Source organism: Lepus europaeus, chromosome 4, assembly GCF_033115175.1.
Source record: "Lepus europaeus isolate LE1 chromosome 4, mLepTim1.pri, whole genome shotgun sequence".
Taxonomy (NCBI): domain Eukaryota; kingdom Metazoa; phylum Chordata; class Mammalia; order Lagomorpha; family Leporidae; genus Lepus; species Lepus europaeus.
In genome coordinates this window covers 98,304,736-98,448,914 of record NC_084830.1, presented here as the reverse complement: position 1 = coordinate 98,448,914, position 144,179 = coordinate 98,304,736, and positions in this window count along the sequence as shown.

Sequence of the window (144,179 nt, the reverse complement as noted above, 5' to 3'; positions counted from 1 at the left end):
GCTTGGCATGCAGCTGCCCAAAATGGGAGCAGCTGGGCTGTTTTCTGCCACTGAGGGCACCTCGCTCCTGCCAGCCCGGATCCCAACCCTCTCACCCCTTGAGCGAAGAGACAGAGGTGTGTGCTCCCAGGCATCCCGCCCAGTATCTCGTCCTTCTGCCTATCACGGCATCTGCCCTGGAGTCCTTGTCCCTGTGCCAGTGCTGCTCCCTGTGGCAACTCCAACAAGGTGCTGTGTGGCATGTGTGCACTAGGACCCAGGACACCTGTGGCATCCCAGGCAGATGGGAAGGCAGTGGGTGGACCTGGATGCCCTACACCTAGGACCGCCCAGCACTCTGTGGGTCAGAACCAGCCCTGCTTTCTGCCAGGCCCATGTCAGTCGATCTGCAGAGTCACTGTGCAGCTGGCGTGGTTTGTGTGCCATCTCTGCCAGCCATGGGAGCAAGGCAGCCTTGGGAGTGAAGCAATGAGGCCAGTCACGTAGGTGGTGGGACCTGAAGCCTGAACTGGAGCCAGGCCGCTGGATTCCGGTGGGGGCAGCTGTGGGGAGGCTGGTGCCAAAGGGGTGTTCGGCCCTGGCTCTGCCGAGACAAGCCCACTGCTCACCGCGTCCATCAGTGTGAACTGTTCCGCCAGCAGCTTGGCGGGGAATGTCGTGATGCCAGCCGTCTTGTGAGGCTGCTTGTTTGCAGGCCCCCGACATTTGCAGGAGACTTTGGTAGTTGTCTTTGGTGCTGCTTCTGCGCATGGGGGCGGCCTCAGTTTGGAAGTGGATCCTGGCTCCAGAATAGGTTCTAGCTCTGGGAGCAGTGGGGGATCTGGCTCTAAAGCCAGTGTTTGGCATGACTGCAGCCCGGCAAGTAGAGCAGGAGCTGGGAGAAGAGAAAGGGTCAGCAACATCAAGCCCTTTGCAATGGCCTCTCCCAACCCAGGAGCGATCCCATTGCCTCGAAAGGGACTCCAGCCCCAAAGCCCACTGAGGGAATCTTGCCCAGGGCAGTGCATCTCACCAACTGCCTCTGCCTGTGTGGCATTTGGGTAGGCCATCCTGACACGCAGAAAGTACACACGGGTCTGCAGGTCTCCTCTGGGCAAGCGGACCTGCTTGTAGCCGACCCTCATCTTCAGAAGCGGGAGATCCATGCGATCGCAGAGTTCTGCCTTGTACTTGGCTTTGCAGCTTTCCAAACAGGAAGCCATGTTCCTGGGGAAGGAGAGCGGTCAGCAGAGTCAGCCTTGACCTTTCCCTGCTTGCTGTCCTTCCAGGACTCCCTGTGTGGGGTGGGGCACAGAGCCTGCTTGTGAACTCTAGCTTCTTAAAGACAATGCCATGCTTTGCTGTTTCCCAAAGCGATTTCTTTCCTGTGAATCCCAAGAGTTACAGAGAGGGAGGGAGAGACACACACCGGGGCAGAGATCTTGCATCCACTGCTTGACTCCCCAGATGGGCACAGTGGACAGCACTGGGCCAGGCTCACGCGGGGAGTGCGGAGCTCCATCCAGGTCTCCCACATGGGTGGCAGGGGTCCAAATGCCTGGACCATGTTCCCCTGGTTTTCCCAGACCGCGAGCAGGGTGCTGGATCTGGACTGCAACAACAGGGACACCAACCAGCACCCATGTGGGATTCTGGCATTGCCGGCAGTAGCTTTCCTTTCGATGGCTTCTCCTTTTCCTTTCAGTGCCTTCCCATTCATTCCCATGGTGTTGTAAGGTGGAGGCCCCTAGGCTCTGGCTCTGGGCAGACTTGGGAGTAGGTTGCTCCTGGGATGGTGGGTTGGGTCTGGAGGTCAGGGAGGGTAGGCAAAGCTGGAAGCAACTGCCCTGGGCATGGCTATCTGGGTGTTGTCTGTGAGCCCCAGCGTGCCCGCTCCTCGACACAACGTGTCTGCTCCTGTCCCTAGCACTGCTCTTCAGCACTTCCTTTGCATGTGGCGGGGCCAGAAGTTGGAGTTGCACCTGCTGTCTGCCTCTGCCTTGCCTCAGCCCTCATTTTCCTGCCACTCTCTAGAGTGACAGAAGGCCACATCTGCACCCCAATCTACCCGCATCTTAGTGGGACGTGGGGTTCTCCTTCTGATCAGAGTAGGGGACGTTGCAGCTACTCCCAGAGGAGGTCTGCAAGCCTCAGCTCTGCTGCTGCAGGACAGGACTTGTATAGGATCTGGGCTGTGAGGGTCTGATTCCCCACAAATGCGAGGCCCTTGAATGCTTTGCTCACTGGATTTGTAGCAAGTGTCTGGAAAACTGCGCAAAGTGAGGGCTCAACATATATGTGTAGAGTGAATGATTCCTTGCAGACCTGCCAGGTCGATGAGGGGTCTGGGCAACTGCTACCAACCCTGAGGGCACCTGTTCTGTGCATATATCAAGGACAGGAGCAGCTGGAACAAGCAGGAAACATGGCTGGTACCAAGGTATAGCAGCTTCCAATCCCCCTGCCCACGTGTGATGCTGGCAAGCCATATCAGGGTTGGCCAGTTCAAGTCTTGGCTGTTGTCCTTGGTATCCAGCTCCCTGCTAATGAGCCCGGGGAAGCGCCGCATGATGGCCTAAGTAGTTGGACCCCTGGGACTCCTGAGAGGGGGCCCAGATATAGCTTCAGGCTCCTCGGTCTGGCTTGCCAGAGCCCTGCCTGTTGCAGCCATTTGGGGAGTGACCCAGCACATAGAAGAACTCATTCTCTCTTTCTCTCAGTCGAACTCTGCCTATTAAAGAAAACATTTCCAATTCTTGCAAAAGGGGAAATCAGGATCGCCATCTGGGAGGTTTCCAAACATAGGGTCCCATGGCCGGTTCCCACCTGAGTAGAGAAGTTGGTTCGTGAGGGTGCAGAGAAAGAAAATCAAGAGGTGTGACGCAGTGTGCCAGCAGCCCTGTCCACAGAGAAAGGCACCCGTTCCATGCCCGCCATGTCTTAAGTCGCTTAGGTCATCTACAACAGGTCAGATTCATCTCTGCATCACCGCAGTGCTGAAAGGCAGGTACCCACCTGTCAAATATCTGGTCTAAGTAATAGGGACTGGTGGAGAAGTCGCTGTATGCACACAGGAAGGTGTTGAAGTAGCAGATCCTTTCTCCCGGGGGGCCCGGGACCAGGGCATCCACCAGCATCTCTTTAGTCTCTGGCTGTAGGGTCCGCATGGCACAGAGCTCTGCCAAGTACAGCATGGACTCATTTCCATACTAGGGAGGACCAGAAAGGACGTGAGTCAGTGGCAGCTCCAGCGAGCACAGGCAAGCAGACCCCCGGGTTGGGAGAAAACCCCAGTTGGGGCCAAGAGCCTGAACAGGGACTGAGGGATGAGAAAGTCCTCCCAGGGGGCCAGCAGTGAAAGATGATTCCGTGCCCCTGGGGGAGCTAGAAATGAGGGCCACCGTGTGATTTGCTTTGCCACCAGACTGCAGGATGGAAACAAGTGGGCAGAGTAGGATAGGAAGCCCCAGGGGAGGCCAGATCCTGAAAAGAAGCCGTATTCAGAGGTGTCTGCCTGTGGCGTAATGGCCACAGGCGTTCTGCAAAGTGCTGTGACTTCAGCCATTACACCGACACACGTGCAGACCCTGTCCCCAGCCAGCCTGGTCCTTGGAGTTTGTACTCAGCAGGGCATCACTGCCTGTTAAGAGCCGAATTGTGGCCCCCATCACCAACACACACGTGGGGTTGTTCTGACCCCCGAGCACTTGAGTGTGACTGCTGAAGTTGGGCCAGTAGTCCGCAAGGAGGTGATTGAGCTGACCCCAAGTAATGGGGTGGGCCCCATCCCATTACCTTGCTGTGCTCATTTGCAGAGGCGACAGGGGCACAGAGAAACCCAGGGGAGTTATGAAGCTGGGGATGGAGATGGCAATGAGCCCTCCTGAGAAATCACCTCGGCCATACCCTGACAGGCAGCCGCCAGAAATGGGAACAAGCGACTCCTGTTGGGAGAGCTGCCCAAGCTGGGCTCCTGTGCTTTGAGCAGCCTAGCAGACTGCGCTCCGTGAGCAGACACTGAGGCTGTGTCCTACAGCACCGCTGCCGTGGCAATGCAGCTGAATCCCAACGCTTCCCAGCAGCCATGCAAGTGTGGCCACAGGGGCAATGTCATCACATGGAATAGAACAGGCCGGGGCCAGGCTTCAGTCCTGTGTGATATCTTCACCCTTTTGGGTGAACCCTCTGCCCTTTTTTGTGGGAAAACCTTCCTGGTAGGATCATTGAGTCCTAAACCTTGGAGAAGACCTGGAAGGCAGTGGAGCTGACTAAGGACTGCACAGGATTCTTGGACTAGGTGGGAAAACATTCAGCACCACGGCCACACACGATGCTTGTGTGAACAGGGTGTTTCCCGACACCCAGTTGCCAAGGGGAGGAGACTTATTGGAGAGTGGGATGGGGGTCAGTGACTGAGTGGGAGAAGGCGAGGCCAAAAGCCAGGGGCATTCCTCCCTTCGGAAAGTGGTTCTAGGCACACCGTGGTCATCTCGTGCCCCAACACGTGGGTACTCCTGGGCCCCTCGCTCACTCCACACCAGCATTAGCCAAGTTGTTGGCCTGACTCACGTGTCCATCGTCGATGCCGATGGCTTCCTCCTGTGTTCTGTGTGTGGACTCCAGTGTGGAGCTCTGCAAAGAGAGTGTGTGGCAGCCCGGACCAAAGGCATCAGTGTCGTGCTTGGCTGTCCCCACAGAGAACAATTCCCCTCATGAGGCATCCTGTTACCCAGGTCAGGAAAGTAGGGGCATCTATACCCACCTCCAGGCAGAGAGGACTCCAGAAGACAAGAGGAGGTCCCCCAACACCCACTTGGCCCAACCAGCTGTCCACAAAAGAGGGTATGAACACGGAAGGCACAGTAGGCTCCTACACGTGAATCGTGTTGCTGGGCAGCAAGAGCCCCTCTTCTTCTGCCACCACCATGGTGAAGGGAGGGGCAAAGAAGGCCCCGATAGGGTCACAGGGGATCCCCTGTCAGGGCGGGACTGTTCCCGTTACCTGTGGCTGCCTCCCGGGCTGTTCTGTTCCCTGTGGTTGCCTTGCAGTACGAGGCCACAGACACCCAATGTGAGAGCGGAGCCAACGTCTCAACCGCCAGAAAAAGCCTTCACCCTGGGCCCTGCTAGGGCCAGAGCCTGGCAACGATTGGCAGCAACAAGAGAACATTGTCTTCTCCTGAACATCTCCCATCAAGTGAGCCGCTAAGGACGGTTGCTATCAGAGTTTAAGTTCTATCACCAAGGAAGTGAGGTCACATCTTCAAAGTTCCATTATGTGGACACTTTCCCCTTACAAAGATATGCCAAGGCCCCTCTAGGCTGCTGCCGCAATATCATCCCTTAACCGTACACAAGGATGCAAACACAGTCCCACTCCTCAGTTCCCTGAAGAGACTTGAATGTAGACAGGGCCCTAAGCTTGAGGACATACAGCTGGGTCCCAAACCTACTTTTCGTATCATTTCCAAAACACTCTAGCATGTTCCTTCGGGAAAACCCCTAAGAAACAAGCCAGGTATGGGGACCCATGAAAAGCCAAGGTTAGGGACACAACAGGCTATAAACTCCATCTTTGAGTCATGGATACTGCCCCTTCAGGAGATTTCGAGGTCGCAGCTTAAAGCGCATCTTCCCGGAATGCGGGTTCAGTGTCTCTGGCTATGATATCAGCCACGTCCAAGAACTCCAGGAGAAGGGGAGAGAGCTCACCTGAAAGCCATCCCCCCAAACTGGCATCAGATCTCCCATCTTCAGCATGCAGGGCCCCAGAAACAGGCCACCTTATCGACAGAGCAAAAGACCTCACAGAAAATCACTAGGGCTGGGGGATCAACTACTGGTTAGGAAGCTTCATTGTTACCACAGAGAATGACATCCATTTGGAAACAGGTCTGAGCTCATTCAAATTGTCCAGCCTCTTTAGAAGAGTGCAATACGACGAGTGCCTGATGAAACAGACTCCTTCCGTGTCTGGTTTGCTTAGTGTTTTATTCAAGAATCTCAGATGACATGGGCCAAATCATTTTCCTCCCTAGGGAGGCAAGTGAGGAACTTGGCATTAGACTTAGTTTGTAATCCCTAGAGTTTTGGGTGAGCTGCTTTCTTTTCCATGTCCTCCAAGCAATAGGAAGAGCCCTAGTCCTCCCTGCTTCAACCCATAAGGCTGGGGAATTGCGGAAGTCATGACCGAGGCCAGGAGTCGTTTTGGTTCATTTTGAAGATGTATTTATTTAATTTCAAGTCAGTGTTACAGAGAGACAGAAGAAGACAGACAGAGATAGATAGGTAGGTAGATAGATAGGTAGGGAGATAGATAGATAGATAGATAGATAGATAGATAGATAGATAGATGATAGAGTTCTTCCATCCCTTGATTCAGCCCCTAGATGGCCGCAACGATTGGAGCTGTGCCGATGCAATTCCAGCAGCCAGGAGCCTGCTCTGGGTCTCCCAACCGGGTGCCAGAGCCCAAGCATTTGGGCCATCATGCACTGCTTTCCCTGGCCCCAGTAGAGAGCTGGATCAGGGGAGGAGCAGCCGGGACTCGGACCAGCACCCGTAGGGGATGCCGGCACTGCCAGAGGCGCCTTTACCCCTGATGCCGCAGTGCCAGCCGCTGTGCTTTCTTTTTCCCAAGAATTCCTATGTATTTGTTTGAAAGGCAGAGACACAGAGATTTTCCGTCTGCTGGTTCAGTCCCCCCAAACTTAAGTCAAATAAGGTGTCTCAGACTCAATTTGGGTCAACAACATGTGTGGCAGGAGCCCAAGGATTTGAATCATCACTTACTGTCTTTCCAGGCTGTATATCATTCCCAGGCCATTAGCAGAGAGCTGGATAGGAAGTGGAGCAGCCAGGACTCAAACTGGTGCCCATATGGGATACCATTGATGCAGGCAGGTGCTTAACCTACTACACTACAGTGCCAGCCCCTCCTAACGACTTCTTATCTCTCATATGGCCTTTTGTCTTCTTTGCCATTTATTTGCATGGTTGCCCATTGTGTTTGGCTGATCTTCTATAATGACATACTTTGGTTGCTTATCATTGTCTTTTGTGTATCATCTGTAGGTATCTACTGACTCATTTCAATGGGAATCTATAAACTATTCGCACCTATAAACATTTATTTTAGACTTCAACTTCATCCACATACAAAACATTTTGTTCCAAATTACTTTCTACAAACTACACATGAGCTCATTTTGTATTGGGATACGGAGATGAATGTTGGGGGGGGGGTTTGTGCAGGATGCTAGGGTTTTGATGTTGAATGTTCCCCAAAGGCTCATGTTGTGAACCCTTGATCCTCAAGGTCTGTAGTGGGTTGTGGTGGAAGCCTTGGGAGTTGGGACCGAGAGCGAGGCCCTAGTTCACTGGTGGGTGGAGTCAGAGAAGTTTTCCCAAAAGGCTGTATTTAAGTTTATTCTGAGCTTTAGTGCCCCCCACCGCCTCCGCCACCATCTAATAGTGAATCACATCACCTCCAAAGCAAGCTCTAGGCCCAGTAGTAGCCAGTTTCCAGTCTCCCCTCCCCCAGCAATTGCAACCACCCATTAGTTCTCGGTCTCTGAGTATGCTCTGGATTTTTCATAGAGCTAGCATTATAAACTATTCTCTGCTGTATCTGGAGTCCCTCAACTTGCATCATGTTTTCAAGGTTTACCTATGTGGTAGCCCGTATCAGTACTTGTATTCTACTTCATGCTGAATTCCATCATACGAGTATACCATATTGTGTTTGTTCATTCATCTACTGATGGACCCTGGAGCTGTGGTTGTGTTTTGGCTAGTGTGCATCCTGTGAACTCTTCTGTATAAAGTTTTCATACTTATTTCCAGTCCTTTTAGATAGCTAGTTGAGAATGCAACTGCAGGTTCATGGTTATTTGCATAGCCTCTAGGTGGTTTTGAAGGGCTATCCATCTCATTGTAGACTAGATTTGTGATGGCCAGTGACAAATAACACTGTGTCCTTTTCATAGAGCTCTTGCACTTGTCGTCTTTGGAGAAATGTCTGCCCTTGCCGTTGGCCATTGTTGAAGTTAAGTTGTGGGTGAACGTTGTGATGCTGTGCGTTAAGCCAATTTGGGGGATGTTACTTGTCTCCTTTCGCTTGCTTTTCCTATTTTCACTCATACAAAGGACTTAGCAGACAATGACTGTACGAAATCATCACTCTTGTGGTGGGCATCTGGTCCAGTGATTAAAGTACCACAAGGGGCACTCATATCCCATTTTGGAGTCCTTGTTACTCTGTGCTTCTGCTGTAAGATCCTGCAGATGCACCTGTCAAACAGACTATGCCCCAACAGATGACAAAATGCCACACAATTCCAAGACCCAAGATTGAAGTGCTGGCTCCTGGCTTTGGCTTGGTCCAGCCCTAGCTGTTGCAGGATTTGGGAAGAGAACCAGGGAATGGAAAATACTCTGTATTTCCCTCGCTGTCATTCTACCTTTCCATACGGAATCAATAAATATGAAATATGAACCCAGGAATCTTCAAAGTAAATCAGGATAGACTCTTAACAAATAAAAATAAAATTAGGTTGCTTAGGCTTTGGTTGAGTTTGTTTCCTTCTGTGTTCTAGAAAGAGGACCATCATTTGTAAAGGTATCAGCATTTAGTTCACCTCTTCAGAACTGAGCAGGCCATCAATTTTGTCTATTTTACAGTATTCACTGTAGAACAATGGTTGCCTTTGATGAATTCTTCTTTCAGTTTTCTTGAGATGTGGAAACACACACACACACACACACACGAGCAAAGTGACAAAGAGAGAGAGAGAGAGAGAGAGAGAGAGAGAGAGAAAGAGAGGAAGAGAGAGAGAGCGAGAGCGAGAGCGAAAGAATCACTATCCACTAATTCACTCTCCAAATACCCACAACTGTCAGGGCTGGGCCTTACTGAAACCAGGGATTGAGGCCACTGTCAAACAGGCTTCATGTGGTGTTCAGCTAATTTGCTCTCTTGCCCTTCTGCCTTCAGCCTTGCACCATGTGACAACGCAGTGGTAAGACCTTCATCAGACAAAGAATGCTGATGGCCTGATCTTGGACTTCCCAGGCACTCCAGGTGTGAGCACAATAAATTTCTGATCTTCCCAGATTATCCAGTCTCAGGCATTGCGTGTTAGCAACACAAACACAGAAACCACATATGCCCCTATCCTTGTGGCGTTAACTCCCAGAAGTGACACTGCCAGTGCAAATGGCAGATATAGTGTAGAACTCTATTGCTAGATTCCCCTTTGATAGAGGTTGTATGGGTTCGCATGTTCATTACCGCCCCTCGAGGAGTGTCTTCTTTTTCCACTATGTGCTGCCAACTACTTGAATTTTAGCCGAATGAGAGATGTGCAGTTTTTACTTGCATTTCTCTGCACAGCAGAAAGGTGGCGCTCTTTCCATTGGAAGAAAAGCCACTTGTGTCCCTTTTCCTATAAACGGTCCTTGTCCTTTGCCCATCTTGCTGTTGGAATTTTGGCCATTTCTCACTCGTTTCCAAGAACAATGTGTACGTTAGGTTTCTTTTATTTTGATATAATAGGAATGCCAACTACACTTTCCTAGTCGGTATTTGTTTTTCCTTTATCTTGCTTTGCCATGCATGAATTAAGGTTTTTGTGTGGCTGAATATAACAGACTTTTCCTTTATAACTAATGCATTTTGTTTCCGAGTTGGCAGGGCCTTCGCCACTCTTCCCATCTTAACATAAGAAATGAACGGAGACAGAGAGAGGGGAGAGGAGCTCCCACCTGCTAATTCACTCACTTCCCAATGCCGCAAGTGCCTTGAGATGTGCCAGACTGCAACTGGGAACTGGCAATTCCAACCAGGTCGCCCATGTGACTAGCATGGAACTTGTTATGGGAGCCGGGGTCACCATTGCCTCCCCAGATGTATTTTAGTAAGAAACTGGAGTCAGGCTCCAGAGATGAGTATCAAAACCAGCTACTCTGATGTGAGAATTGGGCATCTGAACTTGGCATCAAAGCATCTAAGCCATTAGGCTAAATTCCTTCTCAACCCATGTTTCCTTTGTTAATAGTATCCCTTGATTGTCACACCCTTGCCTCCCACTCCACAAAAGCACACATCAGTCTTGGATTTGTTGGAAGTGCAGTGCACCCTCTACTGCTAGACTAGACAGGAAAATAGACGACTAGATGTCCATAATTTCTTCCCAAATGGCATCTTCTAGAGAAAAGACGGAAAGAGCGTTGCCCTGGGTGTGCAGCAAAGAGCCCCTGTAGACACTGATTTTCTCTACACAGTGCACAGCCAACCATGGAATCCTGGAATGTTTTATTTCAATGTGTTCCCAGACACCTTTTATGGAAGCTATACCAACTTCATGCATTTCCTACGCACGGCTTTAGGAACATGGTGATTCTCCCACCATACCTAACTTCAAACCAGCCCTCCCACCCTTCTTCCTCCTCCATCTCCTTTAGGGGCATCTTCTCTGACAGCAGTAGAATTTACCTCGAAGTCATCGGCAGAACATGACCGGCTGCATACTATACATATTTTGAAGCTTTGGAATGGCATATACTTCTATGAAAAAGAGTGGACATTTGGAGATGCAGTTAACTGAACAATGATGTATTTTCTTTTTGATGTGTTTCTTTATTTTTATTTGTTGACAAAGAGTAGCTGTACATCTTGATGTGGTGCAATGTAATATTGCCCTACATGCATACATTTAAATGATCATATTAGGTCATTCGCATCCACCCCTTCCATATTCAAGGTTTCTTTGTAGTATGTACATTCAGAAGTCTTTCTTCTAGCTTTTGAGAAAATACTGTATGTTTTTGTGAAGTAGTATTACCCTACTATGCAATAGAACACCGACAGGCTTGTTTTTACAACAAACAAGAGATGCAAGTACTTTTTAATTCAAAGAAAGTAAGGCTTTCTGAGATTTGACTTACGTAGGTATGTATTATCAGTTGCGGTTGAGTGAGATAACTTTGGAGAAGAACCCAAGGACGGCGTGACTTTAGCGAGTACTAGACATTCTTCTAGCTTATAATCCATAGGTGATGTCATCCACATGAAAGTGTGGTAGACCTTTGTGACCAGGTGGTACTGTTAACTCACATACCTCAACTCTCTGAGGAGAGAGGTCCTGCGTGGGAAGTCAGTGCACAGTGACCCCTGTGGAGAATTTAAGAGTTAGCACATGAGCGAACACCTGAGGATCTTGACCTGAGCTGCCTAAGCTGTGGAAGCCTATGGAATCCACTGACTCCTTCCTAAAAATATTTAAACAGGGCCATGGGGAAGTGGAAGTTCTTTCGTGCCTTCAGAGTAAAGTATATCGTTTGTGGATGGCCACGTCTTTGTCTTGGGGTCTACCCACAGAAGTCCTTCCTGTGGAACCCTTTTTGCCACAGTGTTTTGTCTTCCCTTGCCTGACGTGCTCTCATAGGTGTTTTAGCCACATCAGAATGTCTTCAGGGTTGATTCTGAGCCAGGGTGTTATTTGAAGTGATTGTCATTCTGGGAGTCTGCTATATGGAATACTCCCCATGTTGGAGCATTCATTCTTTTTTGATTCTTTCTATTATCATTATTAATATTATTGTTAATATTACTCTATCAGTGCTCTAGGTATTAATATCTATTATCTATTTTTATAGAAAGCTTTTATTTAATAAAGATAAATTGCAAAAGTACAGCTTTCAGATTGTAGCTGTTCTTCCCACCTACCTGCCCTCCCCCTACACCCTCTCGCATCCCATTCTTCATTAAGATGCATTTTTAATTATCTTTATATAGAGATCAACCCTATCGTCAGTAACGATTTTCACAGCTTGCACCCACACCGACATACAAAGGATAAAGTAATGTTTGAAGGTTAGTGTTGCCGTTAATTCCCATAGTACAACACCTTAAGGGCAGAGCTCCTACAGCAGGAGCAAGTGCACAGTGACTTCTGTTGTTGATTTAACAAGTGACACTGTTACTTGTTCTGTCAGTGATCAGCCGAGGCTCTTGTCATGAGCTGCCAAGGGCATGGATGCCTCTTGATTTCACAAGCTCTGACATTATTAAGATAAGGCCATCATTAAAATGGAATTTCCCTCCACCATTCAGAGAAAGAAGGTCCCTCCTTCTTTGATGGCCCCTTCTTTCTCCCGGGATCTCACTCATGGAGATCTTTCATTTCTACTATCGATTGATAATCTATCTCAGCCAGTTTTTCTTTTTTTTTGTTTTTCTTGTAACTTGGCCTTAACTCAAAGAAGCTGACGTTGTGCCAGACACTACTGCTTTCCCAGGCCATAGCAGAGTGCTGGATCAGAAGAGGAGCAGCCGGGCCTCGGACAGGCAGCACCATGGGATGCTTGGCTAACTTGTGGTTACTGGGACAATACTATAACAATGAGTGTGTGATGTTAGTGTAACTTTTGCCAGTTGTGTGTGCTGTTAGTATTTTGTGTTGCCTCATGTTTTAGACAGTTGGAAATAGGGTTTCTCAGTCTTGGCACTGTTATCGCTTGGGTCCAGATGCCTCTGTCGTGAGGAGGAGGACGTTGCTGTGTGTTGCAGAAAGTTTTGCAGCTTCTCCAACCTCTACCCAGTAGATTACAGTGACACCACCGGTCCCCGTGGACACAACCAAAGAGGTCTTCTGAGGTGAGGCATCCCCTGAAGGACACACCTCAGTTGATAGACACAGACAAGAATTGTAGAAATCATGTACTTTTACAAATCTTAAAAGAGATAGCTTAACGAGACTATTGAAACATCTTAATGCACTCAAAGTAAGCTGGTAACTTTTAATCCTCACCGTTCATATTAGCGACTTAAGCCATCAAGTTAGTTTTGTACAGACAGCCTCTCTAGAAGATTTCCAATATTTTTTTTCTTTTGCACTTGGCTGAGTTGTTTCCTTTGATATATGCTGGGTCTTCTGAGCTGAAAATATCCTCATTTTACAAGGACATTTGGGACTGAGGGTATTCCCTGTTTAGTGATAAGGAAAGTCACCTTAATGATGTGAAGTGAAAAAGATCATGGTTTGTAGGAAAGGAGGCAAAATGCAACATGCACGGTTACCTGTTTACTTGAACAGGCAATGGAGTCTCGGCAAGAGCTAAGAAATGTAGTTCTCTTTGATTGGGTGGGGTTAAGAGATGCGAGCAACCAAGTGACTAGAAATGAGGCTAGGGATACCTTTTTCACCATCTGAATGCAGTTGTAACCTTTATTCAGTAACAGGGATATAACAACTGCTGAGAATAAAAATAGATGTAAACCATTTAATGATTTGAAATGAAGCAAGTTGCAACTTGTGCTCTTTTAGGTGAATTGCATTTCCTTGACTGGGAGCTCGACAGGGACAGGGAAGGTGCTGGTGAATGTAACGAATTTGAAGATAGCGAGGGTGTCGTGGGTACCTCAGACTGTGCTTCCTCGCAAGTCGGCAGTCTTTGACGAGTGATGACAGGCTCTCTGAGTTTGCTAAGGTAAGAATGGCTCATTTCAGAAACTCCTATTCTTCTATAACATAGGTTAATCAAGGCCTTTTGGTGTTTCTCCCACCGTTCCTTCTCAGGGATCATCCTTTTCACTCTTAGAGCTTTCTTCTGAGCTCCACACCTTGGTCCTTAAATCACATGCTGGTGTTGTGCTTCTCAAGATGGGGAAATATGGAGCTCTCCTCCCCCTAACTCTCCACTGCCAACTAGGCAATGAACTTTGGCTGTCCCTCCAGTGCCCTAGTACAGATATGTCAGGGTGTGGTTAGTTTAGTATGCAGCATTTACATCATTGTAAATAAGTAGGGAATCTTGATCATCAAGACCAGTGCTAATTATCATGATTAGCTTGAACAACTATTTGTGTTACTTGGGTTTTTTTTTAAATGTATTTGTTGGAAAGGCAGTGGGACCCAGAGATTGTCCATCTGCTGGGTTCCTTCCCCGAATGCTCCCAGCAGCCAAGGGCTGGGTCAGGCTGAAGCCAGGAGCCTGGAACTGCATTTGGGTCTTGCACTTGTGTGCCAGGGATCCAGGTCCTTGAGGCTCCTCTGACCACCTCTCTGGGTGCACATGAGCAAGAAGGTGGACTCTGAATCGGAGCCAGGACTCAAACCCATGCACTCTGCCATGGGGTGTATGCCTCTCCAAGTGGCATCTTTACCAATGCGTGAAACACCTGCTCCCCATATTGACCCTTTGCTTAGCTCATTTTGCTGAACATTCGTAGAATCCTAATCTTTCTTTACTGTCTTACAGTCTCATAAACATTTCTATATGTAGCAGACTTTCTCTCAGTTTTACTTTCATGGTGAACGTTTCCCTACCACCTCCTAGTTGCTCCAACGTGGATTCAAGATCTTTTTCTCTTTGTGGATGTTGTCAGCCTGGGTTTTCTGTTCCCCATCATTCCAGGAATTTGGTCACTTCTTTCCTGATGGTGCTCCTTCATCCTGCATTTCATGTTTTCCTCATAGTTTTTTGTTTCCACGCTTGATTTTTTTTAAAAAAAATATTTATTTATATATTTATTTATATTTATTTAGTTGACAGGTGGAGTTATAGACAGTAAGAGAGACAGAGACAGAGAGAAAGGTCTTCCTTCTGTTGGCTCACTCCCCAAATGGCCCGCATGGCCTGCTCTGTGCTGATCTGAAGCTAGGAGCCAGGTGCTTCCTCCTGGTCTCCCCTGTGGGTTCAGGATCCCAGCACTTGGGCCTTTGTTCACTGCCCTCCTTGGCCACAGCAGAGAGCTGGATTGGAAGAGGAGCAACCAGGACTAGAACCCAGCATCCATATGGGGAGCCGGCACTGCAGGCAGAGGAAGAACCAAGTGAGCCATGGCGCCAGCCCCTCCACGCTTGGTTTTCTTGAGCACATCTTCTGGTAGGTTCTGAGCAATGACATACAGAAGAGTTTTTGATGCTTGGCATCTCTAAATATGCTTTCATCTTACTGTCCTTTAATGTGTGATTGAAAACATGTATGTGCTTTTAGGTTGGAAATGGTTTTTCCCAAGTTCTGAAGGCATTGATGCATTGTCTTTCAGCTCCAGGATTTTGTGAGTCAGGCTGAAGCTTCTCATTTTTTTAACTTTTATTTAATGAATATAAATTTCCAATGTACAGCTTATGGATTACAATGGCTTCCCCACCCATAACTTCCCTCCCACCCACAACCCGCCCCTCTCCCGCTCCCTCTCCCCTTCCATTCACATCAAGATTCATTTTCAATTCTCTTTATATACAGAAGATCAATTGAGTATATAAAGATTTCAACCGTTGCACCCACCTAGAAACACAAAGTGAAACATATTGTTTGAGTACTAGTTATAGCATTAAATCACAATGTACAGCACATTAAGGACAGAGATCCCACATGAGGAGCAAGTGCACAGTGACTCCTGTTGTTGACCCAACAAATTGACACTCTAGTTTATGGTGCCAGTAACCACCCTAGGCTCTCGTCGTGAGTTGCCAAGGCTATGGAAGCCTTCCAAGTTCACCGACTCTGATCATATTTAGACAAGGTCATAAAAGACAGGGTGAGGATAGTAACCAATGATCCTAAGAGTGGCATTAACCAGGTCTGAACAATTATACAGCATTAAGTGGGGAAGAGGACCATCAGTACCCACAGGTTGGGAGTAGAGCCATTGGAGGTAGAGTAGAGGTTATGATTACAAAGGAATGAGGCCCAAGTGCGCTAGACAGGGTCTAGAACAAAGGACAGAGTCATTCTTAGAGGAGCTAAGAAAGGTGCTGTCTAAGCTACAATTAAGTTTTCTGATTGAGAGGCAAATAGAACCTGATAGAAGGGGCTTGATAATAATCTGGTGGGCTTTAGGCCTTGTAAGTTAAGAGGCCCAGACCTATCTATCTCTTCACATGGGGTACATCCTAAGGGAGGTGTGAACCTCCTAGGGGAAGGTACTCTGTTGACTTTCATTACTTAGCTGGCCTGGGAGGAGAGCTGGCCAGGTAAAGGCAGGGGGCATCTCTAACAAGAAATTTACAGTTCTGCCTGCCATGTTGCTGACCCCACTTGGCCATCCCCTCAGCTGCAGTGGTCACTTTGGAAGTTGGGCTGAGTGAAAGGCTTTTCAGCTTAGAGCCAATAAGGTCTGAGGCTCTGACCTGGGCACCCTTTGACTCCAGGGCAGGTCCATTTCCAGTGATCCAACTCTTGCCAGAGCTGCCAGGGCTCTTCACAAGTTGACTTTTGCTGAAGCCCAGGCTTACCACATTGAAAGCCACTGCAGTGGACTGGCCTGTTGGGTCTCCTTGAGGGCAGATCACTGTACAGATCAGCCATTAATAGGCCTGCCACCCATTGCTTCTGATGCCTAGCTTTCTTTTCCTCCTGGTTTGTGTTAAAGCAGACCAGAGGATGCAAGTCAAGGGAGTGCCCAAGTCCCATCTCTAATCTTCGGTGGCCTGAACTGCAAGTCTCTAGTCACAGGCATGTTCTGTAGTGGCTTTTCTAATGTAGACAATGCCCATGAGGAAAATTATATTCTCACTTAAAAACTTTCTTTCCCTTTGGTCTGAAAGGGAGGTTTTTTCTACTTACTGTTTACTTCGCTGATGGCGAAGTAAATCTAGCTATGAGATTATTATTTAAGCTCTTATTTTGGCTATGCTATTACAGAAAAATGTTAGCCATCTCTTTCATTAGGTCTAAAGATTAAGTTGTGCATCCTACAGATTCCTTTATAATAGAATTAGTTTCCTACCTTGAGGAGAATAGAGAAATGAAAGAACAAGTAGGGCTTAGAATAGAGAAATGAGGGAGCAAGTCCTAGATCGCTTGCTGACAATAGCAATATTACATGAATACATAGCAAACCGTTTCAACCATTAGACACCAACTTAAGAAAGCATTTACCAGAAGGTCCAATGCCTTCTAGACATTTTAAGAATCATGTATTTGGAAACACCTCTTAAATATCTAACATGGTGTAGTTTGTTTAACCAGTAGACTTAAGCACAACCATATAAAATGTTTTTAGTTTCTTTGTACCAACAAGTATAAAACATATGCTGCAGAGATTCTGGTCACACGAAGTAAAATGGATCTTTGATTAAATTTAGCAGCTTAAATTTATGGACAATCTTATCTATAAGCCAATTAAAATAAAACTCAATACAATTTTCCTATGTGGACATACAATATGTACACACAGATAACATAACATAATAGACCAAAATAGCAATTTTAATAATAGCTTTTAAAATCTTTAACTCTTTTTTGTAGATTGCCAATTGATTTGAATTGCTTTTTGTTGTTAGTAACCTCAGTTAACCATACTTTCTCTCAGTTGATACTCTTAATACATCATTGGCTTCATCTGTTTACAGAGCCATCCCAAAGTACCGATTACAATAGAAGTGGCTGGAAAAAGTCCATAGGAACCTATAGGAGGACAGCTAAACCCAGAACCAACAACGCTTTAGTTTTATGAGCAGCAAATCATATATAACTGTGGATGACAAAAGACTTTAAGTTGCCATGTTTAAAACTATAAACTCATCAACCAACAAGAGGCACTTGCTTACTTCACAGTATTTTTGAAAGCACCTGTAGGATTTTACAAGTATTTAACCCTTTAGGCCTCTGGGGCTTTCTCATTAAAATAACTATCATGTCTAGTAACACAAGATCATTAGACTTTTTAATTCTCCAACATTTGTATTAATAGCATTTTCCATTATAGAAACTTAAAATTTAGTACCACGTCACCAATTGACAGTACTTCTAATATAATCCAAATAGCCTGATTAGTTGGTGTCTCTATAAGATGAGAGACATAGGTCCTTCGATTTTTTCAGTTGGGCCCAAACTGGAAAAAAACAAAGTCCAAGTTTTACTGGAAATTTTAGAGTCCAGATTGTTTGGAACTTTGATTTTTTGAGTGCCTGTCAAGAATGCCAAGAAGGCTCAAAATCCAAAATATCTGGTTGAAATAAGATTCCTTAAAATCATGACATAGCATAGACCCAAATTGATCATTGTTACAAGGTGATTATTCAAATCTTTGAAAATAAGCACATATTTCAATAACCCATAGCTCTTAATAAAAATTCAGCTGTTTTTGAACAATTAGAATTTAACAGACATCAAGAGAACATAATAGATTACTTTAGCACATTGCTTTAACAGAGAATCAGATTTTAATTCTATGTCAAAGACAAATTGAGCTTCCTGTGATCTTGTGCTGTGAGGTTTCCTTGCTTTACCTGCTTTCATATTGATGACCATGTTTCTGTGTTTCTGTGTGTAACACATCTTTAAGCATCTTTTGCAGGGCTGGACGAGTGGCGACAAATTCTTTCCATTTCTGTTTGCTATGAAAAGTCTTCATTTCACCTTCATTCACAAATGAGAGCTTTGCAGGATATAATATTCTGGGCTGGCAGTTGTTCTCTCTTAGTACCTGGGCTATGTCTCGCCATTCCCTTCTAGCTTGTAGGGTTTCTGATGAGAAGTCTGCTGTGAGTCTATTTGGAGATACTCTGAGAGTAATCTGACGTTTCTCTCTTGCACATTTTAGAATCTTTTCTTTATGTTTCACTGTGGTGAGTTTGATTACAACATGTCGTGGTGAGGATCTCTTTTGGTCATGTTTACTAGGGGTTCTATAAGCTTCCTGTACTAAGATGCCTCTGTCCTTCTCCAAACCTGGGAAATTTTCTGCTAGTATCTCACTGCAAATGCCTGCTAATCCTTTCTCCCTCTCCATGCCTTCAGGAACTCCCAGAACCCGAATGTTAGGTTTTTTACTAGTATCCTGTGGATTCCCGACAGTATTTTTTAGATTTCTAATTTCCTCTTCTTTTCTTTGGTTTTCTTGTTTCCTTTCCTGTTCTCGGTCTTCTAAGTCTGATATTCTCTCTTCTGCTTCACCCACTCTGTTTTTGAGGCTCTCTAATGTGCTTGTCATTTGATCTATTGAATTCTTCATTTTATTATGATTTCTCATCACTATCACAGTTTCTTGTTCTACTAGTTGATTCATTTCATTTTGATTCCTCCTTAATATTTCATTTTCACAAGAGAGATTTTCTATCTTGTCCATTAAGGACTTCTGTAGTTCAAGAATCTGTTTTTGAGAACTTCTTAATGTTCTTATCAATTTTTTGAGATCCGCTTCTTGCATTTCTTCGATCTCATCATCTTCATGATCTTGAATTGGGGTGTCTTTTTCATTTGGGGGCGTGATAGTGTCTTCCTTGTTCTTGTTCCCTCGGTTTTTGCGTTTGTTGTTTGGCATGTTGGAGATATTTGGTTTCTTCACTGTGGTGTTTTTTTTCTTGTTATACTATGGCTCTAAATTAAGTGTACTGTCTGCTTTCAGTGGAGTCTTAGAGGCTTGAGATGAGTCTGGCCTGAGAGCTCTGTTTGGTTCCTCAGGGTTGAGGGTGTGTCAAAGGTGACACTCCCAGGTTAGGCGTGGTAAATCTCTCTTTCTTTCATTGTTTTTTTTTTATTCAAAAGGGAAGTAATTCCACACAGCTAAATGCACAGCTGAATGTAATTGGAGGTAGTTAGCAGGCAAATGATATACCCACAGGAGCCAGAGATCGGAAGCTCTTTCCCAAGGACCACACAGGGAATCTCTGCTGCCCTCGGTGTGGGCTCCAATTCTCCTGCAGTCTCCCACTGGGTTGCCAAGTTAGATCCTAATCTTTTGTTATTTCACCCCGCCCCAGAGTCAGGTTTTTCTGCTAGGCTCAGGGCCGGTGCAGACCTGAGGTTGCCCTGCTTATGACGTATGTCCAAAATGGTGCCTGCTCCTTGTCTTGCTCACCTTTGAGGGGTGAGCGGAGAGAGAGAAACTCATGTCCGTATCGGTCCCTTTTTGTTTCCCCTCTCTCTCTTCTAGTTAGCCTGGTGAACTTTTCCCCACGGAGTTTCAAGCCTAGTTCCCTCTAGTCTCCTCTTTCCGCTTGCCCGCTGGTGTCTCGGGCTATTGGGGTTCGGCTCACCTTGCGTTCCAGCGCTGGTGTGTTGAGTCTGCCGCTGGTGTCCTGAACTTGGGCTCCCATGCTCTCCACGCAGGTCCACTGTGAATCACTAGTTCCAGAAGAGTTTCCTCTGCTGTTTCTTCCCCTACTCTTCCCTAAATCTGCAGTATCTCCACTTTTATTAAACTGTCTCTTCCCAGACTATCAGTGTGCTCCCTTCCTATTCCGCCATCTTGCTGCTCCCCTAGCTTCTCATTTTTGATCTTTGAAGGTTTTGGTGTTGCTAGTGGTTTTGAGCAGTTCATTGGGACGTGCTTTGGTATGTTTTTCTGCTTAGCGTTTGTCGAGTGTTTTTTGATCTGCGGGGTTTGAGGTGTCCCCAGGAACACCGCCAGGTTTGCTCATCTGTAGGACACTGGAGAGTTGGTGTAGAGGCATCTCAGGGCTACAGTGAAAGGAAAAGAAGCTGTGCCATCAATTCCCCATGCATCCTCTCCCAGTAGATTCACCTCACGTGGACAAGCTATGGAAATTGTGCTCTTCTTGGAGAACTCTAGCTAGTCAATGACCAGGATGTTTCCTGGGGCTCCTACCCGGTGTTCTCTCTTCCTACCCTGTCCTAAAATCCCAGGTTCCCAGAAGGCAAATCCATCCGCAGTCTAAACTGAACATTTTTGCAGCTTCAGCATACATTGTCAAACATCGGTTAATTTGTCCAAGAGGAACATGAGATATCTTTCCCATGATCATGGCATATATTTATAGCACCTGTGGTTTCTGTAGTAGTGTTTTACAATGATCACTAGACCGATCTTTTGTTTTCTTGGTTCAAGTTACTGCTTTAGTATATGACTTGTATTTTAATTTTTTCAAGATATATTGATCAAAGGCAGAGTTGCAGGGAGACTGAGAGAATGAGAGAGCGACCTCCGACCTGCAGGTTCCCTCCTCAAATGGCTGCAATGGCCGGGAGTGAGCTGACCCAAAGCCAGGAGCCAGTTGATGATTCCTTGTCTCCTACAAGTGTGCAGGGGCCAAAATATTTGTGCCAGGCACTACTGCTTTCCCAGGCCATAGCAGAGTGCTGGGTCAGAAGAGGAGCAGCTAGGCCTCAGACAGGCAGCACCATGGGATGTCGGCCCTGTTGTCATCACCTTCACCTGCTATGCCACAGTGCCAGCCCCTGTGTTTTCATGTTTTAAAGAATTCTGACTCATTGGTTCGGAAGGCAGAGACACAGAAATGTTCCAACTGCTGGTTCGGTCCCCAAATACTTCAGTCAAGTACGGTGTCTGCAACTCAGCGTGTGTCTCCAACCTGCGGGGCAGGGACCCAGGTGTTTGAAATAGCACTTCCTGTCTCCCAGGCTGTACGTCTCTCCCAGGTCATCAGCAGGGAGCTGGGTAGGAAGCAGAGCAGCCGGGACTCACCATGTGGGGTGCCTTTGCTGCAGGTGGATACTTAACCTTCCACACTACAGTGCCAGTCCCTGTTAACTACTTCTCATCTGTTCCGGCTGTTTGTCTTCTTTTCCATTTGCATTGTTGCCCAGTGTGCTGGGCTGGTATTTCTGTCATGACATACTTTCGTTCCTTATCATTTTCTTTTGTGTATCATCTATAGGTATTTACCATCTCCTTACAGTGGGAGTATCTAAATGATTCACACCTGTAAAACTTTATTGTAGACATTAACTTCAACCACCTGCAAAGATTAGTCAGAAATTATTTTGTAGACACAGATGGACTACTTATCGTTGCTGTAAGTTCTGTGATTTTACCTGAACTTTCCTGACAAGATGTAAAATGATTTATGTCGCGTTGCAGTAGTTATGACCCTGTATTTGTCTGTACATTTCATCTTGCACAGGAGAGCTTGGCCTCTAGTTGGTTGTTTTCGGTTGCGATGTGGTGTCCATTTGCTTCCACTAGAGGGCAATGTAGCATTCCTGTCAGGCCAGGCTCATGCTGAACTCCCTTAACCTGCCCATGTCTAAGATGTACTTTTCGTTGGTTGGAAGTGTATTCTTTCAGGTATGTGAAGATAAGCTTCTACATGCGTCAGGCCTGTGAAGTTTCTTCTGAGAAACCTGGTGTTCTTACTGAAGTGTGTATCCTCTCTTATATTGATAGTCTAAATCTCTGGGAAGGATCCAAGAGCTAGTCCTGTCCAGCTTTGGTGGATGCTCTTCGACTGCAGTCACAAAAGTATCTCTTTCTGCCAGACATGCATAGAGTTCCACTTTGCACACATCCTGTGCAACACAAGCTTTCTGAGTGCTTTTAAGTTACTGATGGCCTGCTGTGTGTTCAGAACCACATGCTGTTCTGGGGAGGGGTGCAGGAAAGGCTCTGGTTCACAGTGGATACTGTGGGGTATCAGCTGAAGCAGTGTTACTGCGGTTAACTGGATGAACTTTCCTCTCTTCCTCATTCTCCTTGCCTGTCTTCCTGTCACTCTGCCTTTCAAACACACAAATAATTGGACCGGCAAAGCTATAGCAGCAGGGCTGCCCATCCTAAGTCCACATGTATCCCAAATGCCAATCATGAAACCCAAGGATTTATGGTTTGCTCTGCAGGTTTCAGACTTGCCTTGAGACAATTCCTCCTTTGGACTCCATTGTCTGTTCTTGTGGGGATAGCAATGTGTACCCAGGGCCTATTCCATTACCAGACCTTGGAAGAATGTAACATCCAAAAAAAAGTCATTGAGAGTTTATTAGCTAAGGGATTTGCCTTCAGTGAGACTTTGGACTTGGCATCGTGACAATGCTCAGACAGCAAGAACTCGAGGTTCTGGGTCATGGAATGAATGCACTTTGTATTGTGATATGGGGATGTATCTCTGAGGGATCCAGAGCAGGATGCTATAGTTGTGATGGTGAATGTTCCCCAGAGGCTCCCATTGTCAAGACTTGATGCCCAAAGTCTCTACTGGGATGTGGCTTAAGCTTTAGGAGTTGGGACCCAGAGAGGCCCTGGGTCACTGCTGAGGTGTTCTCTGAAAGGAGTTTCCCCAAGGGCTGTATGTATGTTTCTTAGGAGCTACAGTCTCCTCCCCTATCTTATAGTGAATCACATCACCACCAAAGCAAGCTCCATACCCATTTGTGGTCAGTTACTAGTAACCTCTCCTCTTCCAGCAATTGCACCTGCCAATTCGTTCTATGTCTCTGACTGTGTTCTAGATAATCTTGCACAAGTTCACTTGCACATGACAACAATTTTCTGTGCTTTGAACTTTCTCCCTACTCTAGCAAAACGCAGAAGGAATCTCCTTGCTTTTCATAGCAAAACCATCCATCCATAAGTATAAATTCACGGATAACAGCACACCTGAATGCATACAAATCTGTGTGTATATATGCTAAATGCCACACCTATGACATACATGTTACAAATATATGTGACATATATGTGTATATATATACGTCCTATGTTACACCGATGACATTTTTTGTCAGTGTTGATTTCCCAAGATTGTGCACTCTTATTATGTTCACTTCCCAGTAATCGCACAGGGGATTGTCTCTGGTGACTAGAGCTGATTTGTGTGCTTGGGCCACTTTGCTGAACCCTGGTGACAAACATCATTTGGGAAACACTGTATAGAGGGGACCACATCGGAGTCAATAGGGCTTCGAGCAGCAAAATCCCAAAACTCATGAGAGAGTGTGGAATCAGTGAGACCCTTGTTCTCGCCAGATACCGAGTGATGTATGAATTGCACTTCTGAAAAGAACCTTAGGGACTCCCTCCACGACACAGCATGGGGCTCCATGTAGGAGCCTCAGAACTGAAAGAGCACTCTTGGTTGTGGCACCCTGCATGGGGAGACACACCCCTCTCGAATCTGCATGAATGTCTTTGTCTGTGGGTCTAGAGAATGGTGTCTAAGTAGCAGGGCAGGGAAGGGAGAAAGAGGAAGAACAACACTCAAAGTCTAACAGGTATACGTACTTTAATGAAAGGCCTAACAAATTGGTACTAATCATGAGTAACTATAAACATAGGGAAATCTAGGAGGAATACGTGAAATTGGTGACAATGTGACCACCCATTTGAGAGAGGGAGGCCAGTCTCCCAGGCACTGGGTTGTTGCTTGGTCGGCGGGGAACGGAGCGAGTGTCATGGTGCAGTCCCAGAGCCCACAGATCAACTCTGCAGCACTGACTCCCTGCCTGCATGGGGGACTCAGTCATGCTGATGTTCTCCAAGGCCTGATGTTCTTGGCCTTGAGGATGAGGCTGACATTCTAGCACAGGGGCTGGAGTAGGCAGGACAGGTTGTAGCTGCAGGACACAGAAGTGGCCATGAGTCCACTCTTGCTCATCTCAGGCTCCCTCCAGGGCCCGCCCTGCAGCTGCAGTCCTGGAGCCCCGCAGTCCCCATGTGTAAGGCCCTCTGCTGACCAAGGAGCCATGGATAGCCCTCTCTGCAGTGCGCGACAGGAGAACCTTCCCCATCTGCCACCCTGGATGTCCCGCAATCCCTGCCCAGCCCTCACCTCTTAGTGTCACCGAGCCTCTCCATGGATTGGAACCACAGTGCAAACTCTGCGTCACGCAGAAAAGTATATTGGCTGGCTGCCACCTGGAGCCGCTGCATTTCCTGGAGAACTTTTATCTCCTGTGGCAAGGGGGGCAGAGAGGATGCTGACAGGCCTGCACTGGGACTGCTGGAGGGGCACACTGTGGGAGGGGCAGGGGGCTGGCCTCTGGGTCTTTTTTCTAAAGAAGCCTTCTCTGACCGTCCCTTCCAGGCTCCAAGCTGTCCTCTGAGTAGCATACACACAGCCCCTCGCCCAGGAAGTTCTCCTGGATTGCAGTCCCTTAGCCACAAGCTCCCTAGGGATGCTCTCCTCCTTCTGTGTGTATCCATCCCAGCGGAGAGAGCAGACAGACACTGATGGGCTGCAGCCTGGGGTTCCCGCCCAGGGCATCTCTGACCCCTCCATCCCCTCTGTGCCTGGAAGATAGGGCAGAGCTGCTCACCTTTGTCATTTTCAGCATGTTGTGTTTTCCCTGGAAGGCAGAGTCCATCAGAACAGCCCCTGGCCTGTGACTAGCCCCTGGCCCTCCCCTCTCGATATGAGCAAGGGAAAGGAGGTGTCCCTGGGACAGGCTGTTAGCTCTGCAGAAGGGGACATGGCGGCAGAGGCTCAGGGACCTGCTGTCCCAACCATGTCTGATGGCAGGCAGGGAAACGGAGGCCTGGGAATGGATGGGTGGGCTCAGGCATGTGGGTGCTGCCTGACCTCGCAGGGGCCCAATTTCTCTCCTTCCCTTGGGTGCCACCCAACTCAGAGGCTGAGCAAGCTCGGCCAAGACCTTGTGCAGCTTCGCAATCAGGGGCTCTGGTTATGCAGCTTCAACCCTTGGGGGAAAGGGATGGGCACCTGGTTGCAGGCTCCAGCGCTCAGAGGGGATATGCAGGTGAGCCCTCCCCCCAGGACAGCTTGTGAGGCCTCTGGAGACATGGGCAGCAAGGGGCTGAGGGCTGAGAGCTCAGGCCAGGACCCTGCCCCCAAGCCTCAAGATCCTGGAGCCTGCCCCACCCATGGCAGGTTCACTCACATCTACGAAGTCCTTCATGGCGATGTCCAGCCTATCCAGATACAGGATGAAGGTGCCAAGGAAGGGGACGACTCCCTGTGCCATGAGGTGGTGGTGGTGAGCAGCTGCTCTCAGGTGCCACCAAGGCCCGGCCCCTGAGTTGCTCTCCACCCCAGCTCCTGGAGCCCTGGCCACATTCCCCATTGGGAAGCTTCCCGCCCCTAAACTGCCTTTCCCAATTCTCCCTGCAGTCAGCCAACTGCCTCTAGAAATGGACAACCCTGGGAGCCCTGACGGCATGATAACCAGTCACGGTGTGGGGTGCCTGCCCCAGCTCAGGCCCAAGTCTGCTGGGAGCCCTTCAGCTCAGGCCCTCGGCCCTGGTCTCCCTCCACTGGGGCCTCTCAGGTACTGTGGTGATGGGCGTGGGCAACAAGGGAGGCAGAAGGCCCTGCTCCCTTGACGTGGGCCCCCAGTGGGAGGGAGGAGCCCCTGCCGCCCCAGGCACACTCGCCTTCTTCTGCAGCCGCTGCCGCATCTGTGTTCTCTGGGGGTTCTGCTCCCGGGCGGGCAACTTGCAGATCGCCATCTGCCAGGGGTGGGGTCACATTCAGGGAGACAGTCCTTTCCTGACCGGCCCACACTTGTGCAACTCCCCTTGGGCCCTGCATGTCTGGCTCGCTTCCGTTGGCACAAGGCCCACCCTGCACTCCCCTCCCCTCACCACGTGCTCTGTCTGGATTCATGCAGCTCCCACTGGTAAGGTGGCTTTGGGGGATTGGCCACGCCTCCCTGTGCCTGCTCCTCAGCTGGAGAAGGTGCTGGGCTGCCCTCCCACCTCAGGTCACCCTTGGGCTAAGGATCCTCGGACTGACCTGTGCCTCAGCATGTCCCTGGGAGGAGGCCAGGCCCTGCACCCCATGCCCTGCCTCCCTGGATGCACATGAGGTTCCCTGTGCAGACTGAGAGACAGGCTCATCTCATCGTGCTTGCTTCTCTCCTTGAGAAGACAGCACTTCTGCTCCCAGGGTAGCCAGTAAGAGCCAATGCTTGGCATCCCACTCGACCGCTCAGCCCCTGGCATTCCCGAGCTGTGCCATGCGTGGCACAGGCTTGGCAGCCCTCCCCATGGAAGGCTGAACAGAGAACACTGTAGCAGGGCTGGTTTCCAAAGGCCCTCTAGGGCCCCAGGGCAGACGGAAGGAAGGAAGCCCTTGCTGCCTCATCCACCTCACAGCCTGGGGGAAGCAGGAACAGCATGGAAGCCAGAGACCTGTGGGTGCTCACAGCCCCCTCTGAGAGCCAAGCTGCTCTCGCGGCAGCCCGTTCCCATTGCCCTCTGAGCCCGACTCCATACCACTACCTGTGACCACAGCCCTCTCTTTGCCTGTTGTCCTAGCAGGCACACCCCAGGTTTTCTGTGCAAGCACACTTTCAGTGACACCCAAAACCCACCTCTGCCCTGATGCCCTTACAGCCACACCCCTTCCCCTCCTGCCAAGCCCTCACCCCTGTCCCAGAGCCTCCACTTTACCTTCATGGGCACATCTCTGTTGACTTTTTTGTCCTGTGCGCAAAGACGTTGAAATTTCCTGGCACTTTTTCTGTTGTGAGGGGAAAACCGGAAGGAGATATTTGGATGGAATGGTGAGGTGGTGAGTTCAAACTCCTTTGGTTTAAGAACAAAGATCAGAGGATCCACCCTGCCTGGTATTATCTTCTGTTTTGAGTGTGGGGTGTGTGTGTGTGTGTGTGTGTGTGTAAAGAGTTGGAGTGCCCAAGCAGGTCCAGTGCTGCGTGGTGCACAGGTGCAAGTACATAGTTTGGAAGCCACATGTGCCTGACTAATGGAAATGTCATCCTGAGGCAGAAACCCAGTCCTCATGTCCCAGGGCAGCTGAAAGATGGTGCTCCCCACCCCTGCCCCTGGCAGTCCACGCCTATCCCTGTGTCCCAGCATACCAGCCTCTCTGAGTCTTGGAGGATTAGTGCTTAGGCCTGAGGGTAGCCCCGGGTCCAGCAGGTGCTTTGAGAGATGCACACCCACCTGGAGACTTCTCCCCACGTTGTTTTTAGCTGGCATACCAGGTGGCTCTGCAGAGCGCAGAGGATGGTGTGGACCGAGCAGTAGTTCTGGAGGGCCAGGCACTCCTAGGGAGGGGAGCAGATGAATGGCAGGTGGCTTGGAGCCCCACCTGAGCCAGGCTCAGCCAGCTGTGCTGACATCCCCCTCGTGCATCAGAGAGTTGGCCAGGGAGCCCCAGGTCAGTGATAGGTCCCCCATGAGCCACGCTCACATGGGCTAGGATTGGGTTCAACCCCTGTCAGGGGCCTCGGCGGGAAGTGAGCATTTAGTTCTGGGACAAGTGAGTCAGATCAGGCCGCCTGGTTGATGCGAGGATTCCCGGGATTGGGCAGGATCTGTGACCACAGACTGTACACCTGAGAGCTGAGGAAGCAAAGTGGCACGTCCCTGCCATGCAGAGGGGAAGCCCCTGGGCCAGCCTCAGCTTACCTTGGCCACCTTGATCCAGTGTTCCACCACGCGGGCCCTGTCCTCTGCCTTCATGCTGGGGTCCCCCAAGCACGTGGTAGTAACACAATGGGCCACACGGTGGTAGTGGATGATGACAGCGAGCACAGTGGGGGGCAGCTGCACATTGACCTCCTTGTTCTGCTGGATCCGGATGGAGCTGTGGCACTGATAGGGGACCACGTTCTGGAAGAGCTCCTGGGGGCAAGAGGGTATCCCTTGGGCACAGCCACCCTTGCTCAGAATGCAGTGAAGCCCACCCCCCCTGGCAAGTGACAGTGCTTGAAGCTGCAGCTCAGGGAGCTTGGCATGCAGCTGCCCAAAATGGGAGCAGCTGGGCTGTTTTCTGCCACTGAGGGCGCCTCGCTCCTGCCAGCCCGGATCCCAACCCTCTCACCCCTTGAGCGAAGAGACAGAGGTGTGTGCTCCCAGGCATCCCGCCCAGTATCTCGTCCTTCTGCCTATCACGGCATCTGCCCTGGAGTCCTTGTCCCTGTGCCAGTGCTGCTCCCTGTGGCAACTCCAACAAGGTGCTGTGTGGCATGTGTGCGCTAGGACCCAGGACACCTGTGGCATCCCAGGCAGATGGGAAGGCAGTGGGTGGACCTGGATGCCCTACACCTAGGACCGCCCAGCACTCTGTGGGTCAGAACCAGCCCTGCTTTCTGCCAGGCCCATGTCAGTCGATCTGCAGAGTCACTGTGCAGCTGGCGTGGTTTGTGTGCCATCTCTGCCAGCCATGGGAGCAAGGCAGCCTTGGGAGTGAAGCAATGCGGCCAGTCACGTAGGTGGTGGGACCTGAAGCCTGAACTGGAGCCAGGCCGCTGGATTCCAGTGGGGGCAGCTGTGGGGAGGCTGGTGCCAAAGGGGTGTTCGGCCCTGGCCCTGCCGAGACAAGCCCACTGCTCACCGCGTCCATCAGTGTGAACTGTTCCGCCAGCAGCTTGGCGGGGAATGTCGTGATGCCAGCCGTCTTGTGAGGCTGCTTGTTTGCAGGCCCCCGACATTTGCAGGAGACTTTGGTAGTTGTCTTTGGTGCTGCTTCTGCGCATGGGGGCGGCCTCAGTTTGGAAGTGGATCCTGGCTCCAGAATAGGTTCTAGCTCTGGGAGCAGTGGGGGATCTGGCTCTAAAGCCAGTGTTTGGCATGACTGCAGCCCGGCAAGTAGAGCAGGAGCTGGGAGAAGAGAAAGGGTCAGCAACATCAAGCCCTTTGCAATGGCCTCTCCCAACCCAGGAGCGATCCCATTGCCTCGAAAGGGACTCCAGCCCCAAAGCCCACTGAGGGAATCTTGCCCAGGGCAGTGCATCTCACCAACTGCCTCTGCCTGTGTGGCATTTGGGTAGGCCATCCTGACACGCAGAAAGTACACACGGGTCTGCAGGTCTCCTCTGAGCAAGCGGACCTGCTTGTAGCCGACCCTCATCTTCAGAAGCGGGAGATCCATGCGATCGCAGAGTTCTGCCTTGTACTTGGCTTTGCAGCTTTCCAAACAGGAAGCCATGTTCCTGGGGAAGGAGAGCGGTCAGCAGAGTCAGCCTTGACCTTTCCCTGCTTGCTGTCCTTCCAGGACTCCCTGTGTGGGGTGGGGCACAGAGCCTGCTTGTGAACTCTAGCTTCTTAAAGACAATGCCATGCTTTGCTGTTTCCCAAAGCGATTTCTTTCCTGTGAATCCCAAGAGTTACAGAGAGGGAGGGAGAGACACACACCGGGGCAGAGATCTTGCATCCACTGCTTGACTCCCCAGATGGGCACAGTGGACAGCACTGGGCCAGGCTCACGCGGGGAGAGCGGAGCTCCATCCAGGTCTCCCACATGGGTGGCAGGGGTCCAAATGCCTGGACCATGTTCCCCTGGTTTTCCCAGACCGCGAGCAGGGTGCTGGATCTGGACTGCAACAACAGGGACACCAACCAGCACCCATGTGGGATTCTGGCATTGCCAGCAGTAGCTTTCCTTTCGATGGCTTCTCCTTTTCCTTTCAGTGCCTTCCCATTCATTCCCATGGTGTTGTAAGGTGGAGGCCCCTAGGCTCTGGCTCTGGGCAGACTTGGGAGTAGGTTGCTCCTGGGATGGTGGGTTGGGTCTGGAGGTCAGGGAGGGTAGGCAAAGCTGGAAGCAACTGCCCTGGGCATGGCTATCTGGGTGTTTTCTGTGAGCCCCAGCGTGCCCGCTCCTCGACACAACGTGTCCGCTCCTGTCCCTAGCACTGCTCTTCAGCACTTCCTTTGCATGTGGTGGGGCCAGAAGTTGGAGTTGCACCTGCTGTCTGCCTCTGCCTTGCCTCAGCCCTCATTTTCCTGCCACTCTCTAGAGTGACAGAAGGCCACATCTGCACCCCAATCTACCCGCATCTTAGTGGGACGTGGGGTTCTCCTTCTGATCAGAGTAGGGGACGTTGCAGCTACTCCCAGAGGAGGTCTGCAAGCCTCAGCTCTGCCGCTGCAGGACAGGACTTGTATAGGATCTGGGCTGTGAGGGTCTGATTCCCCACAAATGCGAGGCCCTTGAATGCTTTGCTCACTGGATTTGTAGCAAGTGTCTGGAAAACTGCGCAAAGTGAGGGCTCAACATATATGTGTAGAGTGAATGATTCCTTGCAGACCTGCCAGGTCGATGAGGGGTCTGGGCAACTGCTACCAACCCTGAGGGCACCTGTTCTGTGCATATATCAAGGACAGGAGCAGCTGGAACAAGCAGGAAACATGGCTGGTACCAAGGTATAGCAGCTTCCAATCCCCCTGCCCACATGTGATGCTGGCAAGCCATATCAGGGTTGGCCAGTTCAAGTCTTGGCTGTTGTCCTTGGTATCCAGCTCCCTGCTAATGAGCCCGGGGAAGCGCCGCATGATGGCCTAAGTCGTTGGACCCCTGGGACTCCTGAGAGGGGGCCCAGATATAGCTTCAGGCTCCTCGGTCTGGCTTGCCAGAGCCCTGCCTGTTGCAGCCATTTGGGGAGTGACCCAGCACATAGAAGAACTCATTCTCTCTTTCTCTCAGTCAAACTCTGCCTATTAAAGAAAACATTTCCAATTCTTGCAAAAGGGGAAAGCAGGATCGCCATCTGGGAGGTTTCCAAACATAGGGTCCCATGGCCGGTTCCCACCTGAGTAGAGAAGTTGGTTCGTGAGGGTGCAGAGAAAGAAAATCAAGAGGTGTGACGCAGTGTGCCAGCAGCCCTGTCCACAGAGAAAGGCACCCGTTCCATGCCCGCCATGTCTTAAGTCGCTTAGGTCATCTACAACAGGTCAGATTCATCTCTGCATCACCGCAGTGCTGAAAGGCAGGTACCCACCTGTCAAATATCTGGTCTAAGTAATAGGGGCTGGTGGAGAAGTCGCTGTATGCACACAGGAAGGTGTTGAAGTAGCAGATCCTTTCTCCCGGGGGGCCCGGGACCAGGGCATCCACCAGCATCTCTTTAGTCTCTGGCTGTAGGGTCCGCATGGCACAGAGCTCTGCCAAGTACAGCATGGACCCATTTCCATACTAGGGAGGACCAGAAAGGACGTGAGTCAGTGGCAGCTCCAGGGAGCACAGGCAAGCAGACCCCCGGGTTGGGAGAAAACCCCAGTTGGGGCCAAGAGCCTGAACAGGGACTGAGGGATGAGAAAGTCCTCCCAGGGGGCCAGCAGTGAAAGATGATTCCGTGCCCCTGGGGGAGCTAGAAATGAGGGCCACCGTGTGATTTGCTTTGCCACCAGACTGCAGGATGGAAACAAGTGGGCAGAGTAGGATAGGAAGCCCCAGGGGAGGCCAGATCCTGAAAAGAAGCCGTATTCAGAGGTGTCTGCCTGTGACGTAATGGCCACAGGCGTTCTGCAAAGTGCTGTGACTTCAGCCATTACACCGACACACGTGCAGACCCTGTCCCCAGCCAGCCTGGTCCTTGGAGTTTGTACTCAGCAGGGCATCACTGCCTGTTAAGAGCCGAATTGTGGCCCCCATCACCAACACACACGTGGGGTTGTTCTGACCCCCGAGCACTTGAGTGTGACTGCTGCAGTTGGGCCAATAGTCCGCAAGGAGGTGATTGAGCTGACCCCAAGTAATGGGGTGGGCCCCATCCCATTACCTTGCTGTGCTCATTTGCAGAGGCGACAGGGGCACAGAGAAACCCAGGGGAGCATATGAAGCTGGGGATGGAGATGGCAATGAGCCCTCCTGAGAAATCACCTTGGCCATACCCTGACAGGCAGCTGCCAGAAATGGGAACAAGCGACTCCTGTTGGGAGAGCTGCCCAAGCTGGGCTCCTGTGCTTTGAGCAGCCTAGCAGACTGCGCTCCGTGAGCAGACACTGAGGCTGTGTCCTACAGCACCGCTGCCGTGGCAATGCAGCTGAATCCCAACGCTTCCCAGCAGCCATGCAAGTGTGGCCACAGCGGCAATGTCATCACATGGAATAGAACAGGCGGGGGCCAGGCTTCAGTCCTGTGTGATATCTTCACCCTTTTGGGTGAACCCTCTGCCCTTTTTTGTGGGAAAACCTTCCTGGTAGGATCATTGAGTCCTAAACCTTGGAGAAGACCTGGAAGGCAGTGGAGCTGACTAAGGACTGCACAGGATTCTTGGACTAGGTGGGAAAACATTCAGCACCACGGCCAAACACGATGCTTGTGTGAACAGGGTGTTTCCCGACACCCAGTTGCCAAGGGGAGGAGACTTATTGGAGAGTGGGATGGGGGTCAGTGACTGAGTGGGAGAAGGCGAGGCCAAAAGCCAGGGGCATTCCTCCCTTCAGAAAGTGGTTCTAGGCACACCGTGGTCATCTCGTGCCCCAACACATGGGTACTCCTGGGCCCCTCGCTCACTCCACACCAGCATTAGCCAAGTTGTTGGCCTGACTCACGTGTCCATCGACGATGCCGATGGCTTCCTCCTGTGTTCTGTGTGTGGACTCCAGTGTGGAGCTCTGCAAAGAGAGTGTGTGGCAGCCCGGACCAAAGGCATCAGTGTCGTGCTTGGCTGTCCCCACAGAGAACAATTCCCCTCATGAGGCATCCTGTTACCCAGGTCAGGAAAGTAGGGGCATCTATACCCACCTCCAGGCAGAGAGGACTCCAGAAGACAAGAGGAGGTCCCCCAACACCCACTTGGCCCAACCAGCTGTCCACAAAAGAGGGTATGAACACGGAAGGCACAGTAGGCTCCTACACGTGAATCGTGTTGCTGGGCAGCAAGAGCCCCTCTTCTTCTGCCACCACCATGGTGAAGGGAGGGGCAAAGAAGGCCCCGATAGGGTCACAGGGGATCCCCTGTCAGGGCGGGACTGTTCCCGTTACCTGTGGCTGCCTCCCGGGCTGTTCTGTTCCCTGTGGTTGCCTTGCAGTACGAGGCCACAGACACCCAATGTGAGAGCGGAGCCAACGTCTCAACCGCCAGAAAAAGCCTTCACCCTGGGCCCTGCTAGGGCCAGAGCCTGGCAACGATTGGCAGCAACAAGAGAACATTGTCTTCTCCTGAACGTCTCCCATCAAGTGAGCCGCTAAGGACGGTTGCTATCAGAGTTTAAGTTCTATCACCAAGGAAGTGAGGTCACATCTTCAAAGTTCCATTATGTGGACACTTTCCCCTTACAAAGATATGCCAAGGCCCCTCTAGGCTGCTGCCGCAATATCATCCCTTAACCGTACACAAGGATGCAAACACAGTCCCACTCCTCGGTTCCCTGAAGAGACTTGAATGTAGACAGGGCCCTAAGCTTGAGGACATACAGCTGGGTCCCAAACCTACTTTTCGTATCATTTCCAAAACACTCTAGCATGTTCCTTCGGGAAAACCCCTAAGAAACAAGCCAGGTATGGGGACCCATGAAAAGCCAAGGTTAGGGACACAACAGGCTATAAACTCCATCTTTGAGTCATGGATACTGCCCCTTCAGGAGATTTCGAGGTCGCAGCTTAAAGCGCATCTTCCCGGAATGCGGGTTCAGTGTCTCTGGCTATGATATCAGCCACGTCCAAGAACTCCAGGAGAAGGGGAGAGAGCTCACCTGAAAGCCATCCCCCCAAACTGGCATCAGATCTCCCATCTTCAGCATGCAGGGCCCCAGAAACAGGACACCTTATCGACAGAGCAAAAGACCTCACAGAAAATCACTAGGGCTGGGGGATCAACTACTGGTTAGGAAGCTTCATTGTTACCACAGAGAATGACATCCATTTGGAAACAGGTCTGAGCTCATTCAAATTGTCCAGCCTCTTTAGAAGAGTGCAATATGACGAGTGCCTGATGAAACAGACTCCTTCCGTGTCTGGTTTGCTTAGTGTTTTATTCAAGAATCTCAGATGACATGGGCCAAATCATTTTCCTCCCTAGGGAGGCAAGTGAGGAACTTGGCATTAGACTTAGTTTGTAATCCCTAGAGTTTTGGGTGAGCTGCTTTCTTTTCCATGTCCTCCAAGCAATAGGAAGAGCCCTAGTCCTCCCTGCTTCAACCCATAAGGCTGGGGAATTATGGAAGTCATGACCGAGGCCAGGAGTTGTTTTGGTTCATTTTGAAGATGTATTTATTTAATTTCAAGTCAGTGTTACAGAGAGACAGAAGAAGACAGACAGAGATAGATAGGTAGGTAGATAGATAGGTAGGGAGATAGATAGATAGATAGATAGATAGATAGATAGATAGATAGATGATAGAGTTCTTCGATCCCTTGATTCAGCCCCTAGATGGCCGCAACGATTGGAGCTGTGCCGATGCAATTCCAGCAGCCAGGAGCCTGCTCTGGGTCTCCCAACCGGGTGCCAGAGCCCAAGCATTTGGGCCATCATGCACTGCTTTCCCTGGCCCCAGTAGAGAGCTGGATCAGGGGAGGAGCAGCCGGGACTCGGACCAGCACCCGTAGGGGATGCCGGCACTGCCAGAGGCGCCTTTACCCCTGATGCCGCAGTGCCAGCCGCTGTGCTTTCTTTTTCCCAAGAATTCCTATGTATTTGTTTGAAAGGCAGAGACACAGAGATTTTCCGTCTGCTGGTTCAGTCCCCCCAAACTTAAGTCAAATAAGGTGTCTCAGACTCAATTTGGGTCAACAACATGTGTGGCAGGAGCCCAAGGATTTGAATCATCACTTACTGTCTTTCCAGGCTGTATATCATTCCCAGGCCATTAGCAGAGAGCTGGATAGGAAGTGGAGCAGCCAGGACTCAAACTGGTGCCCATATGGGATACCATTGATGCAGGCAGGTGCTTAACCTACTACACTACAGTGCCAGCCCCTCCTAACGACTTCTTATCTCTCATATGGCCTTTTGTCTTCTTTGCCATTTATTTGCATGGTTGCCCATTGTGTTTGGCTGATCTTCTATAATGACATACTTTGGTTGCTTATCATTGTCTTTTGTGTATCATCTGTAGGTATCTACTGACTCATTTCAATGGGAATCTATAAACTATTCGCACCTATAAACATTTATTTTAGACTTCAACTTCATCCACATACAAAACATTTTGTTCCAAATTACTTTCTACAAACTACACATGAGCTCATTTTGTATTGGGATACGGAGATGAATGTTGGGGGGGGGGGTGTTTGTGCAGGATGCTAGGGTTTTGATGTTGAATGTTCCCCAAAGGCTCATGTTGTGAACCCTTGATCCTCAAGGTCTGTAGTGGGTTGTGGTGGAAGCCTTGGGAGTTGGGACCGAGAGCGAGGCCCTAGTTCACTGGTGGGTGGAGTCAGAGAAGTTTTCCCAAAAGGCTGTATTTAAGTTTATTCTGAGCTTTAGTGCCCCCCACCGCCTCCGCCACCATCTAATAGTGAATCACATCACCTCCAAAGCAAGCTCTAGGCCCAGTAGTAGCCAGTTTCCAGTCTCCCCTCCCCCAGCAATTGCAACCACCCATTAGTTCTCGGTCTCTGAGTATGCTCTGGATTTTTCATAGAGCTAGCATTATAAACTATTCTCTGCTGTATCTGGAGTCCCTCAACTTGTATCATGTTTTCAAGGTTTGCCTATGCGGTAGCCCGTATCAGTACTTGTATTCTACTTCATGCTGAATTCCATCATACGAGTATACCATATTGTGTTTGTTCATTCATCTACTGATGGACCCTGGAGCTGTGGTTGTGTTTTGGCTAGTGTGCATCCTGTGAACTCTTCTGTATAAATAGTTTTCATACTTATTTCCAGTCCTTTTAGATAGCTAGTTGAGAATGCAACTGCAGGTTCATGGTTATTTGCATAGCCTCTAGGTGGTTGTGAAGGGGTATCCATCTCATTGTAGACTAGATTTGTGATGGCCAGTGACAAATAACACTGTGTCCTTTTCATAGAGCTCTTGCACTTGTCGTCTTTGGAGAAATGTCTGCCCTTGCCGTTGGCCATTGTTGAAGTTAAGTTGTGGGTGAACGTTGTGATGCTGTGCGTTAAGCCAATTTGGGGGATGTTACTTGTCTCCTTTCGCTTGCTTTTCCTATTTTCACTCATACAAAGGACTTAGCAGACAATGACTGTACGAAATCATCACTCTTGTGGTGGGCATCTGGTCCAGTGATTAAAGTACCACAAGGGGCACTCATATCCCATTTTGGAGTCCTTGTTACTCTGTGCTTCTGCTGTAAGATCCTGCAGATGCACCTGTCAAACAGACTATGCCCCAACAGATGACAAAATGCCACACAATTCCAAGACCCAAGATTGAAGTGCTGGCTCCTGGCTTTGGCTTGGTCCAGCCCTGGTCGTTGCAGGATTTGGGAAGAGAACCAGGGAATGGAAAATACTCTGTCTTTCCCTCGCTGTCATTCTACCTTTCCATACGGAATCAATAAATATGAAATATGAACCCAGGAATCTTCAAAGTAAATCAGGAAAGACTCTTAACAAATAAAAATAAAATTAGGTTGCTTAGGCTTTGGTTGAGTTTGTTTCCTTCTGTGTTCTAGAAAGAGGACCATCATTTGTAAATGGTATCAGCATTTAGTTCACCTCTTCAGAACTGAGCAGGCCATCAATTTTGTCTATTTTACAGTATTCACTGTAGAACAATGGTTGCCTTTGATGAATTCTTCTTTCAGTTTTCTTGAGATGTGGAAACACACACACACACACACACGAGCAAAGTGACAAAGAGAGAGAGACGGAGAGAAAGAAAGAGAGGAAGAGAGAGAGAGCGAGAGTGAGAGCGAAAGAATCACTATCCACTAATTCACTCTCCAAATACCCACAACTGTCAGGGCTGGGCCTTACTGAAACCAGGGATTGAGGCCACTGTCAAACAGGCTTCATGTGGTGTTCAGCTAATTTGCTCTCTTGCCCTTCTGCCTTCAGCCTTGCACCATGTGACAACGCAGTGGTAAGACCTTCATCAGACAAAGAATGCTGATGGCCTGATCTTGGACTTCCCAGGCACTCCAGGTGTGAGCACAATAAATTTCTGATCTTCCCAGATTATCCAGTCTCAGGCATTGCGTGTTAGCAACACAAACACAGAAACCACATATGCCCCTATCCTTGTGGCGTTAACTCCCAGAAGTGACACTGCCAGTGCAAATGGCAGATATAGTGTAGAACTCTATTGCTAGATTCCCCTTTGATAGAGGTTGTATGGGTTCGCATGTTCATTACCGCCCCTCGAGGAGTGTCTTCTTTTTCCACTATGTGCTGCCAACTACTTGAATTTTAGCCGAATGAGAGATGTGCAGTTTTTACTTGCATTTCTCTGCACAGCAGAAAGGTGGCGCTCTTTCCATTGGAAGAAAAGCCACTTGTGTCCCTTTTCCTGTAAACGGTCCTTGTCCTTTGCCCATCTTTCTGTTGGAATTTTGGCCATTTCTCCCTGTTTCCAAGAACAATGTGTACGTTAGGTTTCTTTTATTTTGATATAATAGGAATGCCAACTACACTTTCCTAGTCGGTATTTGTTTTTCCTTTATCTTGCTTTGCCATGCATGAATTAAGGTTTTTGTGTGGCTGAATATAACAGACTTTTCCTTTATAACTAATGCATTTTGTTTCCGAGTTGGCAGGGCCTTCGCCACTCTTCCCATCTTAACATAAGAAATGAACGGAGACAGAGAGAGGGGAGAGGAGCTCCCACCTGCTAATTCACTCACTTCCCAATGCCGCAAGTGCCTTGAGATGTGCCAGACTGCAACTGGGAACTGGCAATTCCAACCAGGTCGCCCATGTGACTAGCATGGAACTTGTTATGGGAGCCGGGGTCACCATTGCCTCCCCAGATGTATTTTAGTAAGAAACTGGAGTCAGGCTCCAGAGATGAGTATCAAAACCAGCTACTCTGATGTGAGAATTGGGCATCTGAACTTGGCATCAAAGCATCTAAGCCATTAGGCTAAATTCCTTCTCAACCCATGTTTCCTTTGTTAATAGTATCCCTTGATTGTCACACCCTTGCCTCCCACTCCACAAAAGCACACATCAGTCTTGGATTTGTTGGAAGTGCAGTGCACCCTCTACTGCTAGACTAGACAGGAAAATAGACGACTAGATGTCCATAATTTCTTCCCAAATGGCATCTTCTAGAGAAAAGACGGAAAGAGCGTTGCCCTGGGTGTGCAGCAAAGAGCCCCTGTAGACACTGATTTTCTCTACACAGTGCACAGCCAACCATGGAATCCTGGAATGTTTTATTTCAATGTGTTCCCAGACACCTTTTATGGAAGCTATACCAACTTCATGCATTTCCTACGCACGGCTTTAGGAACATGGTGATTCTCCCACCATACCTAACTTCACACCAGCCCTCCCACCCTTCTTCCTCCTCCATCTCCTTTAGGGGCATCTTCTCTGACAGCAGTAGAATTTACCTCGAAGTCATCGGCAGAACATGACCGGCTGCATACTATACATATTTTGAAACTTTGGAATGGCATATACTTTTATGAAAAAGAGTGGACATTTGGAGATGCAGTTAACTGAACAATGATGTATTTTCTTTTTGATGTGTTTCTTTATTTTTATTTGTTGACAAAGAGTAGCTGTACATCTTGATGTGGTGCAATGTAATATTGCCCTACATGCATACATTTAAATGATCATATTAGGTCATTCGCATCCACCCCTTCCATATTCAAGGTTTCTTTGTAGTATGTACATTCAGAAGTCTTTCTTCTAGCTTTTGAGAAAATACTGTATGTTTTTGTGAAGTAGTATTACCCTACTATGCAATAGAACACCGACAGGCTTGTTTTTACAACAAACAAGAGATGCAAGTACTTTTTAATTCAAAGAAAGTAAGGCTTTCTGAGATTTGACTTACGTAGGTATGTATTATCAGTTGCGGTTGAGTGAGATAACTTTGGAGAAGAACCCAAGGACGGCGTGACTTTAGCGAGTACTAGACATTCTTCTAGCTTATAATCCATAGGTGATGTCATCCACATGAAAGTGTGGTAGACCTTTGTGACCAAGTGGTACTGTTAACTCACATACCTCAACTCTCTGAGGAGAGAGGTCCTGCGTGGGAAGTCAGTGCACAGTGACCCCTGTGGAGAATTTAAGAGTTAGCACATGAGCGAACACCTGAGGATCTTGACCTGAGCTGCCTAAGCTGTGGAAGCCTATGGAATCCACTGACTCCTTCCTAAAAATATTTAGACAGGGCCATGGGGAAGTGGAAGTTCTTTCGTGCCTTCAGAGTAAAGTATATCGTTTGTGGATGGCCACATCTTTGTCTTGGGGTCTACCCACAGAAGTCCTTCCTGTGGAACCCTTTTTGCCACAGTGTTTTGTCTTCCCTTGCCTGACGTACTCTCATAGGTGTTTTAGCCACATCAGAATGTCTTCAGGGTTGATTCTGAGCCAGGGTGTTATTTGAAGTGATTGTCATTCTGGGAGTCTGCTATATGGAATACTCCCCATGTTGGAGCACTCATTCTTTTTTGATTCTTTCTATTATCATTATTAATATTATTGTTAATATTATTCTATCAGTGCTCTAGGTATTAATATCTATTATCTATTTTTATAAAAAAGCTTTTATTTAATAAAGATAAATTGCAAAAGTACAGCTTTCAGATTGTAGCTGTTCTTCCCACCTACCTGCCCTCCCCCTACACCCTCTCGCATCCCATTCTTCATTAAGATTCATTTTTAATTATCTTTATATAGAGATCAACCCTATCGTCAGTAACGATTTTCACAGCTTGCACCCACACCGACATACAAAGGATAAAGTAATGTTTGAAGGTTAGTGTTGCCGTTAATTCCCATAGTACAACACCTTAAAGGCAGAGCTCCTACAGCAAGAGCAAGTGCACAGTGACTTCTGTTGTTGATTTAACAAGTGACACTGTTACTTGTTCTGTCAGTGATCAACCGAGGCTCTTGTCATGAGCTGCCAAGGGCATGGATGCCTCTTGAGTTCACAAGCTCTGACATTATTAAGATAAGGCCATCATTAAAATGGAATTTCCACCATTCAGAGAAAGAAGGTACCTCCTTCTTTGATGGCCCCTTCTTTCCCCCGGGAGCTCACTCATGGAGATCTTTCATTTCTACTATCGATTGATAATCTATCTCAGCCAGTTCTTCTTTTTTTTGTTTGTTTTTCTTGTAACTTGGCCTTAACTCAAAGAAGCTGACGTTGTGCCAGACACTACTGCTTTCCCAGGCCATAGCAGAGTGCTGGATCAGAAGAGGAGCAGCCGGGCCTTGGACAGGCAGCACCATGGGATGCTTGGCTAACTTGTGGTTATTGGGACAATACTATAACAATGAGTGTGTGATGTTAGTGTAACTCTTGCCAGTTGTGTGTGCTGTTAGTATTTTGTGTTGCCTCATGTTTTAGACAGTTGGAAATAGGGTTTCTCAGTCTTGGCACTGTTATCGCTTGGGTCCAGATGCCTCTGTCGTGAGGAGGAGGACGTTGCTGTGTGTTGCAGAAAGTTTTGCAGCTTCTCCAACCTCTACCCAGTAGATTACAGTGACACCACCGGTCCCCGTGGACACAACCAAAGAGGTCTTCTGAGGTGAGGCATCCCCTGAAGGACACACCTCAGTTGATAGACACAGACAAGAATTGTAGAAATCATGTACTTTTACAAATCTTAAAAGAGATAGCTTAACGAGACTATTGAAACATCTTAATGCACTCAAAGTAAGCTGGTAACTTTTAATCCTCACCGTTCATATTAGCGACTTAAGCCATCAAGTTAGCTTTGTACAGACAGCCTCTCTAGAAAGGGAAAGGGAGCGGGAAAGGGGAGGGTTGCGGGCGGGAGGGAAGTTATGGGAGGGGGGAAGCCATTGTAACCCATAAGCTATACTTTGGAAATTTATATTCATTAAATAAAAGTTTAATAAAAAAAAGTCTAGAAGATGGCCAAAATTTTTTTTTTTCTTTTGCACTTGGCTGAGTTGTTTCCTTTGATATATGCTGGGTCTTCTGAGCTGAAAATATCCTCATTTTACAAGGACATTTGGGACTGAGGGTATTCCCTGTTTAGTGATAAGGAAAGTCACCTTAATGATGTGAAGTGAAAAAGATCATGGTTTGTAGGAAAGGAGGCAAAATGCAACATGCACGGTTACCTGTTTACTTGAACAGGCAATGGAGTCTCGGCAAGAGCTAAGAAATGTAGTTCTCTTTGATTGGGTGGGGTTAAGAGATGCGAGCAACCAAGTGACTAGAAATGAGGCTAGGGATACCTTTTTCACCATCTGAATGCAGTTGTAACCTTTATTCAGTAACAGGGATATAACAACTGCTGAGAATAAAAATAGATGTAAACCATTTAATGATTTGAAATGAAGCAAGTTGCAACTTGTGCTCTTTTAGGTGAATTGCATTTCCTTGACTGGGAGCTCGACAGGGACAGGGAAGGTGCTGGTGAATGTAACGAATTTGAAGATAGCGAGGGTGTCGTGGGTACCTCAGACTGTGCTTCCTCGCAAGTCGGCAGTCTTTGACGAGTGATGACAGGCTCTCTGAGTTTGCTAAGGTAAGAATGGCTCATTTCAGAAACTCCTATTCTTCAATAACATAGGTTAATCAAGGCCTTTTGGTGTTTCTCCCACCGTTCCTTCTCAGGGATCATCCTTTTCACTCTTAGAGCTTTCTTCTGAGCTCCACACCTTGGTCCTTAAATCACATGCTGGTGTTGTGCTTCTCAACATGGGGAAATATGGAGCTCTCCTCCCCCTAACTCTCCACTGCCAACTAGGCAATGAACTTTGGCTGTCCCTCCAGTGCCCTAGTACAGATATGTCAGGGTGTGGTTAGTTTAGTATGCAGCATTTACATCATTGTAAATAAGTAGGGAATCTTGATCATCAAGACCAGTGCTAATTATCATGATTAGCTTGAACAACTATTTGTGTTACTTGGGTTTTTTTTAAAATGTATTGTTGGAAAGGCAGTGAGACCCAGAGATTGTCCATCTGCTGGGTTCCTTCCCCGAATGCTCCCAGCAGCCAAGGGCTGGGTCAGGCTGAAGCCAGGAGCCTGGAACTGCATTTGGGTCTTGCACTTGTGTGCCAGGGATCCAGGTACTTGAGGCTCCTCTGACCACCTCTCTGGGTGCACATGAGCAAGAAGGTGGACTCTGAATCGGAGCCAGGACTCAAACCCATGCACTCTGCCATGGGGTGTATGCCTCTCCAAGTGGCATCTTTACCAATGCGTGAAACACCTGCTCCCCATATTGACCCTTTGCTTAGCTCATTTTGCTGAACATTCGTAGAATCCTAATCTTTCTTTACTGTCTTACAGTCTCATAAACATTTCTATATGTAGCAGACTTTCTCTCAGTTTTACTTTCATGGCGAACGTTTCCCTACCACCTCCTAGTTGCTCCAACGGGGATTCAAGATCTTTTTCTCTTTGTGGATGTTGTCAGCCTGGGGTTTCTGTTCCCCATCATTCCAGGAATTTGGTCACTTCTTTCCTGATGGTGCTCCTTCATCCTGCATTTCATGTTTTCCTCATAGTTTTTTGTTTCCACGCTTGATTTTTTTAAAAAAATATTTATTTATATATTTATTTATATTTATTTAGTTGACAGGTGGAGTTATAGACAGTAAGAGAGACAGAGACAGAGAGAAAGGTCTTCCTTCTGTTGGCTCACTCCCCAAATGGCCCGCATGGCCTGCTCTGTGCTAATCTGAAGCTAGGAGCCAGGTGCTTCCTCCTGGTCTCCCCTGTGGGTGCAGGATCCCAGCACTTGGGCCTTTGTTCACTGCCCTCCTGGGCCACAGCAGAGAGCTGGACTGGAAGAGGAGCAACCAGGACTAGAACCCAGCATCCATATGGGGAGCCGGCACTGCAGGCAGAGGAAGAACCAAGTGAGCCATGGCGCCAGCCCCTCCACGCTTGGTTTTCTTGAGCACATCTTCTGGTAGGTTCTGAGCAATGACATACAGAAGAGTTTTTGATGCTTGGCATCTCTAAATATGCTTTCATCTTACTGTCCTTTAATGTGTGATTGAAAACATGTATGTGCTTTTAGGTTGGAAATGGTTTTTCCCAAGTTCTGAAGGCATTGATGCATTGTCTTTCAGCTCCAGGATTTTGTGAGTCAGGCTGAAGCTTCTCATTTTTTTTAACTTTTATTTAATGAATATAAATTTCCAATGTACAGCTTATGGATTACAATGGCTTCCCCCACCCATAACTTCCCTCCCACCCACAACCCTCCCCTCTCCCGCTCCCTCTCCCCTTCCATTCACATAAAGATTCATTTTCAATTCTCTTTATATACAGAAGACCAATTGAGTATATAAAGATTTCAACCGTTTGCACCCACCTAGAAACACAAAGTGAAACATACTGTTTGAGTACTAGTTATAGCATTAAATCACAATGTACAGCACATTAAGGACAGAGATCCCACATGAGGAGCAAGTGCACAGTGACTCCTGTTGTTGACCCAACAAATTGACACTCTAGTTTATGGCGCCAGTAACCACCCTAGGCTCTCGTCGTGAGTTGCCAAGGCTATGGAAGCCTTCCAAGTTCACCGACTCTGATCATATTTAGACAAGGTCATAAAAGACAGGGTGAGGATAGTAACCAATGATCCTAAGAGTGGCATTAACCAGGTCTGAACAATTATACAGCATTAAGTGGGGAAGAGGACCATCAGTACCCACAGGTTGGGAGTAGAGCCATTGGAGGTAGAGTAGAGGTTATGATTACAAAGGAATGAGGCCCAAGTGCGCTAGACAGGGTCTAGAACAAAGGACAGAGTCATTCTTAGAGGAGCTAAGAAAGGAGCTGTCTAAGCTACAATTAAGTTTTCTGATTGAGAGGCAAATAGAACCTGATAGAAGGGGCTTGATAATAATCTGGTGGGCTTTAGGCCTTGTAAGTTAAGAGGCCCAGACCTATCTATCTCTTCACATGGGGTACATCCTAAGGGAGGTGTGAACCTCCTAGGGGAAGGCACTCTGTTGACTTTCATTACTTAGCTGGCCTGGGAGGAGAGCTGGCCAGGTAAAGGCAGGGGGCATCTCTAACAAGAAATTTACAGTTCTGCCTGCCATGTTGCTGACCCTACTTGGCCATCCCCTCAGCTGCAGTGGTCACTTTGGAAGTTAGGCTGAGTGAAAGGCTTTTCAGCTTAGAGCCAATAAGATCTGAGGCTCTGACATCCTTCGACTCCAGGGCAGGTCCATTTCCAATGATCCAACTCTTGCCAGAGCTGCCAGGGCTCTTCACAAGTTGACTTTTGCTGAAGCCCAGGCTTACCACATTGAAAGCCACTGCAGTGGACTGGCCTGTTGGGTCTCCTTGAGGGCAGATCACTGTACAGATCAGCCATTAATAGGCCTGCCACCCATTGCTTCTGATGCCTAGCTTTCTTTTCCTCCTGGTTTGTGTTAAAGCAGACCAGAGGATGCAAGTCAAGGGAGTGCCCAAGTCCCATCTCTAATCTTCGGTGGCCTGAACTGCAAGTCTCTAGTCACAGGCATGTTCTGTAGTGGCTTTTCTAATGTAGACAATGCCCATGAGGAAAATTATATTCTCACTTAAAAACTTTCTTTCCCTTTGGTCTGAAAGGGAGGTTTTTTCTACTTACTGTTTACTTCGCTGATGGCGAAGTAAATCTAGCTATGAGATTATTATTTACGCTCTTATTTTGGCTATGCTATTACAGAAAAATGTTAGCCATCTCTTTCATTAGGTCTAAAGATTAAATTGTGCGTCCTACAGATTGCTTTATAATAGAATTAGTTTCCTACCTTGAGGAGAATAGAGAAATGAAAGAACAAGTAGGGCTTAGAATAGAGAAATGAGGGAGCAAGTCCTAGATCGCTTGCTGACAATAGCAATATTACATGAATACATAGCAAACCGTTTCAACCATTAGACACCAACTTAAGAAAGCATTTACCAGAAGGTCCAATGCCTTCTAGACATTTTAAGAATCATGTATTTGGAAACACCTCTTAAATATCTAACATGGTGTAGTTTGTTTAACCAGTAGACTTAAGCACAACCATATAAAATGTTTTTAGTTTCTTTGTACCAACAAGTATAAAACATATGATGCAGAGATTCTGGTCACACGAAGTAAAATGGATCTTTGATTAAATTTAGCAGCTTAAATTTATGGACAATCTTATCTATAAGCCAATTAAAATAAAACTCAATACAATTTTCCTATGTGGACATACAATATGTACACACAGATAACATAACATAATAGACCAAAATAGCAATTTTAATAATAGCTTTTGAAATCTTTAACTCTTTTTTGTAGATTGCCAATTGATTTGAATTGCTTTTTGTTGTTAGTAACCTCAGTTAACCATACTTTCTCTCAGTTGATACTCTTAATACATCATTGGCTTCATCTGTTTACAGAGCCATCCCAAAGTACCGATTACAATAGAAGTGGCTGGAAAAAGTCCATAGGAACCTATAGGAGGACAGCTAAACCCAGAACCAACAACGCTTTAGTTTTATGAGCAGCAAATCATATATAACTGTGGATGACAAAAGACTTTAAGTTGCCATGTTTAAAACTATAAACTCATCAACCAACAAGAGGCACTTGCTTACTTCACAGTATTTTTGAAAGCACCTGTAGGATTTTACACGTATTTAACCCTTTAGGCCTCTGGGGCTTTCTCATTAAAATAACTATCATGTCTAGTAACACAAGATCATTAGACTTTTTAATTCTCCAACATTTGTATTAATAGCATTTTCCATTATAGAAACTTAAAATTTAGTACCACGTCACCAATTGACAGTACTTCTAATATAATCCAAATAGCCTGATTAGTTGGTGTCTCTATAAGATGAGAGACATAGGTCCTTCGATTTTTTCAGTTGGGCCCAAACTGGAAAAAAACAAAGTCCAAGATTTACTGGAAATTTTAGAGTCCAGATTGTTTGGAACTTTGATTTTTTGAGTGCCCGTCAAGAATGCCAAGAAGGCTCAAAATCCAAAATATCTGGTTGAAATAAGATTCCTTAAAATCATGACATAGCATAGACCCAATTTGATCATTGTTACAAGGTGATTATTCAAATCTTTGAAAATAAGCACATATTTCAATAACCCATAGCTCTTAATAAAAATTCAGCTGTTTTTGAACAATTAGAATTTAACAGACATCAAGAGAACATAATAGATTACTTTAGCACATTGCTTTAACAGAGAATCAGATTTTAATTCTATGTCAAAGACAAATTGAGCTTCCTGTGATCTTGTGCTGTGAGGTTTCCTTGCTTTACCTGCTTTCATATTGATGACCATGTTTCTGTGTTTCTGTGTGTAACACATCTTTAAGCATCTTTTGCAGGGCTGGACGAGTGGCGACAAATTCTTTCCATTTCTGTTTGCTATGAAAAGTCTTCATTTCACCTTCATTCACAAATGAGAGCTTTGCAGGATATAATATTCTGGGCTGGCAGTTGTTCTCTCTTAGTACCTGGGCTATGTCTCGCCATTCCCTTCTAGCTTGTAGGGTTTCTGATGAGAAGTCTGCTGTGAGTCTAATTGGAGATCCTCTGAGAGTAATCTGACGTTTCTCTCTTGCACATTTTAGAATCTTTTCTTTATGTTTCACTGTGGTGAGTTTGATTACAACATGTCGTGGTGAGGATCTCTTTTGGTCATGTTTACTAGGGGTTCTATAAGCTTCCTGTACTAAGATGCCTCTGTCCTTCTCCAAACCTGGGAAATTTTCTGCTAGTATCTCACTGCAAATGCCTGCTAATCCTTTCTCCCTCTCCATGCCTTCAGGAACTCCCAGAACCCGAATGTTAGGTTTTTTACTAGTATCCTGTGGATTCCCGACAGTATTTTTTAGATTTCTAATTTCCTCTTCTTTTCTTTGGTTTTCCTGTTTCCTTTCCTGTTCTCGGTCTTCTAAGTCTGATATTCTCTCTTCTGCTTCACCCACTCTGTTTTTGAGGCTCTCTAATGTGCTTGTCATGTGATCTATTGAATTCTTCATTTTATTATGATTTCTCATCACTATCACAGTTTCTTGTTCTACTAGTTGATTCATTTCATTTTGATTCCTCCTTAATATTTCATTTTCATGAGAGAGATTTTCTATCTTGTCCATTAAGGACTTCTGTAGTTCAAGAATCTGTTTTTGAGAACTTCTTAATGTTCTTATCAATTTTTTGAGATCCGCTTCTTGCATTTCTTTGATCTCATCATCTTCATGATCTTGAATTGGGGTGTCTTTTTCATTTGGGGGCGTGATAGTGTCTTCCTTGTTCTTGTTCCCTCGGTTTTTGCGTTTGTTGTTTGGCATGTTGGAGATATTTGGTTTCTTCACTGTGGTGTTTTTTCTTGTTATACTATGGCTCTAAATTAAGTGTACTGTCTGCTTTCGGTGGAGTCTTAGAGGCTTGAGATGAGTCTGGCCTGAGAGCTCTGTTTGGTTCCTCAGGGTTGAGGGTGTGTCAAAGGTGACACTCCCAGGTTAGGCGTGGTAAATCTCTTTCTTTCTTTTTTTTTTTGATTCAAATGGGAAGTAATTCCACACAGATAAACGCACAGCTGAATGTAATTGGAGGTAGTTAGTAGGCAAATGATATACCCACAGGAGCCAGAGATCGGAAGCTCTTTCCCAAGGACCACAGAGGGAATCTCTGCTGCCCTCGGTGTGGGCTCCAATTCTCCTGCAGTCTCCCACTGGGTTGCCAAGTTAGATCCTAATCTTTTGTTATTTCACCCCGCCCCAGAGTCAGGTTTTTCTGCTAGGCTCAGGGCCGGTGCAGACCTGAGGTTGCGCTGCTTATGACGTATGTCCAAAATGGCGCCTGCTCCTTGTCTTGCTCACCTTTGAGGGGTGAGCGGGGAGAGAGAAACTCATGTCCGTATCGGTCCCTTTTTTTTTCCCCCTCTCTCTCTTCTAGTTAGCCTGGTGAACTTTTCCCCACGGAGTTTCAAGCCTAGTTCCCTCTAGTCTCCTCTTTCCGTTTGCCCGCTGGTGTCTCGGGCTATTGGGGTTCAGCTCACCTTGCGTTCCAGCGCTGGTGTGTTGAGTCTGCCGCTGGTGTCCTGAACTTGGGCTCCCATGCTCTCCACGCAGGTCCACTGTGAATCACTAGTTCCAGAAGAGTTTCCTCTGCTGTTTCTTCCCCTACTCTTCCCTAAATCTGCAGTATCTCCACTTTTATTAAACTGTCTCTTCCCAGACTATCAGTGTGCTCCCTTCCTATTCCGCCATCTTGCTGCTCCCCTAGCTTCTCATTTTTGATCTTTGAAGGTTTTGGTGTTGCTAGTGGTTTTGAGCAGTTCATTGGGACGTGCTTTGGTATGTTTTTCTGCTTAGCGTTTGTCGAGTGTTTTTTGATCTGCGGGGTTTGAGGTGTCCCCAGGAACACCGCCAGGTTTGCTCATCTGTAGGACACTGGAGAGTTGGTGTAGAGGCATCTCAGGGCTACAGTGAAAGGAAAAGAAGCTGTGCCATCAATTCCCCATGCATCCTCTCCCAGTAGATTCACCTCACGTGGACAAGCTATGGAAATTGTGCTCTTCTTGGAGAACTCTAGCTAGTCAATGACCAGGATGTTTCCTGGGGCTCCTACCCGGTGTTCTCTCTTCCTACCCTGTCCTAAAATCCCAGGTTCCCAGAAGGCAAATCCATCCTCAGTCTAAACTGTACATTTTTGCAGCTTCAGCATACATTGTCAAACATCGGTTAATTTGTCCAAGAGGAACATGAGATATCTTTCCCATGATCATGGCATATATTTATAGCACCTGTGGTTTCTGTAGTAGTGTTTTACAACGATCTTTTGTTTTCTTGGTTCAAGTTACTGCTTTAGTATATGACTTGTATTTTAATTCTTTCAAGATATATTGATCAAAGGCAGAGTTGCAGGGAGACTGAGAGAATGAGAGAGTGACCTCCGACCTGCAGGTTCCCTCCTCAAATGGCTGCAATGGCCGGGAGTGAGCTGACACAAAGCCAGGAGCCAGTTGATGATTCCTTGTCTCCTACAAGTGTGCAGGGGCCAAAATATTTGTGCCAGGCACTACTGCTTTCCCAGGCCATAGCAGAGTTCTGGGTCAGAAGAGGAGCAGCTAGGCCTCAGACAGGCAGCACCATGGGATGTCGGCCCTGTAGGCATCACCTTCACCTGCTATGCCACAGTGCCAGCCCCTGTGTTTTCATGTTTTAAAGAATTCTGACTCATTGGTTTGGAAGGCAGAGACACAGAGATGTTCCAACTGCTGGTTCGGTCCCCAAATACTTCAGTCAAGTATGGTGTCTGCAACTCAGCGTGTGTCTCCAACCTGCGGGGCAGGGACCCAGGTGTTTGAAATAGCACTTCCTGTCTCCCAGGCTGTACGTCTCTCCCAGGTCATCAGCAGGGAGCTGGGTAGGAAGCAGAGCAGCCAGGACTCACCATGTGGGGTGCCTTTGCTGCAGGTGGATACTTAACCTTCCACACTACAGTGCCAGTCCCTGTTAACTACTTCTCATCTGTCTTCCGGCTGTTTGTCTTCTTTTCCATTTGCATTGTTGCCCAGTGTGCTGGGCTGGTATTTCTGTCATGACATACTTTCGTTCCTTATCATTTTCTTTTGTGTATCATCTATAGGTATTTACCATCTCCTTACAGTGGGAGTATCTAAATGATTCACACCTGTAAAACTTTATTGTAGACATTAACTTCAACCACCTGCAAAGATTAGTCAGAAATTATTTTGTAGACACAGATGGACTACTTATCGTTGCTGTAAGTTCTGTGATTTTACCTGAACTTTCCTGACAAGATGTAAAATGATTTATGTCGCGTTGCAGTAGTTATGACCCTGTATTTGTCTGTACATTTCATCTTGCACAGGAGAGCTTGGCCTCTAGTTGGTTGTTTTCGGTTGCGATGTGGTGTCCATTTGCTTCCACTAGAGGGCAATGTAGCATTCCTGTCAGGCCAGGCTCATGCTGAACTCCCTTAACCTGCCCATGTCTAAGATGTACTTTTCGTTGGTTGGAAGTGTATTCTTTCAGGTATGTGAAGATAAGCTTCTACATGCGTCAGGCCTGTGAAGTTTCTTCTGAGAAACCTGGTGTTCTTACTGAAGTGTGTATCCTCTCTTATATTGATAGTCTAAATCTCTGGGAAGGATCCAAGAGCTAGTCCTGTCCAGCTTTGGTGGATGCTCTTCGACTGCAGTCACAAAAGTATCTCTTTCTGCCAGACATGCATAGAGTTCCACTTTGCACACACATCCTGTGCAACACAAGCTTTCTGAGTGCTTTTAAGTTACTGATGGCCTGCTGTGTGTTCAGAACCACATGCTGTTCTGGGGAGGGGTGCAGGAAAGGCTCTGGTTCACAGTGGATACTGTGGGGTATCAGCTGAAGCAGTGTTACTGCGGTTAACTGGATGAACTTTCCTCTCTTCCTCATTCTCCTTGCCTGTCTTCCTGTCACTCTGCCTTTCAAACACACAAATAATTGGACCGGCAAAGCTATAGCAGCAGGGCTGCCCATCCTAAGTCCACATGTATCCCAAATGCCAATCATGAAACCCAAGGATTTATGGTTTGCTCTGCAGGTTTCAGACTTGCCTTGAGACAGTTCCTCCTTTGGACTCCATTGTCTGTTCTTGTGGGGATAGCAATGTGCACCCAGGGCCTACTCCATTACCAGACCTTGGAAGAATGTAACATCCAAAAAAAAAAAGTCATTGAGAGTTTATTAGCTAAGGGATTTGCCTTCAGTGAGACTTTGGACTTGGCATCGTGACAATGCTCAGACAGCAAGAACTCGAGGTTCTGGGTCATGGAATGAATGCACTTTGTATTGTGATATGGGGATGTATCTCTGAGGGATCCAGAGCAGGATGCTATAGTTGTGATGGTGAATGTTCCCCAGAGGCTCCCATTGTCAAGACTTGATGCCCAAAGTCTCTACTGGGATGTGGCTTAAGCTTTAGGAGTTGGGACCCAGAGAGGCCCTGGGTCACTGCTGAGGTGTTCTCTGAAAGGAGTTTCCCCAAGGGCTGTATGTATGTTTCTTAGGAGCTACAGTCTCCTCCCCTATCTTATAGTGAATCACATCACCACCAAAGCAAGCTCCATACCCATTTGTGGTCAGTTACTAGTAACCTCTCCTCTTCCAGCAATTGCACCTGCCAATTCGTTCTATGTCTCTGACTGTGTTCTAGATAATCTTGCACAAGTTCACTTGCACATGACAACAATTTTCTGTGCTTTGAACTTTCTCCCTACTCTAGCAAAACGCAGAAGGAATCTCGTTACTTTTCATAGCAAAACCATCCATCCATAAGTATAAATTCACGGATAACAGCACACCTGAATGCATACAAATCTGTGTGTATATATGCTAAATGCCACACCTATGACATACATGTTACACATATATGTGACATATATGTGTATATATATACGTCCTATGTTACACCGATGACATTTTTTGTCAGTGTTGATTTCCCAAGATTGTGCACTCTTATTATATGCACTTCCCACTAATCGCACAGGGGATTGTCTCTGGTGACTAGGGCTGATTTGTGTGCTTGGGCCACTTTGCTGAACCCTGGTGACAAACATCATTTGGGAAACACTGTATACAGGGGACCACATCGGAGTCAATAGGGCTTCGAGCAGCAAAATCCCAAAACTCATGAGAGAGTGTGGAATCAGTGAGACCCTTGTTCTCGCCAGATACCGAGTGATGTATGAATTGCACTTCTGAAAAGAACCTTAGGGACTCCCTCCACGAGACAGCATGGGGCTCCATGTAGGAGCCTCAGAACTGAAAGAGCACTCGTGGTTGTGGCACCCTGCATGGGGAGACACACCCCTCTCGAATCTGCATGAATGTCTTTGTCTGTGGGTCTAGAGAATGGTCTCTAAGTAGCAGGGCAGGGAAGGGAGAAAGAGGAAGAACGACACTCACAGTCTAGCAGGTATATGTACTTTAATGAAAGGCCTAACAAATTGGTACTAATCATGAGTAACTATAAACATAGGGAAATCTAGGAGGAATACGTGAAATTGGTGACAATGTGACCACCCATTTGAGAGAGGGAGGCCAGTCTCCCAGGCACTGGGTTGTTGCTTGGTCGGCGGGGAATGGAGCGAGTGTCACGGTGCAGTCCCAGAGCCCACAGATCAACTCTGCAGCACTGACTGCCTGCCTGCACGGGGGACTCAGTCATGCTGATGTTCTCCAAGGCCTGATGTTCTTGGCCTTGAGGATGAGGCTGAGATTCTAGCACAGGGGCTGGAGTAGGCAGGACAGGTTGTAGCTGCAGGACACAGAAGTGGCCATGAGTCCACTCTTGCTCATCTCAGGCTCCCTCCAGGGCCCGCCCTGCAGCTGCAGTCCTGGAGTCCCGCAGTCCCCATGTGTAAGGCCCTCTGCTGACCAAGGAGCCATGGATAGCCCTCTCTGCAGTGCGCGACAGGAGAACCTTCCCCATCTGCCACCCTGGATGTCCCGCAATCCCTGCCCAGCCCTCACCTCTTAGTGTCACCGAGCCTCTCCATGGATTGGAACCACAGTGCAAACTCTGCGTCACGCAGAAAAGTATATTGGCTGGCTGCCACCTGGAGCCGCTGCATTTCCTGGAGAACTTTTATCTCCTGTGGCAAGGGGGGCAGAGAGGATGCTGACAGGCCTGCACTGGGACTGCTGGAGGGGCACACTGTGGGAGGGGCAGGGGGCTGGCCTCTGGGTCTTTTTTCTAAAGAAGCCTTCTCTGACCGTCCCTTCCAGGCTCCAAGCTGTCCTCTGAGTAGCATACACACAGCCCCTCGCCCAGGAAGTTCTCCTGGATTGCAGTCCCTTAGCCACAAGCTCCCTAGGGATGCTCTCCTCCTTCTGTGTGTATCCATCCCAGCGGAGAGAGCAGACAGACACGGATGGGCTGGAGCCTGGGGTTCCCGCCCAGGGCATCTCTGACCCCTCCATCCCCTCTGTGCCTGGAAGATAGGGCAGAGCTGCTCACCTTTGTCATTTTCAGCATGTTGTGTTTTCCCTGGAAGGCAGAGTCCATCAGAACAGCCCCTGGCCTGTGACTAGCCCCTGGCCCTCCCCTCTCGATATGAGCAAGGGAAAGGAGGTGTCCCTGGGACAGGCTGTTAGCTCTGCAGAAGGGGACATGGCGGCAGAGGCTCAGGGACCTGCTGTCCCAACCATGTCTGATGGCAGGCAGGGAAACGGAGGCCTGGGAATGGATGGGTGGGCTCAGGCATGTGGGTGCTGCCTGACCTCGCAGGGGCCCAATTTCTCTCCTTCCCTTGGGTGCCACTCAACTCAGAGGCTGAGCAAGCTCGGCCAAGACCTTGTGCAGCTTCGCAATCAGGGGCTCTGTCTATGCGGCTTCAACCCTTGGGGGACAGGGATGGGCACCTGGTTGCAGGCTCCAGCGCTCAGAGGGGATATGCAGGTGAGCCCTCCCCCCAGGACAGCTTGTGAGGCCTCTGGAGACATGGGCAGCAAGGGGCTGAGGGCTGAGAGCTCAGGCCAGGACCCTGCCCCCAAGCCTCAAGATCCTGGAGCCTGCCCCACCCATGGCAGGTTCACTCACATCTACGAAGTCCTTCATGGCGATGTCCAGCCTATCCAGATACAGGATGAAGGTGCCAAGGAAGGGGACGACACCCTGTGCCATGAGGTGGTGGTGGTGAGCAGCTGCTCTCAGGTGCCACCAAGGCCCGGCCCCTGAGATGCTCTCCACCCCAGCTCCTGGAGCCCTGGCCACATTCCCCATTGGGAAGCTTCCCGCCCCTAAACTGCCTTTCCCAATTCTCCCTGCAGTCAGCCAACTGCCTCTAGAAACGGACAACCCTGGGAGCCCTGACGGCATGATAACCAGTCACGGTGTGGGGTGCCTGCCCCAGCTCAGGTCCAAGTCTGCTGGGAGTCCTTCAGCTCAGGCCCTCGGCCCTGGTCTCTCTCCACTGGGGCCTCTCAGGTACTGTGGTGATAGGCGTGGGCAACAAGGGAGGCAGAAGGCCCTGCTCCCTTGACGTGGGCCCCCAGTGGGAGGGAGGAGCCCCTGCCGCCCCAGGCACACTCGCCTTCTTCTGCAGCCGCTGCCGCATCTGTGTTCTCTGGGGATTCTGCTCCCGGGCGGGCAACTTGCAGATCGCCATCTGCCAGGGGCGGGGTCACATTCAGGGAGACAGTCCTTTCCTGACCGGCCCACACTTGTGCAACTCCCCTTGAGCCCTGCATGTCTGGCTCACTTCCGTTGGCACAAGGCCCACCCTGCACTCCCCTCCCCTCACCACGTGCTGTCTGGATTCATGCAGCTCCCACTGGTAAGGTGGCTTTGGGGGATTGGCCACGCCTCCCTGTGCCTGCTCCTCAGCTGGAGAAGGTGCTGGGCTGCCCTCCCACCTCAGGTCACCCTTGGGCTAAGGATCCTCGGACTGACCTGTGCCTCAGCATGTCCCTGGGAGGAGGCCAGGCCCTGCACCCCATTCCCTGCCCCCCTGGATGCACATGAGGTTCCCTGTGAAGACTGAGAGATAGGCTCATCTCATCGTGCTTGCTTCTCTCCTTGAGAAGACAGCACTTCTGCTCCCAGGGTAGCCAGTAAGAGCCAATGCTTGGCATCCCACTCGACCGCTCAGCCCCTGGCATTCCCGAGCTGTGCCATGCGTGGCACAGGCTTGGCGGCCCTCCCCATGGAAGGCTGAACAGAGAACACTGTAGCAGGCCTGGTTTCCAAAGGCCCTCTAGGGCCCCAGGGCAGACGGAAGGAAGGAAGCCCTTGCTGCCTCATCCACCTCACAGCCTGGGGGAAGCAGGAACAGCATGGAAGCCAGAGACCTGTGGGTGCTCACAGCCCCCTCTGAGAGCCAAGCTGCTCTCGTGGCAGCCCGTTCCCATTGCCCTCTGAGCCCGACTCCATACCACTACCTGTGACCACAGCCCTCTCTGCCTGTTGTCCTAGCAGGCACACCCCAGGTTTTCTGTGCAAGCACACTTTCAGTGACACCCAAAACCCACCTCTGCCCTGATGCCCTTACAGCCACACCCCTTCCCCTCCTGCCAAGCCCTCACCCCTGTCCCAGAGCCTCCACTTTACCTTCATGGGCACATCTCTGTTGACTTTTTTGTCCTGTGTGCAAAGACGTTGAAATTTCCTGGCACTTTTTCTGTTGTGAGGGGAAAACCGGAAGGAGATATTTGGATGGAATGGTGAGGTGGTGAGTTCAAACTCCTTTGGTTTAAGAACAAAGATCAGAGGATCCACCCTGCCTGGTATTATCTTCTGTTTTGAGTGTGGGGTGTGTGTGTGTGTGTGTGTGTGTAAAGAGTTGGAGTGCCCAAGCAGGTCCAGTGCTGCGTGGTGCACAGGTGCAAGTACATAGTTTGGAAGCCACATGTGCCTGACTAATGGAAATGTCATCCTGAGGCAGAAACCCAGTCCTCATGTCCCAGGGCAGCTGAAAGATGGTGCTCCCCACCCCTGCCCCTGGCAGTCCACGCCTATCCCTGTGTCCCAGCATACCAGCCTCTCTGAGTCTTGGAGGATTAGTGCTTAGGCCTGAGGGTAGCCCCGGGTCCAGCAGGTGCTTTGAGAGATGCACACCCACCTGGAGACTTCTCCCCACGTTGTTTTTAGCTGGCGTACCGGGTGGCTCTGCAGAGCGCAGAGGATGGTGTGGACCGAGCAGTAGTTCTGGAGGGCCAGGCACTCCTAGGGAGGGGAGCGGATGAATGGCAGGTGGCTTGGAGCCCCACCTGAGCCAGGCTCAGCCAGCTGTGCTGACATCCCCCTCGTGCATCAGAGAGTTGGCCAGGGAGCCCCAGGTCAGTGATAGGTCCCCCATGAGCCACGCTCACATGGGCTAGGATTGGGTTCAACCCCTGTCAGGGGCCTCGGCGGGAAGTGAGCATTTAGTTCTGGGACAAGTGAGTCAGATCAGGCCGCCTGGTTGATGCGAGGATTCCCGGGATTGGGCAGGATCTGTGACCACAGACTGTACACCTGAGAGCTGAGGAAGCAAAGTGGCACGTCCCTGCCATGCAGAGGGGGAGCCCCTGGGCCAGCCTCAGCTTACCTTGGCCACCTTGATCCAGTGTTCCACCACGCGGGCCCTGTCCTCTGCCTTCATGCTGGGGTCCCCCAAGCACGTGGTAGTAACACAATGGGCCACACGGTGGTAGTGGATGATGACAGCGAGCACAGTGGGGGGCAGCTGCGCATTGACCTCCTTGTTCTGCTGGATCCGGATGGAGCTGTGGCACTGATAGGGGACCACGTTCTGGAAGAGCTCCTGGGGGCAAGAGGGTATCCCTTGGGCACAGCCACCCTTGCTCAGAATGCAGTGAAGCCCACCCCCCCTGGCAAGTGACAGTGCTTGAAGCTGCAGCTCAGGGAGCTTGGCATGCAGCTGCCCAACGTGGGAGCAGCTGGGCTGTTTTCTGCCACTGAGGGCACCTCGCTCCTGCCAGCCCGGATCCCAACCCTCTCACCCCTTGAGCGAAGAGACAGAGGTGTGTGCTCCCAGGCATCCCGCCCAGTATCTCATCCTTCTGCCTATCACGGCATCTGCCCTGGAGTCCTTGTCCCTGTGCCAGTGCTGCTCCCTGTGGCAACTCCAACAAGGTGCTGTGTGGCATGTGTGCGCTAGGGCCCAGGACATCTGTGGCATCCCAGGCAGATGGGAAGGCAGTGGGTGGACCTGGATGCCCTACACCTAGGACCGCCCAGCACTCTGTGGGTCAGAACCAGCCCTGCTTTCTGCCAGGCCCATGTCAGTCGATCTGCAGAGTCACTGTGCAGCTGGCGTGGTTTGTGTGCCATCTCTGCCAGCCATGGGAGCAAGGCAGCCTTGGGAGTGAAGCAATGCGGCCAGTCACGTAGGTGGTGGGACCTGAAGCCTGAACTGGAGCCAGGCCGCTGGATTCCGGTGGGGGCAGCTGTGGGGAGGCTGGTGCCAAAGGGGTGTTCGGCCCTGGCCCTGCCGAGACAAGCCCACTGCTCACCGCGTCCATCAGTGTGAACTGTTCCGCCAGCAGCTTGGCGGGGAATGTCGTGATGCCAGCCGTCTTGTGAGGCTGCTTGTTTGCAGGCCCCCGGCATTCACAGGAGACTTTGGTAGTTGTCTTTGGTGCTGCTTCTGCGCATGGGGGCGGCCTCAGTTTGGAAGTGGATCCTGGCTCCAGAATAGGTTCTAGCTCTGGGAGCAGTGGGGGATCTGGCTCTAAAGCCAGTGTTTGGCATGACTGCAGCCCGGCAAGTAGAGCAGGAGCTGGGAGAAGAGAAAGGGTCAGCAACATCAAGCCCTTTGCAATGGCCTCTCCCAACCCAGGAGCGATCCCATTGCCTCGAAAGGGACTCCAGCCCCAAAGCCCACTGAGAGAATCTTGCCCAGGGCAGTGCATCTCACCAACTGCCTCTGCCTGTGTGGCATTTGGGTAGGCCATCCTGACACGCAGAAAGTACACACGGGTCTGCAGGTCTCCTCTGGGCAAGCGGACCTGCTTGTAGCCAACCCTCATCTTCAGAAGCGGGAGATCCATGCGATCGCAGAGTTCTGCCTTGTACTTGGCTTTGCAGCTTTCCAAACAGGAAGCCATGTTCCTGGGGAAGGAGAGCGGGCAGCAGAGTCAGCCTTGACCTTTCCCTGCTTGCTGCCCTTCCAGGACTCCCTGTGTGGGGTGGGGCACGGAGCCTGCCTGTGAACTCTAGCTTCTTAAAGACAATGCCATGCTTTGCTGTTTCCCAAAGCGATTTCTTTCCTGTGAATCCCAAGAGTTACAGAGAGAGAGGGAGAGACACACACCAGGGCAGAGATCTTGCATCCACTGCTTGACTCCCCAGATGGGCACTGTGGACAGCACTGGGCCAGGCTCATGCGAGGAGTGCGGAGCTCCATCCAAGTCTCCCACATGGGTGGCAGGGGTCCAAATGCCTGGACCATGTTCCCCTGGTTTTCCCAGACCGCGAGCAGGGTGCTGGATCTGGACTGCAACAACAGGGACACCAACCAGCACCCATGTGGGATTCTGGCATTGCCGGCAGTAGCTTTCCTTTCGATGGCTTCTCCTTTTCCTTTCAGTGCCTTCCCATTCATTCCCATGGTGTTGTAAGGTGGAGGCCCCTAGGCTCTGGCTCTGGGCAGACTTGGGAGTAGGTTGCTCCTGGGATGGTGGGTTGGGTCTGGAGGTCAGGGAGGGTAGGCAAAGCTGGAAGCAACTGCCCTGGGCATGGCTATCTGGGTGTTGTCTGTGAGCCCCAGCGTGCCCGCTCCTCGACACAACGTGTCCGCTCCTGTCCCTAGCACTGCTCTTCAGCACTTCCTTTGCATGTGGTGGGGCCAGAAGTTGGAGTTGCACCTGCTGTCTGCCTCTGCCTTGCCTCAGCCCTCATTTTCCTGCCACTCTCTAGAGTGACAGAAGGCCACATCTGCACCCCAATCTACCCGCATCTTAGTGGGACGTGGGGTTCTCCTTCTGATCAGAGTAGGGGACGTTGCAGCTACTCCCAGAGGAGGTCTGCAAGCCTCAGCTCTGCCGCTGCAGGACAGGACTTGTATAGGATCTGGGCTGTGAGGGTCTGATTCCCCACAAATGCGAGGCCCTTGAATGCTTTGCTCACTGGATTTGTAGCAAGTGTCTGGAAAACTGCGCAAAGTGAGGGCTCAACATATATGTGTAGAGTGAATGATTCCTTGCAGACCTGCCAGGTCGATGAGGGGTCTGGGCAACTGCTACCAACCCTGAGGGCACCTGTTCTGGGCATATATCAAGGACAGGAGCAGCTGGAACAAGCAGGAAACATGGCTGGTACCAAGGTATAGCAGCTTCCAATCCCCCTGCCCACGTGTGATGCTGGCAAGCCATATCAGGGTTGGCCAGTTCAAGTCTTGGCTGTTGTCCTTGGTATCCAGCTCCCTGCTAATGAGCCCGGGGAAGCGCCGCATGATGGCCTAAGTCGTTGGACCCCTGGGACTCCTGAGAGGGGGCCCAGATATAGCTTCAGGCTCCTCAGTCTGGCTTGCCAGAGCCCTGCCTGTTGCAGCCATTTGGGGAGTGACCCAGCACATAGAAGAACTCATTCTCTCTTTCTCTCAGTCGAACTCTGCCTATTAAAGAAAACATTTCCAATTCTTGCAAAAGGGGAAAGCAGGATCGCCATCTGGGAGGTTTCCAAACATAGGGTCCCATGGCCGGTTCCCACCTGAGTAGAGAAGTTGGTTCGTGAGGGTGCAGAGAAAGAAAATCAAGAGGTGTGACGCAGTGTGCCAGCAGCCCTGTCCACAGAGAAAGGCACCCGTTCCATGCCCGCCATGTCTTAAGTCGCTTAGGTCAACTACAACAGGTCAGATTCATCTCTGCATCACCGCAGTGCTGAAAGGCAGGTACCCACCTGTCAAATATCTGGTCTAAGTAATAGGGACTGGTGGAGAAGTCGCTGTATGCACACAGGAAGGTGTTGAAGTAGCAGATCCTTTCTCCCGGGGGGCCCGGGACCAGGGCATCCACCAGCATATCTTTAGTCTCTGGCTGTAGGGTCCGCATGGCACAGAGCTCTGCCAAGTACAGCATGGACCCATTTCCATACTAGGGAGGACCAGAAAGGACGTGAGTCAGTGGCAGCTCCAGGGAGCACAGGCAAGCAGACCCCCAGGTTGGGAGAAAACCCCAGTTGGGGCCAAGAGCCTGAACAGGGACTGAGGGATGAGAAAGTCCTCCCAGGGGGCCAGCAGTGAAAGATGATTCTGTGCCCCTGGGGGAGCTAGAAATGAGGGCCACCGTGTGATTTGCTTTGCCACCAGACTGCAGGATGGAAACAAGTGGGCAGAGTAGGATAGGAAGCCCCAGGGGAGGCCAGATCCTGAAAAGAAGCCGTATTCAGAGGTGTCTGCCTGTGGCGTAATGGCCACAGGCATTCTGCAAAGTGCTGTGACTTCAGCCATTACACCGACACACGTGCAGACCCTGTCCCCAGCCAGCCTGGTCCTTGGAGTTTGTACTCAGCAGGGCATCACTGCCTGTTAAGAGCCGAATTGTGGCCCCCATCACCAACACACACGTGGGGTTGTTCTGACCCCCGAGCACTTGAGTGTGACTGCTGCAGTTGGGCCAATAGTCCGCAAGGAGGTGATTGAGCTGACCCCAAGTAATGGGGTGGGCCCCATCCCATCACCTTGCTGTGCTCATTTGCAGAGGCGACAGGGGCACAGAGAAACCCAGGGGTGCATATGAAGCTGGGGATGGAGATGGCAATGAGCCCTCCTGAGAAATCACCTCGGCCATACCCTGACAGGCAGCCGCCAGAAATGGGAACAAGCGACTCCTGTTGGGAGAGCTGCCCAAGCTGGGCTCCTGTGCTTTGAGCAGCCTAGCAGACTGCGCTCCGTGAGCAGACACTGAGGCTGTGTCCTACAGCACCGCTGCCGTGGCAATGCAGCTGAATCCCAACACTTCCCAGCAGCCATGCAAGTGTGGCCACAGGGGCAATGTCATCACATGGAATAGAACAGGCGGGGGCCAGGCTTCAGTCCTGTGTGATATCTTCACCCTTTTGGGTGAACCCTCTGCCCTTTTGGGTGGGAAAACCTTCCTGGTAGGATCATTGAGTCCTAAACCTTGGAGAAGACCTGGAAGGCAGTGGAGCTGACTAAGGACTGCACAGGATTCTTGGACTAGGTGGGAAAACATTCAGCACCACGGCCACACACGATGCTTGTGTGAACAGGGTGTTTCCCAACACCCAGTTTCCAAGGGGAGGAGACTTATTGGAGAGTGGGATGGGGGTCAGTGACTGAGTGGGAGAAGGCGAGGCCAAAAGCCAGGGGCATTCCTCCCTTCGGAAAGTGGTTCTAGGCACACCGTGGTCATCTCGTGCCCCAACATGTGGGTACTCCTGGGCCCCTCGCTCACTCCACACCAGCATTAGCCAAGTTGTTGGCCGGACTCACGTGTCCACCGATGATGCCGATGGCTTCCTCCTGTGTTCTGTGTGTGGACTCCAGTGTGGAGCTCTGCAAAGAGAGTGTGTGGCAGCCCGGACCAAAGGCATCAGTGTTGTGCTTGGCTGTCCCCACAGAGAATAATTCCCCCCATGAGGCATCCTGTTACCCAGGTCAGGAAAGTAGGGGCATCTATACCCACCTCCAGGCAGAGAGGACTCCAGAAGACAAGAGGAGGTCCCCCAACACCCACTTGGCCCAACCAGCTGTCCACAAAAGAGGGTATGAACACAAAAGGCACAGTAGGCTCCTACACGTGAATCGTGTTGCTGGGCAGCAAGAGCCCCTCTTCTTCTGCCACCACCATGGTGAAGGGAGGGGCAAAGAAGGCCCCGATAGGGTCACAGGGGATCCCCTGTCAGGGCGGGACTGTTCCCGTTACCTGTGGCTGCCTCCCGGGCTGTTCTGTTCCCTGTGGTTGCCTTGCAGTACGAGGCCACAGACACCCAATGTGAGAGCGGAGCCAACGTCTCAACCGCCAGAAAAAGCCTTCACCCTGGGCCCTGCTAGGGCCAGAGCCTGGCAACGATTGGCAGCAACAAGAGAACATTGTCTTCTCCTGAACGTCTCCCATCAAGTGAGCCGCTAAGGACGGTTGCTATCAGAGTTTAAGTTCTATCACCAAGGAAGTGAGGTCACATCTTCAAAGTTCCATTATGTGGACACTTTCCCCTTACAAAGATATGCCAAGGCCCCTCTAGGCTGCTGCCGCAATATCATCCCTTAACCGTACACAAGGATGCAAACACAGTCCCACTCCTCGGTTCCCTGAAGAGACTTGAATGTAGACAGGGCCCTAAGCTTGAGGACATACAGCTGGGTCCCAAACCTACTTTTCGTATCATTTCCAAAACACTCTAGCATGTTCCTTCGGGAAATCCCCTAAGAAACAAGCCAGGTATGGGGACCCATGAAAAGCCAAGGTTAGGGACACAACAGGCTATAAACTCCATCTTTGAGTCATGGATACTGCCCCTTCAGGAGATTTCGAGGTCGCAGCTTAAAGCGCATCTTCCCGGAATGCGGGTTCAGTGTCTCTGGCTATGATATCAGCCACGTCCAAGAACTCCAGGAGAAGGGGAGAGAGCTCACCTGAAAGCCATCCCCCCAAACTGGCATCAGATCTCCCATCTTCAGCATGCAGGGCCCCAGAAACAGGCCACCTTATCGACAGAGCAAAAGACCTCACAGAAAATCACTAGGGCTGGGGGATCAACTACTGGTTAGGAAGCTTCATTGTTACCACAGAGAATGACATCCATTTGGAAACAGGTCTGAGCTCATTCAAATTGTCCAGCCTCTTTAGAAGAGTGCAATACGACGAGTGCCTGATGAAACAGACTCCTTCCGTGTCTGGTTTGCTTAGTGTTTTATTCAAGAATCTCAGATGACAAGGGCCAAATCATTTGCCTCCCTAGGGAGGCAAGTGAGGAACTTGGCATTAGACTTAGTTTGTAATCCCTAGAGTTTTGGGTGAGCTGCTTTCTTTTCCATGTCCTCCAAGCAATAGGAAGAGCCCTAGTCCTCCCTGCTTCAACCCATAAGGCTGGGGAATTACGGAAGTCATGACCGAGGCCAGGAGTCATTTTGGTTCATTTTGCAGATGTATTTATTTAATTTCAAGTCAGTGTTACAGAGAGACAGAAGAAGACAGACAGAGATAGATAGGTAGGTAGATAGATAGGTAGGGAGATAGATAGATAGATAGATAGATAGATAGATAGATAGATAGATAGATGATAGAGTTCTTCCATCCCTTGATTCAGCCCCTAGATGGCCGCAACGATTGGAGCTGTGCCGATGCAATTCCAGCAGCCAGGAGCCTGCTCTGGGTCTCCCAACCGGGTGCCAGAGCCCAAGCATTTGGGCCATCATGCACTGCTTTCCCTGGCCCCAGTAGAGAGCTGGATCAGGGGAGGAGCAGCCGGGACTCGGACCAGCACCCGTAGGGGATGCCGGCACTGCACTGCCGGAGGCGCCTTTACCCCCGATGCCGCAGTGCCAGCCGCTGTGCTTTCTTTTTCCCAAGAATTCCTATGTATTTGTTTGAAAGGCAGAGACACAGAGATTTTCCGTCTGCTGGTTCAGTCCCCCCAAACTTAAGTCAAATAAGGTGTCTCAGACTCAATTTGGGTCAACAACATGTGTGGCAGGAGCCCAAGGATTTGACTCATCACTTACTGTCTTTCCAGGCTGTATATCTTTCCCAGGCCATTAGCAGAGAGCTGGATAGGAAGTGGAGCAGCCGGGACTCAAACTGGTGCCCATATGGGATACCATTGATGCAGGCAGGTGCTTAACCTACTACACTACAGTGCCAGCCCCTCCTAACGACTTCTTATCTCTCATATGGCCTTTTGTCTTCTTTGCCATTTATTTGCATGGTTGCCCATTGTGTTTGGCTGATCTTCTATAATGACATACTTTGGTTGCTTATCATTGTCTTTTGTGTATCATCTGTAGGTATCTACTGACTCATTTCAATGGGAATCTATAAACTATTCGCACCTATAAACATTTATTTTAGACTTCAACTTCATCCACATACAAAACATTTTGTTCCAAATTACTTTCTACAAACTACACATGAGCTCATTTTGTATTGGGATACGGAGATGAATGTTGGGGGGGGGGTTGGTGCAGGATGCTAGGGTTTTGATGTTGAATGTTCCCCAAAGGCTCATGTTGTGAACCCTTGATCCTCAAGGTCTGTAGTGGGTTGTGGTGGAAGCCTTGGGAGTTGGGACCGAGAGCGAGGCCCTAGTTCACTGGTGGGTGCAGCCAGAGAAGTTTTCCCAAAAGGCTGTATTTAAGTTTATTCTGAGCTTTAGTGCCCCCCACCGCCTCCGCCACCATCTAATAGTGAATCACATCACCTCCAAAGCAAGCTCTAGGCCCAGTAGTAGCCAGTTTCCAGTCTCCCCTCCCCCAGCAATTGCAACCACCCATTAGTTCTTGGTCTCTGAGTATGCTCTGGATTTTTCATAGAGCTAGCATTATAAACTATTCTCTGCTGTATCTGGAGTCCCTCAACTTGCATCATGTTTTCAAGGTTTGCCTATGCGGTAGCCCGTATCAGTACTTGTATTCTACTTCATGCTGAATTCCATCATACGAGTATACCATATTGTGTTTGTTCATTCATCTACTGATGGACCCTGGAGCTGTGGTTGTGTTTTGGCTAGTGTGCATCCTGTGAACTCTTCTGTATAAAGTTTTCATACTTATTTCCAGTCCTTTTAGATAGCTAGTTGAGAATGCAACTGCAGGTTCATGGTTATTTGAATAGCCTCTAGGTGGTTTTGAAGGGCTATCCATCTCATTGTAGACTAGATTTGTGATGGCCAGTGACAAATAACACTGTGTCCTTTTCGTAGAGCTCTTGCGCTTTTCGTCTTTGGAGAAATGTCTGCCCTTGCCGTTGGCCATTGTTGAAGTTAAGTTGTGGGTGAACGTTGTGATGCTGTGCGTTAAGCCAATTTGGGGGATGTTACTTGTCTCCTTTCGCTTGCTTTTCCTAATTTTCACTCATACAAAGGACTTAGCAGACAATGACTGTACGAAATCATCACTCTTGTGGTGGGCTTCTGGTCCAGTGATTAAAGTACCACAAGGGGCACTCATATCCCATTTTGGAGTCCTTGTTACTCTGTGCTTCTGCTGTAAGATCCTGCAGATGCACCTGTCAAACAGACTATGCCCCAACAGATGACAAAATGCCACACAATTCCAAGACCCAAGATTGAAGTGCTGGCTCCTGGCTTTGGCTTGGTCCAGCCCTGGTCGTTGCAGGATTTGGGAAGAGAACCAGGGAATGGAAAATACTCTGTCTTTCCCTCGCTGTCATTCTACCTTTCCATACGGAATCAATAAATATGAAATATGAACCCAGGAATCTTCAAAGTAAATCAGGAAAGACTCTTAACAAATAAAAATAAAATTAGGTTGCTTAGGCTTTGGTTGAGTTTGTTTCCTTCTGTGTTCTAGAAAGAGGACCATCATTTGTAAATGGTATCAGCATTTAGTTCACCTCTTCAGAACTGAGCAGGCCATCAATTTTGTCTATTTTACAGTATTCACTGTAGAACAATGGTTGCCTTTGATGAATTCTTCTTTCAGTTTTCTTGAGATGTGGAAACACACACACACACACACACGAGCAAAGTGACAGAGAGAGAGGGAGAGAAAGAAAGAGAGGAAGAGAGAGAGAGCGAGAGCGAAAGAATCACTATGCACTAATTCACTCTCCAAATACCCACAACTGTCAGGGCTGGGCCTTACTGAAACCAGGGATTGAGGCCCCTGTCAAACAGGCTTCATGTGGTGTTCAGCTAATTTGCTCTCTTGCCCTTCTGCCTTCAGCCTTGCACCATGTGACAATGCAGTGGTAAGACCTTCATCAGACAAAGAATGCTGATGGCCTGATCTTGGACTTCCCAGGCACTCCAGGTGTGAGCACAATAAATTTCTGATCTTCCCAGATTATCCAGTCTCAGGCATTGCGTGTTAGCAACACAAACACAGAAACCACATATGCCCCTATCCTTGTGGCGTTAACTCCCAGAAGTGACACTGCCAGTGCAAATGGCAGATACAGTGTAGAACTCTATTGCTAGATTCCCATTTGATAGAGGTTGTATGGGTTCGCATGTTCATTACCGCCCCTCGAGGAGTGTCTTCTTTTTCCACTATGTGCTGCCAACTACTTGAATTTTAGCCGAATGAGAGATGTGCAGTTTTTACTTGCATTTCTCTGCACAGCAGAAAGGTGGCGCTCTTTCCATTGGAAGAAAAGCCACTTGTGTCCCTTTTCCTGTAAACTGTCCTTGTCCTTTGCCCATCTTTCTGTTGGAATTTTGGCCATTTCTCCCTCGTTTCCAAGAACAATGTGTACGTTAGGTTTCTTTTATTTTGATATAATAGGAATGCCAACTACACTTTCCTAGTCGGTATTTGTTTTTCCTTTATCTTGCTTTGCCATGCATGAATTAAGGTTTTTGTGTGGCTGAATATAACAGACTTTTCCTTTATAACTAATGCATTTTGTTTCCGAGTTGGCAGGGCCTTCGCCACTCTTCCCACCTTAACATAAGAAATGAACGGAGACAGAGAGAGGGGAGAGGAGCTCCCACCTGCTAATTCACTCACTTCCCAATGCCACAAGTGCCTTGAGATGTGCCAGACTGCAACTGGGAACTGGCAATTCCAACCAGGTCGCCCATGTGACTAGCATGGAACTTGTTATGGGAGCCGGGGTCACCATTGCCTCCCCAGATGTATTTTAGTAAGAAACTGGAGTCAGGCTCCAGAGATGAGTATCAAAACCAGCTACTCTGATGTGAGAATTGGGCATCTGAACTTGGCATCAAAGCATCTAAGCCATTAGGCTAAATTCCTTCTCAACCCATGTTTCCTTTGTTAATAGTATCCCTTGACTGTCACACCCTTGCCTCCCACTCCACAAAAGCACACATCAGTCTTGGATTTGTTGGAAGTGCAGTGCACCCTCTACTGCTAGACTAGACAGGAAAATAGACGACTAGATGTCCATAATTTCTTCCCAAATGGCATCTTCTAGAGAAAAGACGGAAAGAGCGTTGCCCTGGGTGTGCAGCAAAGAGCCCCTGTAGACACTGATTTTCTCTACACAGTGCACAGCCAACCATGGAATCCTGGAATGTTTTATTTCAATGTGTTCCCAGACACCTTTTATGGAAGCTATACCAACTTCATGCATTTCCTACGCACGGCTTTAGGAACATGGTGATTCTCCCACCATACCTAACTTCACACCAGCCCTCCCACCCTTCTTCCTCCTCCATCTCCTTTAGGGGCATCTTCTCTGACAGCAGTAGAATTTACCTCGAAGTCATCGACAGAACATGACCGGCTGCATACTATACATATTTTGAAACTTTGGAATGGCATATACTTCTATGAAAAAGAGTGGACATTTGGAGATGCAGTTAACTGAACAATGATGTATTTTCTTTTTGATGTGTTTCTTTATTTTTATTTGTTGACAAAGAGTAGCTGTACATCTTGATGTGGTGCAATGTAATATTGCCCTACATGCATACATTTAAATGATCATATTAGGTCATTCGCATCCACCCCTTCCATATTCAAGGTTTCTTTGTAGTATGTACATTCAGAAGTCTTTCTTCTAGCTTTTGAGAAAATACTGTATGTTTTTGTGAAGTAGTATTACCCTACTATGCAATAGAACACCGACAGGCTTGTTTTTACAACAAACAAGAGATGCAAGTACTTTTTAATTCAAAGAAAGTAAGGCTTTCTGAGATTTGACTTACGTAGGTATGTATTATCAGTTGCGGTTGAGTGAGATAACTTTGGAGAAGAACCCAAGGACGGCGTGACTTTAGCGAGTACTAGACATTCTTCTAGCTTATAATCCATAGGTGATGTCATCCACATGAAAGTGTGGTAGACCTTTGTGACCAAGTGGTACTGTTAACTCACATACCTCAACTCTCTGAGGAGAGAGGTCCTGCGTGGGAAGTCAGTGCACAGTGACCCCTGTGGAGAATTTAAGAGTTAGCACATGAGCGAACACCTGAGGATCTTGACCTGAGCTGCCTAAGCTGTGGAAGCCTATGGAATCCACTGACTCCTTCCTAAAAATATTTAGACAGGGCCATGGGGAAGTGAAGTTCTTTCGTGCCTTCAGAGTAAAGTATATCATTTGTGGATGGCCACGTCTTTGTCTTGGGGTCTACCCACAGAAGTCCTTCCTGTGGAACCCTTTTTGCCACAGTGTTTTGTCTTCCCTTGCCTGACGTGCTCTCATAGCTGTTTTAGCCACATCAGAATGTCTTCAGGGTTGATTCTGAGCCAGGGTGTTATTTGAAGTGATTGTCATTCTGGGAGTCTGCTATATGGAATACTCCCCATGTTGGAGCATTCATTCTTTTTTGATTCTTTCTATTATCATTATTAATATTATTGTTAATATTATTCTATCAGTGCTCTAGGTATTAATATCTATTATCTATTTTTATAGAAAGCTTTTATTTAATAAAGATAAATTGCAAAAGTACAGCTTTCAGATTGTAGCTGTTCTTCCCACCTACCTGCCCTCCCCCTACACCCTCTCGCATCCCATTCTTCATTAAGATGCATTTTTAATTATCTTTATATAGAGATCAACCCTATCGTCAGTAACGATTTTCACAGCTTGCACCCACACCGACATACAAAGGATAAAGTAATGTTTGAAGGTTAGTGTTGCCGTTAATTCCCATAGTACAACACCTTAAAGGCAGAGCTCCTACAGCAGGAGCAAGTGCACAGTGACTTCTGTTGTTGATTTAACAAGTGACACTGTTACTTGTTCTGTCAGTGATCAGCCGAGGCTCTTGTCATGAGCTGCCAAGGGCATGGATGCCTCTTGAGTTCACAAGCTCTGACATTATTAAGATAAGGCCATCATTAAAATGGAATTTCCCTCCACCATTCAGAGAAAGAAGGTCCCTCCTTCTTTGATGGCCCCTTCTTTCTCCCGGGATCTCACTCATGGAGATCTTTCATTTCTACTATCGATTGATAATCTATCTCAGCCAGTTTTTCTTTTTTTTTGTTTTTCTTGTAACTTGGCCTTAACTCAAAGAAGCTGACGTTGTGCCAGACACTACTGCTTTCCCAGGCCATAGCAGAGTGCTGGATCAGAAGAGGAGCAGCCGGGCCTCGGACAGGCAGCACCATGGGATGCTTGGCTAACTTGTGGTTATTGGGACAATACTATAACAATGAGTGTGTGATGTTAGTGTAACTTTTGCCAGTTGTGTGTGCTGTTAGTATTTTGTGTTGCCTCATGTTTTAGACAGTTGGAAATAGGGTTTCTCAGTCTTGGCACTGTTATCGCTTGGGTCCAGATGCCTCTGTCGTGAGGAGGAGGACGTTGCTGTGTGTTGCAGAAAGTTTTGCAGCTTCTCCAACCTCTACCCAGTAGATTACAGTGACACCACCGGTCCCCGTGGACACAACCAAAGAGGTCTTCTGAGGTGAGGCATCCCCTGAAGGACACACCTCAGTTGATAGACACAGACAAGAATTGTAGAAATCATGTACTTTTACAAATCTTAAAAGAGATAGCTTAACGAGACTATTGAAACATCTTAATGCACTCAAAGTAAGCTGGTAACTTTTAATCATCACCGTTCATATTAGCGACTTAAGCCATCAAGTTAGCTTTGTACAGACAGCCTCTCTAGAAGATGGCCAATATTTTTTTTCTTTTGCACTTGGCTGAGTTGTTTCCTTTGATATATGCTGGGTCTTCTGAGCTGAAAATATCCTCATTTTACAAGGACATTTGGGACTGAGGGTATTCCCTGTTTAGTGATAAGGAAAGTCACCTTAATGATGTGAAGTGAAAAAGATCATGGTTTGTAGGAAAGGAGGCAAAATGCAACATGCACGGTTACCTGTTTACTTGAACAGGCAATGGAGTCTCGGCAAGAGCTAAGAAATGTAGTTCTCTTTGATTGGGTGGGGTTAAGAGATGCGAGCAACCAAGTGACTAGAAATGAGGCTAGGGATACCTTTTTCACCATCTGAATGCAGTTGTAACCTTTATTCAGTAACAGGGATATAACAACTGCTGAGAATAAAAATAGATGTAAACCATTTAATGATTTGAAATGAAGCAAGTTGCAACTTGTGCTTTTTTAGGTGAATTGCATTTCCTTGACTGGGAGCTCGACAGGGACAGGGAAGGTGCTGGTGAATGTAACGAATTTGAAGATAGCGAGGGTGTCGTGGGTACCTCAGACTGTGCTTCCTCGCAAGTCGGCAGTCTTTGACGAGTGATGACAGGCTCTCTGAGTTTGCTAAGGTAAGAATGGCTCATTTCAGAAACTCCTATTCTTCTATAACATAGGTTAATCAAGGCCTTTTGGTGTTTCTCCCACCGTTCCTTCTCAGGGATCATCCTTTTCACTCTTAGAGCTTTCTTCTGAGCTCCACACCTTGGTCCTTAAATCACATGCTGGTGTTGTGCTTCTCAAGATGGGGAAATATGGAGCTCTCCTCCCCCTAACTCTCCACTGCCAACTAGGCAATGAACTTTGGCTGTCCCTCCAGTGCCCTAGTACAGATATGTCAGGGTGTGGTTAGTTTAGTATGCAGCATTTACATCATTGTAAATAAGTAGGGAATCTTGATCATCAAGACCAGTGCTAATTATCATGATTAGCTTGAACAACTATTTGTGTTACTTGGGTTTTTTTTTAAATGTATTTGTTGGAAAGGCAGTGGGACCCAGAGATTGTCCATCTGCTGGGTTCCTTCCCCGAATGCTCCCAGCAGCCAAGGGCTGGGTCAGGCTGAAGCCAGGAGCCTGGAACTGCATTTGGGTCTTGCACTTGTGTGCCAGGGATCCAGGTCCTTGAGGCTCCTCTGACCACCTCTCTGGGTGCACATGAGCAAGAAGGTGGACTCTGAATCAGAGCCAGGACTCAAACCCATGCACTCTGCCATGGGGTGTATGCCTCTCCAAGTGGCATCTTTACCAATGCGTGAAACACCTGCTCCCCATATTGACCCTTTGCTTAGCTCATTTTGCTGAACATTCGTAGAATCCTAATCTTTCTTTACTGTCTTACAGTCTCATAAACATTTCTATATGTAGCAGACTTTCTTTCAGTTTTACTTTCATGGTGAACGTTTCCCTACCACCTCCTAGTTGCTCCAACGTGGATTCAAGATCTTTTTCTCTTTGTGGATGTTGTCAGCCTGGGGTTTCTGTTCCCCATCATTCCAGGAATTTGGTCACTTCTTTCCTGATGGTGCTCCTTCATCCTGCATTTCATGTTTTCCTCATAGTTTTTTGTTTCCACGCTTGATTTTTTTAAAAAAATATTTATTTATATATTTATTTATATTTATTTAGTTGACAGGTGGAGTTATAGACAGTAAGAGAGACAGAGACAGAGAGAAAGGTCTTCCTTCTGTTGGCTCACTCCCCAAATGGCCCGCATGGCCTGCTCTGTGCTAATCTGAAGCTAGGAGCCAGGTGCTTCCTCCTGGTCTCCCCTGTGGGTGCAGGATCCCAGCACTTGGGCCTTTGTTCACTGCCCTCCTGGGCCACAGCAGAGAGCTGGACTGGAAGAGGAGCAACCAGGACTAGAACCCAGCATCCATATGGGGAGCCGGCACTGCAGGCAGAGGAAGAACCAAGTGAGCCATGGCGCCAGCCCCTCCACGCTTGGTTTTCTTGAGCACATCTTCTGGTAGGTTCTGAGCAATGACATACAGAAGAGTTTTTGATGCTTGGCATCTCTAAATATGCTTTGATCTTACTGTCCTTTAATGTGTGATTGAAAACATGTATGTGCTTTTAGGTTGGAAATGGTTTTTCCCAAGTTCTGAAGGCATTGATGCATTGTCTTTCAGCTCCAGGATTTTGTGAGTCAGGCTGAAGCTTCTCATTTTTTTAAACTTTTATTTAATGAATATAAATTTCCAATGTACAGCTTATGGATTACAATGGCTTCCCCCACCCATAACTTCCCTCCCACCCACAACCCTCCCCTCTCCCACTCCCTCTCCCCTTCCATTCACATCAAGATTCATTTTCAATTCTCTTTATATACAGAAGATCAATTGAGTATATAAAGATTTCAACCGTTTGCACCCACCTAGAAACACAAAGTGAAACATACTGTTTGAGTACTAGTTATAGCATTAAATCACAATGTACAGCACATTAAGGACAGAGATCCCACATGAGGAGCAAGTGCACAGTGACTCCTGTTGTTGACCCAACAAATTGACACTCTAGTTTATGGCGCCAGTAACCACCCTAGGCTCTCGTCGTGAGTTGCCAAGGCTATGGAAGCCTTCCAAGTTCACCGACTCTGATTATATTTAGACAAGGTCATAAAAGACAGGGTGAGGATAGTAACCAATGATCCTAAGAGTGGCATTAACCAGGTCTGAACAATTATACAGCATTAAGTGGGGAAGAGGACCATCAGTACCCACAGGTTGGGAGTAGAGCCATTGGAGGTAGAGTAGAGGTTATGATTACAAAGGAATGAGGCCCAAGTGCGCTAGACAGGGTCTAGAACAAAGGACAGAGTCATTCTTAGAGGAGCTAAGAAAGGTGCTGTCTAAGCTACAATTAAGTTTTCTGATTGAGAGGCAAATAGAACCTGATAGAAGGGGCTTGATAATAATCTGGTGGGCTTTAGGCCTTGTAAGTTAAGAGGCCCAGACCTATCTATCTCTTCACATGGGGTACATCCTAAGGGAGGTGTGAACCTCCTAGGGGAAGGCACTCTGTTGACTTTCATTACTTAGCTGGCCTGGGAGGAGAGCTGGCCAGGTAAAGGCAGGGGGCATCTCTAACAAGAAATTTACAGTTCTGCCTGCCATGTTGCTGACCCTACTTGGCCATACCCTCAGCTGCAGTGGTCACTTTGGAAGTTAGGCTGAGTGAAAGGCTTTTCAGCTTAGAGCCAATAAGATCTGAGGCTCTGACATCCTTCGACTCCAGGGCAGGTCCATTTCCAATGATCCAACTCTTGCCAGAGCTGCCAGGGCTCTTCACAAGTTGACTTTTGCTGAAGCCCAGGCTTACCACATTGAAAGCCACTGCAGTGGACTGGCCTGTTGGGTCTCCTTGAGGGCAGATCACTGTACAGATCAGCCATTAATAGGCCTGCCACCCATTGCTTCTGATGCCTAGCTTTCTTTTCCTCCTGGTTTGTGTTAAAGCAGACCAGAGGATGCAAGTCAAGGGAGTGCCCAAGTCCCATCTCTAATCTTCGGTGGCCTGAACTGCAAGTCTCTAGTCACAGGCATGTTCTGTAGTGGCTTTTCTAATGTAGACAATGCCCATGAGGAAAATTATATTCTCACTTAAAAACTTTCTTTCCCTTTGGTCTGAAAGGGAGGTTTTTTCTACTTACTGTTTACTTCGCTGATGGCGAAGTAAATCTAGCTATGAGATTATTATTTACGCTCTTATTTTGGCTATGCTATTACAGAAAAATGTTAGCCATCTCTTTCATTAGGTCTAAAGATTAAATTGTGCGTCCTACAGATTGCTTTATAATAGAATTAGTTTCCTACCTTGAGGAGAATAGAGAAATGAAAGAACAAGTAGGGCTTAGAATAGAGAAATGAGGGAGCAAGTCCTAGATCGCTTGCTGACAATAGCAATATTACATGAATACATAGCAAACCGTTTCAACCATTAGACACCAACTTAAGAAAGCATTTACCAGAAGGTCCAATGCCTTCTAGACATTTTAAGAATCATGTATTTGGAAACACCTCTTAAATATCTAACATGGTGTAGTTTGTTTAACCAGTAGACTTAAGCACAACCATATAAAATGTTTTTAGTTTCTTTGTACCAACAAGTATAAAACATATGATGCAGAGATTCTGGTCACACGAAGTAAAATGGATCTTTGATTAAATTTAGCAGCTTAAATTTATGGACAATCTTATCTATAAGCCAATTAAAATAAAACTCAATACAATTTTCCTATGTGGACATACAATATGTACACACAGATAACATAACATAATAGACCAAAATAGCAATTTTAATAATAGCTTTTGAAATCTTTAACTCTTTTTTGTAGATTGCCAATTGATTTGAATTCTTTTTGTTGTTAGTAACCTCAGTTAACCATACTTTCTCTCAGTTGATACTCTTAATACATCATTGGCTTCATCTGTTTACAGAGCCATCCCAAAGTACCGATTACAATAGAAGTGGCTGGAAAAAGTCCATAGGAACCTATAGGAGGACAGCTAAACCCAGAACCAACAACGCTTTAGTTTTATGAGCAGCAAATCATATATAACTGTGGATGACAAAAGACTTTAAGTTGCCATGTTTAAAACTATAACCTCATCAACCAACAAGAGGCACTTGCTTACTTCACAGTATTTTTGAAAGCACCTGTAGGATTTTACACGTATTTAACCCTTTAGGCCTCTGGGGCTTTCTCATTAAAATAACTATCATGTCTAGTAACACAAGATCATTAGACTTTTTAATTCTCCAACATTTGTATTAATAGCATTTTCCATTATAGAAACTTAAAATTTAGTACCACGTCACCAATTGACAGTACTTCTAATATAATCCAAATAGCCTGATTAGTTGGTGTCTCTATAAGATGGGAGACATAGGTCCTTCGATTTTTTCAGTTGGGCTCAAACTGGAAAAAAACAAAGTCCAAGATTTACTGGAAATTTTAGAGTCCAGATTGTTTGGAACTTTGATTTTTTGAGTGCCCGTCAAGAATGCCAAGAAGGCTCAAAATCCAAAATATCTGGTTGAAATAAGATTCCTTAAAATCATGACATAGCATAGACCCAATTTGATCATTGTTACAAGGTGATTATTCAAATCTTTGAAAATAAGCACATATTTCAATAACCCATAGCTCTTAATAAAAATTCAGCTGTTTTTGAACAATTAGAATTTAACAGACATCAAGAGAACATAATAGATTACTTTAGCACATTGCTTTAACAGAGAATCAGATTTTAATTCTATGTCAAAGACAAATTGAGCTTCCTGTGATCTTGTGCTGTGAGGTTTCCTTGCTTTACCTGCTTTCATATTGATGACCATGTTTCTGTGTTTCTGTGTGTAACACATCTTTAAGCATCTTTTGCAGGGCTGGACGAGTGGCGACAAATTCTTTCCATTTCTGTTTGCTATGAAAAGTCTTCATTTCACCTTCATTCACAAATGAGAGCTTTGCAGGATATAATATTCTGGGCTGGCAGTTGTTCTCTCTTAGTACCTGGGCTATGTCTCGCCATTCCCTTCTAGCTTGTAGGGTTTCTGATGAGAAGTCTGCTGTGAGTCTAATTGGAGATCCTCTGAGAGTAATCTGACGTTTCTCTCTTGCACATTTTAGAATCTTTTCTTTATGTTTCACTGTGGTGAGTTTGATTACAACATGTCGTGGTGAGGATCTCTTTTGGTCATGTTTACTAGGGGTTCTATAAGCTTCCTGTACTAAGATGCCTCTGTCCTTCTCCAAACCTGGGAAATTTTCTGCTAGTATCTCACTGCAAATGCCTGCTAATCCTTTCTCCCTCTCCATGCCTTCAGGAACTCCCAGAACCCGAATGTTAGGTTTTTTACTAGTATCCTGTGGATTCCCGACAGTATTTTTTAGATTTCTAATTTCCTCTTCTTTTCTTTGGTTTTCCTGTTTCCTTTCCTGTTCTCGGTCTTCTAAGTCTGATATTCTCTCTTCTGCTTCACCCACTCTGTTTTTGAGGCTCTCTAATGTGCTTGTCATTTGATCTATTGAATTCTTCATTTTATTATGATTTCTCATCACTATCACAGTTTCTTGTTCTACTAGTTGATTCATTTCATTTTGATTCCTCCTTAATATTTCATTTTCACAAGAGAGATTTTCTATCTTGTCCATTAAGGACTTCTGTAGTTCAAGAATCTGTTTTTGAGAACTTCTTAATGTTCTTATCAATTTTTTGAGATCCGCTTCTTGCATTTCTTCGATCTCATCATCTTCATGATCTTGAATTGGGGTGTCTTTTTCATTTGGGGGCGTGATAGTGTCTTCCTTGTTCTTGTTCCCTCGGTTTTTGCGTTTGTTGTTTGGCATGTTGGAGATATTTGGTTTCTTCACTGTGGTGTTTTTTCTTGTTATACTATGGCTCTAAATTAAGTGTACTGTCTGCTTTCGGTGGAGTCTTAGAGGCTTGAGATGAGTCTGGCCTGAGAGCTCTGTTTGGTTCCTCAGGGTTGAGGGTGTGTCAAAGGTGACACTCCCAGGTTAGGCGTGGTAAATCTCTCTTTCTTTCATTGTTTTTTTTTTTATTCAAAAGGGAAGTAATTCCACACAGCTAAATGCACAGCTGAATGCAATTGGAGGTAGTTAGCAGGCAAATGATAGACCCACAGGAGCCAGAGATCAGAAGCTCTTTCCCAAGGACCACACAGGGAATCTCTGCTGCCCTCGGTGTGGGCTCCAATTCTCCTGCAGTCTCCCACTGGGTTGCCAAGTTAGAACCTAATCTTTTGTTATTTCACCCCGCCCCAGAGTCAGGTTTTTCTGCTAGGCTCAGGGCCGGTGCAGACCTGAGGTTGCCCTGCTTATGACGTATGTCCAAAATGGTGCCTGCTCCTTGTCTTGCTCACCTTTGAGGGGTGAGCGGAGAGAGAGAAACTCATGTCCGTATCGGTCCCTTTTTGTTTCCCCTCTCTCTCTTCTAGTTAGCCTGGTGAACTTTTCCCCACGGAGTTTCAAGCCTAGTTCCCTCTAGTCTCCTCTTTCCCCTTGCCCGCTGGTGTCTCGGGCTATTGGGGTTCGGCTCACCTTGCGTTCCAGCGCTGGTGTGTTGAGTCTGCCGCTGGTGTCCTGAACTTGGGCTCCCATGCTCTCCACGCAGGTCCACTGTGAATCACTAGTTCCAGAAGAGTTTCCTCTGCTGTTTCTTCCCCTACTCTTCCCTAAATCTGCAGTATCTCCACTTTTATTAAACTGTCTCTTCCCAGACTATCAGTGTGCTCCCTTCCTATTCCGCCATCTTGCTGCTCCCCTAGCTTCTCATTTTTGATCTTTGAAGGTTTTGGTGTTGCTAGTGGTTTTCAGCAGTTCATTGGGACATGCTTTGGAATGTTTTTCTGCTTAGCTTTTGTCGAGTGTTTTTTGATCTGCGGGGTTTGAGGTGTCCCCAGGAACACCGCCAGGTTTGCTCATCTGTAGGACACTGGAGAGTTGGTGTAGAGGCATCTCAGGGCTACAGTGAAAGGAAAAGAAGCTGTGCCATCAATTCCCCATGCATCCTCTCCCAGTAGATTCACCTCACGTGGACAAGCTATGGAAATTGTGCTCTTCTTGGAGAACTCTAGCTAGTCAATGACCAGGATGTTTCCTGGGGCTCCTACCCGGTGTTCTCTCTTCCTACCCTGTCCTAAAATCCCAGGTTCCCAGAAGGCAAATCCATCCTCAGTCTAAACTGTACATTTTTGCAGCTTCAGCATACATTGTCAAACATCGGTTAATTTGTCCAAGAGGAACATGAGATATCTTTCCCATGATCATGGCATATATTTATAGCACCTGTGGTTTCTGTAGTAGTGTTTTACAATGATCACTAGACCGATCTTTTGTTTTCTTGGTTCAAGTTACTGCTTTAGTATATGACTTGTATTTTAATTTTTTCAAGATATATTGATCAAAGGCAGAGTTGCAGGGAGACTGAGAGAATGAGAGAGCGACCTCCGACCTGCAGGTTCCCTCCGCAAATGGCTGCAATGGCCGGGAGTGAGCTGACCCAAAGCCAGGAGCCAGTTGATGATTCCTTGTCTCCTACAAGTGTGCAGGGGCCAAAATATTTGTGCCAGGCACTACTGCTTTCCCAGGCCATAGCAGAGTGCTGGGTCAGAAGAGGAGCAGCTAGGCCTCAGACAGGCAGCACCATGGGATGTCGGCCCTGTAGGCATCACCTTCACCTGCTATGCCACAGTGTCTGCAACTCAGCGTGTGTCTCCAACCTGCGGGGCAGGACCCAGGTGTTTGAAATAGCACTTCCTGTCTCCCAGGCTGTACGTCTCTCCCAGGTCATCAGCAGGGAGCTGGGTAGGAAGCAGAGCAGCCGGGACTCACCATGTGGGGTGCCTTTGCTGCAGGTGGATACTTAACCTTCCACACTACAGTGCCAGTCCCTGTTAACTACTTCTCATCTGTCTTCCGGCTGTTTGTCTTCTTTTCCATTTGCATTGTTGCCCAGTGTGCTGGGCTGGTATTTCTGTCATGACATACTTTCGTTCCTTATCATTTTCTTTTGTGTATCATCTATAGGTATTTACCATCTCCTTACAGTGGGAGTATCTAAATGATTCACACCTGTAAAACTTTATTGTAGACATTAACTTCAACCACCTGCAAAGATTAGTCAGAAATTATTTTGTAGACACAGATGGACTACTTATCGTTGCTGTAAGTTCTGTGATTTTACCTGAACTTTCCTGACAAGATGTAAAATGATTTATGTCGCGTTGCAGTAGTTATGACCCTGTATTTGTCTGTACATTTCATCTTGCACAGGAGAGCTTGGCCTCTAGTTGGTTGTTTTCGGTTGCGATGTGGTGTCCATTTGCTTCCACTAGAGGGCAATGTAGCATTCCTGTCAGGCCAGGCTCATGCTGAACTCCCTTAACCTGCCCATGTCTAAGATGTACTTTTCGTTGGTTGGAAGTGTATTCTTTCAGGTATGTGAAGATAAGCTTCTACATGCGTCAGGCCTGTGAAGTTTCTTCTGAGAAACCTGGTGTTCTTACTGAAGTGTGTATCCTCTCTTATATTGATAGTCTAAATCTCTGGGAAGGATCCAAGAGCTAGTCCTGTCCAGCTTTGGTGGATGCTCTTCGACTGCAGTCACAAAAGTATCTCTTTCTGCCAGACATGCATAGAGTTCCACTTTGCACACACATCCTGTGCAACACAAGCTTTCTGAGTGCTTTTAAGTTACTGATGGCCTGCTGTGTGTTCAGAACCACATGCTGTTCTGGGGAGGGGTGCAGGAAAGGCTCTGGTTCACAGTGGATACTGTGGGGTATCAGCTGAAGCAGTGTTACTGCGGTTAACTGGATGAACTTTCCTCTCTTCCTCATTCTCCTTGCCTGTCTTCCTGTCACTCTGCCTTTCAAACACACAAATAATTGGACCGGCAAAGCTATAGCAGCAGGGCTGCCCATCCTAAGTCCACATGTATCCCAAATGCCAATCATGAAACCCAAGGATTTATGGTTTGCTCTGCAGGTTTCAGACTTGCCTTGAGACAGTTCCTCCTTTGGACTCCATTGTCTGTTCTTGTGGGGATAGCAATGTGCACCCAGGGCCTACTCCATTACCAGACCTTGGAAGAATGTAACATCCAAAAAAAAAAAGTCATTGAGAGTTTATTAGCTAAGGGATTTGCCTTCAGTGAGACTTTGGACTTGGCATCGTGACAATGCTCAGACAGCAAGAACTCGAGGTTCTGGGTCATGGAATGAATGCACTTTGTATTGTGATATGGGGATGTATCTCTGAGGGATCCAGAGCAGGATGCTATAGTTGTGATGGTGAATGTTCCCCAGAGGCTCCCATTGTCAAGACTTGATGCCCATAGTCTCTACTGGGATGTGGCTTAAGCTTTAGGAGTTGGGACCCAGAGAGGCCCTGGGTCACTGCTGAGGTGTTCTCTGAAAGGAGTTTCCCCAAGGGCTGTATGTATGTTTCTTAGGAGCTACAGTCTCCTCCCCTATCTTATAGTGAATCACATCACCACCAAAGCAAGCTCCATACCCATTTGTGGTCAGTTACTAGTAACCTCTCCTCTTCCAGCAATTGCACCTGCCAATTCGTTCTATGTCTCTGACTGTGTTCTAGATAATCTTGCACAAGTTCACTTGCACATGACAACAATTTTCTGTGCTTTGAACTTTCTCCCTACTCTAGCAAAACGCAGAAGGAATCTCGTTACTTTTCATAGCAAAACCATCCATCCATAAGTATAAATTCACGGATAACAGCACACCTGAATGCATACAAATCTGTGTGTATATATGCTAAATGTCACACCTATGACATACATGTTACACATATATGTGACATATATGTGTATATATATGTCCTATGTTACACCGATGACATTTTTTGTCAGTGTTGATTTCCCAAGATTGTGCACTCTTATTATATGCACTTCCCACTAATCGCACAGGGGATTGTCTCTGGTGACTAGGGCTGAGTTGTGTGCTTTGGCCACTTTGCTGAACCCTGGTGACAAACATCATTTGGGAAACACTGTATAGAGGGGACCACATCGGAGTCAATAGGGCTTCGAGCAGCAAAATCCCAAAACTCATTAGAGAGTGTGGAATCAGTGAGACCCTTATTATCGCAAGATACCGAGTGATGTATGAATTGCACTTCTGAAAAGAACCTTAGTGACTCCCTCCACGAGACAGCATGGGGCTCCATGTAGGAGCCTCAGAACTGAAAGGGCACTCATGGTTGTGGCACCCTGCATGGGGAGACACAGCCCTCTCGAATCTGCATGAATGTCTTTGTCTGTGGGTCTAGAGAATGGTCTCTAAGTAGCAGGGCAGGGAAGGGAGAAAGGAAGAACGACACTCACAGTCTAACAGGTATACGTACTTTAATGAAAGGCCTAACAAATTGGTACTAATCATGAGTAACTATAAACATAGGGAAATCTAGGAGGAATACGTGAAATTGGTGACAATGTGACCACCCATTTGAGAGAAGGAGGCCAGTCTCCCAGGCACTGGGTTGTTGCTTGGTCGGCGGGGAATGGAGCGAGTGTCACAGTGCAGTCCCAGAGCACACAGATCAACTCTGCAGCACTGACTCCCTGCCTGCACGGGGGACTCAGTCATGCTGATGTTCTCCAAGGCCTGATGTTCTTGGCCTTGAGGATGAGGCTGACATTCTAGCACAGGGGCTGGAGTAGGCAGGACAGGTTGTAGCTGCAGGACACAGAAGTGGCCATGAGTCCACTCTTGCTCATCTCAGGCTCCCTCCAGGGCCCGCCCTGCAGCTGCAGTCCTGGAGCCCCGCAGTCCCCATGTGTAAGGCCCTCTGCTGACCAAGGAGCCATGGATAGCCCTCTCTGCAGTGCGCGACAGGAGAACCTTCCCCATCTGCCACCCTGGATGTCCCGCAATCCCTGCCCAGCCCTCACCTCTTAGTGTCACCGAGCCTCTCCATGGATTGGAACCACAGTGCAAACTCTGCGTCACGCAGAAAAGTATATTGGCTGGCTGCCACCTGGAGCCGCTGCATTTCCTGGAGAACTTTTATCTCCTGTGGCAAGGGGGGCAGAGAGGATGCTGACGGGCCTGCACTGGGACTGCTGGAGGGGCACACTGTGGGAGGGGCAGGGGGCTGGCCTCTGGGTCTTTTTTCTAAAGAAGCCTTCTCTGACCGTCCCTTCCAGGCTCCAAGCTGTCCTCTGAGTAGCATACACACAGCCCCTCGCCCAGGAAGTTCTCCTGGATTGCAGTCCCTTAGCCACAAGCTCCCTAGGGATGCTCTCCTCCTTCTGTGTGTATCCATCCCAGCGGAGAGAGCAGACAGACACTGATGGGCTGGAGCCTGGGGTTCCCGCCCAGGGCATCTCTGACCGCTCCATCCCCTCTGTGCCTGGAAGATAGGGCAGAGCTGCTCACCTTTGTCATTTTCAGCATGTTGTGTTTTCCCTGGAAGGCAGAGTCCATCAGAACAGCCCCTGGCCTGTGACTAGCCCCTGGCCCTCCCCTCTCGATATGAGCAAGGGAAAGGAGGTGTCCCTGGGACAGGCTGTTAGCTCTGCAGAAGGGGACATGGCGGCAGAGGCTCAGGGACCTGCTGTCCCAACCATGTCTGATGGCAGGCAGGGAAACGGAGGCCTGGGAATGGATGGGTGGGCTCAGGCATGTGGGTGCTGCCTGACCTCGCAGGGGCCCAATTTCTCTCCTTCCCTTGGGTGCCACTCAACTCAGAGGCTGAGCAAGCTCGGCCAAGACCTTGTGCAGCTTCGCAATCAGGGGCTCTGGCTATGCGGCTTCAACCCTTGGGGGACAGGGATGGGCACCTGGTTGCAGGCTCCAGCGCTCAGAGGGGATATGCAGGTGAGCCCTCCCCCCAGGACAGCTTGTGAGGCCTCTGGAGACATGGGCAGCAAGGGGCTGAGGGCTGAGAGCTCAGGCCAGGACCCTGCCCCCAAGCCTCAAGATCCTGGAGCCTGCCCCACCCATGGCAGGTTCACTCACATCTACGAAGTCCTTCATGGCGATGTCCAGCCTATCCAGATACAGGATGAAGGTGCCAAGGAAGGGGACGACTCCCTGTGCCATGAGGTGGTGGTGGTGAGCAGCTGCTCTCAGGTGCCACCAAGGCCCGGCCCCTGAGATGCTCTCCACCCCAGCTCCTGGAGCCCTGGCCACATTCCCCATTGGGAAGCTTCCCGCCCCTAAACTGCCTTTCCCAATTCTCCCTGCAGTCAGCCAACTGCCTCTAGAAACGGACAACCCTGGGAGCCCTGACGGCATGATAACCAGTCACGGTGTGGGGTGCCTGCCCCAGCTCAGGTCCAAGTCTGCTGGGAGTCCTTCAGCTCAGGCCCTCGGCCCTGGTCTCTCTCCACTGGGGCCTCTCAGGTACTGTGGTGATGGGCGTGGGCAACAAGGGAGGCAGAAGGCCCTGCTCCCTTGACGTGGGCCCCCAGTGGGAGGGAGGAGCCCCTGCCGCCCCAGGCACACTCGCCTTCTTCTGCAGCCGCTGCCGCATCTGTGTTCTCTGGGGGTTCTGCTCCCGGGCGGGCAACTTGCAGATCGCCATCTGCCAGGGGCAGGGTCACATTCAGGGAGACAGTCCTTTCCTGACCGGCCCACACTTGTGCAACTCCCCTTGAGCCCTGCATGTCTGGCTCACTTCCGTTGGCACAAGGCCCACCCTGCACTCCCCTCCCCTCACCACGTGCTGTCTGGATTCATGCAGCTCCCACTGGTAAGGTGGCTTTGGGGGATTGGCCACGCCCCCCTGTGCCTGCTCCTCAGCTGGAGAAGGTGCTGGGCTGCCCTCCCACCTCAGGTCACCCTTGGGCTAAGGATCCTCGGACTGACCTGTGCCTCAGCATGTCCCTGGGAGGAGGCCAGGCCCTGCACCCCATTCCCTGCCCCCCTGGATGCACATGAGGTTCCCTGTGCAGACTGAGAGATAGGCTCATCTCATCGTGCTTGCTTCTCTCCTTGAGAAGACAGCACTTCTGCTCCCAGGGTAGCCAGTAAGAGCCAATGCTTGGCATCCCACTCGACCGCTCAGCCCCTGGCATTCCCGAGCTGTGCCATGCGTGGCACAGGCTTGGCGACCCTCCCCATGGAAGGCTGAACAGAGAACACTGTAGCAGGCCTGGTTTCCAAAGGCCCTCTAGGGCCCCAGGGCAGACGGAAGGAAGGAAGCCCTTGCTGCCTCATCCACCTCACAGCCTGGGGGAAGCAGGAACAGCATGGAAGCCAGAGACCTGTGGGTGCTCACAGCCCCCTCTGAGAGCCAAGCTGCTCTCGTGGCAGCCCGTTCCCATTGCCCTCTGAGCCCGACTCCATACCACTACCTGTGACCACAGCCCTCTCTGCCTGTTGTCCTAGCAGGCACACCCCAGGTTTTCTGTGCAAGCACACTTTCAGTGACACCCAAAACCCACCTCTGCCCTGATGCCCTTACAGCCACACCCCTTCCCCTCCTGCCAAGCCCTCACCCCTGTCCCAGAGCCTCCACTTTACCTTCATGGGCACATCTCTGTTGACTTTTTTGTCCTGTGTGCAAAGACGTTGAAATTTCCTGGCACTTTTTTCTGTTGTGAGGGGAAAACCGGAAGGAGATATTTGGATGGAATGGTGAGGTGGTGAGTTCAAACTCCTTTGGTTTAAGAACAAAGATCAGAGGATCCACCCTGCCTGGTATTATCTTCTGTTTTGAGTGTGGGGTGTGTGTGTGTGTGTGTGTGTGTAAAGAGTTGGAGTGCCCAAGCAGGTCCAGTGCTGCGTGGTGCACAGGTGCAAGTACATAGTTTGGAAGCCACATGTGCCTGACTAATGGAAATGTCATCCTGAGGCAGAAACCCAGTCCTCATGTCCCAGGGCAGCTGAAAGATGGTGCTCCCCACCCCTGCCCCTGGCAGTCCACGCCTATCCCTGTGTCCCAGCATACCAGCCTCTCTGAGTCTTGGAGGATTAGTGCTTAGGCCTGAGGGTAGCCCCGGGTCCAGCAGGTGCTTTGAGAGATGCACACCCACCTGGAGACTTCTCCCCACGTTGTTTTTAGCTGGCGTACCGGGTGGCTCTGCAGAGCGCAGAGGATGGTGTGGACCGAGCAGTAGTTCTGGAGGGCCAGGCACTCCTAGGGAGGGGAGCGGATGAATGGCAGGTGGCTTGGAGCCCCACCTGAGCCAGGCTCAGCCAGCTGTGCTGACATCCCCCTCGTGCATCAGAGAGTTGGCCAGGGAGCCCCAGGTCAGTGATAGGTCCCCCATGAGCCACGCTCACATGGGCTAGGATTGGGTTCAACCCCTGTCAGGGGCCTCGGCGGGAAGTGAGCATTTAGTTCTGGGACAAGTGAGTCAGATCAGGCCGCCTGGTTGATGCGAGGATTCCCGGGATTGGGCAGGATCTGTGACCACAGACTGTACACCTGAGAGCTGAGGAAGCAAAGTGGCACGTCCCTGCCATGCAGAGGGGGAGCCCCTGGGCCAGCCTCAGCTTACCTTGGCCACCTTGATCCAGTGTTCCACCACGCGGGCCCTGTCCTCTGCCTTCATGCTGGGGTCCCCCAAGCACGTGGTAGTAACACAATGGGCCACACGGTGGTAGTGGATGATGACAGCGAGCACAGTGGGGGGCAGCTGCGCATTGACCTCCTTGTTCTGCTGGATCCGGATGGAGCTGTGGCACTGATAGGGGACCACGTTCTGGAAGAGCTCCTGGGGGCAAGAGGGTATCCCTTGGGCACAGCCACCCTTGCTCAGAATGCAGTGAAGCCCACCCCCCCTGGCAAGTGACAGTGCTTGAAGCTGCAGCTCAGGGAGCTTGGCATGCAGCTGCCCAACGTGGGAGCAGCTGGGCTGTTTTCTGCCACTGAGGGCGCCTCGCTCCTGCCAGCCCGGATCCCAACCCTCTCACCCCTTGAGCGAAGAGACAGAGGTGTGTGCTCCCAGGCATCCCGCCCAGTATCTCATCCTTCTGCCTATCACGGCATCTGCCCTGGAGTCCTTGTCCCTGTGCCAGTGCTGCTCCCTGTGGCAACTCCAACAAGGTGCTGTGTGGCATGTGTGCGCTAGGGCCCAGGACATCTGTGGCATCCCAGGCAGATGGGAAGGCAGTGGGTGGACCTGGATGCCCTACACCTAGGACCGCCCAGCACTCTGTGGGTCAGAACCAGCCCTGCTTTCTGCCAGGCCCATGTCAGTCGATCTGCAGAGTCACTGTGCAGCTGGCGTGGTTTGTGTGCCATCTCTGCCAGCCATGGGAGCAAGGCAGCCTTGGGAGTGAAGCAATGCGGCCAGTCACGTAGGTGGTGGGACCTGAAGCCTGAACTGGAGCCAGGCCGCTGGATTCCGGTGGGGGCAGCTGTGGGGAGGCTGGTGCCAAAGGGGTGTTCGGCCCTGGCCCTGCCGAGACAAGCCCACTGCTCACCGCGTCCATCAGTGTGAACTGTTCCGCCAGCAGCTTGGCGGGGAATGTCGTGATGCCAGCCGTCTTGTGAGGCTGCTTGTTTGCAGGCCCCCGGCATTCACAGGAGACTTTGGTAGTTGTCTTTGGTGCTGCTTCTGCGCATGGGGGCGGCCACAGTTTGGAAGTGGATCCTGGCTCCAGAATAGGTTCTAGCTCTGGGAGCAGTGGGGGATCTGGCTCTAAAGCCAGTGTTTGGCATGACTGCAGCCCGGCAAGTAGAGCAGGAGCTGGGAGAAGAGAAAGGGTCAGCAACATCAAGCCCTTTGCAATGGCCTCTCCCAACCCAGGAGCGATCCCATTGCCTCGAAAGGGACTCCAGCCCCAAAGCCCACTGAGAGAATCTTGCCCAGGGCAGTGCATCTCACCAACTGCCTCTGCCTGTGTGGCATTTGGGTAGGCCATCCTGACACGCAGAAAGTACACACGGGTCTGCAGGTCTCCTCTGGGCAAGCGGACCTGCTTGTAGCCGACCCTCATCTTCAGAAGCGGGAGATCCATGCGATCGCAGAGTTCTGCCTTGTACTTGGCTTTGCAGCTTTCCAAACAGGAAGCCATGTTCCTGGGGAAGGAGAGCGGGCAGCAGAGTCAGCCTTGACCTTTCCCTGCTTGCTGCCCTTCCAGGACTCCCTGTGTGGGGTGGGGCACGGAGCCTGCCTGTGAACTCTAGCTTCTTAAAGACAATGCCATGCTTTGCTGTTTCCCAAAGCGATTTCTTTCCTGTGAATCCCAAGAGTTACAGAGAGAGAGGGAGAGACACACACCGGGGCAGAGATCTTGCATCCACTGCTTGACTCCCCAGATGGGCACAGTGGACAGCACTGGGCCAGGCTCATGCGAGGAGTGCGGAGCTCCATCCAAGTCTCCCACATGGGTGGCAGGGGTCCAAATGCCTGGACCATGTTCCCCTGGTTTTCCCAGACCGCGAGCAGGGTGCTGGATCTGGACTGCAACAACAGGGACACCAACCAGCACCCATGTGGGATTCTGGCATTGCCGGCAGTAGCTTTCCTTTCGATGGCTTCTCCTTTTCCTTTCAGTGCCTTCCCATTCATTCCCATGGTGTTGTAAGGTGGAGGCCCCTAGGCTCTGGCTCTGGGCAGACTTGGGAGTAGGTTGCTCCTGGGATGGTGGGTTGGGTCTGGAGGTCAGGGAGGGTAGGCAAAGCTGGAAGCAACTGCCCTGGACATGGCTATCTGGGTGTTGTCTGTGAGCCCCAGCGTGCCCGCTCCTTGACACAATGTGTCTGCTCCTGTCCCTAGCACTGCTCTTCAGCACTTCCTTTGCATGTGGTGGGGCCAGAAGTTGGAGTTGCACCTGCTGTCTGCCTCTGCCTTGCCTCAGCCCTCATTTTCCTGCCACTCTCTAGAGTGACAGAAGGCCACATCTGCACCCCAATCTACCCGCATCTTAGTGGGACGTGGGGTTCTCCTTCTGATCAGAGTAGGGGACGTTGCAGCTACTCCCAGAGGAGGTCTGCAAGCCTCAGCTCTGCCGCTGCAGGACAGGACTTGTATAGGATCTGGGCTGTGAGGGTCTGATTCCCCACAAATGCGAGGCCCTTGAATGCTTTGCTCACTGGATTTGTAGCAAGTGTCTGGAAAACTGCGCAAAGTGAGGGCTCAACATATATGTGTAGAGTGAATGATTCCTTGCAGACCTGCCAGGTCGATGAGGGGTCTGGGCAACTGCTACCAACCCTGAGGGCACCTGTTCTGTGCATATATCAAGGACAGGAGCAGCTGGAACAAGCAGGAAACATGGCTGGTACCAAGGTATAGCAGCTTCCAATCCCCCTGCCCACGTGTGATGCTGGCAAGCCATATCAGGGTTGGCCAGTTCAAGTCTTGGCTGTTGTCCTTGGTATCCAGCTCCCTGCTAATGAGCCCGGGGAAGCGCCGCATGATGGCCTAAGTAGTTGGACCCCTGGGACTCCTGAGAGGGGGCCCAGATATAGCTTCAGGCTCCTCGGTCTGGCTTGCCAGAGCCCTGCCTGTTGCAGCCATTTGGGGAGTGACCCAGCACATAGAAGAACTCATTCTCTCTTTCTCTCAGTCAAACTCTGCCTATTAAAGAAAACATTTCCAATTCTTGCAAAAGGGGAAAGCAGGATCGCCATCTGGGAGGTTTCCAAACATAGGGTCCCATGGCCGGTTCCCACCTGAGTAGAGAAGTTGGTTCGTGAGGGTGCAGAGAAAGAAAATCAAGAGGTGTGACGCAGTGTGCCAGCAGCCCTGTCCACAGAGAAAGGCACCCGTTCCATGCCCGCCATGTCTTAAGTCGCTTAGGTCATCTACAACAGGTCAGATTCATCTCTGCATCACCGCAGTGCTGAAAGGCAGGTACCCACCTGTCAAATATCTGGTCTAAGTAATAGGGGCTGGTGGAGAAGTCGCTGTATGCACACAGGAAGGTGTTGAAGTAGCAGATCCTTTCTCCCGGGGGGCCCAGGGCCAGGGCATCCACCAGCATCTCTTTAGTCTCTGGCTGTAGGGTCCACATGGCACAGAGCTCTGCCAAGTACAGCATGGACCCATTTCCATACTAGGGAGGACCAGAAAGGACGTGAGTCAGTGGCAGCTCCAGGGAGCACAGGCAAGCAGACCCCCGGGTTGGGAGAAAACCCCAGTTGGGGCCAAGAGCCTGAACAGGGACTGAGGGATGAGAAAGTCCTCCCAGGGGGCCAGCAGTGAAAGATGATTCCGTGCCCCTGGGGGAGCTAGAAATGAGGGCCACCGTGTGATTTGCTTTGCCACCAGACTGCAGGATGGAAACAAGTGGGCAGAGTAGGATAGGAAGCCCCAGGGGAGGCCAGATCCTGAAAAGAAGCCGTATTCAGAGGTGTCTGCCTGTGGCGTAATGGCCACAGGCGTTCTGCAAAGTGCTGTGACTTCAGCCATTACACCGACACACGTGCAGACCCTGTCCCCAGCCAGCCTGGTCCTTGGAGTTTGTACTCAGCAGGGCATCACTGCCTGTTAAGAGCCGAATTGTGGCCCCCATCACCAACACACACGTGGGGTTGTTCTGACCCCCGAGCACTTGAGTGTGACTGCTGCAGTTGGGCCAGTAGTCCGCAAGGAGGTGATTGAGCTGACCCCAAGAAATGGGGTGGGCCCCATCCCATCACCTTGCTGTGCTCATTTGCAGAGGCGACAGGGGCACAGAGAAACCCAGGGGAGCATATGAAGCTGGGGATGGAGATGGCAATGAGCCCTCCTGAGAAATCACCTCGGCCATACCCTGACAGGCAGCCGCCAGAAATGGGAACAAGCGACTCCTGTTGGGAGAGCTGCCCAAGCTGGGCTCCTGTGCTTTGAGCAGCCTAGCAGACTGCGCTCCGTGAGCAGACACTGAGGCTGTGTCCTACAGCACTGCTGCCGTGGCAATGCAGCTGAATCCCAACGCTTCCCAGCAGCCATGCAAGTGTGGCCACAGGGGCAATGTCATCACATGGAATAGAACAGGCGGGGGCCAGGCTTCAGTCCTGTGTGATATCTTCACCCTTTTGGGTGAACCCTCTGCCCTTTTTTGTCGGAAAACCTTCCTGGTAGGATCATTGAGTCCTAAACCTTGGAGAAGACCTGGAAGGCAGTGGAGCTGACTAAGGACTGCACAGGATTCTTGGACTAGGTGGGAAAACATTCAGCACCATGGCCACACACGATGCTTGTGTGAACAGGGTGTTTCCCAACACCCAGTTTCCAAGGGGAGGAGACTTATTGGAGAGTGGGATGGGGGTCAGTGACTGAGTGGGAGAAGGCGAGGCCAAAAGTCAGGGGCATTCCTCCCTTCGGAAAGTGGTTCTAGGCACACCATGGTCATCTTTTGCCCCAACACGTGGGTACTCCTGGGCCCCTCGCTCACTCCACACCAGCATTAGCCAAGTTGTTGGCCGGACTCACGTGTCCACCGATGATGCCGATGGCTTCCTCCTGTGTTCTGTGTGTGGACTCCAGTGTGGAGCTCTGCAAAGAGAGTGTGTGGCAGCCCGGACCAAAGGCATCAGTGTTGTGCTTGGCTGTCCCCACAGAGAATAATTCCCCCCATGAGGCATCCTGTTACCCAGGTCAGGAAAGTAGGGGCATCTATACCCACCTCCAGGCAGAGAGGACTCCAGAAGACAAGAGGAGGTCCCCCAACACCCACTTGGCCCAACCAGCTGTCCACAAAAGAGGGTATGAACACGGAAGGCACAGTAGGCTCCTACACGTGAATCGTGTTGCTGGGCAGCAAGAGCCCCTCTTCTTCTGCCACCACCATGGTGAAGGGAGGGGCAAAGAAGGCCCCGATAGGGTCACAGGGGATCCCCTGTCAGGGCGGGACTGTTCCCGTTACCTGTGGCTGCCTCCCGGGCTGTTCTGTTCCCTGTGGTTGCCTTGCAGTACGAGGCCACAGACACCCAATGTGAGAGCGGAGCCAACGTCTCAACCGCCAGAAAAAGCCTTCACCCTGGGCCCTGCTAGGGCCAGAGCCTGGCAACGATTGGCAGCAACAAGAGAACATTGTCTTCTCCTGAACGTCTCCCATCAAGTGAGCCGCTAAGGACGGTTGCTATCAGAGTTTAAGTTCTATCACCAAGGAAGTGAGGTCACATCTTCAAAGTTCCATTATGTGGACACTTTCCCCTTACAAAGATATGCCAAGGCCCCTCTAGGCTGCTGCCTCAATATCATCCCTTAACCGTACACAAGGATGCAAACACAGTCCCACTCCTCGGTTCCCTGAAGAGACTTGAATGTAGACAGGGCCCTAAGCTTGAGGACATACAGCTGGGTCCCAAACCTACTTTTCGTATCATTTCCAAAACACTCTAGCATGTTCCTTCGGGAAAACCCCTAAGAAACAAGCCAGGTATGGGGACCCATGAAAAGCCAAGGTTAGGGACACAACAGGCTATAAACTCCATCTTTGAGTCATGGATACTGCCCCTTCAGGAGATTTCGAGGTCGCAGCTTAAAGCGCATCTTCCCGGAATGCGGGTTCAGTGTCTCTGGCTATGATATCAGCCACGTCCAAGAACTCCAGGAGAAGGGGAGAGAGCTCACCTGAAAGCCAACCCCCCAAACCGGCATCAGATCTCCCATCTTCAGCATGCAGGGCCCCAGAAACAGGCCACCTTATCAACAGAGCAAAAGACCTCACAGAAAATCACTAGGGCTGGGGGATCAACTACTGGTTAGGAAGCTTCATTGTTACCACAGAGAATGACATCCATTTGGAAACAGGTCTGAGCTCATTCAAATTGTCCAGCCTCTTTAGAAGAGTGCAATACGACGAGTGCCTGATGAAACAGACTCCTTCCGTGTCTGGTTTGCTTAGTGTTTTATTCAAGAATCTCAGATGACAAGGGCCAAATCATTTTCCTCCCTAGGGAGGCAAGTGAGGAACTTGGCATTAGACTTAGTTTGTAATCCCTAGAGTTTTGGGTGAGCTGCTTTCTTTTCCATGTCCTCCAAGCAATAGGAAGAGCCCTAGTCCTCCCTGCTTCAACTATCCATAAGGCTGGGGAATTACGGAAGTCATGACCGAGGCCAGGAGTCATTTTGGTTCATTTTGAAGATGTATTTATTTAATTTCAAGTCAGTGTTACAGAGAGACAGAAGAAGACAGACAGAGATAGATAGGTAGGTAGATAGATAGGTAGGGAGATAGATAGATAGATAGATAGATAGATAGATAGATAGATAGATGATAGAGTTCTTCCATCCCTTGATTCAGCCCCTAGATGGCCGCAACGATTGGAGCTGTGCCGATGCAATTCCAGCAGCCAGGAGCCTGCTCTGGGTCTCCCAACCGGGTGCCAGAGCCCAAGCATTTGGGCCATCATGCACTGCTTTTCCTGGCCCCAGTAGAGAGCTGGATCAGGGGAGGAGCAGCCGGGACTCGGACCAGCACCCGTAGGGGATGCCGGCACTGCCCTGCCGGAGGCGCCTTTACCCCCGATGCCGCAGTGCCAGCCGCTGTGCTTTCTTTTTCCCAAGAATTCCTATGTATTTGTTTGAAAGGCAGAGACACAGAGATTTTCCGTCTGCTGGTTCAGTCCCCCCAAACTTAAGTCAAATAAGGTGTCTCAGACTCAATTTGGGTCAACAACATGTGTGGCAGGAGCCCAAGGATTTGACTCATCACTTACTGTCTTTCCAGGCTGTATATCTTTCCCAGGCCATTAGCAGAGAGCTGGATAGGAAGTGGAGCAGCCGGGACTCAAACTGGTGCCCATATGGGATACCATTGATGCAGGCGGGCGCTTAACCTACTACACTACAGTGCCAGCCCCTCCTAACGACTTCTTATCTCTCATATGGCCTTTTGTCTTCTTTGCCATTTATTTGCATGGTTGCCCATTGTGTTTGGCTGATCTTCTATAATGACATACTTTGGTTGCTTATCATTGTCTTTTGTGTATCATCTGTAGGTATCTACTGACTCATTTCAATGGGAATCTATAAACTATTCGCACCTATAAACATTTATTTTAGACTTCAACTTCATCCACATACAAAACATTTTGTTCCAAATTACTTTCTACAAACTACACATGAGCTCATTTTGTATTGGGATACGGAGATGAATGTTGGGGGGGGGGGGTTGGTGCAGGATGCTAGGGTTTTGATGTTGAATGTTCCCCAAAGGCTCATGTTGTGAACCCTTGATCCTCAAGGTCTGTAGTGGGTTGTGGTGGAAGCCTTGGGAGTTGGGACCGAGAGCGAGGCCCTAGTTCACTGGTGGGTGCAGTCAGAGAAGTTTTCCCAAAAGGCTGTATTTAAGTTTATTCTGAGCTTTAGTGCCCCCCACCGCCTCCGCCACCATCTAATAGTGAATCACATCACCTCCAAAGCAAGCTCTAGGCCCAGTAGTAGCCAGTTTCCAGTCTCCCCTCCCCCAGCAATTGCAACCACCCATTAGTTCTCGGTCTCTGAGTATGCTCTGGATTTTTCATAGAGCTAGCATTATAAACTATTCTCTGCTGTATCTGGAGTCCCTCAACTTGCATCATGTTTTCAAGGTTTGCCTATGCGGTAGCCCGTATCAGTACTTGTATTCTACTTCATGCTGAATTCCATCATACGAGTATACCATATTGTGTTTGTTCATTCATCTACTGATGGACCCTGGAGCTGTGGTTGTGTTTTGGCTAGTGTGCATCCTGTGAACTCTTCTGTATAAATAGTTTTCATACTTATTTCCAGTCCTTTTAGGTAGCTAGTTGAGAATGCAACTGCAGGTTCATGGTTATTTGCATAGCCTCTAGGTGGTTTTGAAGGGCTATCCATCTCATTGTAGACTAGATTTGTGATGGCCAGTGACAAATAACACTGTGTCCTTTTCATAGAGCTCTTGCACTTGTCGTCTTTGGAGAAATGTCTGCCCTTGCCGTTGGCCATTGTTGAAGTTAAGTTGTGGGTGAACGTTGTGATGCTGTGCATTAAGCCAATTTGGGGGATGTTACTTGTCTCCTTTCGCTTGCTTTTCCTAATTTTCACTCATACAAAGGACTTAGCAGACAATGACTGTACGAAATCATCACTCTTGTGGTGGGCATCTGGTCCAGTGATTAAAGTACCACAAGGGGCACTCATATCCCATTTTGGAGTCCTTGTTACTCTGTGCTTCCGCTGTAAGATCCTGCAGATGCACCTGTCAAACAGACTATGCCCCAACAGATGACAAAATGCCACACAATTCCAAGACCCAAGATTGAAGTGCTGGCTCCTGGCTTTGGCTTGGTCCAGCCCTGGCTGTTGCAGGATTTGGGAAGAGAACCAAGGAATGGAAAATACTCTGTATTTCCCTCGCTGTCATTCAACCTTTCCATACGGAATCAATAAATATGAAATATGAACCCAGGAATCTTCAAAGTAAATCAGGATAGACTCTTAACAAATAAAAATAAAATTAGGTTGCTTAGGCTTTGGTTGAGTTTGTTTCCTTCTGTGTTCTAGAAAGAGGACCATCATTTGTAAAGGTATCAGCATTTAGTTCACCTCTTCAGAACTGAGCAGGCCATCAATTTTGTCTATTTTACAGTATTCACTGTAGAACAATGGTTGCCTTTGATGAATTCTTCTTTCAGTTTTCTTGAGATGTGGAAACACACACACACACACACACGAGAGAAGTGACAAAGAGAGAGAGAGGGAGAGAAAGAAAGAGAGGAAGAGAGAGAGAGCGAGAGCGAAAGAATCACTATCCACTAATTCACTCTCCAAATACCCACAACTGTCAGGGCTGGGCCTTACTGAAACCAGGGATTGAGGCCCCTGTCAAACAGGCTTCATGTGGTGTTCAGCTAATTTGCTCTCTTGCCCTTCTGCCTTCAGCCTTGCACCATGTGACAATGCAGTGGTAAGACCTTCATCAGACAAAGAATGCTGATGGCCTGATCTTGGACTTCCCAGGCACTCCAGGTGTGAGCACAATAAATTTCTGATCTTCCCAGATTATCCAGTCTCAGGCATTGCGTGTTAGCAACACAAACACAGAAACCACATATGCCCCTATCCTTGTGGCATTAACTCCCAGAAGTGACACTGCCAGTGCAAATGGCAGATATAGTGTAGAACTCTATTGCTAGATTCCCCTTTGATAGAGGTTGTATGGGTTCGCATGTTCATTACCGCCCCTCGAGGAGTGTCTTCTTTTTCCACTATGTGCTGCCAACTACTTGAATTTTAGCCGAATGAGAGATGTGCAGTTTTTACTTGCATTTCTCTGCACAGCAGAAAGGTGGCGCTCTTTCCATTGGAAGAAAAGCCACTTGTGTCCCTTTTCCTGTAAACTGTCCTTGTCCTTTGCCCATCTTTCTGTTGGAATTTTGGCCATTTCTCCCTGTTTCCAAGAACAATGTGTACGTTAGGTTTCTTTTATTTTGATATAATAGGAATGCCAACTACACTTTCCTAGTCGGTATTTGTTTTTCCTTTATCTTGCTTTGCCATGCATGAATTAAGGTTTTTGTGTGGCTGAATATAACAGACTTTTCCTTTATAACTAATGCATTTTGTTTCCGAGTTGGCAGGGCCTTCGCCACTCTTCCCATCTTAACATAAGAAATGAACGGAGACAGAGAGAGGGGAGAGGAGCTCCCACCTGCTAATTCACTCACTTCCCAATGCCGCAAGTGCCTTGAGATGTGCCAGACTGCAACTGGGAACTGGCAATTCCAACCAGGTCGCCCATGTGACTAGCATGGAACTTGTTATGGGAGCCGGGGTCACCATTGCCTCCCCAGATGTATTTTAGTAAGAAACTGGAGTCAGGCTCCAGAGATGAGTATCAAAACCAGCTACTCTGATGTGAGAATTGGGCATCTGAACTTGGCATCAAAGCATCTAAGCCATTAGGCTAAATTCCTTCTCAACCCATGTTTCCTTTGTTAATAGTATCCCTTGACTGTCACACCCTTGCCTCCCACTCCACAAAAGCACACATCAGTCTTGGATTTGTTGGAAGTGCAGTACACCCTCTACTGCTAGACTAGACAGGAAAATAGACGACTAGATGTCCATAATTTCTTCCCAAATGGCATCTTCTAGAGAAAAGACGGAAAGAGCGTTGCCCTGGGTGTGCAGCAAAGAGCCCCTGTAGACACTGATTTTCTCTACACAGTGCACAGCCAACCATGGAATCCTGGAATGTTTTATTTCAATGTGTTCCCAGACACCTTTTATGGAAGCTATACCAACTTCATGCATTTCCTACACACGGCTTTAGGAACATGGTGATTCTCCCACCATACCTAACTTCACACCAGCCCTCCCACCCTTCTTCCTCCTCCATCTCCTTTAGGGGCATCTTCTCTGACAGCAGTAGAATTTACCTCGAAGTCATCGACAGAACATGACCGGCTGCATACTATACATATTTTGAAGCTTTGGAATGGCATATACTTCTATGAAAAAGAGTGGACATTTGGAGATGCAGTTAACTGAACAATGATGTATTTTCTTTTTGATGTGTTTCTTTATTTTTATTTGTTGACAAAGAGTAGCTGTACATCTTGATGTGGTGCAATGTAATATTGCCCTACATGCATACATTTAAATGATCATATTAGGTCATTCGCATCCACCCCTTCCATATTCAAGGTTTCTTTGTAGTATGTACATTCAGAAGTCTTTCTTCTAGCTTTTGAGAAAATACTGTATGTTTTTGTGAAGTAGTATTACCCTACTATGCAATAGAAAACCGACAGGCTTGTTTTTACAACAAACAAGAGATGCAAGTACTTTTTAATTCAAAGAAAGTAAGGCTTTCTGAGATTTGACTTACGTAGGTATGTATTATCAGTTGCGGTTGAGTGAGATACATTTGGAGAAGAACCCAAGGACGGCGTGACTTTAGCGAGTACTAGACATTCTTCTAGCTTATAATCCATAGGTGATGTCATCCACATGAAAGTGTGGTAGACCTTTGTGACCAAGTAGTACTGTTAACTCACATACCTCAACTCTCTGAGGAGAGAGGTCCTGCGTGGGAAGTCAGTGCACAGTGACCCCTGTGGAGAATTTAAGAGTTAGCACATGAGCGAACACCTGAGGATCTTGACCTGAGCTGCCTAAGCTGTGGAAGCCTATGGAATCCATTGACTCCTTCCTAAAAATATTTAGACAGGGCCATGGGGAAGTGGAAGTTCTTTCGTGCCTTCAGAGTAAAGTATATCGTTTGTGGATGGCCACGTCTTTGTCTTGGGGTCTACCCACAGAAGTCCTTCCTGTGGAACCCTTTTTGCCACAGTGTTTTGTCTTCCCTTGCCTGACGTGCTCTCATAGGTGTTTTAGCCACATCAGAATGTCTTCAGGGTTGATTCTGAGCCAGGGTGTTATTTGAAGTGATTGTCATTCTGGGAGTCTGCTATATGGAATACTCCCCATGTTGGAGCATTCATTCTTTTTTGATTCTTTCTATTATCATTATTAATATTATTGTTAATATTACTCTATCAGTGCTCTAGGTATTAATATCTATTATCTATTTTTATAGAAAGCTTTTATTTAATAAAGATAAATTGCAAAAGTACAGCTTTCAGATTGTAGCTGTTCTTCCCACCTACCTGCCCTCCCCCTACACCCTCTCGCATCCCATTCTTCATTAAGATGCATTTTTAATTATCTTTATATAGAGATCAACCCTATCGTCAGTAACGATTTTCACAGCTTGCACCCACACCGACATACAAAGGATAAAGTAATGTTTGAAGGTTAGTGTTGCCGTTAATTCCCATAGTACAACACCTTAAGGGCAGAGCTCCTACAGCAGGAGCAAGTGCACAGTGACTTCTGTTGTTGATTTAACAAGTGACACTGTTACTTGTTCTGTCAGTGATCAGCCGAGGCTCTTGTCATGAGCTGCCAAGGGCATGGATGCCTCTTGAGTTCACAAGCTCTGACATTATTAAGATAAGGCCATCATTAAAATGGAATTTCTCTCCACCATTCAGAGAAAGAAGGTACCTCCTTTTTTGATGGCCCCTTCTTTCCCCCGGGATCTCACTCATGGAGATCTTTCATTTCTACTATCGATTGATAATCTATCTCAGCCAGTTCTTGTGTTTTTTTGTTTGTTTGTTTGTTTTTCTTGTAACTTGGCCTTAACTCAAAGAAGCTGACGTTGTGCCAGACACTACTGCTTTCCCAGGCCATAGCAGAGTGCTGGATCAGAAGAGGAGCAGCCGGGCCTCGGACAGGCAGCACCATGGGATGCTTGGCTAACTTGTGGTTATTGGGACAATACTATAACAATGAGTGTGTGATGTTAGTGTAACTTTTGCCAGTTGTGTGTGCTGTTAGTATTTTGTGTTGCCTCATGTTTTAGACAGTTGGAAATAGGGTTTCTCAGTCTTGGCACTGTTATCGCTTGGGTCCAGATGCCTCTGTCGTGAGGAGGAGGACGTTGCTGTGTGTTGCAGAAAGTTTTGCAGCTTCTCCAACCTCTACCCAGTAGATTACAGTGACACCACCGGTCCCCGTGGACACAACCAAAGAGGTCTTCTGAGGTGAGGCATCCCCTGAAGGACACACCTCAGTTGATAGACACAGACAAGAATTGTAGAAATCATGTACTTTCACAAATCTTAAAAGAGATAGCTTAACGAGACTATTGAAACAACTTAATGCACTCAAAGTAAGCTGGTAACTTTTAATCCTCACCGTTCATATTAGCGACTTAAGCCATCAAGTTAGCTTTGTACAGACAGCCTCTCTAGAAGGGGAAAGGGAGTGGGAAAGGGGAGGGTTGCGGGCGGGAGGGAAGTTATGGGAGGGGGGAAGCCATTGTAACCCATAAGCTATACTTTGGAAATTTATATTCATTAAATAAAAGTTTAATAAAAAAAAAGTCTAGAAGATGGCCAATATTTTTTTTTTTGCACTTGGCTGAGTTGTTTCCTTTGATATCTGCTGGGTCTTCTGAGCTGAAAATATCCTCATTTTACAAGGACATTTGGGACTGAGGGTATTCCCTGTTTAGTGATAAGGAAAGTCACCTTAATGATGTGAAGTGAAAAAGATCATGGTTTGTAGGAAAGGAGGCAAAATGCAACATGCACGGTTACCTGTTTACTTGAACAGGCAATGGAGTCTCGGCAAGAGCTAAGAAATGTAGTTCTCTTTGATTGGGTGGGGTTAAGAGATGCGAGCAACCAAGTGACTAGAAATGAGGCTAGGGATACCTTTTTCACCATCTGAATGCAGTTGTAACCTTTATTCAGTAACAGGGATATAACAACTGCTGAGAATAAAAATAGATGTAAACCATTTAATGATTTGAAATGAAGCAAGTTGCAACTTGTGCTTTTTTAGGTGAATTGCATTTCCTTGACTGGGAGCTCGACAGGGACAGGGAAGGTGCTGGTGAATGTAACGAATTTGAAGATAGCGAGGGTGTCGTGGGTACCTCAGACTGTGCTTCCTCGCAAGTCGGCAGTCTTTGACGAGTGATGACAGGCTCTCTGAGTTTGCTAAGGTAAGAATGGCTCATTTCAGAAACTCCTATTCTTCTATAACATAGGTTAATCAAGGCCTTTTGGTGTTTCTCCCACCGTTCCTTCTCAGGGATCACCCTTTTCACTCTTAGAGCTTTCTTCTGAGCTCCACACCTTGGTCCTTAAATCACATGCTGGTGTTGTGCTTCTCAACATGGGGAAATATGGAGCTCTCCTCCCCCTAACTCTCCACTGCCAACTAGGCAATGAACTTTGGCTGTCCCTCCAGTGCCCTAGTACAGATATGTCAGGGTGTGGTTAGTTTAGTATGCAGCATTTACATCATTGTAAATAAGTAGGGAATCTTGATCATCAAGACCAGTGCTGATTATCATGATTAGCTTGAACAACTATTTGTGTTACTTGGGTTTTTTTTTAAATGTATTTGTTGGAAAGGCAGTGGGACCCAGAGATTGTCCATCTGCTGGGTTCCTTCCCCGAATGCTCCCAGCAGCCAAGGGCTGGGTCAGGCTGAAGCCAGGAGCCTGGAACTGCATTTGGGTCTTGCACTTGTGTGCCAGGGATCCAGGTACTTGAGGCTCCTCTGACCACCTCTCTGGGTGCACATGAGCAAGAAGGTGGACTCTGAATCAGAGCCAGGACTCAAACCCATGCACTCTGCCATGGGGTGTATGCCTCTCCAAGTGGCATCTTTACCAATGCGTGAAACACCTGCTCCCCATATTGACCCTTTGCTTAGCTCATTTTGCTGAACATTCGTAGAATCCTAATCTTTCTTTACTGTCTTACAGTCTCATAAACATTTCTATATGTAGCAGACTTTCTCTCAGTTTTACTTTCATGGTGAACGTTTCCCTACCACCTCCTAGTTGCTCCAACAGGGATTCAAGATCTTTTTCTCTTTGTGGATGTTGTCAGCCTGGGGTTTCTGTTCCCCATCATTCCAGGAATTTGGTCACTTCTTTCCTGATGGTGCTCCTTCATCCTGCATTTCATGTTTTCCTCATAGTTTTTTGTTTCCACGCTTGATTTTTTTTAAAAAAATATTTATTTATATATTTATTTATATTTATTTAGTTGACAGGTGGAGTTATAGACAGTAAGAGAGACAGAGACAGAGAGAAAGGTCTTCCTTCTGTTGGCTCACTCCCCAAATGGCCCGCATGGCCTGCTCTGTGCTGATCTGAAGCTAGGAGCCAGGTGCTTCCTCCTGGTCTCCCCTGTGGGTGCAGGATCCCAGCACTTGGGCCTTTGTTCACTGCCCTCCTGGGCCACAGCAGAGAGCTGGACTGGAAGAGGAGCAACCAGGACTAGAACCCAGCATCCATATGGGGAGCCGGCACTGCAGGCAGAGGAAGAACCAAGTGAGCCATGGCGCCAGCCCCTCCACGCTTGGTTTTCTTGAGCACATCTTCTGGTAGGTTCTGAGCAATGACATACAGAAGAGTTTTTGATGCTTGGCATCTCTAAATATGCTTTGATCTTACTGTCCTTTAATGTGTGATTGAAAACATGTATGTGCTTTTAGGTTGGAAATGGTTTTTCCCAAGTTCTGAAGGCATTGATGCATTGTCTTTCAGCTCCAGGATTTTGTGAGTCAGGCTGAAGCTTCTCATTTTTTTTAACTTTTATTTAATGAATATAAATTTCCAATGTACAGCTTATGGATTACAATGGCTTCCCCCACCCATAACTTCCCTCCCACCCACAACCCTCCCCTCTCCCGCTCCCTCTCCCCTTCCATTCACATCAAGATTCATTTTCAATTCTCTTTATATACAGAAGATCAATTGAGTATATAAAGATTTCAACCGTTTGCACCCACCTAGAAACACAAAGTGAAACGTACTGTTTGAGTACTTGTTATAGCATTAAATCACAATGTACAGCACATTAAGGACAGAGATCCCACATGAGGAGCAAGTGCACAGTGACTCCTGTTGTTGACCCAACAAATTGACACTCTAGTTTATGGCGCCAGTAACCACCCTAGGCTCTCGTCGTGAGTTGCCAAGGCTATGGAAGCCTTCCAAGTTCACCGACTCTGATCATATTTAGACAAGGTCATAAAAGACAGGGTGAGGATAGTAACCAATGATCCTAAGAGTGGCATTAACCAGGTCTGAACAATTATACAGCATTAAGTGGGGAAGAGGACCATCAGTACCCACAGGTTGGGAGTAGAGCCATTGGAGGTAGAGTAGAGGTTATGATTACAAAGGAATGAGGCCCAAGTGCGCTAGACAGGGTCTAGAACAAAGGACAGAGTCATTCTTAGAGGAGCTAAGAAAGGTGCTGTCTAAGCTACAATTAAGTTTTCTGATTGAGAGGCAAATAGAACCTGATAGAAGGGGCTTGATAATAATCTGGTGGGCTTTAGGCCTTGTAAGTTAAGAGGCCCAGACCTATCTATCTCTTCACATGGGGTACATCCTAAGGGAGGTGTGAACCTCCTAGGGGAAGGCACTCTGTTGACTTTCATTACTTAGCTGGCCTGGGAGGAGAGCTGGCCAGGTAAAGGCAGGGGGCATCTCTAACAAGAAATTTACAGTTCTGCCTGCCATGTTGCTGACCCCACTTGGCCATCCCCTCAGCTGCAGTGGTCACTTTGGAAGTTGGGCTGAGTGAAAGGCTTTTCAGCTTAGAGCCAATAAGGTCTGAGGCTCTGACCTGGGCACCCTTTGACTCCAGGGCAGGTCCATTTCCAGTGATCCAACTCTTGCCAGAGCTGCCAGGGCTCTTCACAAGTTGACTTTTGCTGAAGCCCAGGCTTACCACATTGAAAGCCACTGCAGTGGACTGGCCTGTTGGGTCTCCTTGAGGGCAGATCACTGTACAGATCAGCCATTAATAGGCCTGCCACCCATTGCTTCTGATGCCTAGCTTTCTTTTCCTCCTGGTTTGTGTTAAAGCAGACCAGAGGATGCAAGTCAAGGGAGTGCCCAAGTCCCATCTCTAATCTTCGGTGGCCTGAACTGCAAGTCTCTAGTCACAGGCATGTTCTGTAGTGGCTTTTCTAATGTAGACAATGCCCATGAGGAAAATTATATTCTCACTTAAAAACTTTCTTTCCCTTTGGTCTGAAAGGGAGGTTTTTTCTACTTACTGTTTACTTCGCTGATGGCGAAGTAAATCTAGCTATGAGATTATTATTTAAGCTCTTATTTTGGCTATGCTATTACAGAAAAATGTTAGCCATCTCTTTCATTAGGTCTAAAGATTAAGTTGTGCATCCTACAGATTGCTTTATAATAGAATTAGTTTCCTACCTTGAGGAGAATAGAGAAATGAAAGAACAAGTAGGGCTTAGAATAGAGAAATGAGGGAGCAAGTCCTAGATCGCTTGCTGACAATAGCAATATTACATGAATACATAGCAAACCGTTTCAACCATTAGACACCAACTTAAGAAAGCATTTACCAGAAGGTCCAATGCCTTCTAGACATTTTAAGAATCATGTATTTGGAAACACCTCTTAAATATCTAACATGGTGTAGTTTGTTTAACCAGTAGACTTAAGCACAACCATATAAAATGTTTTTAGTTTCTTTGTACCAACAAGTATAAAACATATGCTGCAGAGATTCTGGTCACACGAAGTAAAATGGATCTTTGATTAAATTTAGCAGCTTAAATTTATGGACAATCTTATCTATAAGCCAATTAAAATAAAACTCAATACAATTTTCCTATGTGGACATACAATATGTACACACAGATAACATAACATAATAGACCAAAATAGCAATTTTAATAATAGCTTTTAAAATCTTTAACTCTTTTTTGTAGATTGCCAATTGATTTGAATTGCTTTTTGTTGTTAGTAACCTCAGTTAACCATACTTTCTCTCAGTTGATACTCTTAATACATCATTGGCTTCATCTGTTTACAGAGCCATCCCAAAGTACCGATTACAATAGAAGTGGCTGGAAAAAGTCCATAGGAACCTATAGGAGGACAGCTAAACCCAGAACCAACAACGCTTTAGTTTTATGAGCAGCAAATCATATATAACTGTGGATGACAAAAGACTTTAAGTTGCCATGTTTAAAACTATAAACTCATCAACCAACAAGAGGCACTTGCTTACTTCACAGTATTTTTGAAAGCACCTGTAGGATTTTACACGTATTTAACCCTTTAGGCCTCTGGGGCTTTCTCATTAAAATAACTATCATGTCTAGTAACACAAGATCATTAGACTTTTTAATTCTCCAACATTTGTATTAATAGCATTTTCCATTATAGAAACTTAAAATTTAGTACCACGTCACCAATTGACAGTACTTCTAATATAATCCAAATAGCCTGATTAGTTGGTGTCTCTATAAGATGAGAGACATAGGTCCTTCGATTTTTTCAGTTGGGCCCAAACTGGAAAAAAACAAAGTCCAAGTTTTACTGGAAATTTTAGAGTCCAGATTGTTTGGAACTTTGATTTTTTGAGTGCCTGTCAAGAATGCCAAGAAGGCTCAAAATCCAAAATATCTGGTTGAAATAAGATTCCTTAAAATCATGACATAGCATAGACCCAAATTGATCATTGTTACAAGGTGATTATTCAAATCTTTGAAAATAAGCACATATTTCAATAACCCATAGCTCTTAATAAAAATTCAGCTGTTTTTGAACAATTAGAATTTAACAGACATCAAGAGAACATAATAGATTACTTTAGCACATTGCTTTAACAGAGAATCAGATTTTAATTCTATGTCAAAGACAAATTGAGCTTCCTGTGATCTTGTGCTGTGAGGTTTCCTTGCTTTACCTGCTTTCATATTGATGACCATGTTTCTGTGTTTCTGTGTGTAACACATCTTTAAGCATCTTTTGCAGGGCTGGACGAGTGGCGACAAATTCTTTCCATTTCTGTTTGCTATGAAAAGTCTTCATTTCACCTTCATTCACAAATGAGAGCTTTGCAGGATATAATATTCTGGGCTGGCAGTTGTTCTCTCTTAGTACCTGGGCTATGTCTCGCCATTCCCTTCTAGCTTGTAGGGTTTCTGATGAGAAGTCTGCTGTGAGTCTAATTGGAGATCCTCTGAGAGTAATCTGACGTTTCTCTCTTGCACATTTTAGAATCTTTTCTTTATGTTTCACTGTGGTGAGTTTGATTACAACATGTCGTGGTGAGGATCTCTTTTGGTCATGTTTACTAGGGGTTCTATAAGCTTCCTGTACTAAGATGCCTCTGTCCTTCTCCAAACCTGGGAAATTTTCTGCTAGTATCTCACTGCAAATGCCTGCTAATCCTTTCTCCCTCTCCATGCCTTCAGGAACTCCCAGAACCCGAATGTTAGGTTTTTTACTAGTATCCTGTGGATTCCCGACAGTATTTTTTAGATTTCTAATTTCCTCTTCTTTTCTTTGGTTTTCCTGTTTCCTTTCCTGTTCTCGGTCTTCTAAGTCTGATATTCTCTCTTCTGCTTCACCCACTCTGTTTTTGAGGCTCTCTAATGTGCTTGTCATTTGATCTATTGAATTCTTCATTTTATTATGATTTCTCATCACTATCACAGTTTCTTGTTCTACTAGTTGATTCATTTCATTTTGATTCCTCCTTAATATTTCATTTTCACGAGAGAGATTTTCTATCTTGTCCATTAAGGACTTCTGTAGTTCAAGAATCTGTTTTTGAGAACTTCTTAATGTTCTTATCAATTTTTTGAGATCCGCTTCTTGCATTTCTTCGATCTCATCATCTTCATGATCTTGAATTGGGGTGTCTTTTTCATTTGGGGGCGTGATAGTGTCTTCCTTGTTCTTGTTCCCTCGGTTTTTGCGTTTGTTGTTTGGCATGTTGGAGATATTTGGTTTCTTCACTGTGGTGTTTTTTCTTGTTATACTATGGCTCTAAATTAAGTGTACTGTCTGCTTTCAGTGGAGTCTTAGAGGCTTGAGATGAGTCTGGCCTGAGAGCTCTGTTTGGTTCCTCAGGGTTGAGGGTGTGTCAAAGGTGACACTCCCAGGTTAGGCGTGGTAAATCTCTCTTTCTTTCTTTTTTTTTTTTTTTGATTCAAAAGGGAAGTAATTCCACACAGCTAAACGCACAGCTGAATGTAATTGGAGGTAGTTAGTAGGCAAATGATATACCCACAGGAGCCAGAGATCGGAAGCTCTTTCCCAAGGACCACACAGGGAATCTCTGCTGCCCTCGGTGTGGGCTCCAATTTAAGCAAAAGATGCTTAAAGATGTGTTACATACAGAAACACAGAAACACGGTCACCAATATGAAAGAAGGTAAAGGAAGGAAACCTCACAGCAAAAGATCACAGGAATCTCAAACCAGATATCAGAAAATATCTTTGGCAAATGGCAGGGCAAAGTTACTCCTTCTCAATAGTCACATTGAATGTTAATGGCTTGAACTGTCCAGTTAAAAGACACCGATTGGCGGATTGGGTCAAGGAACAAAACCCATCCTTTTGCTGCCTACAAGAAACCCATCTATCCAACAATGATCCATACAAGCTGAGAGTGAAGGGCTGGAAAAAGATATACCATGCCAACAGAAATGAAAAGAGAGCGGGCGTAGCCATCTTAATATCAGACAACATAAACTTTACCACAAAAACTGTTAGGAGAGACAAAGAGGGGCACTATATAATGATTAAGGGATCCATTCAACAGGAAGATATAACGATTATCAACGTATATGCACCTAATTACAGGGCACCAGCTTATTTAAAAGACTTGTTAAGGGACTTAAAGGGAGACTTAGACCCCAATACAATAGTACTGGGGGACTTCAATACTCCACTCTCAGAGATAGACAGATCATCAGGACAGAAGATCAACAAGGAGACAGTAGATTTAAATGACACTATAGCCCAAATGGATCTAACAGATATCTACAGAACATTTCATCCTACATCTAAGGACTTTACATTCTTCTCAGCAGTACATGGAACCCTCTCTAGGAATGACCACATACTAGGCCATAAAGCAAGTCTCAGCAAATTCAAAAAAATTAGAATCGTACCATGCAGCTTCTCAGACCATAAAGGAATGAAATTGGAAATTGGCAACTCAGGAATCCCTAGAGCACGAGCAAACACATGGAGATTGAACAACATGCTCCTGAATGAACAATGGGTCATAGAAGAAATTAAAAGAGAAATCAAAAATTTTCTGGAAATAAATGAGGATAACAGCACAACATACCAAAACCTATGGGATACAACAAAAGCAGTGTTAAGAGGAAAGTTTATATCAATAGGTGCCTACATCAAGAAATTGGAAAGGCACCAAATAGATGAGCTTTCAAGTCACCTCAAGGATCTAGAAAATCTGCAGCAAACCAAACCTAAACCCAGTAGGAGAAGAGAAATAATTAAAATCAGAGAAGAAATCAACAGGATTGAATCCAAAAAAACATTACAAAAAATCAGCCAAACGAGGAGCTGGTTTTTTGAAAAAATAAACAAAATTGACACCCCATTGGCCCAACTAACTAAAAAAAGAAGAGAAAAGACCCAAATCAATAGGATCAGAGATGAAATGGGAAACATAACAACAGATGCCACAGAAATAAAAAGAATCATCAGAAATTACTACAAGGACTTGTATGCCAGCAAACAGGGAAATCTATCAGAAATGGAAAGATTTTTGGACACATACAACCTCCCAAAATTGAGCCAGGAAGACATAGAAAACCTAAACAGACCAATAACTGACACAGAAATTGAAACAGTAATAAAGGCCCTCCCAACAAAGAAAAGCCCAGGACCAGATGGATTCACTGCTGAGTTCTACCAGACATTTAGAGAAGAACTAACTCCAATTCTCCTCAAACTATTTAGAGCAATCGAAAAAGAGGGAATCCTCCCAAACTCTTTCTATGAAGCCACCATCACCTTAATTCCTAAGCCAGAAAGAGACGCAACATTGAAAGAGAATTACAGACCAATATCCCTGATGAACATAGATGCAAAAATCCTCAATAAAATTCTGGCCAATAGAATGCAACAACACATCAGAAAGATCATCCACCCAGACCAAGTGGGATTCATCCCCGGTATGCAGGGATGGTTCAACATTCGCAAAACAATCAACGTAATACACTACATTAACAGACTGCAGAAGAAAAACCATATGATTCTCTCAATAGACGCAGAGAAAGCATTTGATAAAATACAACACCCTTTCATGATGAAAACTCTAAGCAAACTGGGTATGGAAGGAACATTCCTTAATACAATCAAAGCAATATATGAAAAACCCACGGCCAACATCCTATTGAATGGGGAAAAGTTGGAAGCATTTCCACTGAAATCTGGTACCAGACAGGGATGTCCTCTCTCACCACTGCTATTCAATATAGTTCTGGAAGTTTTGGCCAGAGCTATTAGGCAAGAAAAAGAAATTAAAGGGATACAAATCGGGAAGGAAGAACTCAAACTATCCCTCTTTGCAGATGATATGATTCTTTACTTAGGGGACCCAAAGAACTCTACTAAGAGACTGCTGGAACTCATCGAAGAGTTTGGCAAAGTAGCAGGATATAAAATCAATGCACAAAAATCAACAGCCTTTGTATACACAGGCAATGCCAAGGCCGAGGAAGAACTTCTAAAATCAATCCCATTCACAATAGCTACAAAAACAATCAAATACCTTGGAATAAACTTAACCAAAGACGTTAAAGATCTCTACGATGAAAACTACAAAACCTTACAGAAAGAAATAGAAGAGGATACCAAAAAATGGAGAAATCTTCCATGCTCATGGATTGGAAGAATCAATATCATCAAAATGTCTATTCTCCCAAAAACAATTTATACATTCAATGCAATACCCATCAAGATCCCAAAGACCTTCTTCTCAGATCTGGAAAAAATGATGCTGAAATTCATATGGAGACACAGAAGACCTCGAATAGCCAAAGCAATCCTGTACAACAAAAACAAAGCCGGAGGCATCACAATACCTGATTTTAGGACATACTACAGGGCAGTTGTTATCAAAACAGCATGGTACTGGTACAGAAACAGATGGATAGACCAATGGAACAGAATAGAAACACCAGAAATCAATCCAAACATCTACAGCCAACTTATATTTGACCAAAGATCCAAATCTAAACCCTGGAATAAGGACAGCCTATTCAATAAATGGTGCTGGGAAAATTGGATTTCCACATGCAGAAGCTTGAAGCAAGACCCATACCTTTCACCTTACACAAAAATTCACTCAACATGGATTAAAGACTTAAACCTACGACCCGAAACCATCAAATTATTAGAGAGCATTGGAGAAACCCTACAAGATATAGGCACAGGCAAAGACTTCCTGGAAAATACTCCAACAGCACAGGCAGTGAAAACCAAAATTAACTTTTGGGATTGCATCAAATTGAGAAGTTTCTGTACTTCAAAAGAAACAGTCAGGAAAGTGAAGAGGCAACCAACAGAATGGGAAAAAATATTTGCAAACTATACTACAGATAAAGGATTGATAACCAGAATCTACAAAGAAATCAAGAAAATCCACAAAAACAGAACAAACAACCCACTTAAGAGATGGGCCAAGGACCTCAATAGACATTTTTCGAAAGAGGAAATCCAAATGGCCAACAGACACATGAAAAAATGTTCAAGATCACTAGCAATCAGAGAAATGCAAATCAAAACCACAATGAGGTTCCATCTCACCCCGGTGAGAATGGCTCACATTCAGAAATCTACCAACAACAGCTGCTGGAGAGGATGTGGGGAAAAAGGAACACTAACCCACTGTTGGTGGGAATGCAAACTGGTTAAGCCACTATGGAAGTCTGTCTGGAGATTCCTCAGAAACCTGAACATAACCCTACCATACAACCCAGCCATCCCACTCCTTGGAATTTACCCAAAGGAAATTAATTTGGCTAATAAAAAAGCCATCTGCACATTAATGTTTATTGCAGCTCAATTCACAATAGCTAAGACCTGGAACCAACCCAAATGCCCATCAACAGTAGATTGGATAAAGAAATTATGGGACATGTACTCCATAGAATACTATGCAGCAGTAAGAAACAACGAAACCCAGTCATTTACAACAAGATGGAGCAATCTGGAAAACATCATGCTGAGTGAATTAAGCCAGTCCCAAAGAGAAAAATATCATTTGTTTTCCCTGATCGGTGACAACTGAGCGCCAAAGGGGAAACCTATTAAATGAACACTATAAGCAACAATGAACTGATCATCTCCTGTCCTGACTTTAGATGTACAATGTAATATTTTATCCTTTTTGGTAGTTGCTGTTATTGTTGTTGTTCTAGTACTGTTGGTTGAACTCAGTAATTAACACACAATTATTCTTAGGTGTTTAAATTTAACTGAAAAGAGATCCCTGTTAAATCTAAGAGTGGAAAAAGAGAGGGAGGAGAGGAACAATTTGGAACATGCTCAATCGGACTGGCCGCAAATGGTGGAGTTGGAAATGTGCCAGGGGATTCCAACACAATCCCATCAGGATGGCATGTACCAATGCCATCGCACTAGTCCAAGTGATCAATTTCAGCTCACAATTGATAGCTCTGATAGCCCTAAGAGTCAAAGAGATCACACAAACAAGACAAGTATCTGCTAATACTAACTGATAGAATCAAAAAGGGAGAGAAAGATCCAACATGGGAAGTGGGATACACAGCAGACTCATAGGATGGCAGATGTCCTAAACAACACCCTGGCCTCAGAATCAGCCCTCAAGGCATTCAGATCTGGCTGAAGAGCCCATGAGAGTATAGCAGGCATGGAAAGCCAAGATACCATGGAAAAAAAAAAAAGACCTAAATGAATGATCTCTGTGAGTGAGATCCCAGTGGAAAGAACGGGGCCATCAAAGAAGGAGGTACCCTTCTCCGAAGGGAGGAGAGAACCTCCACTTTGACTATGACCCTATCGGAATAAGATCAAAGTCAGCGAACTCTAAAGGCTTCCATAGCCCTGGCAACTCATGACTAGAGCCTAGGGAGATTGCTGATGCCATGAACAGGAGTGTCAAATTGTTAAGTCAGCAACAGGAGTCACTGTGTACTTACACCCCATGTGGGATCTGTCCCTAATGTGTCGTTTAAAGCCAAGTGATGCTATGACTGGTACTGAAACAGTATTTTTATACTTTGCGTTTCTGTGTGGGCGCAGACTGATGAGGTCTTTGCTAATTATAGACTGAAGTGATCTTCTGTATATAAAGAGAATTGGAAACAAAAAAAAAAAAAGGAAGGAAAAAAAAAAAAAACAACCTGGTGTTAAAATGGAAATGGCATAGAAAATTAATTAATTTGAAAAAAATTTTTGTAGGATCTCTGTCTTTAATGTGCTGTACATTGCGATTTAATGCTATAATTAGTAATCCAATGGTAGTTTTTTCACTTGATGTTGCTATGTGGGCAAAATGTTGAAATCTTTACCTAATGTATACTAAACTGATCTTCTGTATATAAAGAGAATTGAAAATGAATCCTTACACGAATGGAGGGAGAGGGGGAGCGGGAGGGGGGAGGGTTGCGGGCGGGAGGGAAGTTATGCGAGGGGGGAAGCCATTGTAACCCATAAACTATACTTTGGAAATTTATATTCATTAAATAAAAGTTTAATAAAAAAAAAAAAAAAAAAAAAAAAGAAAGCCACTGCAGTGGACTGGCCTGTTGGGTCTCCTTGAGGGCAGATCACTGTACAGATCAGCCATTAATAGGCCTGCCACCCATTGCTTCTGATGCCTAGCTTTCTTTTCCTCCTGGTTTGTGTTAAAGCAGACCAGAGGATGCAAGTCAAGGGAGTGCCCAAGTCCCATCTCTAATCTTCGGTGGCCTGAACTGCAAGTCTCTAGTCACAGGCATGTTCTGTAGTGGCTTTTCTAATGTAGACAATGCCCATGAGGAAAATTATATTCTCACTTAAAAACTTTCTTTCCCTTTGGTCTGAAAGGGAGGTTTTTTCTACTTACTGTTTACTTCGCTGATGGCGAAGTAAATCTAGCTATGAGATTATTATTTAAGCTCTTATTTTGGCTATGCTATTACAGAAAAATGTTAGCCATCTCTTTCATTAGGTCTAAAGATTAAGTTGTGCATCCTACAGATTGCTTTATAATAGAATTAGTTTCCTACCTTGAGGAGAATAGAGAAATGAAAGAACAAGTAGGGCTTAGAATAGAGAAATGAGGGAGCAAGTCCTAGATCGCTTGCTGACAATAGCAATATTACATGAATACATAGCAAACCGTTTCAACCATTAGACACCAACTTAAGAAAGCATTTACCAGAAGGTCCAATGCCTTCTAGACATTTTAAGAATCATGTATTTGGAAACACCTCTTAAATATCTAACATGGTGTAGTTTGTTTAACCAGTAGACTTAAGCACAACCATATAAAATGTTTTTAGTTTCTTTGTACCAACAAGTATAAAACATATGCTGCAGAGATTCTGGTCACACGAAGTAAAATGGATCTTTGATTAAATTTAGCAGCTTAAATTTATGGACAATCTTATCTATAAGCCAATTAAAATAAAACTCAATACAATTTTCCTATGTGGACATACAATATGTACACACAGATAACATAACATAATAGACCAAAATAGCAATTTTAATAATAGCTTTTAAAATCTTTAACTCTTTTTTGTAGATTGCCAATTGATTTGAATTGCTTTTTGTTGTTAGTAACCTCAGTTAACCATACTTTCTCTCAGTTGATACTCTTAATACATCATTGGCTTCATCTGTTTACAGAGCCATCCCAAAGTACCGATTACAATAGAAGTGGCTGGAAAAAGTCCATAGGAACCTATAGGAGGACAGCTAAACCCAGAACCAACAACGCTTTAGTTTTATGAGCAGCAAATCATATATAACTGTGGATGACAAAAGACTTTAAGTTGCCATGTTTAAAACTATAAACTCATCAACCAACAAGAGGCACTTGCTTACTTCACAGTATTTTTGAAAGCACCTGTAGGATTTTACACGTATTTAACCCTTTAGGCCTCTGGGGCTTTCTCATTAAAATAACTATCATGTCTAGTAACACAAGATCATTAGACTTTTTAATTCTCCAACATTTGTATTAATAGCATTTTCCATTATAGAAACTTAAAATTTAGTACCACGTCACCAATTGACAGTACTTCTAATATAATCCAAATAGCCTGATTAGTTGGTGTCTCTATAAGATGAGAGACATAGGTCCTTCGATTTTTTCAGTTGGGCCCAAACTGGAAAAAACAAAGTCCAAGTTTTACTGGAAATTTTAGAGTCCAGATTGTTTGGAACTTTGATTTTTTGAGTGCCTGTCAAGAATGCCAAGAAGGCTCAAAATCCAAAATATCTGGTTGAAATAAGATTCCTTAAAATCATGACATAGCATAGACCCAAATTGATCATTGTTACAAGGTGATTATTCAAATCTTTGAAAATAAGCACATATTTCAATAACCCATAGCTCTTAATAAAAATTCAGCTGTTTTTGAACAATTAGAATTTAACAGACATCAAGAGAACATAATAGATTACTTTAGCACATTGCTTTAACAGAGAATCAGATTTTAATTCTATGTCAAAGACAAATTGAGCTTCCTGTGATCTTGTGCTGTGAGGTTTCCTTGCTTTACCTGCTTTCATATTGATGACCATGTTTCTGTGTTTCTGTGTGTAACACATCTTTAAGCATCTTTTGCAGGGCTGGACGAGTGGCGACAAATTCTTTCCATTTCTGTTTGCTATGAAAAGTCTTCATTTCACCTTCATTCACAAATGAGAGCTTTGCAGGATATAATATTCTGGGCTGGCAGTTGTTCTCTCTTAGTACCTGGGCTATGTCTCGCCATTTCCTTCTAGCTTGTAGGGTTTCTGATGAGAAGTCTGCTGTGAGTCTAATTGGAGATCCTCTGAGAGTAATCTGACGTTTCTCTCTTGCACATTTTAGAATCTTTTCTTTATGTTTCACTGTGGTGAGTTTGATTACAACATGTCGTGGTGAGGATCTCTTTTGGTCATGTTTACTAGGGGTTCTATAAGCTTCCTGTACTAAGATGCCTCTGTCCTTCTCCAAACCTGGGAAATTTTCTGCTAGTATCTCACTGCAAATGCCTGCTAATCCTTTCTCCCTCTCCATGCCTTCAGGAACTCCCAGAACCCCAATGTTAGGTTTTTTACTAGTATCCTGTGGATTCCCGACAGTATTTTTTAGATTTCTAATTTCCTCTTCTTTTCTTTGGTTTTCCTGTTTCCTTTCCTGTTCTCGGTCTTCTAAGTCTGATATTCTCTCTTCTGCTTCACCCACTCTGTTTTTGAGGCTCTCTAATGTGCTTGTCATTTGATCTATTGAATTCTTCATTTTATTATGATTTCTCATCACTATCACAGTTTCTTGTTCTACTAGTTGATTCATTTCATTTTGATTCCTCCTTAATATTTCATTTTCACGAGAGAGATTTTCTATCTTGTCCATTAAGGACTTCTGTAGTTCAAGAATCTGTTTTTGAGAACTTCTTAATGTTCTTATCAATTTTTTGAGATCCGCTTCTTGCATTTCTTCGATCTCATCATCTTCATGATCTTGAATTGGGGTGTCTTTTTCATTTGGGGCGTGATAGTGTCTTCCTTGTTCTTGTTCCCTCGGTTTTTGCGTTTGTTGTTTGGCATGTTGGAGATATTTGGTTTCTTCACTGTGGTGTTTTTTCTTGTTATACTATGGCTCTAAATTAAGTGTACTGTCTGCTTTCAGTGGAGTCTTAGAGGCTTGAGATGAGTCTGGCCTGAGAGCTCTGTTTGGTTCCTCAGGGTTGAGGGTGTGTCAAAGGTGACACTCCCAGGTTAGGCGTGGTAAATCTCTCTTTCTTTCTTTTTTTTTTTTTTGATTCAAAAGGGAAGTAATTCCACACAGCTAAACGCACAGCTGAATGTAATTGGAGGTAGTTAGTAGGCAAATGATATACCCACAGGAGCCAGAGATCGGAAGCTCTTTCCCAAGGACCACACAGGGAATCTCTGCTGCCCTCGGTGTGGGCTCAAATTCTCCTGCAGTCTCCCACTGGGTTGCCAAGTTAGATCCTAATCTTTTGTTATTTCACCCCGCCCCAGAGTCAGGTTTTTCTGCTAGGCTCAGGGCCGGTGCAGACCTGAGGTTGCCCTGCTTATGACGTATGTCCAAAATGGCGCCTGCTCCTTGTCTTGCTCACCTTTGAGGGGTGAGCGGAGAGAGAGAAACTCATGTCCGTATCGGTCCCTTTTTTTTTCCCCCTCTCTCTCTTCTAGTTAGCCTGGTGAACTTTTCCCCACGGAGTTTCAAGCCTCGTTCCCTCTAGTCTCCTCTTTCCGCTTGCCCGCTGGTGTCTCGGGCTATTGGGGTTCAGCTCACCTTGCGTTCCAGCACTGGTGTGTTGAGTCTGCCGCTGGTGTCCTGAACTTGGGCTCCCATGCTCTCCACGCAGGTCCACTGTGAATCACTAGTTCCAGAAGAGTTTCCTCTGCTGTTTCTTCCCCTACTCTTCCCTAAATCTGCAGTATCTCCACTTTTATTAAACTGTTTCTTCCCAGACTATCAGTGTGCTCCCTTCCTATTCCGCCATCTTGCTGCTCCCCTAGCTTCTCATTTTTGATCTTTGAAGGTTTTGGTGTTGCTAGTGGTTTTCAGCAGTTCATTGGGACGTGCTTTGGTATGTTTTTCTGCTTAGCGTTTGTCGAGTGTTTTTTGATCTGCGGGGTTTGAGGTGTCCCCAGGAACACCGCCAGGTTTGCTCATCTGTAGGACACTGGAGAGTTGGTGTAGAGGCATCTCAGGGCTACAGTGAAAGGAAAAGAAGCTGTGCCATCAATTCCCCATGCATCCTCTCCCACTAGATTCACCTCACGTGGACAAGCTATGGAAATTGTGCTCTTCTTGGAGAACTCTAGCTAGTCAATGACCAGGATGTTTCCTGGGGCTCCTACCCGGTGTTCTCTCTTCCTACCTTGTCCTAAAATCCCAGGTTCCCAGAAGGCAAATCCATCCTCAGTCTAAACTGTACATTTTTGCAGCTTCAGCATACATTGTCAAACATCGGTTAATTTGTCCAAGAGGAACATGAGATATCTTTCCCATGATCATGGCATATATTTATAGCACCTGTGGTTTCTGTAGTAGTGTTTTACAATGATCACTAGACCGATCTTTTGTTTTCTTGGTTCAAGTTACTGCTTTAGTATATGACTTGTATTTTAATTTTTTCAAGATATATTGATCAAAGGCAGAGTTGCAGGGAGACTGAGAGAATGAGAGAGCGACCTCCGACCTGCAGGTTCCCTCCTCAAATGGCTGCAATGGCCGGGAGTGAGCTGACCCAAAGCCAGGAGCCAGTTGATGATTCCTTGTCTCCTACAAGTGTGCAGGGGCCAAAATATTTGTGCCAGGCACTACTGCTTTCCCAGGCCATAGCAGAGTGCTGGGTCAGAAGAGGAGCAGCTAGGCCTCAGACAGGCAGCACCATGGGATGTCGGCCCTGTAGGCATCACCTTCACCTGCTATGCCACAGTGCCAGCCCCTGTGTTTTCATGTTTTAAAGAATTCTGACTCATTGGTTTGGAAGGCAGAGACACAGAGATGTTCCAACTGCTGGTTCGGTCCCCAAATACTTCAGTCAAGTACGGTGTCTGCAACTCAGCGTGTGTCTCCAACCTGCGGGGCAGGGACCCAGGTGTTTGAAATAGCACTTCCTGTCTCCCAGGCTGTACGTCTCTCCCAGGTCATCAGCAGGGAGCTGGGTAGGAAGCAGAGCAGCCGGGACTCACCATGTGGGGTGCCTTTGCTGCAGGTGGATACTTAACCTTCCACACTACAGTGCCAGTCCCTGTTAACTACTTCTCATCAGTCTTCCGGCTGTTTGTCTTCTTTTCCATTTGCATTGTTGCCCAGTGTGCTGGGCTGGTATTTCTGTCATGACATACTTTCGTTCCTTATCATTTTCTTTTGTGTATCATCTATAGGTATTTACCATCTCCTTACAGTGGGAGTATCTAAATGATTCACACCTGTAAAACTTTATTGTAGACATTAACTTCAACCACCTGCAAAGATTAGTCAGAAATTATTTTGTAGACACAGATGGACTACTTATCGTTGCTGTAAGTTCTGTGATTTTACCTGAACTTTCCTGACAAGATGTAAAATGATTTATGTCGCGTTGCAGTAGTTATGACCCTGTATTTGTCTGTACATTTCATCTTGCACAGGAGAGCTTGGCCTCTAGTTGGTTGTTTTCGGTTGCGATGTGGTGTCCATTTGCTTCCACTAGAGGGCAATGTAGCATTCCTGTCAGGCCAGGCTCATGCTGAACTCCCTTAACCTGCCCATGTCTAAGATGTACTTTTCGTTGGTTGGAAGTGTATTCTTTCAGGTATGTGAAGATAAGCTTCTACATGCGTCAGGCCTGTGAAGTTTCTTCTGAGAAACCTGGTGTTCTTACTGAAGTGTGTATCCTCTCTTATATTGATAGTCTAAATCTCTGGGAAGGATCCAAGAGCTAGTCCTGTCCAGCTTTGGTGGATGCTCTTCGACTGCAGTCACAAAAGTATCTCTTTCTGCCAGACATGCATAGAGTTCCACTTTGCACACATCCTGTGCAACACAAGCTTTCTGAGTGCTTTTAAGTTACTGATGGCCTGCTGTGTGTTCAGAACCACATGCTGTTCTGGGGAGGGGTGCAGGAAAGGCTCTGGTTCACAGTGGATACTGTGGGGTATCAGCTGAAGCAGTGTTACTGCGGTTAACTGGATGAACTTTCCTCTCTTCCTCATTCTCCTTGCCTGTCTTCCTGTCACTCTGCCTTTCAAACACACAAATAATTGGACCGGCAAAGCTATAGCAGCAGGGCTGCCCATCCTAAGTCCACATGTATCCCAAATGCCAATCATGAAACCCAAGGATTTATGGTTTGCTCTGCAGGTTTCAGACTTGCCTTGAGACAGTTCCTCCTTTGGACTCCATTGTCTGTTCTTGTGGGGATAGCAATGTGTACCCAGGGCCTACTCCATTACCAGACCTTGGAAGAATGTAACGTCCAAACAAAAGTCATTGAGAGTTTATTAGCTAAGGGATTTGCCTTCAGTGAGACTTTGGACTTGGCATCGTGACAATGCTCAGACAGCAAGAACTCGAGGTTCTGGGTCATGGAATGAATGCACTTTGTATTGTGATATGGGGATGTATCTCTGAGGGATCCAGAGCAGGATGCTATAGTTGTGATGGTGAATGTTCCCCAGAGGCTCCCATTGTCAAGACTTGATGCCCAAAGTCTCTACTGGGATGTGGCTTAAGCTTTAGGAGTTGGGACCCAGAGAGGCCCTGGGTCACTGCTGAGGTGTTCTCTGAAAGGAGTTTCCCCAAGGGCTGTATGTATGTTTCTTAGGAGCTACAGTCTCCTCCCCTATCTTACAGTGAATCACATCACCACCAAAGCAAGCTCCATACCCATTTGTGGTCAGTTACTAGTAACCTCTCCTCTTCCAGCAATTGCACCTGCCAATTCGTTCTATGTCTCTGACTGTGTTCTAGATAATCTTGCACAAGTTCACTTGCACATGACAACAATTTTCTGTGCTTTGAACTTTCTCCCTACTCTAGCAAAACGCAGAAGGAATCTCGTTGCTTTTCATAGCAAAACCATCCATCCATAAGTATAAATTCACGGATAACAGCACACCTGAATGCATACAAATCTGTGTGTATATATGCTAAATGCCACACCTATGACATACATGTTACACATATATGTGACATATATGTGTATATATATACGTCCTATGTTACACCGATGACATTTTTTGTCAGTGTTGATTTCCCAAGATTGTGCACTCTTATTATGTTCACTTCCCACTAATTGCACAGGGGATGGTCTCTGGTGACTAGAGCTGATTTGTGTGCTTGGGCCACTTTGCTGAACCCTGGTGACAAACATCATTTGGGAAACACTGTATAGAGGGGACCACATCGGAGTCAATAGGGCTTCGAGCAGCAAAATCCCAAAACTCATGAGAGAGTGTGGAATCAGTGAGACCCTTGTTCTCGCCAGATACCGAGTGATGTATGAATTGCACTTCTGAAAAGAACCTTAGTGACTCCCTCCACGAGACATCATGGGGCTCCATGTAGGAGCCTCAGAACTGAAAGAGCACTCGTGGTTGTGGCACCCTGCATGGGGAGACACACCCCTCTCGAATCTGCATGAATGTCTTTGTCTGTGGGTCTAGAGAATGGTGTCTAAGTAGCAGGGCAGGGAAGGGAGAAAGAGGAAGAACAACACTCAAAGTCTAACAGGTATACGTACTTTAATGAAAGGCCTAACAAATTGGTACTAATCATGAGTAACTATAAACATAGGGAAATCTAGGAGGAAAACGTGAAATTGGTGACAATGTGACCACCCATTTGAGAGAGGGAGGCCAGTCTCCCAGGCACTGGGTTGTTGCTTGGTCGGCGGGGAACGGAGCGAGTGTCACGGTGCAGTCCCAGAGCCCACAGATCAACTCTGCAGCACTGACTCCCTGCCTGCACGGGGGACTCAGTCATGCTGATGTTCTCCAAGGCCTGATGTTCTTGGCCTTGAGGATGAGGCTGACATTCTAGCACAGGGGCTGGAGTAGGCAGGACAGGTTGTAGCTGCAGGACACAGAAGTGGCCATGAGTCCACTCTTGCTCATCTCAGGCTCCCTCCAGGGCCCGCCCTGCAGCTGCAGTCCTGGAGCCCCACAGTCCCCATGTGTAAGGCCCTCTGCTGACCAAGGAGCCATGGATAGCCCTCTCTGCAGTGCGCGACAGGAGAACCTTCCCCATCTGCCACCCTGGATGTCCCGCAATCCCTGCCCAGCCCTCACCTCTTAGTGTCACCGAGCCTCTCCATGGATTGGAACCACAGTGCAAACTCTGCGTCACGCAGAAAAGTATATTGGCTGGCTGCCACCTGGAGCCGCTGCATTTCCTGGAGAACTTTTATCTCCTGTGGCAAGGGGGGCAGAGAGGATGCTGACAGGCCTGCACTGGGACTGCTGGAGGGGCACACTGTGGGAGGGGCAGGGGGCTGGCCTCTGGGTCTTTTTTCTAAAGAAGCCTTCTCTGACCGTCCCTTCCAGGCTCCAAGCTGTCCTCTGAGTAGCATACACACAGCCCCTCGCCCAGGAAGTTCTCCTGGATTGCAGTCCCTTAGCCACAAGCTCCCTAGGGATGCTCTCCTCCTTCTGTGTGTATCCATCCCAGCGGAGAGAGCAGACAGACACTGATGGGCTGCAGCCTGGGGTTCCCGCCCAGGGCATCTCTGACCCCTCCATCCCCTCTGTGCCTGGAAGATAGGGCAGAGCTGCTCACCTTTGTCATTTTCAGCATGTTGTGTTTTCCCTGGAAGGCAGAGTCCATCAGAACAGCCCCTGGCCTGTGACTAGCCCCTGGCCCTCCCCTCTCGATATGAGCAAGGGAAAGGAGGTGTCCCTGGGACAGGCTGTTAGCTCTGCAGAAGGGGACATGGCGGCAGAGGCTCAGGGACCTGCTGTCCCAACCATGTCTGATGGCAGGCAGGGAAACGGAGGCCTGGGAATGGATGGGTGGGCTCAGGCATGTGGGTGCTGCCTGACCTTGCAGGGGCCCAATTTCTCTCCTTCCCTTGGGTGCCACCCAACTCAGAGGCTGAGCAAGCTCGGCCAAGACCTTGTGTAGCTTCGCAATCAGGGGCTCTGGCTATGCAGCTTCAACCCTTGGGGGACAGGGATGGGCACCTGGTTGCAGGCTCCAGCGCTCAGAGGGGATATGCAGGTGAGCCCTCCCCCCAGGACAGCTTGTGAAGCCTCTGGAGACATGGGCAGCAAGGGGCTGAGGGCTGAGAGCTCAGGCCAGGACCCTGCCCCCAAGCCTCAAGATCCTGGAGCCTGCCCCACCCATGGCAGGTTCACTCACATCTACGAAGTCCTTCATGGCGATGTCCAGCCTATCCAGATACAGGATGAAGGTGCCAAGGAAGGGGACGACTCCCTGTGCCATGAGGTGGTGGTGGTGAGCAGCTGCTCTCAGGTGCCACCAAGGCCCGGCCCCTGAGTTGCTCTCCACCCCAGCTCCTGGAGCCCTGGCCACATTCCCCATTGGGAAGCTTCCCGCCCCTAAACTGCCTTTCCCAATTCTCCCTGCAGTCAGCCAACTGCCTCTAGAAACGGACAACCCTGGGAGCCCAGACGGCATGATAACCAGTCACGGTGTGGGGTGCCTGCCCCAGCTCAGGCCCAAGTCTGCTGGGAGCCCTTCAGCTCAGGCCCTCGGCCCTGGTCTCCCTCCACTGGGGCCTCTCAGGTACTGTGGTGATGGGTGTGGGCAACAAGGGAGGCAGAAGGCCCTGCTCCCTTGACGTGGGCCCCCAGTGGGAGGGAGGAGCCCCTGCCGCCCCAGGCACACTCGCCTTCTTCTGCAGCCGCTGCCGCATCTGTGTTCTCTGGGGGTTCTGCTCCCGGGCGGGCAACTTGCAGATCGCCATCTGCCAGGGGCGGGGTCACATTCAGGGAGACAGTCCTTTCCTGACCGGCCCACACTTGTGCAACTCCCCTTGGGCCCTGCATGTCTGGCTCACTTCCGTTGGCACAAGGCCCACCCTGCACTCCCCTCCCCTCACCACGTGCTCTGTCTGGATTCATGCAGCTCCCACTGGTAAGGTGGCTTTGGGGGATTGGCCACGCCTCCCTGTGCCTGCTCCTCAGCTGGAGAAGGTGCTGGGCTGCCCTCCCACCTCAGGTCACCCTTGGGCTAAGGATCCTCGGACTGACCTGTGCCTCAGCATGTCCCTGGGAGGAGGCCAGGCCCTGCACCCCATGCCCTGCCTCCCTGGATGCACATGAGGTTCCCTGTGCAGACTGAGAGACAGGCTCATCTCATCGTGCTTGCTTCTCTCCTTGAGAAGACAGCACTTCTGCTCCCAGGGTAGCCAGTAAGAGCCAATGCTTGGCATCCCACTTGACCGCTCAGCCCCTGGCATTCCCGAGCTGTGCCATGCGTGGCACAGGCTTGGCGGCCCTCCCCATGGAAGGCTGAACAGAGAACACTGTAGCAGGCCTGGTTTCCAAAGGCCCTCTAGGGCCCCAGGGCAGATGGAAGGAAGGAAGCCCTTGCTGCCTCATCCACCTCACAGCCTGGGGGAAGCAGGAACAGCATGGAAGCCAGAGACCTGTGGGTGCTCACAGCCCCCTCTGAGAGCCAAGCTGCTCTCGCGGCAGCCCGTTCCCATTGCCCTCTGAGCCCGACTCCATACCACTACCTGTGACCACAGCCCTCTCTTTGCCTGTTGTCCTAGCAGGCACACCCCAGGTTTTCTGTGCAAGCACACTTTCAGTGACACCCAAAACCCACCTCTGCCCTGATGCCCTTACAGCCACACCCCTTCCCCTCCTGCCAAGCCCTCACCCCTGTCCCAGAGCCTCCACTTTACCTTCATGGGCACATCTCTGTTGACTTTTTTGTCCTGTGTGCAAAGACGTTGAAATTTCCTGGCACTTTTTTCTGTTGTGAGGGGAAAACCGGAAGGAGATATTTGGATGGAATGGTGAGGTGGTGAGTTCAAACTCCTTTGGTTTAAGAACAAAGATCAGAGGATCCACCCTGCCTGGTATTATCTTCTGTTTTGAGTGTGGGGTGTGTGTGTGTGTGTGTGTGTAAAGAGTTGGAGTGCCCAAGCAGGTCCAGTGCTGCGTGGTGCACAGGTGCAAGTACATAGTTTGGAAGCCACATGTGCCTGACTAATGGAAATGTCATCCTGAGGCAGAAACCCAGTCCTCATGTCCCAGGGCAGCTGAAAGATGGTGCTCCCCACCCCTGCCCCTGGCAGTCCACGCCTATCCCTGTGTCCCAGCATACCAGCCTCTCTGAGTCTTGGAGGATTAGTGCTTAGGCCTGAGGGTAGCCCCGGGTCCAGCAGGTGCTTTGAGAGATGCACACCCACCTGGAGACTTCTCCCCACGTTGTTTTTAGCTGGCGTACCGGGTGGCTCTGCAGAGCGCAGAGGATGGTGTGGACCGAGCAGTAGTTCTGGAGGGCCAGGCACTCCTAGGGAGGGGAGCGGATGAATGGCAGGTGGCTTGGAGCCCCACCTGAGCCAGGCTCAGCCAGCTGTGCTGACATCCCCCTCGTGCATCAGAGAGTTGGCCAGGGAGCCCCAGGTCAGTGATAGGTCCCCCATGAGCCACGCTCACATGGGCTAGGATTGGGTTCAACCCCTGTCAGGGGCCTCGGCGGGAAGTGAGCATTTAGTTCTGGGACAAGTGAGTCAGATCAGGCCGCCTGGTTGATGCGAGGATTCCCGGGATTGGGCAGGATCTGTGACCACAGACTGTACACCTGAGAGCTGAGGAAGCAAAGTGGCACGTCCCTGCCATGCAGAGGGGGAGCCCCTGGGCCAGCCTCAGCTTACCTTGGCCACCTTGATCCAGTGTTCCACCACGCGGGCCCTGTCCTCTGCCTTCATGCTGGGGTCCCCCAAGCACGTGGTAGTAACACAATGGGCCACACGGTGGTAGTGGATGATGACAGCGAGCACAGTGGGGGGCAGCTGCACATTGACCTCCTTGTTCTGCTGGATCCGGATGGAGCTGTGGCACTGATAGGGGACCACGTTCTGGAAGAGCTCCTGGGGGCAAGAAGGTGTCCCTTGGGCACAGCCACCCTTGCTCAGAATGCAGTGAAGCCCACCCCCCCTGGCAAGTGACAGTGCTTGAAGCTGCAGCTCAGGGAGCTTGGCATGCAGCTGCCCAAAATGGGAGCAGCTGGGCTGTTTTCTGCCACTGAGGGCACCTCGCTCCTGCCAGCCCGGATCCCAACCCTCTCACCCCTTGAGCGAAGAGACAGAGGTGTGTGCTCCCAGGCATCCCGCCCAGTATCTCGTCCTTCTGCCTATCACGGCATCTGCCCTGGAGTCCTTGTCCCTGTGCCAGTGCTGCTCCCTGTGGCAACTCCAACAAGGTGCTGTGTGGCATGTGTGCACTAGGACCCAGGACACCTGTGGCATCCCAGGCAGATGGGAAGGCAGTGGGTGGACCTGGATGCCCTACACCTAGGACCGCCCAGCACTCTGTGGGTCAGAACCAGCCCTGCTTTCTGCCAGGCCCATGTCAGTCGATCTGCAGAGTCACTGTGCAGCTGGCGTGGTTTGTGTGCCATCTCTGCCAGCCATGGGAGCAAGGCAGCCTTGGGAGTGAAGCAATGAGGCCAGTCACGTAGGTGGTGGGACCTGAAGCCTGAACTGGAGCCAGGCCGCTGGATTCCGGTGGGGGCAGCTGTGGGGAGGCTGGTGCCAAAGGGGTGTTCGGCCCTGGCTCTGCCGAGACAAGCCCACTGCTCACCGCGTCCATCAGTGTGAACTGTTCCACCAGCAGCTTGGCGGGGAATGTCGTGATGCCAGCCGTCTTGTGAGGCTGCTTGTTTGCAGGCCCCCGACATTCGCAGGAGACTTTGGTAGTTGTCTTTGGTGCTGCTTCTGCGCATGGGGGCGGCCTCAGTTTGGAAGTGGATCCTGGCTCCAGAATAGGTTCTAGCTCTGGGAGCAGTGGGGGATCTGGCTCTAAAGCCAGTGTTTGGCATGACTGCAGCCCGGCAAGTAGAGCAGGAGCTGGGAGAAGAGAAAGGGTCAGCAACATCAAGCCCTTTGCAATGGCCTCTCCCAACCCAGGAGCGATCCCATTGCCTCGAAAGGGACTCCAGCCCCAAAGCCCACTGAGGGAATCTTGCCCAGGGCAGTGCATCTCACCAACTGCCTCTGCCTGTGTGGCATTTGGGTAGGCCATCCTGACACGCAGAAAGTACACACGGGTCTGCAGGTCTCCTCTGGGCAAGCGGACCTGCTTGTAGCCGACCCTCATCTTCAGAAGCGGGAGATCCATGCGATCGCAGAGTTCTGCCTTGTACTTGGCTTTGCAGCTTTCCAAACAGGAAGCCATGTTCCTGGGGAAGGAGAGCGGTCAGCAGAGTCAGCCTTGACCTTTCCCTGCTTGCTGTCCTTCCAGGACTCCCTGTGTGGGGTGGGGCACAGAGCCTGCCTGTGAACTCTAGCTTCTTAAAGACAATGCCATGCTTTGCTGTTTCCCAAAGCGATTTCTTTCCTGTGAATCCCAAGAGTTACAGAGAGGGAGGGAGAGACACACACCGGGGCAGAGATCTTGCATCCACTGCTTGACTCCCCAGATGGGCACAGTGGACAGCACTGGGCCAGGCTCACGCGGGGAGTGCGGAGCTCCATCCAGGTCTCCCACATGGGTGGCAGGGGTCCAAATGCCTGGACCATGTTCCCCTGGTTTTCCCAGACCGCGAGCAGGGTGCTGGATCTGGACTGCAACAACAGGGACACCAACCAGCACCCATGTGGGATTCTGGCATTGCCGGCAGTAGCTTTCCTTTCGATGGCTTCTCCTTTTCCTTTCAGTGCCTTCCCATTCATTCCCATGGTGTTGTAAGGTGGAGGCCCCTAGGCTCTGGCTCTGGGCAGACTTGGGAGTAGGTTGCTCCTGGGATGGTGGGTTGGGTCTGGAGGTCAGGGAGGGTAGGCAAAGCTGGAAGCAACTGCCCTGGGCATGGCTATCTGGGTGTTGTCTGTGAGCCCCAGCGTGCCCGCTCCTCGACACAACGTGTCTGCTCCTGTCCCTAGCACTGCTCTTCAGCACTTCCTTTGCATGTGGCGGGGCCAGAAGTTGGAGTTGCACCTGCTGTCTGCCTCTGCCTTGCCTCAGCCCTCATTTTCCTGCCACTCTCTAGAGTGACAGAAGGCCACATCTGCACCCCAATCTACCCGCATCTTAGTGGGACGTGGGGTTCTCCTTCTGATCAGAGTAGGGGACGTTGCAGCTACTCCCAGAGGAGGTCTGCAAGCCTCAGCTCTGCCGCTGCAGGACAGGACTTGTATAGGATCTGGGCTGTGAGGGTCTGATTCCCCACAAATGCGAGGCCCTTGAATGCTTTGCTCACTGGATTTGTAGCAAGTGTCTGGAAAACTGCGCAAAGTGAGGGCTCAACATATATGTGTAGAGTGAATGATTCCTTGCAGACCTGCCAGGTCGATGAGGGGTCTGGGCAACTGCTACCAACCCTGAGGGCACCTGTTCTGTGCATATATCAAGGACAGGAGCAGCTGGAACAAGCAGGAAACATGGCTGGTACCAAGGTATAGCAGCTTCCAATCCCCCTGCCCACGTGTGATGCTGGCAAGCCATATCAGGGTTGGCCAGTTCAAGTCTTGGCTGTTGTCCTTGGTATCCAGCTCCCTGCTAATGAGCCCGGGGAAGCGCCGCATGATGGCCTAAGTAGTTGGACCCCTGGGACTCCTGAGAGGGGGCCCAGATATAGCTTCAGGCTCCTCGGTCTGGCTTGCCAGAGCCCTGCCTGTTGCAGCCATTTGGGGAGTGACCCAGCACATAGAAGAACTCATTCTCTCTTTCTCTCAGTCGAACTCTGCCTATTAAAGAAAACATTTCCAATTCTTGCAAAAGGGGAAATCAGGATCGCCATCTGGGAGGTTTCCAAACATAGGGTCCCATGGCCGGTTCCCACCTGAGTAGAGAAGTTGGTTCGTGAGGGTGCAGAGAAAGAAAATCAAGAGGTGTGACGCAGTGTGCCAGCAGCCCTGTCCACAGAGAAAGGCACCCGTTCCATGCCCGCCATGTCTTAAGTCGCTTAGGTCATCTACAACAGGTCAGATTCATCTCTGCATCACCGCAGTGCTGAAAGGCAGGTACCCACCTGTCAAATATCTGGTCTAAGTAATAGGGACTGGTGGAGAAGTCGCTGTATGCACACAGGAAGGTGTTGAAGTAGCAGATCCTTTCTCCCGGGGGGCCCGGGACCAGGGCATCCACCAGCATCTCTTTAGTCTCTGGCTGTAGGGTCCGCATGGCACAGAGCTCTGCCAAGTACAGCATGGACTCATTTCCATACTAGGGAGGACCAGAAAGGACGTGAGTCAGTGGCAGCTCCAGCGAGCACAGGCAAGCAGACCCCCGGGTTGGGAGAAAACCCCAGTTGGGGCCAAGAGCCTGAACAGGGACTGAGGGATGAGAAAGTCCTCCCAGGGGGCCAGCAGTGAAAGATGATTCCGTGCCCCTGGGGGAGCTAGAAATGAGGGCCACCGTGTGATTTGCTTTGCCACCAGACTGCAGGATGGAAACAAGTGGGCAGAGTAGGATAGGAAGCCCCAGGGGAGGCCAGATCCTGAAAAGAAGCCGTATTCAGAGGTGTCTGCCTGTGGCGTAATGGCCACAGGCGTTCTGCAAAGTGCTGTGACTTCAGCCATTACACCGACACACGTGCAGACCCTGTCCCCAGCCAGCCTGGTCCTTGGAGTTTGTACTCAGCAGGGCATCACTGCCTGTTAAGAGCCGAATTGTGGCCCCCATCACCAACACACACGTGGGGTTGTTCTGACCCCCGAGCACTTGAGTGTGACTGCTGAAGTTGGGCCAGTAGTCCGCAAGGAGGTGATTGAGCTGACCCCAAGTAATGGGGTGGGCCCCATCCCATTACCTTGCTGTGCTCATTTGCAGAGGCGACAGGGGCACAGAGAAACCCAGGGGAGCATATGAAGCTGGGGATGGAGATGGCAATGAGCCCTCCTGAGAAATCACCTCGGCCATACCCTGACAGGCAGCCGCCAGAAATGGGAACAAGCGACTCCTGTTGGGAGAGCTGCCCAAGCTGGGCTCCTGTGCTTTGAGCAGCCTAGCAGACTGCGCTCCGTGAGCAGACACTGAGGCTGTGTCCTACAGCACCGCTGCCGTGGCAATGCAGCTGAATCCCAACGCTTCCCAGCAGCCATGCAAGTGTGGCCACAGGGGCAATGTCATCACATGGAATAGAACAGGTGGGGGCCAGGCTTCAGTCCTGTGTGATATCTTCACCCTTTTGGGTGAACCCTCTGCCCTTTTTTGTGGGAAAACCTTCCTGGTAGGATCATTGAGTCCTAAACCTTGGAGAAGACCTGGAAGGCAGTGGAGCTGACTAAGGACTGCACAGGATTCTTGGACTAGGTGGGAAAACATTCAGCACCACGGCCACACACGATGCTTGTGTGAACAGGGTGTTTCCCGACACCCAGTTGCCAAGGGGAGGAGACTTATTGGAGAGTGGGATGGGGGTCAGTGACTGAGTGGGAGAAGGCGAGGCCAAAAGCCAGGGGCATTCCTCCCTTCGGAAAGTGGTTCTAGGCACACCGTGGTCATCTCGTGCCCCAACACGTGGGTACTCCTGGGCCCCTCGCTCACTCCACACCAGCATTAGCCAAGTTGTTGGCCTGACTCACGTGTCCATCGTCGATGCCGATGGCTTCCTCCTGTGTTCTGTGTGTGGACTCCAGTGTGGAGCTCTGCAAAGAGAGTGTGTGGCAGCCCGGACCAAAGGCATCAGTGTCGTGCTTGGCTGTCCCCACAGAGAACAATTCCCCTCATGAGGCATCCTGTTACCCAGGTCAGGAAAGTAGGGGCATCTATACCCACCTCCAGGCAGAGAGGACTCCAGAAGACAAGAGGAGGTCCCCCAACACCCACTTGGCCCAACCAGCTGTCCACAAAAGAGGGTATGAACACGGAAGGTACAGTAGGCTCCTACACGTGAATCGTGTTGCTGGGCAGCAAGAGCCCCTCTTCTTCTGCCACCACCATGGTGAAGGGAGGGGCAAAGAAGGCCCCGATAGGGTCACAGGGGATCCCCTGTCAGGGCGGGACTGTTCCCGTTACCTGTGGCTGCCTCCCGGGCTGTTCTGTTCCCTGTGGTTGCCTTGCAGTACGAGGCCACAGACACCCAATGTGAGAGCGGAGCCAACGTCTCAACCGCCAGAAAAAGCCTTCACCCTGGGCCCTGCTAGGGCCAGAGCCTGGCAACGATTGGCAGCAACAAGAGAACATTGTCTTCTCCTGAACGTCTCCCATCAAGTGAGCCGCTAAGGACGGTTGCTATCAGAGTTTAAGTTCTATCACCAAGGAAGTGAGGTCACATCTTCAAAGTTCCATTATGTGGACACTTTCCCCTTACAAAGATATGCCAAGGCCCCTCTAGGCTGCTGCCGCAATATCATCCCTTAACCGTACACAAGGATGCAAACACAGTCCCACTCCTCGGTTCCCTGAAGAGACTTGAATGTGGACAGGGCCCTAAGCTTGAGGACATACAGCTGGGTCCCAAACCTACTTTTCGTATCATTTCCAAAACACTCTAGCATGTTCCTTCGGGAAAACCCCTAAGAAACAAGCCAGGTATGGGGACCCATGAAAAGCCAAGGTTAGGGACACAACAGGCTATAAACTCCATCTTTGAGTCATGGATACTGCCCCTTCAGGAGATTTCGAGGTCGCAGCTTAAAGCGCATCTTCCCGGAATGCGGGTTCAGTGTCTCTGGCTATGATATCAGCCACGTCCAAGAACTCCAGGAGAAGGGGAGAGAGCTCACCTGAAAGCCATCCCCCCAAGCTGGCATCAGATCTCCCATCTTCAGCATGCAGGGCCCCAGAAACAGGCCACCTTATCGACAGAGCAAAAGACCTCATAGAAAATCACTAGGGCTGGGGGATCAACTACTGGTTAGGAAGCTTCATTGTTACCACAGAGAATGACATCCATTTGGAAACAGGTCTGAGCTCATTCAAATTCTCCAGCCTCTTTAGAAGAGTGCAATACGACGAGTGCCTGATGAAACAGACTCCTTCCGTGTCTGGTTTGCTTAGTGTTTTATTCAAGAATCTCAGATGACATGGGCCAAATCATTTTCCTCCCTAGGGAGGCAAGTGAGGAACTTGGCATTAGACTTAGTTTGTAATCCCTAGAGTTTTGGGTGAGCTGCTTTCTTTTCCATGTCCTCCAAGCAATAGGAAGAGCCCTAGTCCTCCCTGCTTCAACCCATAAGGCTGGGGAATTGCGGAAGTCATGACCGAGGCCAGGAGTCGTTTTGGTTCATTTTGAAGATGTATTTATTTAATTTCAAGTCAGTGTTACAGAGAGACAGAAGAAGACAGACAGAGATAGATAGGTAGGTAGATAGATAGGTAGGGAGATAGATAGATAGATAGATAGATAGATAGACAGACAGATAGATAGATAGATAGATAGATAGATAGATAGATAGATAGATAGATGATAGAGTTCTTCGATCCCTTGATTCAGCCCCTAGATGGCCGCAACGATTGGAGCTGTGCCGATGCAATTCCAGCAGCCAGGAGCCTGCTCTGGGTCTCCCAACCGGGTGCCAGAGCCCAAGCATTTGGGCCATCATGCACTGCTTTCCCTGGCCCCAGTAGAGAGCTGGATCAGGGGAGGAGCAGCCGGGACTCGGACCAGCACCCGTAGGGGATGCCGGCACTGCCAGAGGCGCCTTTACCCCTGATGCCGCAGTGCCAGCCGCTGTGCTTTCTTTTTCCCAAGAATTCCTATGTATTTGTTTGAAAGGCAGAGACACAGAGATTTTCCGTCTGCTGGTTCAGTCCCCCCAAACTTAAGTCAAATAAGGTGTCTCAGACTCAATTTGGGTCAACAACATGTGTGGCAGGAGCCCAAGGATTTGAATCATCACTTACTGTCTTTCCAGGCTGTATATCATTCCCAGGCCATTAGCAGAGAGCTGGATAGGAAGTGGAGCAGCCAGGACTCAAACTGGTGCCCATATGGGATACCATTGATGCAGGCAGGTGCTTAACCTACTACACTACAGTGCCAGCCCCTCCTAACGACTTCTTATCTCTCATATGGCCTTTTGTCTTCTTTGCCATTTATTTGCATGGTTGCCCATTGTGTTTGGCTGATCTTCTATAATGACATACTTTGGTTGCTTATCATTGTCTTTTGTGTATCATCTGTAGGTATCTACTGACTCATTTCAATGGGAATCTATAAACTATTCGCACCTATAAACATTTATTTTAGACTTCAACTTCATCCACATACAAAACATTTTGTTCCAAATTACTTTCTACAAACTACACATGAGCTCATTTTGTATTGGGATACGGAGATGAATGTTGGGGGGGGGGTTTGTGCAGGATGCTAGGGTTTTGATGTTGAATGTTCCCCAAAGGCTCATGTTGTGAACCCTTGATCCTCAAGGTCTGTAGTGGGTTGTGGTGGAAGCCTTGGGAGTTGGGACCGAGAGCGAGGCCCTAGTTCACTGGTGGGTGCAGTCAGAGAAGTTTTCCCAAAAGGCTGTATTTAAGTTTATTCTGAGCTTTAGTGCCCCCCACCGCCTCTGCCACCATCTAATAGTGAATCACATCACCTCCAAAGCAAGCTCTAGGCCCAGTAGTAGCCAGTTTCCAGTCTCCCCTCCCCCAGCAATTGCAACCACCCATTAGTTCTCGGTCTCTGAGTATGCTCTGGATTTTTCATAGAGCTAGCATTATAAACTATTCTCTGCTGTATCTGGAGTCCCTCAACTTGCATCATGTTTTCAAGGTTTGCCTATGCGGTAGCCCGTATCAGTACTTGTATTCTACTTCATGCTGAATTCCATCATACGAGTATACCATATTGTGTTTGTTCATTCATCTACTGATGGACCCTGGAGCTGTGGTTGTGTTTTGGCTAGTGTGCATCCTGTGAACTCTTCTGTATAAAGTTTTCATACTTATTTCCAGTCCTTTTAGATAGCTAGTTGAGAATGCAACTGCAGGTTCATGGTTATTTGCATAGCCTCTAGGTGGTTTTGAAGGGCTATCCATCTCATTGTAGACTAGATTTGTGATGGCCAGTGACAAATAACACTGTGTCCTTTTCATAGAGCTCTTGCACTTGTCGTCTTTGGAGAAATGTCTGCCCTTGCCGTTGGCCATTGTTGAAGTTAAGTTGTGGGTGAACGTTGTGATGCTGTGCGTTAAGCCAATTTGGGGGATATTACTTGTCTCCTTTCGCTTGCTTTTCCTATTTTCACTCATACAAAGGACTTAGCAGACAATGACTGTACGAAATCATCACTCTTGTGGTGGGCATCTGGTCCAGTGATTAAAGTACCACAAGGGGCACTCATATCCCATTTTGGAGTCCTTGTTACTCTGTGCTTCTGCTTTAAGATCCTGCAGATGCACCTGTCAAACAGACTATGCCCCAACAGATGACAAAATGCCACACAATTCCAAGACCCAAGATTGAAGTGCTGGCTCCTGGCTTTGGCTTGGTCCAGCCCTAGCTGTTGCAGAATTTGGGAAGAGAACCAGGGAATGGAAAATACTCTGTCTTTCCCTCGCTGTCATTCTACCTTTCCATACGGAATCAATAAATATGAAATATGAACCCAGGAATCTTCAAAGTAAATCAGGATAGACTCTTAACAAATAAAAATAAAATTAGGTTGCTTAGGCTTTGGTTGAGTTTGTTTCCTTCTGTGTTCTAGAAAGAGGACCATCATTTGTAAAGGTATCAGCATTTAGTTCACCTCTTCAGAACTGAGCAGGCCATCAATTTTGTCTATTTTACAGTATTCACTGTAGAACAATGGTTGCCTTTGATGAATTCTTCTTTCAGTTTTCTTGAGATGTGGAAACACACACACACACACACACGAGCAAAGTGACAAAGAGAGAGAGAGAGAGAGAGAGAGAGAGAAAGAGAGGAAGAGAGAGAGAGCGAGAGCGAGAGCGAAAGAATCACTATCCACTAATTCACTCTCCAAATACCCACAACTGTCAGGGCTGGGCCTTACTGAAACCAGGGATTGAGGCCACTGTCAAACAGGCTTCATGTGGTGTTCAGCTAATTTGCTCTCTTGCCCTTCTGCCTTCAGCCTTGCACCATGTGACAACGCAGTGGTAAGACCTTCATCAGACAAAGAATGCTGATGGCCTGATCTTGGACTTCCCAGGCACTCCAGGTGTGAGCACAATAAATTTCTGATCTTCCCAGATTATCCAGTCTCAGGCATTGCGTGTTAGCAACACAAACACAGAAACCACATATGCCCCTATCCTTGTGGCGTTAACTCCCAGAAGTGACACTGCCAGTGCAAATGGCAGATATAGTGTAGAACTCTATTGCTAGATTCCCCTTTGATAGAGGTTGTATGGGTTCGCATGTTCATTACCGCTCCTCGAGGAGTGTCTTCTTTTTCCACTATGTGCTGCCAACTACTTGAATTTTAGCCGAATGAGAGATGTGCAGTTTTTACTTGCATTTCTCTGCACAGCAGAAAGGTGGCGCTCTTTCCATTGGAAGAAAAGCCACTTGTGTCCCTTTTCCTGTAAACGGTCCTTGTCCTTTGCCCATCTTGCTGTTGGAATTTTGGCCATTTCTCCCTCGTTTCCAAGAACAATGTGTACGTTAGGTTTCTTTTATTTTGATATAATAGGAATGCCAACTACACTTTCCTAGTCGGTATTTGTTTTTCCTTTATCTTGCTTTGCCATGCATGAATTAAGGTTTTTGTGTGGCTGAATATAACAGACTTTTCCTTTATAACTAATGCATTTTGTTTCCGAGTTGGCAGGGCCTTCGCCACTCTTCCCATCTTAACATAAGAAATGAACGGAGACAGAGAGAGGGGAGAGGAGCTCCCACCTGCTAATTCACTCACTTCCCAATGCCGCAAGTGCCTTGAGATGTGCCAGACTGCAACTGGGAACTGGCAATTCCAACCAGGTCGCCCATGTGACTAGCATGGAACTTGTTATGGGAGCCGGGGTCACCATTGCCTCCCCAGATGTATTTTAGTAAGAAACTGGAGTCAGGCTCCAGAGATGAGTATCAAAACCAGCTACTCTGATGTGAGAATTGGGCATCTGAACTTGGCATCAAAGCATCTAAGCCATTAGGCTAAATTCCTTCTCAACCCATGTTTCCTTTGTTAATAGTATCCCTTGACTGTCACACCCTTGCCTCCCACTCCACAAAAGCACACATCAGTCTTGGATTTGTTGGAAGTGCAGTGCACCCTCTACTGCTAGACTAGACAGGAAAATAGACGACTAGATGTCCATAATTTCTTCCCAAATGGCATCTTCTAGAGAAAAGACGGAAAGAGCGTTGCCCTGGGTGTGCAGCAAAGAGCCCCTGTAGACACTGATTTTCTCTACACAGTGCACAGCCAACCATGGAATCCTGGAATGTTTTATTTCAATGTGTTCCCAGACACCTTTTATGGAAGCTATACCAACTTCATGCATTTCCTACACACGGCTTTAGGAACATGGTGATTCTCCCACCATACCTAACTTCACACCAGCCCTCCCACCCTTCTTCCTCCTCCATCTCCTTTAGGGGCATCTTCTCTGACAGCAGTAGAATTTACCTCGAAGTCATCGACAGAACATGACCGGCTGCATACTATACATATTTTGAAGCTTTGGAATGGCATATACTTCTATGAAAAAGAGTGGACATTTGGAGATGCAGTTAACTGAACAATGATGTATTTTCTTTTTGATGTGTTTCTTTATTTTTATTTGTTGACAAAGAGTAGCTGTACATCTTGATGTGGTGCAATGTAATATTGCCCTACATGCATACATTTAAATGATCATATTAGGTCATTCGCATCCACCCCTTCCATATTCAAGGTTTCTTTGTAGTATGTACATTCAGAAGTCTTTCTTCTAGCTTTTGAGAAAATACTGTATGTTTTTGTGAAGTAGTATTACCCTACTATGCAATAGAACACCGACAGGCTTGTTTTTACAACAAACAAGAGATGCAAGTACTTTTTAATTCAAAGAAAGTAAGGCTTTCTGAGATTTGACTTACGTAGGTATGTATTATCAGTTGCGGTTGAGTGAGATAACTTTGGAGAAGAACTCAAGGACGGCGTGACTTTAGCGAGTACTAGACATTCTTCTAGCTTATAATCCATAGGTGATGTCATCCACATGAAAGTGTGGTAGACCTTTGTGACCAAGTGGTACTGTTAACTCACATACCTCAACTCTCTGAGGAGAGAGGTCCTGCGTGGGAAGTCAGTGCACAGTGACCCCTGTGGAGAATTTAAGAGTTAGCACATGAGCGAACACCTGAGGATCTTGACCTGAGCTGCCTAAGCTGTGGAAGCCTATGGAATCCACTGACTCCTTCCTAAAAATATTTAGACAGGGCCATGGGGAAGTGGAAGTTCTTTCGTGCCTTCAGAGTAAAGTATATCGTTTGTGGATGGCCACGTCTTTGTCTTGGGGTCTACCCACAGAAGTCCTTCCTGTGGAACCCTTTTTGCCACAGTGTTTTGTCTTCCCTTGCCTGACGTGCTCTCATAGGTGTTTTAGCCACATCAGAATGTCTTCAGGGTTGATTCTGAGCCAGGGTGTTATTTGAAGTGATTGTCATTCTGGGAGTCTGCTATATGGAATACTCCCCATGTTGGAGCATTCATTCTTTTTTGATTCTTTCTATTATCATTATTAATATTATTGTTAATATTACTCTATCAGTGCTCTAGGTATTAATATCTATTATCTATTTTTATAGAAAGCTTTTATTTAATAAAGATAAATTGCAAAAGTACAGCTTTCAGATTGTAGCTGTTCTTCCCACCTACCTGCCCTCCCCCTATACCCTCTCGCATCCCATTCTTCATTAAGATGCATTTTTAATTATCTTTATATAGAGATCAACCCTATCGTCAGTAACGATTTTCACAGCTTGCACCCACACCGACATACAAAGGATAAAGTAATGTTTGAAGGTTAGTGTTGCCGTTAATTCCCATAGTACAACACCTTAAGGGCAGAGCTCCTACAGCAGGAGCAAGTGCACAGTGACTTCTGTTGTTGATTTAACAAGTGACACTGTTACTTGTTCTGTCAGTGATCAGCCGAGGCTCTTGTCATGAGCTGCCAAGGGCATGGATGCCTCTTGAGTTCACAAGCTCTGACATTATTAAGATAAGGCCATCATTAAAATGGAATTTCCCTCCACCATTCAGAGAAAGAAGGTCCCTCCTTCTTTGATGGCCCCTTCTTTCCCCGGGATCTCACTCATGGAGATCTTTCATTTCTACTATCGATTGATAATCTATCTCAGCCAGTTCTTGTTTTTTTGTTTGTTTGTTTTTCTTGTAACTTGGCCTTAACTCAAAGAAGCTGACGTTGTGCCAGACACTACTGCTTTCCCAGGCCATAGCAGAGTGCTGGATCAGAAGAGGAGCAGCCGGGCCTCGGACAGGCAGCACCATGGGATGCTTGGCTAACTTGTGGTTATTGGGACAATACTATAACAATGAGTGTGTGATGTTAGTGTAACTTTTACCAGTTGTGTGTGCTGTTAGTATTTTGTGTTGCCTCATGTTTTAGACAGTTGGAAATAGGGTTTCTCAGTCTTGGCACTGTTATCGCTTGGGTCCAGATGCCTCTGTCGTGAGGAGGAGGACGTTGCTGTGTGTTGCAGAAAGTTTTGCAGCTTCTCCAACCTCTACCCAGTAGATTACAGTGACACCACCGGTCCCCGTGGACACAACCAAAGAGGTCTTCTGAGGTGAGGCATCCCCTGAAGGACACACCTCAGTTGATAGACACAGACAAGAATTGTAGAAATCATGTACTTTTACAAATCTTAAAAGAGATAGCTTAACGAGACTATTGAAACATCTTAATGCACTCAAAGTAAGCTGGTAACTTTTAATCATCACCGTTCATATTAGCAACTTAAGCCATCAAGTTAGTTTTGTACAGACAGCCTCTCTAGAAGATGGCCAATATTTTTTTTTCTTTTGCACTTGGCTGAGTTGTTTCCTTTGATATCTGCTGGGTCTTCTGAGCTGAAAATATCCTCATTTTACAAGGACATTTGGGACTGAGGGTATTCCCTGTTTAGTGATAAGGAAAGTCACCTTAATGATGTGAAGTGAAAAAGATCATGGTTTGTAGGAAAGGAGGCAAAATGCAACATGCACGGTTACCTGTTTACTTGAACAGGCAATGGAGGCTCGGCAAGAGCTAAGAAATGTAGTTCTCTTTGATTGGGTGGGGTTAAGAGATGCGAGCAACCAAGTGACTAGAAATGAGGCTAGGGATACCTTTTTCACCATCTGAATGCAGTTGTAACCTTTATTCAGTAACAGGGATATAACAACTGCTGAGAATAAAAATAGATGTAAACCATTTAATGATTTGAAATGAAGCAAGTTGCAACTTGTGCTCTTTTAGGTGAATTGCATTTCCTTGACTGGGAGCTCGACAGGGACAGGGAAGGTGCTGGTGAATGTAACGAATTTGAAGATAGCGAGGGTGTCGTGGGTACCTCAGACTGTGCTTCCTCGCAAGTCGGCAGTCTTTGACGAGTGATGACAGGCTCTCTGAGTTTGCTAAGGTAAGAATGGCTCATTTCAGAAACTCCTATTCTTCTATAACATAGGTTAATCAAGGCCTTTTGGTGTTTCTCCCACCGTTCCTTCTCAGGGATCATCCTTTTCACTCTTAGAGCTTTCTTCTGAGCTCCACACCTTGGTCCTCTTTAAATCACATGCTGGTGTTGTGCTTCTCAACATGGGGAAATATGGAGCTCTCCTCCCCCTAACTCTCCACTGCCAAGTAGGCAATGAACTTTGGCTGTCCCTCCAGTGCCCTAGTACAGCTATGTCATGGTGTGGTTAGTTTAGTATGCAGCATTTACATCATTGTAAATAAGTAAGGAATCTTGATCATCAAGACCAGTGCTGATTATCATGATTAGCTTGAACAACTATTTGTGTTACTTGGGTTTTTTTTTTAAATGTATTTGTTGGAAAGGCAGTGGGACCCAGAGATTGTCCATCTGCTGGGTTCCTTCCCCGAATGCTCCCAGCAGCCAAGGGCTGGGTCAGGCTGAAGCCAGGAGCCTGGAACTGCATTTGGGTCTTGCACTTGTGTGCCAGGGATCCAGGTCCTTGAGGCTCCTCTGACCACCTCTCTGGGTGCACATGAGCAAGAAGGTGGACTCTGAATTGGAGCCAGGACTCAAACCCATGCACTCTGCCATGGGGTGTATGCCTCTCCAAGTGGCATCTTTACCAATGCGTGAAACACCTGCTCCCCATATTGACCCTTTGCTTAGCTCATTTTGCTGAACATTCGTAGAATCCTAATCTTTCTTTACTGTCTTACAGTCTCATAAACATTTCTATATGTAGCAGACTTTCTCTCAGTTTTACTTTCATGGTGAACGTTTCCCTACCACCTCCTAGTTGCTCCAACGTGGATTCAAGATCTTTTTCTCTTTGTGGATGTTGTCAGCCTGGGGTTTCTGTTCCCCATCATTCCAGGAATTTGGTCACTTCTTTCCTGATGGTGCTCCTTCATCCTGCATTTCATGTTTTCCTCATAGTTTTCTGTTTCCACGCTTGATTTTTTTTAAAAAAAATATTTATTTATATATTTATTTATATTTATTTAGTTGACAGGTGGAGTTATAGACAGTAAGAGAGACAGAGACAGAGAGAAAGGTCTTCCTTCTGTTGGCTCACTCCCCAAATGGCCTGCATGGCCTGCTCTGTGCTGATCTGAAGCTAGGAGCCAGGTGCTTCCTCCTGGTCTCCCCTGTGGGTGCAGGATCCCAGCACTTGGGCCTTTGTTCACTGCCCTCTTGGGCCACAGCAGAGAGCTGGACTGGAAGAGGAGCAACCAGGACTAGAACCCAGCATCCATATGGGGAGCCGGCACTGCAGGCAGAGGAAGAACCAAGTGAGCCATGGCGCCAGCCCCTCCACGCTTGGTTTTCTTGAGCACATCTTCTGGTAGGTTCTGAGCAATGACATACAGAAGAGTTTTTGATGCTTGGCATCTCTAAATATGCTTTGATCTTACTGTCCTTTAATGTGTGATTGAAAACATGTATGTGCTTTTAGGTTGGAAATGGTTTTTCCCAAGTTCTGAAGGCATTGATGCATTGTCTTTCAGCTCCAGGATTTTGTGAGTCAGGCTGAAGCTTCTCATTTTTTTAACTTTTATTTAATGAATATAAATTTCCAATGTACAGCTTATGAATTACAATGGCTTCCCCCACCCATAACTTCCCTCCCACCCACAACCCTCCCCTCTCCCGCTCCCTCTCCCCTTCCATTCACATCAAGATTCATTTTCAATTCTCTTTATATACAGAAGATCAATTGAGTATATAAAGATTTCAACCGTTTGCACCCACCTAGAAACACAAAGTGAAACGTACTGTTTGAGTACTAGTTATAGCATTAAATCACAATGTACAGCACATTAAGGACAGAGATCCCACATGAGGAGCAAGTGCACAGTGACTCCTGTTGTTGACCCAACAAATTGACACTCTAGTTTATGGCGCCAGTAACCACCCTAGGCTCTCGTCGTGAGTTGCCAAGGCTATGGAAGCCTTCCAAGTTCACCGACTCTGATCATATTTAGACAAGGTCATAAAAGACAGGGTGAGGATAGTAACCAATGATCCTAAGAGTGGCATTAACCAGGTCTGAACAATTATACAGCATTAAGTGGGGAAGAGGACCATCAGTACCCACAGGTTGGGAGTAGAGCCATTGGAGGTAGAGTAGAGGTTATGATTACAAAGGAATGAGGCCCAAGTGCGCTAGACAGGGTCTAGAACAAAGGACAGAGTCATTCTTAGAGGAGCTAAGAAAGGAGCTGTCTAAGCTACAATTAAGTTTTCTGATTGAGAGGCAAATAGAACCTGATAGAAGGGGCTTGATAATAATCTGTTGGGCTTTAGGCCTTGTAAGTTAAGAGGCCCAGACCTATCTATCTCTTCACATGGGGTACATCCTAAGGGAGGTGTGAACCTCCTAGGGGAAGGCACTCTGTTGACTTTCATTACTTAGCTGGCCTGGGAGGAGAGCTGGCCAGGTAAAGGCAGGGGGCATCTCTAACAAGAAATTTACAGTTCTGCCTGCCATGTTGCTGACCCTACTTGGCCATCCCCTCAGCTGCAGTGGTCACTTTGGAAGTTGGGCTGAGTGAAGGGCTTTTCAGCTTAGAGTCAATAAGATCTGAGGCTCTGACATCCTTCGACTCCAGGGCAGGTCCATTTCCAGTGATCCAACTCTTGCCAGAGCTGCCAGGGCTCTTCACAAGTTGACTTTTGCTGAAGCCCAGGCTTACCACATTGAAAGCCACTGCAGTGGACTGGCCTGTTGGGTCTCTTTGAGGGCAGATCACTGTACAGATCAGCCATTAATAGGCCTGCCACCCATTGCTTCTGATGCCTAGCTTTCTTTTCCTCCTGGTTTGTGTTAAAGCAGACCAGAGGATGCAAGTCAAGGGAGTGCCCAAGTCCCATCTCTAATCTTCGGTGGCCTGAACTGCAAGTCTCTAGTCACAGGCATGTTCTGTAGTGGCTTTTCTAATGTAGACAATGCCCATGAGGAAAATTATATTCTCACTTAAAAACTTTCTTTCCCTTTGGTCTGAAAGGGAGGTTTTTTCTACTTACTGTTTACTTCGCTGATGGCGAAGTAAATCTAGCTATGAGATTATTATTTAAGCTCTTATTTTGGCTATGCTATTACAGAAAAATGTTAGCCATCTCTTTCATTAGGTCTAAAGATTAAGTTGTGCATCCTACAGATTCCTTTATAATAGAATTAGTTTCCTACCTTGAGGAGAATAGAGAAATGAAAGAACAAGTAGGGCTTAGAATAGAGAAATGAGGGAGCAAGTCCTAGATCGCTTGCTGACAATAGCAATATTACATGAATACATAGCAAACCGTTTCAACCATTAGACACCAACTTAAGAAAGCATTTACCAGAAGGTCCAATGCCTTCTAGACATTTTAAGAATCATGTATTTGGAAACACCTCTTAAATATCTAACATGGTGTAGTTTGTTTAACCAGTAGACTTAAGCACAACCATATAAAATGTTTTTAGTTTCTTTGTACCAACAAGTATAAAACATATGCTGCAGAGATTCTGGTCACACGAAGTAAAATGGATCTTTGATTAAATTTAGCAGCTTAAATTTATGGACAATCTTATCTATAAGCCAATTAAAATAAAACTCAATACAATTTTCCTATGTGGACATACAATATGTACACACAGATAACATAACATAATAGAGCAAAATAGCAATTTTAATAATAGCTTTTGAAATCTTTAACTCTTTTTTGTAGATTGCCAATTGATTTGAATTGCTTTTTGTTGTTAGTAACCTCAGTTAACCATACTTTCTCTCAGTTGATACTCTTAATACATCATTGGCTTCATCTGTTTACAGAGCCATCCCAAAGTACCGATTACAATAGAAGTGGCTGGAAAAAGTCCATAGGAACCTATAGGAGGACAGCTAAACCCAGAACCAACAACGCTTTAGTTTTATGAGCAGCAAATCATATATAACTGTGGATGACAAAAGACTTTAAGTTGCCATGTTTAAAACTATAAACTCATCAACCAACAAGAGGCACTTGCTTACTTCACAGTATTTTTGAAAGCACCTGTAGGATTTTACACGTATTTAACCCTTTAGGCCTCTGGGGCTTTCTCATTAAAATAACTATCATGTCTAGTAACACAAGATCATTAGACTTTTTAATTCTCAAACATTTGTATTAATAGCATTTTCCATTATAGAAACTTAAAATTTAGTACCACGTCACCAATTGACAGTACTTCTAATATAATCCAAATAGCCTGATTAGTTGGTGTCTCTATAAGATGAGAGACATAGGTCCTTCAATTTTTTCAGTTGGGCCCAAACTGGAAAAAAACAAAGTCCAAGTTTTACTGGAAATTTTAGAGTCCAGATTGTTTGGAACTTTGATTTTTTGAGTGCCTGTCAAGAATGCCAAGAAGGCTCAAAATCCAAAATATCTGGTTGAAATAAGATTCCTTAAAATCATGACATAGCATAGACCCAAATTGATCATTGTTACAAGGTGATTATTCAAATCTTTGAAAATAAGCACATATTTCAATAACCCATAGCTCTTAATAAAAATTCAGCTGTTTTTGAACAATTAGAATTTAACAGACATCAAGAGAACATAATAGATTACTTTAGCACATTGCTTTAACAGAGAATCAGATTTTAATTCTATGTCAAAGACAAATTGAGCTTCCTGTGATCTTGTGCTGTGAGGTTTCCTTGCTTTACCTGCTTTCATATTGATGACCATGTTTCTGTGTTTCTGTGTGTAACACATCTTTAAGCATCTTTTGCAGGGCTGGACGAGTGGCAACAAATTCTTTCCATTTCTGTTTGCTATGAAAAGTCTTTATTTCACCTTCATTCACAAATGAGAGCTTTGCAGGATATAATATTCTGGGCTGGCAGTTGTTCTCTCTTAGTACCTGGGCTATGTCTCGCCATTCCCTTCTAGCTTGTAGGGTTTCTGATGAGAAGTCTGCTGTGAGTCTAATTGGAGATCCTCTGAGAGTAATCTGACGTTTCTCTCTTGCACATTTTAGAATCTTTTCTTTATGTTTCACTGTGGTGAGTTTGATTACAACATGTCGTGGTGAGGATCTCTTTTGGTCATGTTTACTAGGGGTTCTATAAGCTTCCTGTACTAAGATGCCTCTGTCCTTCTCCAAACCTGGGAAATTTTCTGCTAGTATCTCACTGCAAATGCCTGCTAATCCTTTCTCCCTCTCCATGCCTTCAGGAACTCCCAGAACCCGAATGTTAGGTTTTTTACTAGTATCCTGTGGATTCCCGACAGTATTTTTTAGATTTCTAATTTCCTCTTCTTTTCTTTGGTTTTCCTGTTTCCTTTCCTGTTCTCGGTCTTCTAAGTCTGATATTCTCTCTTCTGCTTCACCCACTCTGTTTTTGAGGCTCTCTAATGTGCTTGTCATGTGATCTATTGAATTCTTCATTTTATTATGATTTCTCAACACCATCACAGTTTCTTGTTCTACTAGTTGATTCATTTCATTTTGATTCCTCCTTAATATTTCATTTTCACAAGAGAGATTTTCTATCTTGTCCATTAAGGACTTCTGTAGTTCAAGAATCTGTTTTTGAGAACTTCTTAATGTTCTTATCAATTTTTTGAGATCCGCTTCTTGCATTTCTTCGATCTCATCATCTTCATGATCTTGAATTGGGGTGTCTTTTTCATTTGGGGGCGTGATAGTGTCTTCCTTGTTCTTGTTCCCTCGGTTTTTGCGTTTGTTGTTTGGCATGTTGGAGATATTTGGTTTCTTCACTGTGGTGTTTTTTCTTGTTATACTATGGCTCTAAATTAAGTGTACTGTCTGCTTTCGGTGGAGTCTTAGAGGCTTGAGATGAGTCTGGCCTGAGAGCTCTGTTTGGTTCCTCAGGGTTGAGGGTGTGTCAAAGGTGACACTCCCAGGTTAGGCGTGGTAAATCTCTCTTTCTTTCATTGTTTTTTTTAATTCAAAAGGGAAGTAATTCCGCACAGCTAAACGCACAGCTGAATGTAATTGGAGGTAGTTAGCAGGCAAATGATAGACCCACAGGAGCCAGAGATCAGAAGCTCTTTCCCAAGGACCACACAGGGAATCTCTGCTGCCCTCGGTGTGGGCTCCAATTCTCCTGCAGTCTCCCACTGGGTTGCCAAGTTAGATCCTAATCTTTTGTTATTTCACCCCGCCCCAGAGTCAGGTTTTTCTGCTAGGCTCAGGGCCGGTGCAGACCTGAGGTTGCCCTGCTTATGACGTATGTCCAAAATGGTGCCTGCTCCTTGTCTTGCTCACCTTTGAGGGGTGAGCGGAGAGAGAGAAACTCATGTCCATATCGGTCCCTTTTTTTTTTTCCCCCTCTCTCTCTTCTAGTTAGCCTGGTGAACTTTTCCCCACGGAGTTTCAAGCCTCGTTCCCTCTAGTCTCCTCTTTCTGCTTGCCCGCTGGTGTCTCGGGCTATTGGGGTTCGGCTCACCTTGCGTTCCAGCGCTGGTGTGTTGAGTCTGCCACTGGTGTCCTGAACTTGGGCTCCCATGCTCTCCACGCAGGTCCACTGTGAATCACTAGTTCCAGAAGAGTTTCCTCTGCTGTTTTTTCCCCTACTCTTCCCTAAATCTGCAGTATCTCCACTTTTATTAAACTGTCTCTTCCCAGACTATCAGTGTGCTCCCTTCCTATTCCGCCATCTTGCTGCTCCCCTAGCTTCTCATTTTTGATCTTTGAAGGTTTTGGTGTTGCTAGTGGTTTTCAGCAGTTCATTGGGACGTGCTTTGGTATGTTTTTCTGCTTAGCGTTTGTCAAGTGTTTTGTGATCTGTGGGGTTTGTGGTGTCCCCAGGAACACCGCCAGGTTTGCTCATCTGTAGGACACTGGAGAGTTGGTGTAGAGGCATCTCAGGGCTACAGTGAAAGGAAAAGAAGCTGTGCCATCAATTCCCCATGCATCCTCTCCCAGTAGATTCACCTCATGTGGACAAGCTATGGAAATTGTGCTCTTCTTGGAGAACTCTAGCTAGTCAATGACCAGGATGTTTCCTGGGGCTCCTACCCGGTGTTCTCTCTTCCTACCCTGTCCTAAAATCCCAGGTTCCCAGAAGGCAAATCCATCCGCAGTCTAAACTGAACATTTTTGCAGCTTCAGCATACATTGTCAAACATCGGTTAATTTGTCCAAGAGGAACATGAGATATCTTTCCCATGATCATGGCATATATTTATAGCACCTGTGGTTTCTGTAGTAGTGTTTTACAATGATCACTAGACCGATCTTTTGTTTTCTTGGTTCAAGTTACTGCTTTAGTATATGACTTGTATTTTAATTTTTTCAAGATATATTGATCAAAGGCAGAGTTGCAGGGAGACTGAGAGAATGAGAGAGCGACCTCAAACCTGCAGGTTCCCTCCGCAAATGGCTGCAATGGCCGGGAGTGAGCTGACCCAAAGCCAGGAGCCAGTTGATGATTCCTTGTCTCCTACAAGTGTGCAGGGGCCAAAATATTTGTGCCAGGCACTACTGCTTTCCCAGGCCATAGCAGAGTGCTGGGTCAGAAGAGGAGCAGCTAGGCCTCAGACAGGCAGCACCATGGGATGTCGGCCCTGTAGGCATCACCTTTACCTGCTATGCCACAGTGCCAGCCCCTGTGTTTTCATGTTTTAAAGAATTCTGACTCATTGGTTTGGAAGGCAGAGACACAGAGATGTTCCAACTGCTGGTTCGGTCCCCAAATACTTCAGTCAAGTACGGTGTCTGCAACTCAGCGTGTGTCTCCAACCTGCGGGGCAGGGACCCAGGTGTTTGAAATAGCACTTCCTGTCTCCCAGGCTGTACGTCTCTCCCAGGTCATCAGCAGGGAGCTGGGTAGGAAGCAGAGCAGCCGGGACTCACCATGTGGGGTGCCTTTGCTGCAGGTGGATACTTAACCTTCCACACTACAGTGCCAGTCCCTGTTAACTACTTCTCATCTGTCTTCCGGCTGTTTGTCTTCTTTTCCATTTGCATTGTTGCCCAGTGTACTGGGCTGGTATTTCTGTCATGACATACTTTCGTTCCTTATCATTTTCTTTTGTGTATCATCTATAGGTATTTACCATCTCCTTACAGTGGGAGTATCTAAATGATTCACACCTGTAAAACTTTATTGTAGACATTAACTTCAACCACCTGCAAAGATTAGTCAGAAATTATTTTGTAGACACAGATGGACTACTTATCATTGCTGTAAGTTTTGTGATTTTACCTGAACTTTCCTGACAAGATGTAAAATGATTTATGTCGCGTTGCAGTAGTTATGACCCTGTATTTGTCTGTACATTTCATCTTGCACAGGAGAGC